Source organism: Dipodomys spectabilis, unplaced genomic scaffold (genome assembly GCF_019054845.1).
Source record: "Dipodomys spectabilis isolate Male_0828 unplaced genomic scaffold, ASM1905484v1 ptg000468l, whole genome shotgun sequence".
Classification (NCBI taxonomy): Eukaryota; Metazoa; Chordata; class Mammalia; order Rodentia; family Heteromyidae; genus Dipodomys; species Dipodomys spectabilis.
The window spans coordinates 818034-962212 of NW_024871145.1; the positions used below are offsets into that span (position 1 = coordinate 818034).

General features: G+C 39.0%; 1 protein-coding gene, 1 non-coding gene and 1 pseudogene across 4 annotated transcripts in view; 2 read left to right on the plus strand and 1 right to left on the minus strand.

Moving 5' to 3' along the window:
* Window positions 1–8759: 8759 nt before the first annotated feature.
* Window positions 8760–113892, minus strand: Zdhhc15 (zinc finger DHHC-type palmitoyltransferase 15). 2 transcript variants are annotated; one of them, XM_042668687.1, is made up of 12 exons: window positions 113703–113892; window positions 88595–88621; window positions 64608–64702; window positions 60524–60644; window positions 53316–53385; window positions 51467–51499; window positions 50630–50750; window positions 47660–47792; window positions 45615–45741; window positions 42649–42752; window positions 21054–21132; window positions 8760–11821 (listed from the first exon to the last, which is right to left on the minus strand). In XM_042668687.1, the coding sequence occupies exons 1-11, from the start codon at window positions 113836–113838 to the stop codon at window positions 21086–21088; spliced, it is 1014 nt and encodes a 337-aa protein (XP_042524621.1). In that variant the 5' UTR covers window positions 113839–113892; the 3' UTR covers window positions 8760–11821; window positions 21054–21085. The 2 variants fall into 2 exon arrangements, with proteins under 2 accessions (XP_042524621.1, XP_042524622.1); XM_042668688.1 differs by lacking the exon at window positions 88595–88621.
* Window positions 32078–32193, plus strand: LOC122098268. The gene has a single exon (XR_006145706.1). It is a non-coding gene; the product is annotated as a U5 spliceosomal RNA (small nuclear RNA).
* A 30160-nt stretch (window positions 113893–144052) lies between the features above and the next one.
* The window catches only part of LOC122098256, a 549-nt pseudogene continuing 422 nt past the window's right edge, over window positions 144053–144179 (plus strand). Inside the window, exon 1 of the transcript XR_006145702.1 lies at window positions 144053–144179. This exon is cut by the window's right edge and continues 422 nt beyond it. The product of XR_006145702.1 is annotated as a high mobility group nucleosome-binding domain-containing protein 3-like (transcript).

Sequence of the window (144179 nt, forward strand, 5' to 3'; positions counted from 1 at the left end):
AAACACCACTTCTAGTTCTCTGGTGATTAGTTGGAGATGTGTCTCATGGATTTTCCTGTCTGGGCTGGCTTCAAACCGTGATCCTCAGATCTCAGTTTCCCAAATAGCTAGGATTATAGGCATGAGTCTCCAGTGCCCAGCTACTTCTGTTCTTTTAAATAAGGGCAAGGGTTAGTGGCTCATCCCTGTAATCCCAGCTACTTAAAAGTGGAAAGAGGCGGATCCTTGATCAGCCCAGGCAAAAGGTCAGAAAAACTTTATCTCAAAGAACAAGTTAGTTGTGGTGTCTCACACTTGTTATCCCAGTTATGTGGTAGACACAAATAGGAGGTTTATAGCCCATGGCTGACCCCAGGCAAAAGAGAGGCCCTATCTGAAAGATAACTAGACCAAAATGACAAAGAACATACCTCAAATGAGAAAGTGCTTTCCTAGCAAGGATGAGTACCTGAGTTAAAACTCAGAGAGGGGGGGGGGGGGAGTAGGGAGGGATGAAGGGGGGGAGAGGGAGAAGAGAAAGGGAGTAAGGGGAGATAAGGGGAGAAAGGAGAGGAAGAGAGGCAAGGGGAGGAGAAGGGAGGAGAAAGAAAGATAAGAAAATAGAAAAGAAACAGGGGAGAAAAGAGGAAAGAGGAGAGAGAAAAGTAAAGAAGGAGCAAGGAGAAGAGAAGAGAAGAAAGGAGGGGAGGGGATGAGAGAAGAGGAGAAAAAGAGAAGTGAAGAGAAAGGGGAAAAGAGAAAGAGAAAAAAGGGGAGGGAATGGAAGGAGAGAGGAGGAGAGGAATTTTTAGGCTTGAATTTTTCCATGCTGGTATTGCAAATGACTTCTCTTGGGAAAAGCATTGAGTAATTTGTCCTTGAGGCCAGCCTCTCCCTTGGGCAAAACATCTTCAGGACTGCTTCAGAATTGTCCTCAGGGAAAGTGAACCACTGCTCTGGAATGAAAACACAGCTTCCTGGTTGGGGAGAGTATTCTTGGGTCTTCTCAACTCACCTTTCCTGCCTTGGAGCCTCTGTTGCATGGACAAACTTGTTTGTGTGGACCTGATTGGGACATTGATATTCACAGTGAGCCTGCCTGAGGTACAGCTTCTTCTCCACAGTTATGGGCTGATAGGTGAAGATACCCCAAATATCAGATACACTCTTGTATAAGAGAGATCTTCTGTCCTAGGGAACTGAAGGGATGGAGTCAGCCATGTTGGTGGCCTCCCTCTCCAGAGCAGATCCTGGAGTCTTCACTCATAACTGGAGGGAGAGGGAGCATTGTGTTCTTGGCTGCACCTGCATGGGGTAGAGCGTGCATCATGCTAAGCTGGTGCAGGTAGTACAAATGGAGAACATAGACTGTGTTCCAAATACTAGGAATACTTTTTTTAATGGTACAATTGGATCCATTTTCCTGAAATTATTGTTTCTTTATTTGCTCTTAGAACAATTTCCAACATAAAAAAATTTCCAATCATCAAATGGCTGTTTTAAAAATATTTTTAATGAGTACTAGTGGGAGGTGGTTGGGCTTAGAAAAGGGGAGGGTGAATGAGGATGAATTCGGTCAAAGTAGATTGTTTGCATATGTGGAAATAGAACAATGAAACCTGTTGAAATTGTCTTAGGAAGGGGTAAGGAACTAAGGCAGAGTGATGGGGGGGGGAACTGAATATTTGTATACATGTGTGGAAATGTCACAGTGAGCCATCCCCCTTGTAATTAATGTATGCTAAAACAAGAAAAAAAGCAGGCCCAAGACCACTGTCCAGCTGGAAGTCATGCTTTACCATCTCCATCCAGAAGCCCCTGCTCCTGGGCTTATTATTATTATTAAATAAAAAGCATTCTCTTTTTGCCAGGAGCCAGTGGCTTACACTTGTAGTCCAAGATACTCAGGAGGCTGAGATCTGAGGATTGCAGTACAAAGCCAGCTTGGGCTGGAAAGTCCATGGGCCTCTTATCTCCAATTAGCCACCAGATAATGCAAGTGGAGCTGTGTCTAAAGTGGTAGAGTGTTAGGCTTAAGCACAAAAACTCAGGGACAGCACTCAGGCCTCGAGTTCGAGCCCCAGGACCGGCAATATTAAATAAATAAACCAAAGAAAAAGAATCCTTCTCCCCTGACTCTCTAAGGACTGCAGCTTTCGGAGATAATATTTCAAGCGATCGTCACTTTGCCTGGCAAGAATGAATAAAAGATCACTTCCTTTTCTCCAAAAAACAAAACCAAAATAATTTTCTACAGTTCTGGGGAAGTGTCTGTGGAGCTCCTCATACCACTATTTTCGCTATTATTTCTTTTTTTTTTTCTCGCTATTATTTCTTCAGTAAATTTATTTACCCTCTCCACTGAAGAACTACAGTGACAATGATAGTAACTTGAAGATGTCACCTAGATCCCTGATTGTTATTTTTGTCTTTGCTTCCTCCCTTTTTCTCTTTAAGGTTAAATGGGTTTTAAACTATTATTCATACTTGTGAATAATTTGATTCTTATACAATTTGGTTTGAAGGTTTGCTGGGCACATCCAGAGCATCCTTTAGTGTGTGCATAATTTTCCCTGGTATTAACTATGCCAGGTCCTTGTGAACCCTGTAGCGTATTATTATGAGTCTTTAGGCTTTTCCACTCTGGCTACATGCAAAATGAACTGACCCTGAGACTCTTTGAGCTCCAAGATCAGTTTCCCTTTTTATTTTGGATGGTTACTTGAGCCTCCCACTTAGAGGATCATTGCCATGTAGCATTAATTCATAAACCATTTTTTGGGTCCAATCATGGGGCTTGAACTCTGGGTCTGGGCACTGTCCCTCAGCTCTTCAGCTCAAGGCTAGCGCTCTACCACTTGAGCCACAGCGCCACTTCCGGCTTTTTTCTTTTTACTTATGTGGTGCTGAGGAATCAAACCCAGGGCCTCATGCATGCAAAGCAAGCGCTCTACCACTGAGCTACCTTCCCAGCCCTTCATAAACCATTTTTTAAAATGTTAGGTATGCACACAAGTTCCAAGAGCCAATAAATGACAAGGGGTTATCGATGTATGTATGTATGTATATATATATATATATATATATATATATACACATATATATATATATATATGTATGTGTATATATAGTGCCTATAATAGAAAATTCTTTTTAAAAACATTCTGACATTTAAAACCAATGTCAATGTCACTTAAAATAACACTGACATGAGCTAAGTATTCCAAGATCTGTCATCTTAAGATTCCTTTAATTTGATGAGAAACATTTGGTCCCCTGTTGTCTGAAGAGAGGACTTTATATAGCACCTGCTGTGTACATAGCCCATCTCTCTTTCCGATATCCTTAGCAACGACCATGCTGCTGCTCATCCAACTGCTCCAAAGCCTCAGGTAATGTGGTAGAGGATTACAGAAATAGCAAATTCTGAAAATATAATAAACTCAGTAATAGTGTTTGCATTAATTGATAACTTTTAGCTTAGTTTGATAATGTACTACAGGGTCACATCCAAGCTGATTTACTTGATTTCATAGTTCTATAAAGATGGAACAAAATCTAAAGCAGTTGCTCTTTTCTTTCTTTGCCTCCCTCCCTCCCTCCCTCCCTTCTTTCCTTCCCTCCTTCCTTCCTTCCTTCCTTTTTTCCTTCATGCCTTCCTTCATGCCTGCCTGCCTTCCTGCCTTCCTTTCAGCCTTTCATCCTTCCTTCCTTCCTTTCCCCCCTCCCTCCCTCCCTTTCTTCTTTCCTTTCTTGTAGTGCTGGGGATGGAACCCAGGACCTCTTACATCTAATCATGTACTTTGCCACTGAGTTTTACTCTAGGCACAAAAGTATAAATTCACAACTAGGGTATAGGAATTTAAGAAGTGGTGCTGTGGCTCAAGTGGTAGAGTACTTGCCTTGAGCTAAGAAGAGCTGAGGAACAGCGCCCAGGCCCAGATCAAGCCCCATAACCAAACCAAAACAAAACAAAACACCAAAACAGCATGAAGGTAGGAATTTATTTTACAGCCTTTTTAAACCTCCTGAACTTGTAAAATTGTGTGTGTTTACATGCACATCTGTGTGGAGGGTGTTTATAGCCTTTTCCAGATTTTGAAAGGGGTACATGACCAAGCTAAGGTTTTTCACAACACCAAATAATTTTGTCCCTCTCTCCCTCCCTCCTGTTCCCCTTTTCTTTCTTCTAATTTTTTTTCTCTCAAAAACGATAATGTTTGGTAGTATTATTATGAAGTAAATTTAAAGGCTACATTAGGCTGGAATAAAAAGGCTCTATATAGTAAATACATTTAAAATGGATCAACTAGGACTCTAGTGTCTGTATTTTTTTTTCTTTTTGCTTATGTGGTGCTAAGGAATCAAACCCAGGGCCTCATGCATGCAAGGCAAGAGCTCTACCACTGAGCCACCTTCCCAGCTCCTGTATTCTTTTAATATAGTCTCATATGAAAGGAAAATTCTGATGACTCTTGGCTGAACTGAGGTTATCCCAAACTCACGGGTGAATAAGCTTTGTAAGTCCATGAAAAATAAAAGCATTTATAATTAATGTTTAGCAAGAGGTGCTTCAGCTGGGCATGGTAGTGTATATCTGTAATCCCAGTACTTGGCAGTTTGGAGTGGAACACTTGAGCTCAAGAGTTGGAGACCAGTCTGGGCAACATAGACCTGAGATTCCATCTTAAAAACCAAAAACAAACATACTCTAAATGGTTGTGTTATAATAATCAGACAGAAACAATAGAGTGATCACAAATCTGAAATTATCTTTGGGTCATTCACAACGAAATTCAAGTTTTTTAAAGCCAAGATGAGCTCTATCTGGTGATCCTCCTGCCTCAGCCTCCCAAGGGCTCGATGGCATGTCCCACCATGCCTGACTAAATCAATTTTCATAGTTTGACAATACTGAGCTAGAAAATAGAGGATCTCAAAAATGAGAGGAAATGATTATCAGGTAGAAAAGCGGTTAAACTATTGATGTTTCCTACCTCATTTTGGCTTGTTTCCCCGGTATTCCCCCTTGATGACTTCATATCTCAAAGAGCTCTCAACTCTCAGAACCAGGTAGACCTGGTACCTCTGTGATTTAGAAGAAACTCCTGGTTTACATTTGTATTGGGTCTCTGTACCACATTAATCTAACAATTGCTTCTTGTCCAGGGTAGTGTGTATGGATGAATAACAGCATTTTTGACTGGCTGCTTACCTACATTCTTTAATGTTCAAATAGCAAAACTTTTGTTTTCCTTATGCAGCAAATTGTTTATTTCCACTAATTTATCTGCTACAGTGTGTGTGTGCGCGTGCGTGAGCGTGCACGCGCTGCAGGCCAGTATTGGGGCTTGAACTCAGGTCCTCATGCTCACTTAGCTTTTTTCACTCAAGGCTGGCACTCTACCACTTGAGCCACTGCTCCACTTCTGGCATTTTAGTGAGTAATTGGAGATAAAGAGTGTTACATATTTTCTTGCCCAGTCTGGCTTCAAACAATGATCCTCAGACCTCAGCTTCCTGAGTAGCCAGAATACAGTAAGGTTTAGAGTTTGCCAACAGTCAGGATCTGGTTCTGATACTGTGCAAATCTGTGAAATTGATTTGAGTTCTGCAATTAAGATTTATGAAGAAAATTTCTTTCAAACCTGTAAACATCTTAAGATATTTTCCTAAAAAAAGTTTGCTTCAAATGCACTTTTTTTCCCATAAAATTTCCACTTCTCTAGAGTTGGTAGTCTAAACACTGAGACATGTTACTGTGTGAGAAGGAATATTTTAATATTCAAAGAGAAACTGACTAGTTTTTCAATGTCATTGCATATGGTGAGAAAATTAAATTTGAAAAGTTCTGTTGCTTATAACATGAAGAAAAATGTATGTCAATATGTTTACATGTTCCAACATAAAGCATTATATATCTTTATTTATATCTATAGTTTTTTTACATGCCCATGCTTTAAATTTACTTGGCAATCTTAACTCAAATAAGATTGGCTTTCATAAACATTTCCATTATCCTTTTTAAAAAAATATCAAGAAAGCAATTAGGTATCCTTTGTTTCTAGTATGATAGGATTGTTTTTACATTTTTTGTTATAAAATGAGAGGTATTTCTGGCTGATGCAATGGGATACATGAAAGGGATTTCCCACAGAGATACTTGCAGATTTTACCTAGCACAAAATGAGTACTTAAAAAAAGCTTATCTGGAATAAGACTTAGGGGTTGGTGTTAAGTAGAGCCTCTCCCAAGTGATTCCAATTCTCTCTCCATTATTATTTAGTCAGTTACCACTGACAGTTTCAAACCTCACCTTTCAATACTCTGCATTTTCAATGACTTTTCCCTTCTTGTTTGGTCAGTGGGAATGGGCTTTTGTTATTCTTTCAGTCAATAACTTTTTTATTTTTATTTTTGCCAGTCATGGGGCCTGAATTCTGAGCCTGGGTGCTGTCCTTGAGCTCTTCAGCTCAAGGCTAGCACTCTACCACTAGAGCCACAATGCCACTTCCAGCCTTTTCTGCTTATGTGGTGCTGAGGAATCGAACTTAGGACCTCATGCATGCGAGGCAAGCAGTCTACCACTGAGCCACCTTCTCAGCCCTCAATAACTTTTTGTGCAAATGATTCATCTACTGACTGAAGGGAAACTTACTTGCAAGTTTCTTTAAATATTTTTCAGAAGGCAATGTATGATTTAGGATTAAGTGAGCTGCTATGTTTACCCCTCTCCTCTCTCTCTTTGTGCCAGCACTAGGGCTTGAACTAAGGGTCTTGTTCTCTCACTTGGCATTTTTGCTCAAAATTAGTGCTCAACACCTCCATGTGTTTCTTTTTGTGGGTTAATTGGAGATAAGAGTTGCAAGACCTTTTCTGCCCAGGCTAGATTTGAACCTTGATCCTTAGATTTCAGCCTTCTGAGTAACGAGGATTACAGGTGTGAGCCACCAGTGCCCACTGGGCTCCTCTTCCTCCTTTTGTCATTTGAAGTACTGGGTTTTGAACTCAGGGCCTTGCACTTGCTAGGCAGGTGCTATACCACTGAGCCACACTTCCAGCCCACCTATGCTCTTTTCTCAGGACCACTGTATTCTTTTTTATTTCAGGTGCCATGCTTCTGGAGAGACTAGTTCATGCAATTTTCAGTACAAGAGAAGGAAACCAGATTTCCTGTCACACATAAAAACAAGTTTCTTCTTTTTCTCTTTTCTTATCACAGTAAAAGACAAAAGACATGTGCAGCCAAGCAGAAGACTGCACATTATTCATTGCTCCTAGACTGGTCTCTATCTGCAAGCCATTGCTGCTAATTTCCCAACTCACATTCTTGGAACATCTGAGAGGAATCCTGCACATGTGGGTGGGAGTGTTCAGAAGATGAGATATTTCAGGGGATACCACATACCAGTCAACGTTGGAGTGAATAAACTCCACTCTACCCCATGAAATGAGATGTATAGAAACTTGCTTCAGAGTGAGCTGAAACTTTAGCCTTTATCAATGTTGTTTCACAAGATCACAACAGAACAAAGAAACCACCATTTTTATGCATATACTTTTAATAAAGGACATAGGAAGATAAAAGCTGGCCAGCATTTGTCAGTATTTCTGCAGCAAGACACAGAGTTTTAAGAATACTACAGACAATCACTTTGAGCAGATTGATGGAAAAAAGGATTTGTTGCAAATTGGCAACTTGAGCTTAACTGCTGAGGTCCCCAGTGTCTTTCTTTTTCTGGCTCTCCAACACATTTCATATATTACTAACACCCAGTCCCAGCTTTCCTGCTGCATTCCTTGCTGATTTAGCCAGCAGGGTGAAAGCAATTATTCGTTGAATGCATCTTATCTCTCTCTCTTTTTTTTTTTTTTACTTTAACACTATTGCCTACCAAGAATCTTTTTCCTGTCTGTTTTAACTCGTTTTGTGGATGGCTGTCTACAAGGCTGCTCCAAAGAATACACATTTAATGATTTTTGAACACCGTGCAGGACACAGCCCTAGCCCTTTTGGGAAAGTAATTCACGGATTGCATGCTATTACGAGCCACCCATTCATTTTAGTATTTTATGTAACACCCACATGCAAAAGGCTGCAATATAATATGGTACCTGACAGCTAAGGCTAAAGAAAGGCAGATGGACCATACATTGTCAACCATTTCCTATTGATTGGATGGAACTCATGAATTTTCTGAGAACATGAGACTTGTGGAAGGGTCTGACAATCTTCTTACATGGCCTCTGTCCCTCTACACAGTATATATCTTTTGCATCAACTGAGTCTCTTTAGCCACTCTGACAGCAGAAATTTTAGAATGTATAAATGGAATGTTCTCTGCTTGCTGTGACTATTGAACTTTTTTTTTTTTAAGAAGAGAGAGAATCATGTCTCTATATTTGGTGTGATGACTTGGCAGCCAGCTTTGGGAAGAGTGTGTGTGTGTGTGTGTGTGTGTGTGTGTGTGTCCTCATGTGCACTTGCACAGGTATATATGATGAGAGGTCAAAGGGCTAGACTTGGTTATATTCCTGTGAATTAAGGCCTTATTCAATTTGAGGTGCACATTACAGCAATGCATAGTCAACATTTGTTTTTTCAGTTGTGGGCCTTGAACTCCAGGCCTGGGCTCTTCAGCTCAAGGCTAGTGTTCTACAACTTGAGCCACAGCGCCACTTCTGGTTTTCTGGCGGTTTATTGCAGATAAGAGTCTCACAGACTTTCTCCTGCCTGGGCTGGCTTTGAACCACAATCCTCAGATCTCAGCCTCCTGAGTAGCTAGGATTATAGATTATATGAACCACCAGTGCCCACTAGTTAATATTCTTAAAACATACTTGCTGGGCTTGTGCTTAAACCTCCTTCCACTTCAATGTCTTTACTTTGTGCAACTTGGCATGAACACGGTGAAATACATACTTTTCATTGGTGAAAAACAGCCCCGAAATTGGGCTCTATGCATGCCATAACAAATTATAGCACTGGCTGATGCCATATAATGTGGAACATTTGTATCACCTGGGGTTAGTGAAGGGGTTAAAGAGGCACCTATTGTATTAGAAAATGAGAGTTGTATAAATTGCATACTTCAAGATTTTGGACTCAGAGGGACTTTGGAGATGTCATCCTGTCCCAATTGCTGTCAGTACTCTAAGTTATGCCATGGTAATTCTAGTACTAGGAAGCCATATCACTCCACAGTTTACTGGATGTAGCAACGGAACTACATCTCTGTGCTTTTGGAGAGCACTTCATCTCTTTTACCTTTGCCATGGGAAAAAATAATCTCTGTCTTTTCCCAAGGATATTGTTGGAACAAACAGAAGAACATTTAACAAAATACTCTAGACTTGGTAAGGAAAAATAAAAAAGATCAGTAGTGAGAATATGGAAGAACGAATGGAGCATATTAGTTTGCTTAGAAATACTGCTATGGTTAAACTTTTCATTCCAGTCCTGCAATTAAAGACATATAAGAGCACTAGGAGTTACATAGCACCTTTCAGCTGTAGGATCTTAACAATAAGTATCTCTATTTTGCACTTAGGAAGAAGAGTACCAAAATTTGGGGGAATGAGATCCCACAGGGGTTGTTAGGCAAGGCTCCAGGGAAAAGGAAGCAAAGGAGCCAGGGCAGGGGGTGCCAGTCTTACTGTCTTCTTGACCCATAATTAGGTACAATAGTCAAAACTCAAATGATCAAGGGGTAGGGATATTATCAGTCTGGAAACTTGTGGGCTCAAAGTACTCATAGAGAAACAGAGTTTTTCTCCAAGCTCCCGGGTGCAAGCCTGATTTATTTGGTCATTTATAGACAGCACAAGTCTATAAGATTCTGAACAATCACCTTTGCAATACAGCTCCCCTGAGTCTCTCTTTCTAGGGGATTCCCTGTAGTTTTCTGACACTGTCATTTGTGACCTGATTTCCATCAGAGCTGAATGCTGGTGCACGGTATGCATCAGAGAAGTTCTCGATGCCTTCCTGATTGTAGCAGCTGTTCTGCCTAAATACTTGGCAGATGATGGGTGGGAAAGGGGAAGACCTGAGCCCCACTGGCTGTGGAGTAAGGAATGTACCCCCATTTAGAAGATGGTACATTTTAATAGGAATAGATGGCAAAGCTTGTCCATTATAAAACCATGTGGATGGCCAAATAAACTTTCAAGGGAAATCTAAACAAGAGACGTGTGTTAAAAGATGAATGGAAGAGGAAAATCATCTTCCCATCTGAATAAGTAAGATTTCATCATGAAATCCAATGTGCATAGTCTTCTGGACTGTTCCTCAGCTTTTGACTTTGAGAAACTGTCCCTGTCCCCTGTCCTTATTAGATTTAGGCATGTCTACTCTTTTCTTATGAGAAACATGCTGACCATAATACATTTACTTTACGTTAAATGCCTCATGTTGGTCAGAATTACCTAGGGGGCCCAAATGAAGGTTTTGCTATTGTTTTAAGTACCTGGATTGCTTACCATCTTAGTTGTACTGGAGCCCCAACACTGATTTATTTGTGGCAAGAAATTCATTTTTGCTCCAAGAGATTTTTTTGGAGAGTAATTAGTAAACCTAACCATCCCTCTAGCAGCTCAATTCTTTGATATCTGTAAAATGTCTCTAACTCCCACTGATCTCTGTCAAGAGTGCCAGCAGCTGGGCACTAGAGTCCTGGTTGAAAAATGAAAAGCATCAATACTGTTAGGTATTATTACTATAAAGAAGCAGCATTAGTGTCCATACTCATTGATTCAGGCACTAGGATTGAAAGAAAGGCTGATTATAAATAAATGGGGAAATGGATATAAACTATCTTAATGGCTGAGCTACCACTGAAGCTTAAAAAAGAACTTGCATTAATGTTCAGTTTTCACTATCTGTACATTAACCCCTGCGGGGAAAACAGAGATCATTCATTAGCTGATCCTCAGTCTAATGTCAGTTGTGAAACTTTACCCTTTTTTAACAGTATTGTAATTAAACCTGAAAATCACCTTTAAATGCCTTTACAAAAGTGATGGCCCAATAACTTAGGTTTATTACTATAAACCTTTAATCCTGAATGTAATTTATAAAGGCAAAAATAAAGCTAGATAGTCCAGAAATAAATCATGATGAGTAAGGAGGAAATCTGGTCTAATCAGGTCTTTTCTATTAGCTATGGTGTGTTCAGGAATGTCGATGGCAGAGAACAGGGTTTACATAACTGCTGTTCACTTCTCAGTTGGAGGACTTTGATCATAGTGATTTGAATGTACTTCTCAACTTTTAGATACTTGGTACAAGATAGTTCAAAGCTCGGCAAATATCTAAATTGCTATTTGGGAAAGCATGATTAAATAAAAGCTGCCATTTGTTTCAACCTTGATTTTCATGACATTACAGCAGAATGTTGGATAGCGATGCTGCACATATACATGTTTATGAATGCACATGCACACAAGCAGCAAATATACACTGATTCTCCTCAATACCTAACAGACCCTGCAGATATGACTAATAGTCTTTTGAGGGGAACTAAAGACCCCCCCCTCCAAGGTAGTCTTTTGAGTTCCCTTTTACCTGACAGGATGAATGTAAAGATAGACATTTTACACTTAGGCTTTTCATGGATTGGTGCGGGCAAGAATGGAAAAAAAAAGCTAACTTGAAGTAATTAATGCCAAACTGGGGTTCATTCAGCAAATTAATTTGTAACGTCCTGAAACATCTGCACTGCAAGTATTAGATGGAATGCTTTCAAATTGTGAAGCAATCACTCCAACGTGGTGACTGATTTTGAGGATTAGAATGGTTCCCAACACTGAACTCTGAAAGCCTCATGGGAGATGGTGGGTCCTGGGAATGAAAAGAAGAAATTCACAGGTGAGGTGAACAGTTTTAACACTCACTTTACAATAATATGCAATTGTTAAAATGATGTCTATGACAATTATGGAACAGTATTGAAAATGTGCAAAGGGAAGAATGCAACCATATATACAATATGATAGTTACTTTTAGTCTCAAAGTCATATCTGGAAAAAAAGGTTGAGGAAATTCACTAACCTGGTTGGAAATGATGGACTTGGGTAATTCGTTATTTTTTCTACTTTCAATGTATATTTCCTGCATTTTCTTTAATAAATATATAATTGGATAATTAAAATATTTACTTTTGAAATCTACATGGAAATAACATGAAGCTATGAAACAATGTTTCTGAATTTGAATTCTAGCTTTGATACTTGTTATCTCAATGATTCTGGGCAAATCATGTCAATATACCTTAGTTTTCTAATCTGTAAAGCAGATGAAATAAAGTCTATATAAAAGGAATAGAATATAAGAAAGTACTCAGGTAGCTATTATTGGCACAAACTTTCTGAAAATCAATTCAGACCTATACATGGAGTCTTTAAAAAGCTCATAAATTGATACCAGTGGCTCATGCCTGTAATCCTAATTATTCGAAAGGCTGAGATCTGAGGATCACAGTTCAAAGCCAGCCTGGGCAGAAAAGCCCTTGAGACTCTTTTCTCCAATTAACCATTGGAAAACTGGAATTGGAGCTGTGGCTCAAGTTGTAGAGCACTAGCCTTGAGGGCAAACTCTCAAAGACAGTGTCCAGGCTCTGAGTTCAAGCCCTAGGACCAACACACATGAACACACACACACACGCACACACACACACACACACATGTTCATAGTAGTAATTGTGCTTCTAGGATTCTATCCTTCCAAAGTGGTTTGAAATGAGGAAGGTACATCTATTCAATTATATTGCTCATAGCCTTTTTCATAATAGTGAAATCTACCTAAAATCTTAATGTTGGACAGCAGAGAAAAGTTAAATAGTTTCTTGACAAAACAGTAAAAATTTTGGTGTTACTGAAAAAAGCAGAATTTAAAACAGAACATAATATGTCAAAGTTTAAAAAATAGAGTCATAAAAATTTTGGAAAGTATCCTCAGGTGGTAGAATTATGAGTTATTTTCATTTTCTTCATAGTTGTTTTCTCTTTCACTGTTTTGAGTATGCTTCATATATTTCTTTTTGAGACAAAATTTTGCCTCACAGTCCAGGCTGGCCTTGAACATAGTCTTCCTTTCTCTCAGCTTCCTCAGTGCTGGGATTACAAGCTTATTAGAAGATTTTAAAATTAATTCTGAAAGATATTATCATAGAATACTTGGAAGATCAAAAGAGATAAAGAAAAATAATGATGGAATATCTCACATACTGTTTTTCCTCTCCCTTCCTCATCCATTCATCCAAGAAATAGTTACAGAATACTTACAAGTGCCAAGCCTGTTGCTAGGGGCTGTTACTAAAATGTGAACAAGAATGATGACCACCCTTAAGGAACTTACAATACAGTGTAGAGAGAGAAGAGAAAATAAACAAGTACAACACAGAATGAAAGTACCTTGTAACAGTTTTAAGATAGTGCCCAGAGGAATTTAGCACTCAGTTGTGAGGATTAGTCAGTGGTACCCAAATACATGATGTATAAATCATATATATATATATATTATCCAGCCAGGTGAAGGGGGCTGGGTCAATGAATGGGAGGTTGTTGAGGAAGCATCCCAGTATGGAAAACAGGAGAGGCATGTTTTAGCCTCCTTTTAGAGGCTAAAAGGAGAGTGTGGTTCAAACTTATGGGGATAGGACTGATAGGAAACTTCAGATTTGACAATAATTAAGATGAGGTTGGAGAGAGGAGTAGGGGCTGGATCATGAAAGGACTTGCAAACCACAAGGAGTTGCACTACCCTAAGAAATGTAACATTATTCATTTTGGTTGCAATATGGAGACTGACTGGAAAAGGAGGACAAAATTGGAGACAGGGAGACCAGTTAAGAGGCTATTGAAGTAATACAACTGACGCATGATCATGGGGTCATGGTAACTAGAATGAAATACATTGTTTGGCAATTAATTAGATGGAATATAGGTAGAAAGCAAAACAGAATATATGTACCAACATATCAATCAATCTATATGCAGACAGACAGTCGACAGGTAGACAGATAGCGCTAGGGACTGAACTCAGGGCCTATGTTCTTTTTGGTTCTTTTTGAGATGAACCTCCTATTTATGTTTTCTACATAGCTGAGATGACAGGCTTATGTTACTACTCCAAGCTTTTTACTAGTCAAGATAGGAAGATGGGGTCTCATGCACTTTTTTCCTAGGCTGGCCTTGAACTGCAATCCTCTCAAGCTCCACGTCCCAAGTATATAGAATTACAACCACGAGCCACCATGCCTGACTACGAAATGGATATTTTATTAGAGAACAGAAGTAAAATGCATTTGATAGTTCATTCAGGTCTGGAGCTTAGGAGACAGTTTGGGGCTGGAGATGCATACACTGTGGTTATCAGCATATACATACACATATGTATACACATGTATATATATTATATATACTATATATTATAGTATATATAATATATTATATATTATATTAATTAGTATATTATATATATATGTATATATATATATATATACAGAGAGATTCTTTGAGGAGTAGATTTATATGATGATCATTTTCATGTAGAACTCTAGCAGAGTTTGGGAAAGCACTGTTTCAAGGAGATTTCTGCTGGTAGACAGAGGCAAGTGGAAGAGTGTTTGCCTAACAATTCAAGACCCTGAGTTCAAACCCCAGTACAGGCACACACAAAATTGATTGACACATGAGAAAAGTCTTCTTTTCCTTTTAATTTTTTTGTATGCCAGTACTGGAGCTTGAATTCAGGTCCTGTGCACTATCCCTCAGATTTTTCAATCAAGGCTGGTAACTCTACCACTTGAGCCACAGTTCCACTTCTGGATTTTTGCTGGTTAATTAGATATAAGACTCACAGACTTTTCTTCCTGAGCTGGTTTGGAACTGTGATCCTCAGGTCTCAGCCTTCTGAGTAGCCAGGATTATAAGTGTGAGCCATCCACACTGGGCTAATTTTTTAATTACAGTCACTGCAGTCAAAATTAAATTTGATTTGGTGCACAGTTGTGTGAGTTTTCACAGTTGCATAGAATCTTGTAACTGTCATCACAGAGAAAATGCAGAGTTTTCCCTCATTCAGTACCCTGGCAACTGCTGAGGCTTCTTCTCTCTCGAGTTTTGACTTTTCCAAAATGTCATACAAACGGAATCATACACTATGCAGCCCATACTTTTTACTTGGCATAATGTGTCTGATATTCATCTATGTTGTTTCAAGTATTGATAGTTCATTCTTTCTTGTTGCCTAGCAGTACAGTTTGTTTATAGTGAGTATAGTGAGACTAAGTCCTCCAAATCCCAGCTAGCGTTAATTCCTTTTTGTAAGAAGTCACCATTTAACTATTGTATGTGCTAGACCAAGCAAAGCAAGCCATTCTTCCCAAAGTCAGATTGTGTTTGCCAGGACCAGCAGAATCACTGAGAAGGGCAAGATAGAGTAAGCATAAACATAGAATTTTCTAAGAGTTGCCTTCTGGTACTTGAGCTTGTAGTTACTTCTGCTGATATATATGTATAATATATATAAAATACGTATATGTGCATTATATATATATGGTGCTGTTTTTTGTTTGGAGGATTTATGTATTTGTGTGCTTATTTATTTAGTTCCAGTTAGTCCTGAGGCTTGAACTCAGGGGCCTGGGCGCTGTCCCTGAGCTTTTGTACTCAAAGCTGGCACTCTACCACTTGAGCCAAAGCTCCATTTCTGGGGGGTTTTTTTGGTGGTTAATTGGAAATAAGAGTCTCATAGAGTTTTCTGTCCTGACTCTCTTCGAACCATGATCCTCAAATCTCAGCCTCCTAGGATTACAGGCATGAGCCACAGGCACCTAGCACTTCTGCTGTTTCGACACTAAGTGGTATTCTAAACTGAGATAAAGACCTAGAGACATACAAAATAGGACCCTAAAGGGTGGGGTTGCGACAACTTGTGTGTCTTTGGCTATATGCATTCCTTTGTATTCCACTGCTCTGTAAGAAACCCCTACTCCTCAGTAGACGAATGGATCAAGAAAATGTGGTATATATACACAATGGAATTCTATGCCTCCATCAGAAAGAATGACATTGCCCCATTTGTTAGGAAATGGAAAGGCTTGGAAAAAATTATATTTAGTGAAGTAAGCCAGGCCCAAAGAAACGTAGGTCCCATGGTTTCCCTTATTTGCAATATCTAGTATAGGTATGAGTCAAGCGGAAAAAGTCAGAGAATGTGATGTTAGGAAAACGAACCCTCAAATATGTATTTTAATGTTTTTGTTTCTTTCATGCATGTGTTTCTAACGCATTTATAAGGTTATTTCTTTGTTGCTTTGTATGTCCCTCCCCCACAGTGTAACCCCCGCTTTCACTATATTTGATGTCAGTATAACATGTGGAGGAGATGGGGACAAACAAGTCGTTTAAGGATTCAGGTGGACCTGTTGCAACAATGAGAAGTACAAAATGTCATGTCAAAACCAGCTTTACAATGTCGGTGTGGGGGTGGGGGGAGGGTGGGTATGATTGGGTGGGGGGGAGGGGGGAGGCTGGGAAGGGAGGTGAAGGGTAAACAAAGGAGGAGGCTGCAATGCTTGGTAGGAAATGTATGCATTATCCTGCCCATGTAATTGTAACCCCTCTGTACAGTATGTTCTCAAATAAAATAAAATTAAATTAAAAAAAAAAAAAGAAACCCCTACTAAACTGGTTTTCCTCCCCAAGCTGACCGTGTATGTGTTATTCTTTGGGCTACTGGTACTATTCCAGTCTAGGGACACACTATTCTTTATGTCTCCCCAAGAAAGCCATGCAGTATCCATGATGTTTAACTTTGTAAGAAATTGCCAAACTGATTTTCTTTCTTTTTCTTTTTTGTCTGATTTTTCCATCTTTACTACTTTGCATTTCCAATTGAAATGTCCCAATTGTTCCACATCCTTGTTACCACTTGGTACTGTCACAGGTTTTAAATTTTTTAACCATACTTGTATGGGTGTAATGGATTCTCTTTATCGTTTTAATTTATATTTTCATAATAGCCAGTGATTCTGTGCATCATTTTTGTGCTTATTTATCATTTGCATAGCTTCTTTGATGATATGTTCTTAAAAACCCTTTAGTTGTTTATATATTCAAGTTTAGTTGTTTATATATATATATATATGTGTGTGTGTCTTTCATCAGATATTTGACTTAGATATTTCTCCCCAAATACCACAGAATGTATGATTCAATTTACATAAAATGTCAAGAGTAGGTAAATGCATAGTGATTGAAAGTAGATTAATGAGTTGGGCATGCTAGCACTTGGGAGGCTGAGGCTAGAGGATTACAAGTTTGAGGCCAGCCTGGGCTACATAGTGAGACTTTGTTTCAAAGAAACAACACCAAAAGAAAAGAAAACAAAAAACACAAAACGCAACCCAAAAAAGTGATTAGTGATTGCCTAAGCATTGGAATGTGAGTAATGAGCAGTGACTGGAGATTTTATGTGTGTGTGTGTGTGTGTGTGTGTGTGTGTGTGTGTGTGTGTATGTATGTATATATGTATGTATATACACAATATCTATATATTGCATATATACTTACATAAATATATATGGAGAAATTCTTTTGTGGAAGATAAAAATGTTCTATAATTGATTTTAGCTATGGCTGTGCAGACCTGTGAATATACTAAAATAAAAACCCACATTGTGACCAAATGATAGAATGTGTGAATTGTATTTCAATAAAAGTACTTTCAAATTTAGGGCTGGGTAGATTGGTTATTGAGCAGAATATAGCTCAGGGGACAGAATGTAAGGGACTCTGGGTTCAATCTCTGGCACCAGAAATAATCAAATCAAATTGCATTCATATGATCTTTTCACATAACCCAATTAATTATTACTACCAATTATTCTTCCATATAATTATCATAGTTATGCAATATTTAATCACAATTCAATCACAAACTCTCACTGCTAGATATTTAGTTGGTTTAGATTTTGTGATATTCTAAAAACTGATAGAATAATTCTATAATAGAAGTTCTATAGCTATAGTTATATAGCTCTGATGTTTCATTAGGATACATTCTTAAAGTGGAATTAGTTATCAGGTAAAATTGTAAGAACATTTTAAGGCTTTTATAATGTCACCACATTGCTCTAAAAATGATGTATAGATTTAAACTTTTATCAGCAATGCATAAGAATATTTATTTCAGCCGGGCGCTGGTGGCTCATGCCTGTAATCCTAGCTACTCAGGAGGCTGAGATCTGAGGATCGTGGTTCAAAGCCAGCCCGGGCAGGAGAGACCGTGAGACTCCTATCTCCAATAAACCACCAGAAAACCGGAAGTGGCGCTGTAGCTCAAGTGGTAGAGCACTCGCCTTGAGCTGAAAAGCTGAGGGACAGCGCCCAGGCCCAGAGTTCAAGCCCCACGACTGACCAAAAAAAAAAAAAAAAAAAGAATATTTATTTCAATATGCCTTTGCCAACACTAAATACTGTAATTTGTAAAAACTGGCTGATTTAATAAACAAAATTGCTATTTTACATTATTTTAATTTGTATTTCTTTTCAGTGAAGTTGAACAATTTCATATTTACTCTTCATTTTAAGTTAATTTTATCCTTTGTGTCTCCACATCTTTTGCCCATTTTCTAGCTGCTGTGTTTTTCTTTGGCTTACTGATTTGCAAGGGCTTCCTAAATTAAGGATGTTAAATTTTGCATGCTGTATATCTTGTAAATGTTTTTTTTTTTTAAATTTTACAGCATTGCTTTTTCATTTTGAAGAAAACATCATCTAGATCCGGCATTTTTGTGTAAAAATTATGGAAATAATTTCTTTTTATATACAAAAATTTGAGTCAAAATGAAAAAAGTTAGCATTTACTAATTCTAAGTTATAAACACTCAAGTATTTCAAAGCTATGGGTCTTAAAGCAACAATAATGTAAGAAAAAAACCCATATGGATATTCATTTTATTCTCCATCTTTTTTTAAATTAAGAACACTTTCAAAGGAAAATATGTATAAAGTATCAAATAGTTTGGACATGCATAATGTATCCAACTCTTTTTCTATTGATATATATTCAAGTTGTTTTCACTTTGGAGATTTTAAGCTTATCACTGTAGTGATAGACATTCAAAAGTCTTTGTCTTGATATGTCTTAAAATATTTTTCCTATTCTAACTTCATTGTTCCCACAAAACCAATCAGCTAATTTATTTGGACAATGTGTTCTGGAAAAAGCATTACATAAAGGCAATTTTGCTTATACAGAGAGCATATAAAATGTATTTCATGCTTCAATCTTCATTTAAGTTGTTTAAAAAAAAGGGGGCTCATGGTCATATAAACTTCTTCTGCTTTGGAGGGTTCATAATATTTCCTAGCATATTAAAAACTATTATAACAAGTACTGTAGTAAAGGGCAAAGCCTTATTATCTGTTTAAAGAATCTAATGTCAGATCAGGTCAAAGGGCTATTACAACCTCCTATTGATGAGTCATAAAACCCAGTAACACATGGAAAGCCCTGACAATTCCTACACAAAGGACAATGCTCTGATTTTGTTTGTAAAGTGTTTCCTTTAAATTTTTTTCACTAGATAACTTTTTTCCTTTAATATTTGTTAGCATGTCAAAATACTAGTAGTTCATGGAATAGCCTTAGCAAAATGCTAAAAAAGAAATGAGAGAGGTGAGCACCACAAATGATTTTATTCTAGATATCACTAGCATACAAACTGTTTTCTTACCTACATATCAAACATTCATCAAGATTTTAGATAAGAAAATAGACATTATCCCTCCTATGACCTTTGATTATATGAAACTATAGAGTAAGTAGTCCAACGTGTGTGTGTGTGTGTGTGTGTGTGTGTATTAGTACTGGGACTTGAACTCGGGGCTTGGGCATTGCTCCATAGCTTTTTCTTCTGAAGGCTACCATCTACCACTTGAGCTACAGCTCCACTCCAAAAATTTTTGGTGGTTAATTGTCTCACAGATTTTTCTGCCTGGGCTGGCTTCAAACCACAATACTATGATCTCAGCCTACTGATTAGCTAGAATTACAGACATGAGCCACTAGCACCTGGCCCAAGACAGGCTTTTTTCAAAGTAGTGCCCCAGTGGAAATCGCATGATTTTGAAGTCAGTCCTGGGTTGAAAGTAACCAGTTGTGAAACCTTGGGTAAGTTGTGAAACCTTGGGCCTAACACTTCTCTGCACTTTAATTTTCTTGTAAGTAAAATGGGAATAGTAAAATTCACACAGTTGCTGTAAGGAGTAATGACATAACATACACAAAGTACAGTAGGGCTGGCATACACAAGGTCTTAGGCATTGGCTATACTTGTATACAGTACAGAATAGTAAGGGAAAGAATTAAAGACCTGAGAACCCATAAACAGATTCATAGGCTGCCTAATCATTGTTATCTTTCTCATGGGAAAAGAATTAGAAGCCTTGTCAGATCAGCATTTTGTACCTCATGCTATTTCTATAATGAAAAATCTTCTTTTAAAACAGAATTTCACTGGATTTGTTTACTTGTATGTGTTGAAAAGAGAAGGCTGTTTGGCTGATCACTAGGTCAGAGAGAATCTATGCATAGAACTACTTGTCACTGATTACCAATTAGTAGCAATTCAGGAAGGTTGGAATATAGGAAGGGTGCTTTTTGCCTGTTAGTAGGTAAGTAGGTTATTACTGATATAATGGAGTCAGGCAAAAAGAATTATTTGTAATCTAGATCATTTCAGAGACCTGGAATGCACCATGACAAAGTTTATAATTCACAATATGAAAGTAAATAACTTGAACAGAATGTTTGGCTGTTGGGGGCTCCCCTGGGGTACTTTAGCACAAATGATGTAAGTGTGAATTTGTAAGGAATAAAGGCATCTTTTTCAGTACCTGCACAGAGAAATTATGTATAGAACTTCTGCTTATGTGTGCAATAAGAGTGAAGATTTTAACACCTCGCTCACCGGAATGAAGATTTAATTCTTTTCCAGTTCTGCTCCCTCAAAGCTTCTTCTTAACAGTCTAGATGGCACTTAACAAACCTTCAGAATACTGACCTGTCTGAGAGACACAGGAAACATGAAAACTGCTACGTTTCTGTTTCCACAGCCAGGGAAGAGGAGACTTCTGGATAATCTGAAAGATTGAAAAGTAAAGATGATTGCTGTGGCTTGGGTATGGTTTAAATGTGCTCCTAGTGGAAGGTAATTAGGTTATTGAAGGTTTTGCCCTCAGAAGGGAATTATGTGGTTCTTTTTTCTTTTTCTTTCTTTCTTTTCTTCTTTTTTTTTTTTGTGCTAGTCCTGGGGCTTGAACTCTGGGCCTGGGCACTGTCCTTGAGCTTTTGTACTCCAGGCTAGCACTCTCCACTTGAGCCACAGGCTCTACTTTCTTGTGAAATGCTGGTTAGCTTGTTCTTCTCTTTCTTCCTTTCTTTCTCTTTCTTCCCCTTCCTTCCTTTCTCCATTTCATTCTTTTTTCTTTTCCTTCCTTCTTTCTCTTTCTTCCTTTCTCCTTTCCTTTCTCTCACTTTCTCCATTTCTTTCCTCTTTTCCTACCTTCCTTCCTCTTTCTTTCTTTTCTTTTTTCTTTCTTCAATCTCCATTTCTTTCCTTTTCTTTCTTTTCCTTCCTTCCTTCCTTCCCTCCTTCTTCCTTTCTTTCTTCCTCTCCATTTCCTTCCTCCCTCCCTCCCCCTCCCTCCCTCCCTCCGTCCCTCCCTTCCTCCCTTCCTTCCTTCCTTTCTTCCTCCCTTCCTTCCTTCCTTCCTTCCTTCCTTCCTTCCTTCCTTCCTTCCTTCCTTCCTTCCTTCCTTCCTTCTCCTTCTTCCTTGCCAGTACTAGGGTTTAAAGTTGGGGCCTGGGCACTGTCTCTAACCTTTTTCAAGCTCATGGATCCCACCACTCTATCACTTGAACCACAGCTCCACTTCTAGCTTTTTGCTGGTTAATTGGAGATAAGAGTCTCACAAAGTTTACTACTGGCTGTGAATCACAATCCTCAGATATCAGCTTCTTAAGTAGTTAGGATTATGGCATGAGCCACCAGTGCCTGGCTAACTCTAGTTCTTACAAGCAGACTATTACAAAGCAAGGAAACTCCATGTACGTGACTCCTTATAATGTGACCATTTCCCTTTCTATTTCTATTCCATGCCAGGGGGCTTTTGTTATAACAATGGATCATGCCATTTTGACCTTATAGCCACTAGAATTGTGAGCCAAATAAACCTCTTCATTTGATAAAGTGCCCACCTTATGTCATTTGTTACAGTAATACATAACTTAAGTAACAAAAATTAACATGGTGATCAAAAGTTCGTGTACCTTAAGTGGATGACTATTTATTCAACAGCATTTCTCTTTCTTGTCCAATGCCTCCAAGTATCAGATATCTATACAACTCTAAAATTGATGTGTATATAGACGCATTTAGAAACAGCTCAGCCATTTACATTCCAAGAGGAATAGGCCTTCTATAGTACAAAGATTATTCTATTTATCAATGTTTTCTGGTCCATAATATTGGCTAGTATTTGACTTAAATAGCTGTGATGACAGTTCAACATCTTCTGACCTTAATGGAATGCTTTGGATCTTGCTACTCACAAAATTACCTTGTCTTGCTATTATTTCACTGGATATAATTGAGAGCTATTACAGTACTTTCAATGTTGGTATGTTTCTAAAAAGGAATGAGGAGATTAGAAAATAAGAGGCTTTGGGATTAAGGAGCAGCAGCATTTCTGGTACAAATGTTTTTGTTTCTAACCTCCAGGTTTTTGGAAGAACAAAGTGCACTCGGAATCAGCTTGCATAATGTACAAATAACCACTTCCTTTATTCTCCCAGCATAATGATGTACTTGGCACTCTGAGATAAGAAAATTGACAGTGGTCATTCCTTCTGTTTTCTGCCAAGTACATTTTCTTTTATGAAGTCATTATGCCTTTCAGAGTACTCTTAGAAGTGTGTTTCTGAAGCCTAAAGCCAACCAGCCACGGTAGGTGACCTTCACTATACCAGCATGCCAAACCCTCATGTCCCTGAGTTAATCAGGCAAGTTTTTTTTAGTTGGTTGTGGGGCTTGAACTCTGGGCCTGAGTGCTGTCCCTCAGCATTTCAGCTCAAGGCTAGTGCTCTACCACTTGAGCTACAGCACCACTTCCAGTTTTTCCAGTGGTTTATTGGAGATAAGAGTTTCAAGGACTTTCCTACCCAGGCTGGCTTTGAACTGTGATCCTCAGATCTCAGCCTCCTGAGTAGCTAGGATTACAGGCATGAGCCACCAGTGCCCAGCTTCAGGCAAGTTTTAAATCCTCAGCTGCTTTCTCCCAGGAACAGTGGAAAAGCAGAAGGGATTTTGATAAAGTCTTTTGGAATCATGACCCTATGATAGAAACCACATTTTTGTTTTCTGTGGAATCCCAGCTGGAGGGTATTCTTGCCATTAAATCTGAAAAGAAATCAGCCATAATTGGGAGGGGAAATAATAGAAAATCAGTTATCAGCAGGAAGGAACAGAGAATAACACTTGGTCAGACAAGGAGAAAAAGGCAGCAGGTGCTTAAGGACAAATCTTGTCTGTCTTGCCTATCTATCATTTCTACAAAGAAGGCATGAGCAGAGGGAAAGATAATTCTGCAAATGCAACAGACTTCTTGACTTGCTGTTCCTGAGAAGTAATCCTAAACCTTTTGGATGCTCACTCCTTGCTGGCAATCAGCTTTGTCAAAATTTAATAGGTATGGTTTGGCAGCAAACCTTTCTAGAAGTTGAGAGTTACGATTCTGCTAAGTGGATTGCTTTTACTTTTTCTCACTGTGATTCATCTGCTTTTTATGGCACAGAATACTTCCACCAACCAAGTAAAATCATGCTTTTGTAGACATGATGCCTTAGATGAAACACTTGATGATCCACTTCCTTCATATTCTCACTTCTAGGGTGAGAGGAAGGTAAAGTAGACAGGTAGCTCACCTTTTGAGGAATATCTTGAAAGTGAAAGCAGTTCCAAAATATCAGGCTCTGCATAGCAGATCAAAGCTGAATGTAGGGAATCAATTCGCCTTCTCATTCTGCCATCTATACCTATACTACATCCCCCAACCCACCTGCTCTTGCTGCCCATGCAGTAGGCACAAGCAATAAATTCATTATTCAGTAGATATCTACCAGTGGTATCATTTTAGTCCTAGTGTATGCTGGCTCAGCTTTGGTTTTCTTGTCTTATCCAAGATCTCTTTTCCTTTAAAATTCTAGGTTCCCACATAAATCCTTGGTACTATAAAAAGTGACTGGAAGTGCATATACACTTCCTTCTAGTTGTTGGTTCTTAGAGACTGGGAAGTGCAGAGACACAATGGAGGAAACCGTGCAGAGCTTGAAAGAACTTAGGTTGAGTCATAAATGCTTCAGGATCTTACATAAGTCACCCAGCCTCAGCTTTTCCCTCTGTATAATAGGGTGATACTCTCTCATCCTCAGGATTTTTGAATATTCTCCTCTGAACTCTTAGGTGTTTTCAAGCTTCTATTCTTGGCCTTCTGACTTCCTCTTTTGCCATTCATTTCTTTGTCTACACAGATGTATTTCAACACTCTATCATTTCAGATTTTATGCTTTATTTCCTTTACATAATTTTATCCCCTCCTTTATTTCTTCCATTTTCATGCATTTAACTGCCATATCTATGCAAATGGATCCCATCTCTGCAGTCTGTAGGACTATTTTCAATTAAATAAAAATGTCTTGTTACCACCACCCATAAAGCCACTGTGACACAAGCCCGGCTTGTTGCTGTTCTTCTCAGTTCTTGTGTCTCCAAACTCCATTTCATTCCTGCATATCAGTACATAAGTAATCTTCCTAAAATTAATTTTTTGGTGTGTAAACATTATCTCAAGAGCATAATTTTAATAGTTATTTCCTACTATATTAAGTCTACAAAGCCCTCTATCATCTGGGCATATTTTTACCTCTCACAAGCTCACAAGCTGTGCTTCAGAATGGATAGCTTGCTTAGTTCTCTTTCAGCATTCATATTGTACCTCTTGTACAATATGCTATTTCTTTCTTTTGTATTCATTTACTTAATTGTTATTATAGAGGTGATGTACGGAGGAACTACAATTTCATGAGTCAGGTAATGAGTACAACGGTGTCTTCCCTTCCCTCACTCTGTTCCAGTTCCTCCCTCCTGTCTCCACCCATCAGTTGTATAGTATACTTTCATCAGTGTCCAGTGAGCTCCACTGGACACTTTCCCCTTGAATTCTGTACCTTTCCTCTCAACCCTCCCAAAGATAAACACTTGAATACACCATACATAGGCAAAGAAGACAGAATTATCAAACACTAAAATGAGAGAGAGGGGAGGGGGAAGGAGAGAGGTCACTCACACACAGTAAGGCCAAAGGAATATATTCTTAGGAGAGAAACACAAAGGTACAATTTCTAAGTGCCTCTTCATATGCATATAAAATAATATACATATTAGATACTATTTATTTTCTTCTAGAACCTATACTGATGCTACTCAATAGCATCTGGCTTAAGTCCTGACTCTTCCTCACAACTCTCCCTAGTATGATATTTAACTCTCCCCTCTTTTATTCAAATACTCAGTGTTAGGGTTAGGATATCCACTTACTATGGGTATCACATAGTGCTCAGCACCAGGTTAATCCTCTATCAGGTATGACAATGTGTTAGAATTCTGTACTCTTCCCATTTCCCCTTGCAATTGTGATTTTCTTAAGGATAGAGGACTTTGATTTATCTTTATATACCTCCACAATGCTGTGTTTGAAGTATTCTTTCAGAAAGTTTTGTCTGAATTGAACTCACTGATTGAAGAATTAAATTACTTCAGGAACTAAGTTGGAGTTCAGGGTCGGACAACATAGGAAAAGCAGGAAATGAACATCCATGATATTACTGTCTATTTTTCCAAGTGCTAAGGCCATGGGAACATGAGCAGAAAGTCACTTGCAGATGTCTAGCTACTCAAAGAAACAGGCCTTCCCCTAACCTAGTGTTTGATGTTTTCAAGGATGATCTTGAGTTTCTACAGTTCAGCAAAGGCAAATGGCAATGGCCAAAATGGTCCAGGTGATACAAATGTTTATACAGAGAATTCATGAATTAATAAATTTGGTCCAGAATGTGGACATACATTTATAATGTTTGTAGTAGATTTTTGTATATTTTGTAACATTACATATATATATATATATATATATATATATATATATATATATATATATATATATATATATATATATACATATGAGGTTGTAGTAAATCCATTTGACTTCTTACTCCTCAGTGCCAGATGGGCTGAGAAAAAGACCACACATGGAGGTGAAGTTGGGGTAGATATCATGGAATTGAACCTGAGGTCTAGAGAAAAGATGTCCAAAAGTCACATGTATAACCTAGTGTCAGAACTGAGAAGTGCTTCCCATGCAGGAGAAGGTTTTTCCTCCCTTCTATTTTTGGTGAACAAAGCATAGACCCTGAGGTAATGCTCTAGGTAACAATGCTCAATAGGAAATGTACTCATTACCTTATTCATATAACTGTAACCCTTTTGCACACTATTTTTACAATAAAAATATTAAAAATAAAGAAGACATATAAACTAGACAGGAAAGAGGAGCAAAGGAGAGATCCTGGGTGTGACGGAGATCAAGGATTTGGACTTTGGAGCCAGGATCAATGACTTACATAGGTATGTGACTGTCAGGTTCTCTGAGTTTGAGTTTTATTTTCTATAAAAATTAGGTTATTTAATATGTACTACTCATTGAGTGAGTATGAATATTTAATGTAACAAAGCCTGTATATCACTTGGCACATAATAGGCATTCAACAAATGCTAGTTGTGTCCTTAGAATCATCTTTTTCCATGTGCAAATGTATTTTTGTTTTCTTGTGCTGGTCCTGCGGCTTGAATTCAGGGCCTGGGTGTTGTCCCTGAGCTTTGTTGCTCAAGGCCAGAATTCTACCACTTGAGCCACAGCTCCACTTCCAGCTTTTTGTTGGTTAATAGGAGATAAGAATGTCGTGGACTTTCCTGCCTGGATTGGCTTCAAACAGTGATCCTCAGATCTCAGTCTCCTGAGTGAGCCACTCTCAACCACCTGTGCAACTATATTTTGCTAAAGGTGCAGAGAATAAGAAAATTAAGATGATAAGGTCTCTGATTTCATTGATTTCCACATCTAGTCCTCTACTTCCTAAACTCTTTACTGGAGCTAGGGAGCATTCTTCCTGTCCTTCTCTCTCAGTTTGGGGTCTCATGAATAACACCTATGACTTTCCTTATACCACATACCTCCTTCCTCTTGCCACCAATCCAAGTCCTATTTAATCTTTGAGGTCCAAATCCTACCTACTCTGTGAAGCCTTTTCTGATTAGTCTAGTTTACAGGATCCTTTCCTTTGAGATCCTATTGCAAACACTTCACAGTTTTAATTATTTGGTCAGTAACATATCCTGCATTGTGTTTTGTTACACAGCTCTTCTTGTGGATGTCTTATCTTCCAAATACACTGAATAAATGAGTTTCTCTTCCCTTTCCTTTTATATTTTTGGTCAACCAGCTAGACATTCTACCCAAGAATAGTACTGTCACCCACATGTAGGAATAAGAGAGAAAATAGCCTATTGGAAAAGATCCACAAATGTCTAATGATAAGGATATGGCTCATGTGAAAACTAGTTTGGAAGGCTCTAGTATAGGTCAATGTATCTTGAATTCCCTTGTGGAAAGTTGGTAAAGAATTGCCTGAGACTAAGGACTTTCCCAAAACTGTCTTCATCCATTAACACTATCTAGGGAGAAAAAATAAGGGCAATCTTGTGCTCCTGAAGAAGTACTTTTCAGGTAGAAATCATGAATTTAATGTAAGACCTGGTCTAAGTCCCGTAGCAGTGTTCAAAGCTCCTCAGGCATTATCATTCAAGTACGGTTAAGCCTGAAGCACAGTGATAAAGTAATGTTTGCTTCAAGCAAGATTCAATGGCTGTTTTTGACTGGGAGATGATTGCACAAAACTTCACCCAGAGATGTATCTTCTAACAATGAAGCTCTTGATGTGAAAGGCCTCTTATCTCAGAACCACAGCTCTTGTATACACAATACACTTGGAGAGTGTGAGTTGTGATGAAGACAAGGGCCCTCACCAATTCTCTTTCAAGGTCTAGGAATCACAGCCACCTCTGCCATATGGCGAAAATGTGCTTTGATAAGTGTATCATTTCATCATCTTCCAAAAATAACATTTTTCTATTCTTTCCTCTACTTAAAAAAAAAAAACCCTCCACAGTTTCTGATCATCCATAAAATGAAGTTTAGTCTTGTATCAAAGGTCACATCCAGTTGATACCAGTTTGCCCACTGAATTAGCCTAACTACACATATCTTGTATTATGTGAAGTTGGACAATTTTCCATGCATGTTTTCCATGTATGTCTCTATTAGTTCATAGACTGTACTATTTTAATGCTCATTATGGGTCCAGTATCCAAACTATAGTATGCTCTCCATAAATAGTAGCTAATTTTTTCTGTTAGTCTTTCTAACAGGAAATTTGTCATGGCAGCAGAAACTACGAGATCAAAAATAAATCAGAGCTGAGTATTGGTGGCTCATAACTGTAATGCTAGCTATTCAGAAGGCTGAGATCTGAGGATTGAGGTTCAAAGCCAGCCCTGGAAGAAAAATTCCACAAGACTATCCAATTAACCATGAAAAAGCCAGAAGTGGAAGTGTGTCTCAAGTGGTAGAGTGCTAACATTGAGCAAAAAAAACAAAACTAAGGGATAGCACCTAGGCACTGAGTTCAGGCCCCAATACCAACAAAAGAAAAGAAAAGAAAAGAAACCTTTTATACCTTGAATAGTAATGAGTATATGTAAAGAACACTTTGTCCAAATAAAAGAATAAGAAACCGGCCTAAGTATAAAAAATTTCATATACGAGGGGACAAAAATCAATATTTTAAAGATAATTATTCAGCATTTGACATGAGGGAGATTAGTACTTCAAGTGCTAGTGATCATTAACACCAGAAGGTTGTATTAGAAAATTCAAGCAATTTTGGTTTTATATTATAGAGATTTTTTTTACACTTGAGTTAAGATATATTTGTGATATGAAGGGGTTTCATTGTGATATTCTCATACATGCACACTGGATTTTTTTTAACTTGTTAAAAATATCCCCTCCCGGGATGTACTCTATTAAAAATTATCAAAAGAAATTCAAGAGTTCATTTCAAGTCTCAGTTGGAGTTAAAAGCAGTTTGAGCTAGTTAAGAGAATTTCAGTTCTTTTATCATCAGATTCTTTTGAAATATTTTCTTGTCATACTTAGTACATGATACAGAACATCTAGAGTAGGCTGTGCATAATTATCAGGTACCCTAGAGTTTGATCTTGACCTGGAGCTCTCAATTGGATCCTCAAATGAGACTGATGGAAGAGCTATGTAAAAAGAGGAAAGGCTCTGGCTTTAACTTTTTTTTTTTACTAGAAAATAAAGAAGCTAAGCCTTGTGGATAGAGGTCTTATCATTTTTTAATAGAAAAAAGTCTAACTTGGTACTAATATCAAAACCAAAGCTGAGTTTAGCTTCACAAACTAAGTATTTTTAATAATCTTTTATGAAGACTCAAATTTGTGGGTCCAGGTAAGGGAATCATTTAAAAGTCAATTATTATGAGTTTAGGTTTATCCTAGAAAATAGGAGGATTGGAGAAGTTCCTGTAAACACTGGGATAACTTTTATCTGGAAAGTTTTGACTGTATTAGGGTTAAGCCAACACACTTTTTTCTCCTTTTTGTGCAGGTACTGGGACTTGATCTTGGGCCTGGATGCTGATTCTTAGGATTTTTTTTGCTCAAGGTTGGTATTCTACCACTTGAGCCACAGCTCCACTTCTGGCTTTTGCTGGTTAATTCGAGATAAGTGCCACATAGAGCTGGGCGCCAGTGGCTCATGCCTGTAATCCTAGGTACTCAGGAGGCTGAGATCTGAGGATCATGGTTCAAAGCCAGCCCGGTCAAGAAAGACCATGAGATTCTTATTTCCAATAAACCACCAGAAAACCAGAAGTGGCGCTGTGGCTCAAGTGGTAGAATGCTAGCCTTAGAGCTGAAGAGCTGAGGGATAGCACCCAGGCCCAGAGTTCAAGCCCAATGACCGACAAAAAAGTCACATAGACTTTCCTGCTGGGCTTGGTTTTGAACCATGATTCTCAGACCTCAGCCTCCTGCATAGCTAGGATGTGAGCTACCAGTACCCAACAAGCCTACACAAAGAGGAGGCAACAATGCTTGATAAGAAATGTACTCGTTATCTTGCCCATGTAATTGTAACTCCTCTGTACGGTATTCTCACATTAAAAAATAAATAATTTTTTTAAAAAAGCCTCATGAGATGACTACTAGGCTCAAGTGACTTGCTTCTTGGAGGCCTCAGCAAAACCATACTTAAAATAGCAACCTCATGGGAGAAGGGTTAAGGAAGATGTTGTCTGTCCAATCATTGTTGCACAGTTCAATTCAAACTTCCCTGACTACAACTTATTTGAAGTAGCTTATTTGAGACAATGTAAAAACAAACCTCTTATGCCTCCTTGGTAAGGTATTCAGAGTAAAGTTTCTTCACAAGTGGGTTGTATTCCTATGTATACTAACTTATTTCTCAGTAAGAACATCTCTAGAGCCAGTTGATATCAATATTCAATTACAGATGTTGATGAAAGAAATACTTCTAGGTGCTATTAATCAGCTGGTAGAATAAGAAACCCTGGCCTCCTCTGCTCCCACAAAGAGCAATAATTTAAAACTTAACCAAGAATGAAAATAACTCAGGAAGAGCTTAGAAGTCCACTTAAAAAGCTGTTAGCATATAGCAGAGGAAACAATCCAAGAATAATCACACAAAAAGATATAGGAGCCGGGTGCCAGTGGCTCATGCTTGTAATCCTAGTTACTCAGAAGGTTGACATATGAGAATTGTGGTTCAAATCTAGTCTAGGCAGGAAAGTCTATGAGATTCATCTTCAGTTAACCACCAAAAAGCTGGAAATGAGCTGTGGCTCAAGTGGTAGGGCACTAGCCTTGAGAAGAAAAGCTCAAGGGTAGCATCCAGGCTCTGAGTTCAAGCCCCAGGACCAGCATAAGAAATGTACTTATTACCTTACTTATGTGCCTATAGCCCTTCTGTTAGTCACCTTTACAATAAAGTACATTAAAAAAAAAAAAAGGTATAGGGAAGGCAGTTTCATTTTGTCTGCATCAATCCATCTCATAAACTAGTATGCTCAGTAAAGAAAAAGAATCAATTTAACCAAGGAGATGAAAGGTATGTATGCTAAAAGCTATAAAGCAATGTTGTAAAAAAAAAATTGAAGAAGGCCAGGTGCTGGAGACTCACACCTGTAATCCTAGTCACTCAGGAGGCTGAGATTGGAAAATCACAGTTTGGAGCCAGCCTGGGCAGAAAAATCCACCAGAATCTTACCTCCAATTAATCACCAAAAAGCAGGAAATAGACATGTAGTTCAAGTGGTAGAGTATACTAGTCTTGACTGGAAAAACTCAGAGACAGCACCTAGTCCCCGAGTTCAAGTCTTAGGATTGGTGTGTGTGTGTGTGTGTGTGTGTGTGTGTGTGTGTGTGTGTGTGTGTGTGTGTGTGTGTGTGTGTGTGTGTGTGTGTGTGTGTGTGTGTGTGCGCGCGCGCGCGCACACGCGTGCACAGAGGACTAAACAGAATTTTTTTCAAAGTAGACAGATATAGTAATCACCAACAAATTAGTAAAAAAGTGCTCTAAACCCAAATCAACAAGGAAACGCACATGAAAACCATAGGAGAGATCATTTTACATCACAGGATGGCTATTACTGGAAAGTCAAAAGATGGGGCTCAGGTTGTAGCTTAGTGGTAGAGTACTTGCTGTGCATGTTTGAGGAGTTGGGTTTAACCCCCATACATGCAGGCAGGTATGCTTGTATGCATGTGTGCGTGCACACACACATATGCAAAAGGTCAAAAGATAACAAGTAATACTCTGGTTTCTCTTCAGATCGTATAAATCTTTCGCCTTTTACTAAAGATTTCCGTGGAGAGGAACAACTCTGAGTCTTAAACCCATTTTTTGAGGCCTTGCGCTTGCAAGGCTAAAAAAGAAAAAAAAGAAAAAAAAAGATAACAAGTATTGGTGAGAATGCAGAGACAAAGGAACCCTCATACCTCGCCGATGGGAATACCAGTTGCTACAATCACTGGAGGAAACAGTACAGAGGTTCTCTAAAATAAGACATGGTAGGTTATACAGGTGCATGTTCATTGCAGCATTATTTGCAAAAGTCAAGATACGGCAACAACCAAAGTGTCTGTGTATGGATATGTGTATAAAGAATTTGTGAGTGGGGGGAAGGTAGTTGGGGGGGGAGTGGAGAAAACAAGGGAGGGGTGAACAATATTAGACAAGAATTGTACTCATTTCCTTACTTATGTAACTATAACTCCTCTGTATATCAGCTTTACAATTAAAAAAGGAATTTGTGAAGTACACATACACACACACAATGGGAGTTGTTCAACTTTAAAAAAGAAAGGAAATTCTGCCATTTTCAACAAAATGGATGAAACTGGAGGACATTATTTCAAGTAAAATAAGCCAAATACCAAACAAAAATTATATGATCTCTAAAACAAGGGTCAAATACACAGAAATAGAATGGAACAGTAGTTACCCTAGGCAGGCAGAGGTTTGGGGAGGAATGGGAAGATCTAAAGGGCAGCACCAGGACTATAGATAACTATATACTATATAATACCATTTTCCTACACTTGATCTTAGCCAAAAGGATGAGAAGCGATATAATACCATTTTCCTAAGTGAGAAGATTTTAGATGTTTTTATTATTAAAAGAAGCCTGTGAGATGATGTCTATGTCAAACAGCTTGCCTGCAATAATCTTTTCATTATGTATGTGTATATAAAAAACCCATGTGTTGAAGGCTTGGCCTCTAGCATGGCATTACTGGCAGTTGGAGAAACTTTAAGAGATGGAGTCTAATAGGAGGTCCTGAGATGGGGGGGAGGGGGCGGGGATACTCTTGAGGGTGCATTGTAGGATCCTAGTCTCACAACTCAAAAGTGGAAAAAGTCCCTGCTGTGCTGCTGGAGTCTTTGCAATGTCTTTGTTAAGTTCACTGTTCAAGGAATTTGACTATGGTTACCATCTCTGGATTGCTACATCTCAAACTTGCAAGATCAAAAGAGTTCAGTAACTAATTTAAAAATTTATTATTGGAAAATGGCTTAGGCTTTGTTACCTACTGAAGAATAAAAGGACATAGAATATTCAGAAAGGCACCAGAGCCATAAAATAAAAATATTGAGAAATCAGTCTTTAAGAAAATATTGAGAGGCTGAGGGTTTCTGTATGGTTTTACATAGAGATAGGTATTGACTCATAGACGTTTGCATTTAAATATTTCCCTGACACTCATGCCCATTTTTATTACTCATGGCACAATAGACAGAGCTATAGAGGTTACTCATCCAGTTTGTAAGAAATAGATGCCAATTTTGAATATATTAGTATAAAGACATTATTTTGTAGAATGGGAACTTCTTTGTACAACTACTTAAAGGTAATAAAAAATGTTTTAAAAATCATGAAAAAATAGAACAAAGGAAAAAAGACATATTGTAACCTCTAATTTTAATATATAAACTACAGGAAAATTTGTAATGGGCAAAGCAGTAATAGAACACACATTTATTTCTGAATCACTTCCTCAAAATAAGCTAAAGTATATACTTAGAACTCAAAAAATTAAATGCCCTAACAACAAATCCTCAAAGAAATAATCGCCCAATTAATAAGTGGGCTAAAGACTTAAAGAGAGAAATCTCTGAAGAGGAAGTAAGAATGGCCAATAGACACATGAAGAAATGCTCAGCTTCTCTGGCCATAAAAGAAATGCAAATCAAAACAATATTGAGATTCCACCTCACCCCAATTAGAATGGCTATAATAACAACATATGCTGGAGGGGATGTGGCCAAAAGGGAACCCTCCTACATTGATGGTGGAATTGTAAACTTGTTCAACCACTTTGGAAAGCAGTATGGAAGTTCCTCAAAAGGCTCCACATAGAGCTCCCCTATGACCCAGCAATCCCACTTCTGGGCATTTACCCAAACGATCACAAACAAGGCCATACTAAAGCCACCAGCACAACTATGTTTGTTGCAGTGTTATTCACCATAGCTATGATATGGAACCAACCCAGATGTCCCTCAGTAGATGAATGGATCAAGAAAATGTGAAATATATATGTGTGTGTTTTTATATATATATATGTATACATATATTTTATATGTATACATATATATATGAATTCCTTGCCTCCATCAGAAAGAATGACACAGCCCCGTTTGTTAGGAAACGGAAAGACTTGGAAAAAATTATATTAAGTGAAGTAAGCCAGAACCAAAGAAACATAAGTCCCATGGTTTTCCTTATTTGCAATAACTAGTATATGTCTAGGATAATCTTACTGTACAAGCAGAAAAGGTCAAAAGCTTAGCTGATGCTAGGCGAAATGAACCCCAAGGCAGGGACACAAGAAGTTTTTTTTGTTGCTGTTGTTTTTAATGTACTATGTGATTTTTTTGTTTCTTTGGTACCTTCTTCCCCTATGGTATAACCCCTGTTGTCACTGTGTTTGATTCTGGTGCCCTGCATCTTGTATATACATTTTTCTAATTTGGGGAGGAGAAGAGAAATAACAAAGTACTGAAACAAGGATACAGATTGACCCATGGTAACAATGAGGCATACAAGACATTTTGTTGAAAATGAACTTTACAACTTGGGGCAGGGGAGGGAGAAGTTGGGGAGGTGGGGAGGGAAGGGATAGTAGGGGAAAAACAAAGGAGGAGGTAACAATGTTCTATAGGAAATGTACTTATTACCTTACTCATGTAACTGTAACCACTCTGTACAGTATCTTTACAATAATAATAAAAAATAAAAAATAAGCTAAAGTATAACAAGTCTGTCAAAAGTCTCTAAAAAGATGCTTGTAGAAAATTATATGCATATGTATACTTTATTTGCATATTTTCTATGCGCTTGTATGATAATTAGTTTCTTTTAAAATTGATACCATAGAAGCCTGTTTAAATCTCTTCATTTAATAAAGATGTTTCTTTACTTAGTTCTTTCCTCTTTAAAATAGAGATTTTATAGGTTAAAGACTATATATATATATACATATATATATATATATAGAGAGAGAGAGAGAGAGAGAGAGAGAGAGCTGGGAAGATGGCTCAGTGGTAGAGTGCTTGCCTTACATGCATGAGGCCCTGGGTTCGATTCCTCAGCACCACATAAACAGAAAAGGCGCTGTGGCTCAAGTAGTAGACTGCTAGCCTTGAGCTGAAGAGCGGAGCGACAGTTTCCAGGCCCAGAGTTCAAGCCCCACAACCAACAAAAACAAAAAACAAAAAATAACACAATTATATATATATATATATATAGTCTAAAAAAGAAAAAAATGCATTGTTTGTATATAATCAGTTCTGCCCAGAAAATGGGAACAGCTGAGAATATGGTTTAGCGGAAAGCACCACCTTCTTTTCTTTCCTTTCTCCTCTTTCTTTCTTACTTTTCCTTCCTTCTTCTTTCCTTCTTTCTTTCTTTCTTTCTTTCTTTCCTTCCTTCCTTTCTTTTTTTATTGTACTATTTTTTTTATTGCGAAAATACCTTACAAAGGGGTTACAATTACATGGGCAAGGTAATGAGTACATTTCTTATCAAGCATTCTTGCCTCCTCCTTTGTTTCCCTTTCCCATCCCTTCCCATCTCCCTTCCCTACCCCTCTCCCGGCCAAAGTTGTAAGAAATCATTTTATATAAAAAGATGAAAAGAACTTAGAACACATACAAAAGTAAATCTCCAGCACAAGTCACTTCTCTAGGTCCCAAACAGGGAAGGAAAAGTCATAAATCCAGTAAGGGAAAATGCATACATTGTTGCTCCCTTTGAATTGCATTTATTTGTGTAAACATCTGATGATGTGTCAAACATGTCCAGCAATGCAGGACAATGTGTTGAGCTGAAGAAAATAGAATTACTGAAATAGCAAGAAGGGCAGTTTACCTGTCTTGGCTTATCAAAGTTGAATGTGATGACAAATTCCCACAGTGCCTCAAGTGAAGAGGAATATTCTGAAGCACTGTTATCTGGGAGTTACTTTCTTCTTTCTATGGAAAGACTGCCTGCACTTACTAACTCACTTGATTGATTGACTGATTGATTGATCTGCAGTACTAGAGCTCAAACCCAGGGCTCTATCTGTGTGTTATGCAAGTCCTCTACTATTGAGTTGCAATCCAGGCTTCCTCTTCTTTCTCCTTCCTCTTCTTCCAGCCCTTTATTTTACTGGTTTGGTTGATAAAGAGTCTTGCTTTTTTGCCTCAGCCCATACCCGGACAGTAGATCTTCGTATGCTACCCTTCTCACTGTAACCAGGATGACAGACATGCATCTTCTTGTCAAACTTTCTTCCATTGAGCTGAGTCTTGCAACCTTTATTGCCTGGGATACCTGGAACTATGATCTTCCTGATCCCAGCCTCCCACCTGGCTGGGATAAACAGTTCACACAACCATGCCTGTCTATTGGTTGAAAACTTGTCTTAAGAGTTTTTGCTTGAGCTGATCTTGAACAGCAACCTTTCTGATTTCAGTCTCCTGAGTAGCTAGCATTACAGGTGTGAACCATCATGTTTGTCTCCTTAGGCCTTCTTGATTTAAAGTTTTCTTTTACCTATAGCAAAATTGATTGAACCAATGAATCCCAGTTTAAATTTTATCTCGAAATCTAAATAACAGCAGCTTTCAAGCCCTAGATTCATCTTAGCCTCTAGCTACATCATGTGAGAAAATCTACCTAAAAACTCAGCTTCTCCACTCTTTAAAATGAGGGCACTGGATTATAATCCTTGCTCTGCTCAACTGCTTGGACTTTCATTGGCTTCTTGCACTTGAAGATGGGCATTTAGGTCTTCTAAGTTTCTGGCAGACCTAGCATTTGTGAAAAACAAGATTCTCTAACTGGTATTTGAAGCCATATGACTAGGCTTTGAAAGTGGAATAAGAAAAGTATCATTTTCAGCTGGAGGTAGTGGCTGAAGTCTGTACTCCTAGCTACTTGAAAGGCAGAGATTGGGGATCATGGTTCCAGACCAGGTCAGGCAAAAGTAAGTACACGAGACTCCATGTCACCAACAACTGGGTGTGGTAGCATGCATCTATTAATCTCAGATACTGGGGAAGCACAATGGCTGGGTACAATGTTACCACCTGTCATCTCCATTGAAACAGGGAAGTACAAGTAGAGGCTAGCCCAGGCTTAAAGCTAGACTCTATCTTAAACATAACCAACCCCAAAAGGTGTTGGAAGTGTGACTCAAGTGGCAGAGTATCTGCCTAGAAAGCATGAGGGCCTGAGTTCAAACCCTAGTAGTACTAAAACTGTAACCCTTTCTAATAAAGTTGTTAGATATTAGAATAGGTTGAATGAATTTAAAAAATATCGATGTAAGATGAGTAGTCTTGATAAAGCTAAAAGAGGATTATAGTTTATAAATATTTGGCTTAATTAACAGATGTATGCTTCAGATATCAAGATGGCACCAAACCTCAGTGCTGTGATTTGTTGAGAGAGATATAACATTATATTGAAAATTTAAGGATTTGGAATTGGGGTACCTTCATTTGAATTCAAGCATTGCCTCTTTCTTGCTATATAATCTTGGATAAATTACTTAACATATCCTAATCTCAATTTCTTCAGTTATAAAATGGGAAATGGTATTAATAATAATTCCTACCTAACATGACAGTCAAAGGGTGGAAAAAAGTAAAAAAAATAGTTCTCTATAATATATAAATTTATTCACAGAAATTGTGGGACGTAGGGTGAACCAACGCAACAGCAATACTCAGTAAACACTATGTTGGAAATGAACTTTACAACTTGGGGAAGAGGGAAATGAGGGGGAAGGAAAGCAGGAGAAAATGAGGGAGGGGGTAACACTGTTTGAAAAGAAACATACTCATTACCTTACTTGTGTAACTGTAACACCTCTGCACATCACCATTACAATTTATATACATTTTTAAAATGAAGACTCCTTTTGAAAATGTAAACTGATCATGATGTGGTACTATATCTATACTTGCTAACATAAAACCTAGCTAGGAATAGTTCGTCTTCCACTATGGAAAATTATTTCAAACTAGGTTAAGCTTCCATATATTTCTAATTTCTATTAACGTTTAGGCTTCTTTTTTTGTACTAGTATTGGAGCTTGAGCTCAAGACCCAGGCACCCTCCCTTAGCTTTTTGGCAAAAGGCTGGTACTCTACTACTTGAACCATAGTTTCATTTCTGACTTTTTGGTAGTTAATCAAAGATAAGTGTCTCTCAAACTTCTCCACTTGAGCTAGTTTGAACTGTGATCATCAGGTCTCAGCCGCCTGAGTAGCTAGGATTTTAGGCATGAGCCACTGGCACCCTGTCATCTAGGTTTCTTAGTGTCAAAATAAGAGTTCTTAGCACTCATGACAGTTGGAAGTAAAAGTCTGTCCAGGAAGACTCAGTTTATAACGAGGGTAGGTCAAACTATATTCAATTTTCAGGTAATCAGCAGGATTATAAGGATTATAAGGTCTTCCTTGTGTTGGAAATTTTTTAGATTGAGTAAGAACCATTTTCTTCATAATTATGAACTTGCAGTGTTTTGTCTTCCTTCTCCAGGTAGAGAACATGGGCCTGGATAATCTAACTGACTGAACATTTAGAAAGATTTGTTTCACATGTCTGCTACCCACCTCAATGCTTCTTCATGTCCTTATTCAGCCACATTTACCCCAGGTACCTTTTTATTTGCTGGCCTGGGGCTTGAACTCAGGATCTGGGCACTGTCCCTGAGCCTCTCTGTTCAAGTGCTCTACCACTTGAGCCACAATGCTATTTCTGGCTTTTTCTGAGTAGCTAATTGAAGATAAGACTCTCACAGACTTTCCTGCCTGCGCTGACTTTGAACTGTGATCCTTAGATATCACCCTCCAGAGTAGCTAGGATTACAGGTGGAAGCTACTGGAGCCAGGCTCCAGGTACCTTTTGTAAATATCACATGACTCTACTCAACATTGCTGCAGATTAGTTATGGCTTGACTTGGAACAGTAACTAAAAACTGCTCTGCTGGCTGGTTTTAGTAACATAAAAATTAGTCAGGGACTGGGAATGTGGCTTAGTGGTAGAGTGCTTGCCTAGCATTCATGAAGCCCTGAGTTCAATTCCTCAGTACCACATAAACAAACAAACAAACAAAAAAAAAGCCAGAAGTAGTGCTGTGGCTCATGTGGTGGAATGCTAGCCTAGAGCAAAAACAAGCTCAGGGACAGTGACCAAGCACTGAGTTAAGCCACAGGACAGGCCAAAAAAAAGTCAGACCCGACATGTAAGCATAGAAACAGGGGTGGGTAAACTTCGATAAGGGAGCTAAAAAAAATAGAATGGAAGAAAGACAGCTTCTTCAATAAATGGTGCTGGCAAAATTGGTTAAACACCTGTAGAAAACTAAAGCTAGATCCTTATATATCACCCTGCACCAGAATCAACTCCAAATGAATCAAAGACCTCAAAGTCAAAGCAGACACCCTGAAAACATGACAGGAAGGAATAGGAGAAACTCTAGGGCTCCTTGGCACAGGACAAAATTTTCTTAATAAAGACCTAGAAATACAACAAATCAAAGAAAAGTGGGACAAATGGGATTTCATGAAACTGCAGAGCTTCTGCATGGCAAAGGACCTAGCTAGCAAGATCAATAGAAAGCCCATGGATTGGGGGAAGATCGTCACTACCCATACAACAGACAGGGTCTCATATCTAAAATATTCTTAGAACTCAAAAAATTAAATGCCCCAACAACAAATCCTCAAAGAAACAACTGCCCAATAAATAAGTGGGCTAAAACCTTAAAGAGAAACTTCTCTGAAGAGGAAATAAGAATGGCCAATAGACACATGAAGAAATGCTCAATTTCTCTGGCCATAAAAGAAATGCAAATCAAAACTACATTGAGATTCCACCTCACCCCAGTTAGAATGGCTATAATCAAGAAATCTAATAACAATAGATGCTGGAGGGGATGTGGCCAAAAGGGAACCCTACTGCATTGTTGGTGGAATTGTAAACTTATTCAACCACTTTGGAAAGAGTATGGAAGTTCCTCAAAAGACTCCACATAGAGCTCCCCTATGACCCAACAATCTCACTTTTGGGCATTTACCCAAATGATCACAAACAAGGCTATCCTAAAGCTACCAGCACAAATATATATATGAAATCTATGCCTCCATCAGAAAGAATGACATCGCTCCATTTGTTGGGAAATAGAAAGACTTGGAAAAAGTTATGCTAAGTGAAGTGAGTCAGGCCCAAAGAAATATAGGTCCCATGGTTTCCCTTATTTGCAAGAACTAGTATATGTCTAAGACAAGCATAAAAGGTCAAAAACTATGTACATATGTCCATATAAGATGATGTTAAGGGGCTGGGAAATTGGCTTAATGGTAGAGTGCTTGCCTTGCATGCACAAGGCCCTGGGTTTGATTCCTCAGTACCATATAAGCAGAAAAAAGCCGGAAGTGGCACTATGGCTCAAGTGGTAGGGTGCTAGCTTTGAGCTGAAGAGCTGAGGAACAGCGCCCAGGCCCAGAATTCAGCCCCCACGACCGACCAAAAAAAATTAAATTAAATTTTTAAAAAAGATGACGATGGGGCTGGGGAGGTGGCTCAGTGGTAAAGCGCTTGCCTTGCATGCCTGAGGCCCTGGGTTCGATTCCTCAGCACCACATAAGCGAAAAAGAAAAAAGCCGGAAGTGGTGCTGTGGCTCAAATGGTAGAGTGCTAGCCTTGAGCTGAAAAGCTGAGGGACAGCGCCCAGGCCCAGAGTTCAGGCCCCACAACCGGACCCCCCCCCCCCAAAAAAAAAGATGATGTTAAGCAAAATGAACCTCAAGATCGGGACACAAGTGGTTTTTTCTTTCTTGCTATTGTTTTTTTTAACGTATTTATAATGTACTATGTGAGGTTTTTTTGTTGTTGTTGTTTCTTTGGTATGTTTTTCTCCCATGTTATAACCCCTGTTTTCACTGTAATTGATTCCAGTGCCTTCAATCTTCTATATACATTTTTCTAATTTGAGGAGGGGAAGGGAAATAACAAAATGTTGAAATAAGGATACAGGTTGACCCATTGTAACAATGAGATATACAAGACAATATGTTGAAAATGAACTTTACAACTTCGTTGGGGGTGGGGGGAAGGGGGGTGGGAACAGGTAGAGTTGGGGAGGTAGGGAGGGAAGGGATGGAAAGGGGAAAATAAAGGGGAAGGTAATAATGCTGGATAGGAAATGTACTCATTACCTTACTCATGTAACTGTAACTCCTCTGTACAGTATTTTTACAATAAAACACATATAAAAATAAGAAACAGTACGGTATTAATGAAAGACTACGGTATTAATGGGGATATATGGCATTACCACCTAACTTTTGACTCTCCACAGGAAGTCTCAAGACAAACCAATGGTCTGGTTGGAGAAACTTGGAAATGCAAATTTCTGCTTCCTGATTTTTCCTTTGCTCCTACTACGTTTATGTGTAGGCTTGCCACTGCATACTTGTTACTTCTCAGCACATTTAAACTATTCTTTTTTATTTTTATTTTGTGGTAGTACTGGGATTTGAATTCAGGGCTTCATATTCTTGCTTGCTTTTTTGTTCAAGGCTACTACATAAGCCAGAGCCTAACTTCTGGCTTCTTGGTGGTTAATTGGAAATAAAGAGCCTCACAGACTTTCCTGCCTGAGATGGCTTTGAAGCACAATCCTCAGATCTCAGCCTCCTGAGTAGGTAGGCTTGTGGACATGAGCCACTGGTGCCCAGTCCTAACGTATTCTGAAAGGTAATACACATAAGGATTTAAAGAAAACTTAACCATGGACTGGGAATGTGGCTTAATGGCAGAATGTTTGCCAAGCATGCATGAAGCCCTTGATTCCAGATAAGCAGAAAAAGCAGGAAGTAGTACTGTGGCTCAAGTGGTAGAGTGGTAGCCTTGAGCAAAAGAAGCTCAGAGACAGTGCCCAGGCCCTAAGTTCAAGCCCCAAGACTGGCAAAAGAAAAGGAAAAAAAAGTTAACCCATAGGAATGAATGATTGAACTACATCTGGTGAGATTGGTTACAGATAAGCCCATGTTTATATTTTCTGATTTATCTGACTAGTAATAAATCATGATATCACAAAACTTGTAAGACACCTCGCAAGCTGTCAATAATGCTACCTTAGCTACTGGCATTTGCTAAACAAATCCAGCCAGACGTTCCCTCCTCCATAAATAAAAGCATTTACAAAGCTAGCATGCTTATAAAATCTGTGCACATGATCTACTCACATTACATTAGTTATATTAACATGGATCTGGTCTGCTGAACAGAGAAAAGACTTTCTTCTGAGCCTACTTACCTCGATTGTCATCTTCATTGTCTTCCCAGGGTTCTTCATTTGCTAGCAGTGGGTTCTGAGATTCATTCATAGACCTCATAGGGAAGGAGTGTCCATCACCAGGGCTGGTGGGAAAGGAGAGCAAGGAGATTTTTTCAGCTGATATTGACTTTGTTTTTAAACAAGGTCTCACTACATAGCCCAGGTTGGCCTCAAACTCACAATCCTCCTGTACAGGTATGTGCTACAATGAGTGTTTGACATAGACCTTTAAAAATGGGATATAGTTATGGATTTGGGGCTTTTTGTTTTGGCTGTTCTTATTAGCTAAACCATGGTAAAATAAGCTCTTACATTAGCATCATCTAGTTGCTGTATTGCTCACAATTTCCACATCTCTATCAGTATTAATTATTCCCACTACTAAGAAAGTCTTTAACTTGCTTTCCACAATGCACAGTGTAGACATATATGCACACACAAAGGCTTCATATATACCATTTAATTATGATGATCTCATTTTACATCCCACTATTGTATTGCTTTGATCTTAAATTTCCAAGGAGGATGAGTAGACACAGAATTATTTAACACAGAGGAGAAAGGCTGTTGTAATTAATGCTTTAGTGTCCTGCTATTTATTTGGCTTGTATAGTAGAAAAGTTATTAAGAATGGTGGGAAAGAGACAGAGCCAGGCGTCTCTAGAGTACATATCTGGGGTACAACTATCCACATGTGGGTCTATTTTGTGGCTACTTATGGTAAGCTAGGGTCACCTCCTTGGTTAATTTCTGGCCATCAAGGGACTGTACACATTAAAAGCATTGTTATGGCCCTGGCTAGGCAGGGTTAGAATTCAAACACTTGAGTGTGTATCTGAATGGATTCCAAATTTAAATCTTACTGACTTTTGGATTATTCATTTGATATTATCTGTGCCTTTTCTCCTGTTCATGAATATGGTTAATTAAAAGTTTATAGATTTTATTTACAGTACACTTCAGAGAATGTAAGTATACTGATTATAAAGTGAATAGGCTTTGATTTTTCCTTTTGTTTTCTATGCCAGCAAACATTCATTTTAAACCTCCCTTTGATGTGGTGATGGTGTTTGAGTATTTGTATATACTTGTGTGGGAATCGGGTGTGGCTAATTACTGACAACAGTTATTAATCAACATTACTCTATGACATATTTTTGTCTTGTGATTTATACCTGGTGACTTGACTATATCACATGTTGAACAAATAAGCCTATAAATTACTAAGCAAAGGAAGTATTAGGGCAATAAGTGAAGGGGAGGAGAGAAATTTCTGTAATTGCCACCTGATCCCAGCATAGTTTCCTCAAAAAAATGAATGCAAATGCCTTGTCTGAGAAGCACGTTTAAGGGGGATACAAAAGCCTTGTGAATGAGCTCTGCTCCAGAACAAGTTCAGTTGCTGGTGGCTAAGCCAGCTTACAAAAACACTCAGAGGACACAAGAACAACTCTACTTGTTTCTCAGTCACTGGTTTCCTTACAGTCTTGTTGCCATCTGAAAAATACTGACAATCTTGAAACCAATCTGCTTATTCTTTCCTTCTGATTGAACATTTTCCTTCATCAAAAATATTAATATGTCAGCCTGAATATGAAAATGGAGAAAAGAACAACATGTTTTCCAAACGATTGCTCTAATGATTCTGTATTTTTAGTACATTTCTCCTCTGAGGTTTTTCTTTTATATTTCATGTTACATGCCATTTGGTATTTTATATCTTTTTTTTTTGTCCCTGTAACTGGGGTTTGAACTCAGGGCCTATGCACTGTCTCTTAGTTGGTTTTGCTCGAAGCTAGTACTCTACCACTTGAGCTACAGCCCCACTTCCAGCTTTTTTGGTAGCTAATTTTGGAGATAAGAGTCTCAGGGGACTTTCCTGCCCCAGATGGCTTCAAACTGTGATCCTCAATCTCAGCCTTCTGAGTAGCTAGGATTACACGTGTAAGCCACTGGTGCCTAGCATGGGGATTTTACATTTTTCACTTAAAATATAGTACACATTTTCTCTTATTCCAACATACTCTTTATAACCATTTCTTGAGACTGTATAATGGTTTATCTAGTGGATATATATATATATATATATATACACACAAATCAATATGTTAATAAGTATATAACAAGTAAATAAATATTCACAAGTTATTAGATATTTAGGTTATTTTAAAATTATTGCTTATAAATAATCATGTGATCAGCATTTAAAAAACTTGCTTCATTAGTATTATTGCTATTGATATTTTTGAAAAAGACTATGTAGGGCTGGGAAGGTGGCTTAGTGGTAGAGCACTTACCTTGCATGCATGAGGCCCTGGGTTCGATTCCTCAGCACCACAGAAGCAAAAAAGAAAAAAGCCGGAAGTGGCGCTGTGGCTCAAGTGGTAGAGTGCTAGCCTTGAGCTGAAGAGCTGAGGGACAGTGCCCAGGCCCAGAGTTCAGGCCCCATGACTGGACCCCCCCCCAAAAAAAAAAGAAAAAAAGAAAAGAAAAAGACTATGTAGCCTAAGCTACTCTGAAACTTGTTAAGTAGCTCAGGCTGGCCTCAAACTCATGACCAACCTGCCTTAGCCTCGAGTGCTGGAACTAAAGGTTGTGTGCCACTATGCATACTCTGTGATGAACATTTTTGTGCAGTTTGACTCTATCTTTAGGGCAAATTGGCAGAAATGTAATCATTGAGACATCAGGCATGTAGATTATGAAGAACATATATAAAACGTTTACCTTGCCTTAAATAAAGTATGGTAATATCTGTCTAATCATACCCATGCCTCATGATCTGTTGTTACAAACCTAGAAATGAAAAACTTAGGGTCTAGAGTATTATACAGTAATATATACTGTATATTGTAATGTAGACTGCATGCAATAATAAAAACTTGAATATGTTGCTTTAAGGCATGGTCTAGAATCAGCCTCTTATAGTGGTAATAATTACCTACCTGGACCCAATAGGTATTAACCATAATTTCTTATTATCTCCAAAAACCTGCTGGATATTCTTGATAAAGCCAAGGTTGAATCCATTTTTCTCTGGGCCACTTGTAAACACTGGAGTGCAGAAGGCCTCTAGAACAGGGTAGTGGAATTGAAGGAAAGAGGAAGAAAAATATTAAAAAATTCTTTATAGTTTTGATTTTATATTTCTCTGTGAATATGACTTGGTTCTATATATTTTTGCTGTGTTTGCAGAGTCCTGTTATTCTTAGTTATTGTGGAAAAAATCACCCTACTCACTTAATAAACACTAAGCTTGTTATCTTGTTATATAATATAAAGAACTGGTACTTGGAATTTTAAACCGGCGGGGGAAACACATGATGGTAGAAATAATTAAGCAGCCATAGGGGTAGAATGTATTCATGCTGCTGGATTTAAGGAATGAAGGAACAGATTTAACAGCACTTTATTTGAATCAAAGTGGTGACAACAGCCAAATGGTCCCCATCTGTAGAGCTGGGACCAAAGTAATGACACATAAAGAGATGGTAATGACATTGATTTGGTTTTGAAGCATTGCAGAAATGAAGATGTTCCCACTGAAGTCCGAAATGTAAGAAACCAAGCTTTTCTCCAGATAAAATGTCAATGGGTGGAATATAATCACCTCAAACACTATAAGGAAGTGGACCATATTAGTGCATATTATTTTTAGACACACATTTATCTCATTAAGCAAACACTTCCACTGTTGAGCTCTGGCTGAATCTGTCCATTCCCATTGGTCCTTTGTTTTCAGACCCTGTTATCATGAAGCTTTTAGTACTTGTCTACTTTGTAGCTGATCTCTTAGCCAAATGTCCTCATTTACCATCCTAACAGCTAAGTGCTACATTTATATTTGATTTTGAAAATGGGTACACATACTTACTTTGCTATTAGTATTATTAACCAGTAAATTTCCCCAATGCAATGGCTTTTGCACTAAACTTTCCCCAAATCTCTCCTACTTACACATTCAAATTTGAACCCTTTTTCCTCCTTCCTGTGCATAGATCATGTAAAGATTTGTTTGACCATAGATGAAAAACATTACTGTACTAGAATCCTTAATAATATAGTTTTCCATAGAATAATAGGCCTATGCTGGGTGCCAGTGGTTCACACCTATAATCCTAGCTACTCAGGAGGCTTAGATCTAAGGATTGTGGTTCCAAGAAAAATCCCCAGGAGACATCTCCAACTAACCAATCAAAAAACCAGAAGTGGAACTGTCCCTGAGCTCTTTTGCTCAAGGCTAGTGTTCTACCACTTTGAGCCACAGCTCCACTTCCAGTTTTCAATATTTTGGTCCTGACATAGCTCCTTCATTACTGTAGATAGTGAACGATTGGATTCTTTTTCAAAGATTTTTCATTCAGGTTATTAGCTTGGATACTTTCTCAGGACAGTTAGAACATGCTTGATTAATTAGATTCTTTCTTTTTCTGATCTTCATCCCTTTCTTCTGATGTTCCCTCCTCTAGTGATTCTTTCATTTCTACTATTTCTGATGCTGGAGTTTGAACTCAGGGCCTCACACCTGCTAGGCAACTGCTCTATAGTGATAGAGTCACACTTCCTAGCAAAAGTGATTATTTAGTGATTGATAGTGAGGTCTGAACTCTGATCCTTGTGCTTGCTGAACAGCTGCTCTCACGACTGAGATATGCACCAGCCTTTCATTTCTTTACAGTAACAGCTTTGGAAATTTCCATAGTTGTGAATGTGAATAGCTATTACCCAATATGCGCTATAAAGAGCTGTGAAAATCTTTGGTTTTGTACAAGAAATTTCATTCAAGAATGCTGTCTTTAGTCAGTAAATCTCATGTATTATGGTTCTCCAGTTTTGTAAGTATATATTCATTTTTCTCAGTTTGGAGGCAAAGGGATGTCACTATAGTGAAAATGCCTCATTGTAAGCTTTTCTCATCCTTTGGAACAGTCTATAGGTCACTCTGATACACATAAATATGTTTTTTCCTAGTCATAATATTCAGTCTTACCTAAGGTAGTTTTGTTTCTGCTGACAAGCCAACAATGGTAACCAAAGAGAATCACAAGGCTGACAAAAAACATGCAGGCCACAAAGAGGAGAAAAAGGACATGGAACTTAGAGCGAAGGCTGGGCAATTCCCCCTAGAAAAGAAAGAACAAAATGAAAAATTAAGTGAGAAAGTTTATCTGGTTTTTTTTTTTTTTTTGTTATTGTTGCTGTTTACAGAGGGTGACAGCCCTTTATTTAAATAAAAAAAACAAAAACAGACAAACCCTCCTCAGGAGATAACCAAGCTAAATCACTCAAAGCAATAATCTGGAGACAGCCTTGAGGAATACTGGTAGACGAATACTATTACTATGTTTCTAAAGTAATTCATAGCCACTGTGAGGAGATCCATGACCCAGTGTGGGAGGTGTGTATTACTATTTTTGTATAAGATAAAGATTAATCTACTGACGTAGCTATTGTTTAAGTTAATATTGAGAGGACCAAAATAATATAATGATCTGAATTCTTTCTTCCAAAAGAACTAGAACTTTGCCAGAGCTGAATCATAATGGGCAATAAGACGTTGGGAGAGTTTGTAAGATCATTGGGTTTAGGGTCAAGCTTATGTTCAAATTCCCAAATTAAAATGTATAAGCTAGGTTGTCAGGGGTAAGTCACTTAGCTACTCTGAGCCTCTCAATAATTTAATCTTTGAAAAGGATTCTTACTAGGCCGGGTGCCGGTGGCTCACGCCTGTAATCCTAGCTACTAAGGAGACTGAGATCTGAGAATCCCGGTTCAAAGCCAGCCCGGGCAGGAAAAGTCTGTGAGACTCTTATCTCCAATAAACCACTAGAATACCAGAAGTGGCGCTGTGGCTCAAGCGGTAGAGCGCTCACCTTGAGCTGAAGAGCTGAGGGACAGCGCCCAAGCCCAGAGTTCAAGCCCTACGACCCACAAAAAAAAGAAAAAGAAAAAATGAAAAGGATTCTTGCTTTGCCCACTTCACAGGGTAGTGGTGAGATTGGATGAAATAATGAATCTGAAAGTACCATACAACACTGTATTATACACTAGGGGTTATGTTCTCAGAAGCACAGCTTACCTCTTCCATACATAGCTTTTTAAATACACGGCAGTGTTTACTTGTTATTTTAAGGAGAAACTCCATTTACATGGAGAAAGCCATCCCTAAATGACACTAAAGTTCTGTCTGGCTGGGAGAGACTGCCCTGAATGCCCTTTTCATTATGAAGACAACTCAAGACGGGTTTCCTCATTGCCCATATTTCATGCATGAGCTCAGCTATTTTGGAAGAAAAAAATGAGGGAATAGGAAAAAAGGACAAGGTTATGTTCCCTTGTAGCATGGTTTGTGAATACAGGTACATTTCTGCTGATTCATTCATATTCAACTATCATCTTTCAAGAGTGACTAAAAGCACACAGCACCTGGCTTGCATTGTAGCATTTGATTAGTGGCTGATTATGAGGGCTAAAGGAAAAATGTGTGGAATGCAATGTTGTTGACTTTGTTATGAGGGTAAAAGGTGATTCTTAAACAGTAGCCTACTATGTTAAGAATGAAGAAAGGCATGTAGGTTGACACTTCCTTTGTGATTGGATGTAGCAGATTTTCTTCACATTTAGAGCAGGAGCTTCACATATGGATAGAATGCCAAACAGGTCATGGAAACAGGAGCAATAGATAATAGATCTTGGGCTGTGGAAGGGGCCAAAGAAGAGATGATATGACGTGTAACAATGTGGAATGTTTCCTATGTGAAGAAAATGAGAAAACTTTGTCATTTGTCTTTATAGTTTCTTTTTGTCTCTGAATTTAAGATTTTGATATCTACTATGTAAGTTCTAATTCTTAAACAGTAAATATCTAAATTAAGAAATAGAAATGTTTACACGATTTGGAATAAAAGGCTTAATTTACAATTTAAATATTCTCAGCTATTTTGTTTCTCACTGCTTTCTCTCTTCTAGTTTTCTCCAGTTTTGTAATTTATATCCAGACCACAGGACTCATATTCTTTTCCTACTGTGCTACCTTTTCAACTAAGTGAGATATTCCCATTATACAGGCTCTTGTTTAATATGTAAAGTACTAGCTAATAGCTCTGCCCACATTTGTCTTTTGATAGATTCAGTTTGGACAGCCCTCATCATGGATATGTTAGGAATTGTATTGGAGTTGTTGGGAAGAGATCTTCTCAAGTCCATTGACACCAAATTTAAAAAGAGCATATTTTATTTCTGCTCGACCCTATACATAGGCATAAATGGAAAATCTGTCTTAATTTTTTGGAAACAGATAAGAGATGACTGATATCACCCAAGGCAGAGAAAGGTGGCAACAAATTGTTTGAGATGTCATTAAAACGATTAGAATCACATTTTAAAAGGTAAAGCACCTCAACATCTGCTCCATTGGATCTTGGCAATGAGGAAAATGAAACAAATAACAGAGCCAGTATTACATACCCTGGTTCTCTCAACTCTCAATCAGTTGTTTGCCATACATAGTTCCATTTCCTTTTGGCCCTATGTGAAAATGAGTCAGTGCATCTTTCTATCCAATAGAAAATCTGTAACTCTCCTCTGAATTTTCTAACTGGGAAGTGCTTTGTTAGCCACTTTTTCTTAGAAAATAGTAATGTAGAGTTCATGTCAACATTTTTTCAAATATGTAACTAGTAATAAATGGACTAACAAAAACCTCAACTACAAAAGTACCTTTTAAAGAGTCAATACATTAGGTTCTTGGCGAGACTGTCATGATAACAGAAACATTTAACTAGAACGTTTAAACAGAAGTTTCTAAAGTCTCAGAGTATTCATGGAAAACTTATTTTCCGTTGGGTGGCTTTTCACTGTTAGCTATTACATTTCAAAATGTGAAGAGGCTATCAGGTCAATAGCATTACATATTGCCATCTAGGGGAGGACCCTTCAGGATTAAAAAACAACAACTTACTCTCCAGTATTTGATGAAATAGCTGAAGACTGTCGTAGCAATGTACAGGCAGTAGAGAACAGAATAAGCTAAGAACTGAAGGAAGAATTTGTAGTTGGAAAATCCAATGCAGTTATTAACCCTAAAAAAAAAGAAGAAAAAGAAAAACAAATTTGAAATCAGAAGGTACTGATTAAGAACAATCGGATACATAGTAGACCATGCAATGGAAGCACAGTACTCCTGCTGTTTCATTATGTGTCACGTAGAAACCCAACAAAGATAGAAGTCCTTTAATAGGAACAGACTGGAAGAACAAGTTTATATCTCACTTGTTTTTCCTTTCCTTTATAAGCACAAACCGGTCCCTGGCACACCCAAGAAACCTTAGCTCTGAGTTGTTAAAAACTTACAACTAAACTTTCTATAGTTGTAGCATGTTCTCTTTGGAATTGGTTGAGTTTTGCACTAGGTCCCAAGGTCTGATACATAAAAATTGTAGAATTGCTGAATTTAGCAATGGAGAATATTTCAGAATCAAGCCAGCCAGAAACAAAATTGAATTGTGTAATGTCGAACAGAAGAAATACTTATGCTGGATATCATTACCATGCTCAATTGCTAAAGCTAATGGACAGGAAACCATTAGTTTTGTGACCTCAGGAATTCACTAGCATACCTTGAGTGGTCTATTTGTTCTGGCTTTAAAATGTTACCCCTCCCCTGTCCCCCACAGAGATACAAAGCCCAGTGAATTATGGTGGCAGAAATAGATGTGTTGCAACTATGCTTAGGAAAGTGGGCCTCTTTAGCAACTTTGACCCTTTTAGAGGAGAGAAATGAATCAAAGGGACATACCAAGGGCAGTGATGGTCCATTTTTAAAACACACCTACAAAGGGGACAAAATATAGGGTGGTAAGTGAGGCTATGGACACAAAGCAACACCTCAAAATTTCACTCAAGGGTTCACCAATATTTTTACATAGTTCCAGTACACCTTTTCACAGATTTCCATGACAGCAACTCTCAAACTACTGTATCCTTTGTTACCCTTAGGATGAGCCACTCATGATACATTTTAGGGTTATGCTAGCAGCAAATTATATGCCTGGATGTCCAACCTTTAAGAAGGATAAGAAATTCTAGGGTATTACTGTAGAGAAAAGGTTCAAGGTATCTCCTCTAGTTTTGTTCAGCACTCAGTTTACTAAAAGTTCAGGGGAAAAAGCCATGGTATAGCCTGAGTTTGCATTAAAGGCAGGCAACATATAGCTGGAACTACTACTCAAGAAGAAAAGCTTCTGTGAATATTAGATATATTAATATAAGAAGTATCATTTAAAAAGCGGGAATAGTCAGGTGTTGGTATCTCATAGCTGTAATTTTAGATACTTACGAGGCTGAGATCTGAGGGCCATGGTTCAAAGCCAGCCAGGGCAGAAAAGCCCATGAGACTCTAGTCTCCACCAAAAAGCCAGGTATAGAGGTGTGGCTCAAGAGGTTGAACACCAGCCTTGAGCAAAAAATGCCAAGCAAAAGCTCAGGGCCCTGAGTTCAAGTTCTAGTACTAGCACAAAAAGAAAAAAAAATAAAGCTATAGCTGGAGTCAGAAAATAAATAAGGTAGTATTGGGTCATAACAAAACAGAAAATGATTATCTATGGCTCTCTATTGCTATAAGTAAATGGATAAATAAATGGGAGAGAAGAGACACACCTCTAGCTCAGAAGAATCTCAAACAATTTATGCAGGTATTTCATCTTCAAGGAGAGGGAATATAACTTCCCATTCCTTCAGTGTGAGCTGTGCATAGTGACTTCATTCCAAGGGGTGTAGCATAGAAAGGAAAGGGTGGAATAATTTTACAGTGGAAAAACCTGAGAAGCAATAGCTCAGCCAGATGATCAAGATTACTATTGCAGTGAAAACTCATGTTTATCAATACCGTTGATTTGATTAAATGAGAATGGAAGCTTTATATCTATGGTCTTCCTTTCATAATCACATTACCCCTGTCTAATGATCATGAGAAATGATCAAACAAATTTCAATTTAGGAAAATTCTATAAAACACCGTAATCCTTTGTCCTGAAAACTGTCAAGGTCATCCAAAACAAGTAAAACTGAAGAATCTGTCACAGCATAGAGTAACTAAGGAGACTAAATATAATGTATTTGGGCTGGAATCCTAGAACAGATAAAGGACATTGAGGGAAACTGAGGACATTTGGGGGGTTTGTTATTGTTGTTTTGGGGATATCGGAGTTTGAACCCAAGGCTTTTTGCTTGCCAGGCAGGTACTCTCCTACTTTGGCTATGCCCCCTTGGTATATATAAATATAATTTCAGTTGAAAATAATATATCAATATTGGTTTAATTGTTAACAAGCATAAAATAATAATGAAATGTGTTAATAATAGGGAAATGTAGGTCTAGGATAGATGAGAACTATCTACACAATAAATCTATATACATAAAACTGTTCTAAAAAAGGTTATTTTTTAAATGTGGTTTTAGTTCTCTTTCTATCTTTAGAATAGCTTGAATCCTCATCATCCCCGTGAAGGTGTTTGGCATGTGCTCATTAGGATGGAAAAGAAATGCTCTTATCTAGGCATGGTTACATGTTAGGATCAGTCATTTTGTTGTCTAGGCAACCATCAGTGGCCAAGCTCAGCCTAGGGAAAATATAGCTGTCACTTACATGGCACAGACAGAACAGTGGTGGCAGCGATCTGGCTTGATCAGATGGCACCGGTCACAGAATCGTACAGCTAAAGGAAAAATAAAATGGTTAGTATTTGTTAGGGATCAATGTAAGATCTGACATTTTACTAACCTATCTGGATATCTTGCAATACAATGACTATACCTAGTTGACCTCATATCAAGCTGACAAACAAAAGGCAATCATATAGAATTGTGGTAGGTATTTTTTTCCCTTGTTGGATAAGTCTTGGTGAGGAGGGAATGAAAGTGAGAGGAAAAGTTTCATATTTGGATAACTAACCATAAGATGTCTTTTTAAAAAATAATCTTAATGGTTATTTTTCCTTTTTATTTTTATTAATTTTTTGTGGTACCAAGGAATCGAACCTAGGGCCTCATGCATGCTAGACAAGCACTTTACCACTGAGCCACATTCCCTGCCCCAGATGTTGTATTTTTAAAACTACAAGCAATTGCTTGAATGATGTCAGAAAAACCATTAAGTTTATTTTTATTCTAAATTTCCTGTCTGAAAACAAGGAATCATCATTTATCTCCTGCCTCCAGAGGTTAGAATGTGCACAGTGAATAAAACTTTTCTGGTAATGACAGTGGTTCTTAGAATAACAATTTGTAGAGAAGACAAGGTGAGAGGGTGGGATTAGAAATGTCTTCCTTTAGACTCCACAAATGAGGACAGTCACAGTAACAAAAGACAGACTATATTCTGAATAGAGCGAAGCATTGGGAATCATAAGAGAGGTGACAAACAGCTACAAAGCTTGGAGAAACAGAAAGACACAGAGAAAGAAGAGTTGCAGCTCCAACCCCAGTTCCCCAAGGGGAAAGGGAAACTGAAGACAGTCAAAAAGTAAACCAGATGTTCCTGGCAAGAGAACTGGCAATTCCACTTTGGAGATAAGCCTGCAGTTCCAGTAAATACTAAACTCAGGGTGAGGATTAGGTGTAACAGTGACTGCTCCTACATGGCAAGCTAGCCTAGGAGAATAAAAAGACTTTCACCACTTCCCTTAGCTTGGGAAAACTATAGTACAGCACCATCTCGAGAGGGGACTTTTCTTGCTTGATATTGAGCTTCTCTGGGACATGAAAGCAAGAAACAATCATGGATCAGAGTGTCTGCCATGGTAGCTGGCCATGAGAGGTTGTCATGGAGAGGGAGAAAGTCTGACATAGTAGCAGAGACTTTTGGCACTGTGGCTAGTGGCCTCATCTTGCCTGGTAAGGTGTGAGTCCCATCCCCTGAGGACACAGCATCAATCCCAGGGCTACAGGAGTGCTCAGAGACCAAGCACTGGGTCTCCTGGCTATGAATGCTTGCTGATTGGAGAGTTCTGAACCTGAGTCCTGTGACTCATAGGATTTCCCCAGCCTCCTCCCTCATACAGGGTGATGAACTGTTGAGTGAAGTCTAAAAGCATGGAAACCAGACTGGGAGCTGCCTCTTGCCTACTTGTTTGCTTCCAGGTTAGAGACTTACAGAGTTCTGAGCCATGGATGATTTTTCCCCAGCCACCTCCCTCCTGCAAACACAGAGATCAGCAGGCAGAAGTGTCTGAGGCCCACCCCCTAAACCCCGGTCCCCAGTTCTCCCCTGCCACTGTAAACCTCAGAGCTCTCTTTTCTCCCCCTCCACACTTTCTTACACATTTGAGGGATATTCCTAGGAACAAAAAACTAGAGTGTTTGTAGAGCAAGTTGCAACCTGCTCAGCCCACAAGGTGTAAAGCTTTTTGCAGCTAGCAAGAGCTCTTAGTGCAAAAAGAAGGGAAGCTTCGAAACTTGAAAGCAGTCTACAAGCAGACAAAATGACCCTTGAGGAAGTGGTGCTGTGGCTCAGAGTGGTAGTGGATTGCTAGCCTTGAGCCGAAAAAACTCAAGGACAGCACCCAGGCCCTGAGTTCAAGCCCCAAGACCGTCAAAATGAAATGACTGACCTTTGACCAACCCCATCCTAAGCTCACAGATAACAGCAACCTAAACACTAGGAACTATAAAAGACTGAAGCAAAATTTTCTTTATATGAGTAGTGGGTGACAGTCCCAAATAGCAAGTCTAGCTACTGGGTTATGCTCTTAGTCCAGTGGTGAGGAATAGCACTTCATTCGTGAAATTATTCTATCCTGCCTAAATATTAAGAACATTTCGAGTAAAAGACTACGGTGATTAACGTTTCCAACAATAACTCGGCCTCAGATGCCCAAATACCAAAGTCAAAACATAAGAAATATGACAAACGGATAATGGGTCACTTTGCTATCCCACTCTAACCAAAAAAAATCCAGACTAAAAGAATCAAGCTAGGAACTTCAGATTTAAATGATACAATAGAGAAAATGGACTTACAGGCACCTACAGAGTATTCCATTCAACATTCACAGGATATACATACTTCTTAGCAGCCCATGGAACTTTCTCCTAAAGAGATCATATTTTATGGCATACCACAAATCTTAACAATTACAAGAAATTGGAATAACTTCCTGTATGGTATCATTCCACTATGGAATAAAAACTAGAAATTAACAGCAAGGGAAACTACAGAAAACACTGAAACACATGGAGACTGAACAATACACTGCTCAATGTTCAGTGAGTTGTCAAAGGAATACAGAGAGCTCTTTTTAAAGTCCTAGAATCAAAAGAAAATGAAAATACTACTTACTAGAGCTTTGGGGCACAACAAAAGCAGTGCTAAGATGAAAGTCTATAGCTATGAGCACATACATTAAAAAATAAGATCTCAAATAAATAATGATGAACTTCAGGATCCCAGAAAAACATGAACAAGCCAAACCTAAAACCAATAAGAGATCAGGACAGAGACTAATCTTACTGAAATGGAGACTAAAAGAATGCTATGAAGAATCAATGAAACAAATCAAAAGAAAGAGGGAGGAGACACAGTTCAATAAAATTAGAGATGAGAAAGGGGATATCACAAGAAATGCTAATAAAATTCAAAGATCACTAAGGAATACTCTCAAAACCTGTATTTTAATACTGGAAAATCAAGAAGAGGAAAGAGGAAGTGGAGGTGTGGCTCAGGTGGTAGAGTGCCAGCCTTGAGTGAAAAAGCCAAGCAAGAGCATATGAAGCCCTGAGTTCAAGCCCCAGTATCAATACCAAAATAAGGAGGGAAAAGAAAAGAAAATCAAGAAGAAATAGGTAAATTGCTAGATACGAACTAAAAGATAGATATGAACTACAAGAATTGAGCCAAGGGCTGGGAAGGTGGCTCAGTGGTAGAGCGCTTGCCTTGCATGCCTGAGGCCCTGGGTTCGATTCCTCAGCACCACATAAGCAAAAAGAAAAAAGCCGGAAGTGGTGCTGTGGCTCAAGTGGTAGAGTGCTAGCCTTGAGCTGAAGAGCTGAGGGACAGCGCCCAGACCCAGAGTTCAGGCCCCACAACCGGACCCAAAAAAAAAAAAAAGAATTGAGCCAAGAAATTTTTTAACAGGCCATGGGATTGAAGCAGGAATAAAGAATATGTATATAGAAGTGGCACTGTGGCTTGAGTGGTAGAGAGCTAACCTTGAGCTGAAGAGCTGAGGGACAGCGCCCAGGCTCAGAGTTCAAGCCCCATGACAGACCACAAAAAAAAAAAAAAGAATATGTATATACAAGGAGCTCAAAAAATTAAACCCCAAAAGAATATACACTTCAATTAATAAATGGATAAGTGAATTGAACAGATATTCCTCAAGAAATACAAATGGCTGTTAAATACATAGAGAAATGTTCATGTTCAACATCTTTGGTCATAAAGGAAACACATCAATACTTAGATTCTATTCTATCTCGCTCCAGTCAGAAGTGATACTCACAAGACAATATGTTGGAAATAAACTTTACAACTTGGGAGGGGGTGAGGGAGGGAAAGTAGGAGAAAAATGAGGGAGGGGGTAACAATGTTCGACAAGAAATGCACTCATTATCTTACGTATGTAACTGTAACCCCTCTGTACAACACCTTGACAATACAATTAAATTTAAAAAAAGAAAAGAAACAAATATGCCAGTGAGGATACAGGGGGAAGTGACTCTTTTACACTACTGATGGGAAAATAAATTAGTGCAGCCACTATGGAAATCAGAATGGATATTCCTCAAGAAACTAAAAGAAAAACTACCACTGGGTGCCGGTGGCTCATGCCTATAAACCTAGCTACTCAGGAGGCTGAGGTCTTAAGATCGTGGTTCGAAGCCAGCTCAGGCAGGAAAGTCCATGAGATTCTCATCTCCAATAAATTACCAAAAAGCTGAAAGTGGAGTTGTGGCTCAAGTGGTAGAGTGCTATCTTTGAGCAAAAGAGGTTCAGGCACAGTGCCCAGGCCCCAAGTTCAAGCCCCAGGACTGGCAAAAATAACAACAACCCATACTTACCATATGATCAATTCTTGGGTATATAACCAAAAGAGTATAAGTCAGCATATAATCAAGGTATCTACACACCTATGTTTATAGCAGTACTATTTATAACCAAGCTATGGAATCAGCCCTAGGTGCGCACGGACTGAAGAACTGATAACAAAAACATGGTATATATGCACCCTAGACTATTGTTGAGCCACAAAAATAATGAAATCCCATCATTTGTGGCAACATGGATGGAAATGGAGATCATTATGGTAATGGGTATATATATATATATATATATATATATATATATATATATATATATATATGATATACACCAAAAGATAAATGCTTCATGTTCTTGCTTAAATGATGAAGAGTTTAGAAAAGGTCAATTTCATAGAAATAAGGAGAACAATGATTGCTAAAAGTCAGGTAGCAAAATACAGTCACATCAGAGGGATAAATTCTGATGTTCTACAATACAGTCAGGTGAGCATCCATCTAACAACTTATTTTTAAAAGAACTATAATTAAGGAGTTTGAAGGTATCTAGCACAAAAATGATAAATGTTTAAGGAGGCAGAAATGTTAATTTCCTTGATTTGATATTACACACTGTACATCTGTCTTGGCATACCCCATACATATGATATAAAATAATGTCAATAACAAAAATACAAACACGTTAGACATTAAATAAACATATCTCTAAGCCAAATTTACTAGCACATAGCCTCTGCTCTATCATATTATTTTGTTTACTAATGCCTGAAATTAAATAACTTATATAGGTATTTCTATCAAATTCTGTATTCTCAATTCTCAGAATGCCTCAATTGCAATAATCACTTAAAAATAATTTTAGGGAAGTTTTTAAACATCCACTAAAAGTAGAGGTAATAGTACATAACCCCGTGCATCATGAACTGGCTTCAACAATTATCAACAATGCCACTTTTTTATTTCATCTGTTTTTTCCTTTGCTTTTTTATTTGAACATTTAAAATGTATCCCAGACAATGTGTCACTTCCAACCACAAACATTACAGTGTTTATTAAGGCTTTTCAAAATTCTCCTTGAGATTTATTCATATTGAATTTTTCATAGTTGCTCTGATATCACTGCTATAACATTAAGTTCTTAGTATGATCTATTACCTATATCACATCAAAAAGCCTCCATTTGTCATTTGGTATCATCATAATATTTTATAATAAGTAATATTATTCATAATTATTTATAAATATTATACTATATTAACAAATAATAGTATGATTATATAACATTATTGTATTACATTATTTATTTATGATGTTTATAAAAATAAATAATAAAATATTTAATAATAAAATCGTAATAAATATTTGTTACAATAATGGAACATAAGTCTCTGACAGTATACTCTCCAAAGCCCCACAATCTTCTGAATTATTTGGAATATTAGGATGACCTAACAGAATAGCCTTGATTTTCAGATTTATAAGGTAGAGAACTGGTTGTAGAAACACCATTCCAGTGCATGACGATAAATTGTAAAGATAAAATTCTATAGTAGGTATTTTCCCAAGAAAAATGAAAGCATATCTTTGTTTAAATACTTGCACAAGGATGTTCATAGCAAATTGTCTTATATCAGTTAAGCACTGGAAACAATCCAAATGTCTATTTCCCTGTGAACTGATTCAGTCTTGATACATTGATATGATGTAATACTGGTCATCAACATAAGCAATTAAACATACAACAACTGGGATAAATCTCAAAAACATTAGACTGAATACAAGAAGCCAGTCACAGAACATACTTTTTAGTTCATAGAATTGTTCTACAGTGGAAAGCTAATCAAAATAGTGGTTGTCTATTGATTGGGAAGGGGTATGGTGGAAATTTATGGGGTAATGATAACATTTATAGGGGTTACAGAAGTGTGTTTGGTTATACAAATTAGTTTATTTAAAAAATAAAAGATTGAGTTGTGCATTCAAAATGTGTGTGTGTTTTGAATACAAATTTTATACCCCCCACAAAAACTGAAACATATTTTGGTGGATGTGTACTGACATCTGCTATTTGCTTCTTTTTTTTTTTGGTTGGTTGTGGGCTTGAACTCTGGGGCTGGACGCTGTCCCTCAGCTCTTCAACTCAAGGCTAGTGCTCCACCATTTGAGTCACAGCACCACTTCCAGCTTTTTCTGTTCATGTGGTGCTGAGAAATCGAACCCAGGGCCTCATGCATGCAAGGCAAGCACTCTACCACTGAGCCACCTTCCCAGCACCCTGCTATTTGCTTTTAAATATATCAGAAAAATAAGGTGGCTTGAGGAAAGACGGGTGGAAGGGTGGAATATGAACAGATAGACAATAAAATAATATGCTGAAATGTAAGCAGTAGAATTATCACAGTTAATTATAGTTCTCTTCAACTTTTATGTGTGTTTGAAAAATTTTAATAAAATGTTGAGGAAAAAAATTCCATGATAGTTTTCAGAAGACAAGACAAAAAGAGGGCCTGCCTGACAAGATAGAAGGCTTAAATATTTCTAAGATCTTTAATGAGTTACTTTCCCTAGATGACTTCCAGTGTCCGATGCTGCTGGCTCACATCTGTGATTCTAGCTACTCAGGAGGCTGAGATATGAGGATTGCAGTTCAAAGCCAGCCCAGGCAGGAAAGTCTGTGAGGCTCTTATCTCTAATTAACTACCAGAAAAACCAGAAGTGGCACTAGCTTTGAGCTGAAGAGCTCAGGGACAGTGCCCAAGCCCAGAGTTCAAGCCCCACAACAGACAAACATATATATGAGACTTCCAAGAAACTGACCTCCACTTCCAGTTCTTGTGTACACTGGGAGCTTCTTGGCCATATCAATAAGCATCTGCTTCTGGACCTCGGGTCTCTCTTCATTTTCATAGCGCTCCTTGTCTGTATAGGACAAGTGGAACTGGAAGCAGAAGTGATAAGGCAACACTTCATTTTTCAGGATTCACAGAAATGATTGAAAACAACTACCTAAATCAGATCTTTGAACAACTAACTTCCAGTTTAACAAAATAAATACCAGGAAGCTAGAATATGTGTGGCCAGTGGAGGGGTGAAGTCAAGGGAAGGAAGGCCAGACACAAAGGGAGGGAAAGGGTGAGAGAATACGATGGTAATACTCAATGTACACATGCGAAAATGGAACCAGGTAGCTTGAGAGGATGGGTGTGGTTGGGAGAGATGGGGAAGAATGATGAAGGGATGACATTGATCGTGATGCATTGTATTTACAAACTGACATGCTGAATTGAAACTCCTTTGTACAACTACTTAAAGATAATTTTTTCAAATGTATTTATTGTTACGGTAAAGGCGATGTACAGAGGGGTAACAGTTACATAAGTCAGGCAATGAGTACATTTCTTTTTGAACAATGTCACCCTTTCCCTCTCTCTCTCCCAGTTTTTCCCTCCTGTCTCCACCCACAAGTTGTATAGCTCATTTATATCAACTGCTGCATTTGTTCACCCTTTGTGGCCCCCCCTTACCTTCCTCAAACAGATAAACTTATGTAGAAGACAAAAAGCACAAAAATCAAAAACAGTGACAAAGGAGAGAAAAAAGCCAGAAAATTACAACAAAAACAAAAGACAAAATAACAAAAAAAACCCTCTTGCCTCCATTTCTTGAAGTTCATTTTGATATATATCGCTTTTTATGTTTTATTGTAAAAAATAGTATTGATAAATATCTTTTTATATGATCATACACTCATAGCTATTGAGCCCTTATGATCTTTGTTTGCTAATCTTGTCAAAGACAGGCCAATGATTTACCAATGTAATACAAATTTGAAAACTTCCTTTAATGTATGTCAAAGATTGACAAAGGTGAAAAAGAGTCTGTGGTCAAAATTCTTTTTTTTTTGGTCCAGTTGTGGGGCCTGAACTCCGGGCCTGGGCGCTGTCCCTCAGCTCTTCAGCTCAAGGCTAGCACTCTACCACTTGAGCCACAGCGCCACTTGCGGCTTTTTCCCTTTTTCTTATGTGGTGCTGAGGAATCGAACCCAGGGCCTCATGCATGCAAGGCAAGCGCTCTACCACTGAGCCATCTTCCCAGCCCTGTGGTCAAAATTCTTATCTTTAAATGTCATCCTTACTACTTAAGAGTTAGAGAAAAAAACACTGAAAAATTAGACACTTTTTATGCTTCATTTGTGAAACAAAGAAAATAATGACTATCTCACAACATTGGTGTCAACGTGCTAGATTATAGCAGGTAATTTAAACTTTTATTTTGTACTCTCATTTTGGAGAGGGAGGTTATTTAAAAATAGTTGATACTGCCAATCTTTCTAATTTCTCTAGTTAACATGCAGTAGGATCTTATGGTGATGCTAGTTAGAATTTTCCTGATTTCTAATAACATTGAACACCTTGTCATGCCATTACTGACCATTTGTAAAATGTCTACAAGCCTTTTGTTAAAAAGGTAAAGAAGCAGGTCCTGGGGGCTCATGCCTGTAATCCTAGCTACTCACTCAGAAGACTGAGTTCTAAGGACTGTGGTTCCAAGTCAGACTTGCTAGAAAAGACTGTGAGACTCATCTCCAACTAACCATCAAAAAGCTGGAGGTGGAGCTGTGGCTCAAGTGGCAGAGTGCTAACCTTGAGCGAAAAAGCTAATGTTGAGGACAATGTTCAGGTACTGAGTTTAAGCCACTGCATTGGCATACACACACACACACACAAAAAAAAAAAACAACGGTAACTAAATGTAAGTTAATATAAAAAAAAAACCTCAATTATTTTCTTCTTAGAAGAACAATTATACTGAATATTTTTAAATTTAATTTTTAATTGCGATAATTAAATGTAGCACCATGTGGTAGCACTTTAACTTTTGAGATGTCTTTGTGAATGTAATTTCCTTATGGCACACTGTACCTATTTTTTGAAGGGTGCAGGCAGAGCTGTTTCTACTTGTATGTGATGAATATCTTATGATGAATGAATATCATTCAACAAGTTGTCTCTGGTGTGAAATACAACCCTATCATAGATGCACTATTTCTGGCAGTAACCAAGCCTTATTGAGCAATAGAACATAGTGAGCCAATAAAATGTATTTTGGCTGAAACTATTGGCAATAGATTAGAATCTTCTTTTTGCTAGAGAAATTCACATTGCGGCTATTTTAAATAGACCTAAAGTACTTGCTCATACATATTACAAAGTAAAAGTGATAAAAAGGCATCGTATCAAGTAGATACTTGCAGTACTTGGCTAAGTCCTGTCATTATTTCCCTCAGTTTAGGCCTGTAAAATTCCCAATCACTCAGCCACTCATTCGACTGGCCAAGAAGCTTCATAAATAATATGAAGGAAATCAGTATTTTTAATAAGCTAAAATTCACGTCGCAAAGCGCATTGCATTTTAAGGGGTACAGTCCATAGTGTACAATACAGTGAGTGACATGTGGTACAAATGTCACCACTATCTAGTTCTAGAACATTTCCTCACCCCAAGAGGAAATGCTACTCATTAAGCAATCTCCATTGCTCCTTATGCTCAGACACTGCCAACCAGTAATCTACATTTTAACTATGGATTTGCCTTTCTAAATATTTCATGACAGTGTAATCAAAATGGTGTGGCATTTGATGTTTGATGTTTTTCAGGTAGCATAATGTTTTCAAGGTTCATCCATCGTGTAACTCTTGTGAATACTGTATTCCTTTTCATGGCCAAATAATATTTCACTGTATGTACAGACTTCCATTTCTTCCTCCATATTTCCCCATTGATGGACATGGGTTGCTTTTATCTTTCAGGTATAATGATTAATGCTGATGTGAACAATTGTGCATAATTACTTGAGTACATGATTTCAATTATTTTGAGGAAATCACCTGACAACTCTACATTTAAGTTTATGAGAAACTACACAGCTTTTTCCTCACCAGCTGTAACATTTAATTAATACACCTAGGATCAACTTAGGAGGATTCTGATTTCATTACATCCTCACCAACACTCGTTAGTATTCATTTGTTCTTTTATTCATTCACTCAATTTTGGCCTTCCTAGTGGTTGTGAACTTGTATATTATCACAGTCTTCATATGCATCTCTTTAAATGACTAATAGGCAACTTTTCGTGTACTATTAGACATTTGTATATATTATTTGGAGGAGAAATGTCTATTCAAGTCTTTGCCCTGTTTTTAAATTGTTTTTTTTTTTTTTGTTGAGTTGTAAGAAGTCTTTCTACATTTGAACACTTGACATATCAAATGTATTTATGGCAAATATTTTCTCCTGTTCTTTCAATGGTCTTTTCATTTTGATAGTGGTTTTTGTTTTGGCAAGTTTTTTGTTTTTGTTTTTTGCCAGTACCCAGGACCTTATACTTGCTCAGCTTGCTTGCTTATTTGGCATTCTACCACCAGAGCTATGCCTCCTGGCTGGCTTTTTGCTAGTTATTCTGAAGGTAGAATCTTGAAGACTTTTCTTCCTGGACTGGCTTCAAACCTTAATCCTCCAAGTCTCAGACTCCTAAGTAGCTAGGATTCCAGGCTTGAGCTGGTAACAGCCAGCAGTTGATAGTGTTTTTGATGTTTAAAAGAAATAAATTTTTGTAATGTCAGATTAATTTAGTGTCTTCTTATCACCTTTACTTATCCTGGGCCAGGCATGATAGTGACTATGGTCACAGCTACTTGGGAAGATTGAGGTAGGAAAATCAGTTGAGTCTCAGTTTAAAGCCAGCCTGGATAAGATAGTAAGACCTCAAGAAAAAAAGATCACCTTCACTTTCTTTTGTAATGGAAGGTTATTTGTTCCTCTTTTTGTCCTCTTCTGGCTTTATTGGTGTCCCTCATTTTCTCTGTTCTTAGACTTTGTGAAGTAAGCAATAGTCTTACCTTTTGGTTGGGCTGCTGTGGGAGCGTAAAGATAGACTTCCAGTAGGTCCAGGCAAAAAATACGAAGATGGCATGGTAGAGAATGAGGTAGATAACTGAAATTTAAAAAAAAAATCAGTGTTTATGCTTTTCATCCATTTTTAAGAAACCAAAAAATTGCCATATTCAGTGATGAATGTGTATGTTATTTCCCTATTGCCAAGGATTTTCCAGTATTATAAAAATGATCATTGCTACTGGCTTCCTATGCAGTGACAGAAATAAACAATGTCAAATTCTTTTTTTTTTGTTTTTTGCCAGTTCTGGGACTTGAACTCTGGGCCTATGTGTTATCCCTGGGCTTCTTTTGCTCAAAGCTAGCCACTCTACCACTTGAGCCACAGCACTACTTTTGGCTTTTTCAGAGTAGTTTATTGGAGATAAGAATCTCTAGGATTTTCCTGCCTGGGTTGGCTTTGAACTGATATCCTCAGATCTCAGCTTCCTGAGTAGCAAGGATTACAGGCGTGAGCCACCAGTGCCCAGTGAATCATGTCAAATTCTGAACCAGAGACTTTCTTGAAGTTGTATCCTCTAAAATAAGTTGCCATGAGAGTCTTTGAGTAAATGGAAGGCATGTCCTTTGTAATAATATAGGAGAAGCTAATTTAACTAATTGTAATTATCTTTGCCACTGCAGGTGCTGAAATGTAATGATAATATAATCTGCACAGCACTTTAGAGATTTCAACATACTTTCATATATGTTATCTCATTTTTATTTTCTAAATAACATTGTGATATAGATAAAAGTATGGGGTCATTAGTTGTCTACCAGTGGTGATTGATTTATCTAAGTCATAGTCAATAATGTCAACAGTTTTTCAATACAGTATTTCTGACTCGAAATCTGAGGTTCTTTTCAATAAGCTACAGAATACACAATCCAAAAGTGTGAGTTAGCCGGGCATCAGTGGCTCATGCTTGTAATTCTAGCTACTCAAGAGACAGAAATTTGAGAATCGCAATTCAAAGCCAGCCAGGGCAGGAAAGTCTGGGGGACTCATCTCCAATAAACTACCAAAAAACCCAGAAGTGGCACTGTGTCTCAAAATGGAAGAGCGCTAGCCTTGCACAAAAGAACTCAGGGACAGTGCCAAGGCCTTGAGTTCAAGCCCCATGACCAACAAGAAAAAAATACAAGTTATACCTGTGAACCAGATATACAAGTCATCCATTGCTTTTCTTTTCATAAACTTAAGTCTCTTGGACAGCTCATCTGATTTTAAGAGTTTTGGTATCCTATGCAGCTAGGGCTTGGGGGAGCTGGTTTGTATGCAGCTCGTGTCTTTACTGCTGCGGGTTGTGGGAACAGAGTTTAAGTGACCAGGGTCTGTGGGTCCCATGTCTACGGGGATGGGTTCTGTGAGGCAAAGTCTACATGGCTGGAGCTCCTGGGATGACATAGACATGTCTGAAATCTCTAGGGCCCTCATCTAGACAATGCCCAGGATCAGTGGGGCTGAGAATACCAAAATAATGAGACTTTCATTGTGAGTCCTTCAATGGCACGTTCTTATACTTCATCAGAAAGACTCAAGCAAATGATGTGACTCAAGAGCAAATTAATAGAGCTGAATCTCTTGTACATTTATGGATCAAGTGCGGGAAAGAAAAATATACATACACTATAAACATGGAATTTCTTTGGAGCTTACTTTAAATTGGAGATTATTTCACTTAATATGACTTGGGGAGCAGTGACCTTTCTCACTCTCTTTTTAAAAGGTTGCAAGGGATTCTATTTCCTGAGTGTACTCTAATTTATTAAAACAGACTGTCTTGGATGAAAGTTTATTTTCCCTTGTTCTTGCTAACATAAATAATGCTTCAATAAATAATTTGTGCATATGTTATTAGCACACATATAAAGAGCATCTATAAGATCAATTTCCTGAAGAAGACTTTCCAGGCCAAAGGGTATGCCTTTTGATAGATATTGACAAATTGCCACTAAGAAAAGTTGTATTTGATTTGCATTCTTTTTAAATTAAATGCTTTTTATTATCTTTATGTAGCTTTACAAAGGAGCTGCCATTCAACAAAACAGCTTATAAACACTGCATCTTGATCAATGTTACCCTTTCAACATTCTCATCTAACCATTCCCAACCCTCTCCTTCCCTGACTTTTCTTAATGTTGTATTAATATGTATTGAAATTGTGTTTGCCATGTAACAAAGCAGTGTATGTACTGGGATTTGAACTCAGGGTCTTGAGTTTGCTGGACAGGCACTCTCTCACTTGAGCCACACCTCCAGCCACTTTGATTTACATTATTATCAATGAGAATGCTCTCCTTCCACAGTACAGATAACTTTATGAATATGATCAGTTTTTTTTTTATTTTAGGCAAGTCCTTTATATTGTTTCTTTATGTGTAATCTTGTTATGGCTTTGTTTCTTTGACTTGATAAGGCTTGAATAGGGAAAATTCCATAATTATCTTTTTTAATATTAATTTTTTATTGTGAAAATACTGTACAGAGGGGTTACAATTACATGAGCAAGGTAATGAGTATGTTTCTTATCATTTCTTATCAAGCATTGTTGCCTCCTCCTTTGTTTCCCCTTACCATCCCTGCCCTCCCATCTCCTCCCCCCCTGCCAAAGTTGTAAAGTTCATTTTTCGACATAATGTCTTGCACATCTCATTCTTGCAATGGGTCCACTTGTATCCCCATTTAAACAATTTGTTTTTTCCCTTCCCCTCCACAAATTATACAACATCAAATACAGTGAAAACAGGGGTTATACCGTTGGGGAGGGACATACAAAGCAACAAAGAAATCATCTTATAAATATGTTAGAAACAATAGCAAGAAAAAAAAAAAACAATTTGAGTCCTTATCTTGGGGTTCATTTCGCCTAACATCCTTGTCTGACCGTTTCTGCTTGTCTCAGACATATACTAGTTATTTCAAATAAGGGAAACCATGGGACCTATGTTTCTTTGGGCCAGACTTACTTCACAATATAATTTTTTCCAAGTCTCCATTATTATCTAAGTAATCTTACGCTCCTTCAGTATGAAATGGGAATTTGGAACCTTTGTTTTCAAAATGATCAGGAAAAACAAATTGTATTTTTTACCTTCTCATTATGCATTTCCAGGGTATTGAGGGTAACCAATTTGGATCCCCTGAATCACTGAGAACTAAGTTTTTACACATTTGTGTAAAGTTCTTACACTTTTTTTGCCAGTCCTAGGACTTGAACTCAGGGCCTGGGCCCCGTCCCTCCATTTTTTTCACTCAAGGCTAATGCTCTACTACTTGCGGCACAACTCCACATCTCACAGATTTTACTGCCCAGGTTCATTTTGAACCCCAATGCTCAGATCTCAGCCTCCAGAGTAACTAGGATTACAGGCATGAGCCACCAGTGCTTGGCTCTACTTGACAGTGTTTTAAGGGCATTAACCACATTTTTTTATTCCAATAATAGATGGAATATGAGTGGCTTTTGCTTGATCCAGTTTAACTATACAACAAGAAACAGCTGTGTCTCATTCTTGTACTCCAAGCATTTGTATAAACTTTGGATTTTTTTTTTTTTTTTTACAGATGAGTGGAAAGTGAGGGATCTTGAGGCTAAATGACAAATCACGGACATTCAGCAGATTGCTATAAGAGGGACTAGACTGCAGATTACATAAAAATCTTAGAGTTGGGAAGGGGTATAGAGATTATACACTTCTTATTTTACAGAGAGGGAACAAAAGCACAGAAAGGTCAAGAGATTTGATGACAGCTACCCAGTAAGTTATAGAAACAGTAGAGCCAGAACTCAGGCTTCTTCATTACCTGTCCAGATCACCCTTCCTTAGAGCAGTAACTGTCCGATTTCAGCTTGCCTCACCATCACCCAGAGAGGTTATTAGAATGCATATTGCCAATCCTTTTACCAAAGATTCTAAATTAGTCATCGGAAATGGAGCCCAAGAATCTAGCTTATACTCCTCCCAGGTCTCTCTGAAGTAGTACCATGAGAAATGGGGCCTTAGAGGCAGGCAATTTGCCCAATCTGTCATCACAAGAAGAAAGCTCTTCTTCAACATTATGAGTAGGCAATTAGTTAATCTCTGCCAATACCCTGAATCGACTATTACTTATAAGCAAGTCTGGTTATTTATAATCCCCCCCCCCCCGCCCCGCTTTTCCTCCTCCTACTTCCCTAAGCTATGGTCTCAAATACAGGCGACTCCATTCTTTCTCTGCTTTAAACTATGAAACTATGCAACATATTTCTTTATAATTATCTTACATAGATAGAATTATTATCTTTATAAATTGCAAGGAGGGAAACATTTTATTTCCACTGCTTTATTGTTGTATTTTTAATATAATTTTGTTATTATTAAGGTGTTGTACAGAGGGCTTACCCATTTCATAAGTTAGGGAATGAGTACATTTCTTTTTGGACAATGCCATGCCTTCCTTTGCTTCCCCCCAGTTTCCCCTCCCATTCCTGCCCACAAGTTACACAGTTCATTTCCCACATAGTATATACTGAATACCATGAGTGCATTTGTTCACCTGGAACCTTTCTTTTTAAGTATGATGCTCTGGTGAGGTTTCAGATCACTAGAAAAGCCTAACAGAATATGAACCCTACCTCTGAACTGTTACTACTCATTGGCATTGGAGAGAAATGGAAAATATCTTTTTTTTAGGTAAACAGGTAGAGTAGAACATTTCACTTACATGGTATAATTACAGTCATGGGGCATCAGAAGCCTCAGAAGCATGTTACCACATGATAAACCATACACCTTTCAAGTGTCTTTTTCCTCTTTCCTCTAGAGGATGCAAAGGCTTGCAAGAGGAACAGAAATCATTCATAAGGAGCAAAACCAAACACCAATGAAAGCCTCCAAACCACACAGGCAGTTGTTCTGTGTTTAGTCACTGTGTTATAATGGGAACAGCCCCTTCTGATAATAGCTTCTACACTAACGACTTGAGCTCGTTTCCTAAGATAATTCATGATCTTGATAAAGAAAATTGCAGAATCTGAAACTGTATGGTGCAAGAAGCATGAAGTTGTCATTAGCAACATCTTTGGACAGCACGCTCCCTTTGCTAGGTGTTGCTCCCAGGGACTAGTGGAAAATAAGTGATTTTCTGTGTGTGTGTGTGTGTGTGTGTGTGTGTGTGTGTGTGTGTGTATGTGTGTGTGTGTGAGAGAGAGAGAGAGAGAGAGAGAGATGCTTGCATACACATTCTTGAGTGAATATGAATAAATCTAGCAGACAGACTACTCCGAATGCAACAAGACAAGCACCTAAGTGGGGGCAAAGGAAAGGAAAGCATCTTTACTACATATTTTCAGACACATAAATACAAAAGGCTGTTGCTGTGGCAATTATCTAACATACTTTTTTCCTTAAAAGCTATTGTTGAAAACTAGTTTAAAAAGAAATTATTTTCTGTAATATCTTTCCTATCAGTTGATGACTAAAAGCATTTGTGTTGGTAGAGGGGGAAAACAGGCGGAGAAAAGCACCTTGCAGTTACACCTGTAATTCAAATAGGAACTGTAGTCATAGCTTTAGCAATTAATAGTCCTCGCTAAAATCTCCCATTTTGGCTCAGGATAGAAATCCCCAGACTATGATAAAGGGAAATCTGGCAGCTAGAAATTCACATCTCCCTGTGAGCAGAACACTTAACACTGAAACAATGAAGTGTTGATCTGTGTGTGCACGTGTGCGTGTGTCAGTCCTGGGGCTTGAACTCAGGGGATGGGCACTATCCCTGAGCTTTTTTTTTTCCCTCAACGCTAGTGCTCTACCACATGAGCCACAGCTCCACTTCTGGCTTTTTCTTTTTTGGGGGCGGAGGGGGTTAATTGGAGATAAGAGTCCCATGTACTTCCTGCCCAAGCTGGCTTTGAACAGCAATCCTCAGATCTCAGCTTCCAGAGTAGTTAGAATTACAAGTGTTGATCTTAATGGTGAATTCACTGCCTTACTTTACTTAACTTGTTCTGCTTTAGAAACGCTAACAAAGAGCTATGCGTAGTGGCTCAGATAATTGAAAAAATGAAGAGGACAAGATAGAGTATGCCCAAGGTTTAGCTACTGCTAGCATTTGAAATTTTCTCATTATTTCCAGAGTTTAGCCAGATAAACCCTAGTAGTCATTCTGATGGTGGGATCAAGTTCTGGCACCAGCATATGGCACTATGCTTTGAAAGGGTATGCGTTGTTGACATTAGCTTCAAAGGTCAGGGTATTAAATACTGAAATACATGTTAGCCTAACCTCCTCGATCTTAGGAGACACTCCACTATCTTAGTCCCTGCTGTAAAGCATGGCCTTTCCCAAAATCTGGTGACACAGGCCCTTCCCCGAAATTAACTGACTGAGGTCTTATCAGGTGACACAGGCAGCTGCAACAATAAACCTGAGCCCACCACAACAAAATCCCCTACTCTTATGCACCTCACAAACTTCATGTCTCACACAAACCAGACTGTAGCCTACTACCTGCCCCTAGTCACATTTTCTACCCCCAGATACCCATCTCTATAAACCCCCTTGCTCAAGGACAAATGGTGTCCCTGCCGGGGAGGATCAGCCCTGTCGGCTTGCTGACAAATAAACTTTGCTGTATGTGACTTGGTGGTCTTCTGTGCTGAGGTTTCCACATAACATCTGTGAATGAAGCTGGCAAAATGAAACTCAAGGAAAGCTGTTGAATGACAGGGTAATGGGGATGGGAAAAAGTGGGAGTAAATGAGGGGATCGATTTGATTAAAGTGTTGTATATGCACATGTGGAGTACTACCATGAAACCTCTTTGAACAATTAGCATACACTCACAAAAAGAATATCAGGAATGTAATGCAGGTCTTGTTTGGGGGTTTGGGGTACCAGTGGTAGAAGGGAGGGTGAACCGAGAGCATAAATGAACTGCATATGGTAAAAGTACTTTATGTACATGTGTGAACAAAACAGAACGAAGCTTGCTGAGATTGGTTTGGGACGAGGGAGTGGAAATGGGGGAGAGTGATGGAGTGGGTAAGTCTGATCCAGATGCATTGCATACATATATGAACATGTCAAAATGAAACCTTGTACAACTGATCCATGTTAATAAAAATGTGTGAGCCGGACACCGGTGGCTCACTCCTGTAATCCTAGCCACTGAGGAGGCTGAGATCTGAGGATTACGGTTCAAAGCCAGCCTGGGCAGAAAAGTCGGTGAGACTCTTATCTCCAATAAACCACTAGAAAACTGGAAGTGGTGCTGTGGCTCAAGCGGTAGAGCACTTGCCTTGAGCTGAAGATCACAGGGACAGTGCCCAAGCCCAGAGTTCAAGCCCCACGACCAACAAAAAAAAAATGTGTGGCTCTTTCCCAGCTCTCTCTTCTCATTCCCAGCTCTCTCTTCTCTTTCCTAGCTCTCTCTCTTTCCCAGGCCTTTCCCAGCCAAAGAGAGGGCCAGTATGGCCTGGTGCCAGCCAGAACAATGGATAAACCTACCCCTTACCTGAATACCACATGCATGGTGCTGTTCTTATTCGGCTACCTCTTTTTAAAAACCTAACATAAATGGTGCCGTGACTCGGCTTAAAGTCAGGATAGGTGGGATTCCTCTCTGGTTTTTTCCCTCCTTTTGCTTTTTTTTTTGTTTGTTCTTCCCTTTTTGCTCTGAGGAATACCCACAGTTCTGACGGCCTTTTGCGAATCCGTCTGTCTGCTGCGGACACAGTGCATCAATACCATAGCTGGCCTTCACATCCACGTCCACACCACTTCTCTACTCTTGTGAGTGAAACTACTCTCTACGGTTCTCTGTTGCTCAGTCTCTGTCCAGACATGGCACCATGCCAGAGAGCTCCTATGGCCTTTAGCTGAAAGGCCGGTCACCTCTGAAGCCGAGGACACCTGGTTTTGGGAGCTTGGCCATTTCTCTCTAGAGGGCTCTGGGGGAAGTCGGGATGCCGCTTCTGCCTGGTCAGCTCTCCTTCACTGACTGACTCTCCTACTCATTTAATGGGGTGCTGCGAGTCACGCCCAAGCAGTGAAACCCCTTTGAAATGCTTCCTGTGCTCCCTGGAAAGCCAGAGCGCCTAATTTTTATGCCATTCTCAGATGAAGACAGTTTTTGCCACTGCAATGGTAAATGGTCAGAAGTCTGCTTACTTTCAGGCTCTCTTTGCTCTCTCTCTGCCATTCATGTCCAACGTTCCCTATTTTTCTCTTTCTCTTCTACAGCGTTTGGTTTGTGTCCTGAAGAGTGCGACGCAGGCTGGATCCCAGGGAACCCCTCTAGGTTCCCTCTCAAAGGCTAGCCAATATAGGCTTATTTGTTTAGGGTTTCTTTTCATTTTTCAGAAATTCACCATCTTGAATTCTCCATCTTGGCCATATTGTGGGTTAAGGGTTTGACCCAATCTGACCCTTAACCTTCCACTAAGTTTACTACTCCATCCATCTATTCTAAGGTGCCTTGCTAACAAGTTGCCCCCCAGCCATCTGATGTGCTTTGTTAGCAAAGATGTCTAAACATTGTTGTCAAAATTTTAGGTTTTGAGTTTTGCCTTTTTTGTTTTGTGTTGTGTATCCTACTACTGACTATGTGGTTCTAAAATACTGGGCATATCTGTGCTAAAATTCTCATCACATTTAATGAGTTTTGTCATTGCAGAATATTTGTTGGTCAATTCTTGACAAGAACCAGGTAAACTCTACTTATTCTACTTGATCTCCTTGTTGCTTTAATTGGAAATAATAAAGGGCTTTTATGGCAAAGATTGCAGTTCAAAGCCAGCCCAGGCCGAAAAATCCTTAAGACTCCATCTCCCAACTAACCTGAAAAGAGCCAGGTTGAAAGCATGGCTCAAGACTCTTATCTCTAACCAGCAAACACTGCAAGTGGTACTATAACTCAAAGTGGTAGAGTGCTAGCCTTGAGCAGAAGTGCTCAGGGATAGTGCCCAGGCCTTGAGTTCAAACCTTGAATACAACTGGGACAAGCCATCCCAGCAATGAGCACCTAGACTCAGCCAGTCTGGGGAACAAGGGAACATGGAGAGGAGTAATAGGAGATGATGTCATATCAGCAACTTTGTGCCTGCCCTTTCAAAATTAACCAGAGCCGAAGGTCAATAGAAGTAAGAAGCCTGCCCATCTAGTGTCCATACCTGTCTACCTAGCAACTGGGCAAGAATTTATATTCTTGCCTTTCTTACCTGACTTCTCCTCTACCTAGTCACCAGATGTCAGAAGTAGCTAGGGACATTTCTACCAACATTTTTAGCCCCAAGTCCTTCTTCTTGCCATTTATTTGCTCTCTAGTATTTTTTTCCAGCCCCTCAATGCCTCATGAGACTTCTCCAGACTTCAACTAAGAACTCACGCCATCAAGGGACAGCTGCTGCTTGCTGCCTTCTCTGGGAGGGAACCAAATTCCAGCCTTTTACCCCTATTGCCGACACCCCTTGTCAGCAGGAAGTAGCCAGAGAGAATCTGTGCCCTATTTCATGATTATTAAAAGGCTGGAATGTAAGGTCCATTCCTGGATGAGCAGCAGACTCCACCTCCCTCGAGCAGATTCCACCCTCCTCGCAGCAAAGTCTCCACCCAGTACCTGCGTTACCTAGGCAACTGGCACACCTAGAAGAGGTCACATCTGCATCTAAGGTCCATCTGAATTTGATGTGGCCACACCTTTCTCTGCCCATACCCTAGATAAGGCCTAGCCCAGGCCCAGACACCCTCTTTCCCAGTTCTCTCTTCTCATTCCCAGCTCACTCCCTTCTCTTTCCCAGCTCTCTCTCTTTCCCAGCTCTTTCCCAGGCCTTTCCCAGCCTCGTGGAGGGCCAACATTGCCTGGTGCCAGCCAGAACGATGAATAAACCTACCCCTTACCTAAAAAAAAAAGTGTGGAAAAATAAATATCTAACAAATAAATAAATAAGTTAGAGTTTTATCCAAAGTATACAAATTTCTCTTAATCATCCATTAGTCATTTACCACTCATCAATTCATATTTTGTATTTTATTTTGTAAAGGTTGGATGCTTGGTCTATACCAATTCTTTTAGGAGAGGGGGGCAGGAATGAGTCTCATACCTCAGTCACTATGCAAAGCAAATTTGATTTAGGTTTTGTAGCACTGGAGATCAAACGCAGACACTAGTATATGCTATGCAAGTGCTCTACCACTGAGTTACACACTCAGATTAAATAAACAACATTTTTAAGTTTCAAAGAGCTTTTGGGTTAGTGTGTATTAGGATTTGGTGACCAATACCAAGTGAACAAGATACAGAGATTTTCTATGTTTATGAATGTTAAGAAATGTTAAAGAGGGCTGGGAAGGTGGCTCAGTGGTAGAGCGCTTGCCTTGCATGCTTGAAGCCCTGGGTTTGATTCCTCAGCACCACATAAGCATAAAAAAAAGCCAGAAGTGGGGCTGGGAAGGTGGCTCAGTGGTAGAGCGCTTGCCTTGAGCTGAAGAGCTGAGGGACAGCGCCCAGGCCCAGAGTTCAGGCCCCATGACCGGACCCAAAAAAAAAAAAAAAAGCCAGAAGTGGTGCTGTGGCTCAAGTGGTAGAATGCTAGCCTTGAGCTGAAGAGCTGAGGGATAGCGCCCAGGTCCAGAGTTCAGGCCCCACCACCGGACTCCCCCCCCCAAAAAATGTTAAAGAAGTCTCTCCTTCTTGGTCTGCTTTGGGCATTGATTGAAAAAAATGCATTGGTATTCAATTGACTGAGTTTTGAACTCTGGATTTGCTACTCAGTATAATTGTGTGTCCTTGGGCTGACAGTATAGGTTAGTGGTAGGGCACTTACCTAGCATGTTAAAAATCCTGGATTGGATCTTTAGTAGCAACCCCTTGACCCCAATATAACAATAGCAACAAAAATCAAGACAAATCTCCCTAGAGAAGCTGGTTAACCTTGCCAAAAATATAGGTGTGCCTGCATGCATGTATGTGTAAATATATATATATATATCTATATATATATATATACATACAATCATCTATTTATGCATGTGTGCATATATAAAATATGCTTAACTATATTTCTAAATAACACATACATGAAGTGTATTTTTAAACTTTTGTGTATATAAAATTAAAATACATGACTGAGAAGGGTTTTTATTTTTAGAACTAATACATTAAAATGTGTGAATGTATCAGTAATACTTTCAGAAATTAAACACCAAGGGTGTTTTTTCCTCTTTCTTCTTAATGCTTACTGATTTATTTTTCTTATTTATTTTATTATGGTAATAAAAAGTTTCACAGATTTACGGGACATACATACTATGGCTTCATAAAAGGAAGGCACTGGTTTGTTTTTAGCCTTTTTTGGGGTGTCTACCCAACATTGCTTTGATTCATTCATGTTGGGTCTAAAGACGTAGGAAGAGCTAATCCTTTGGGGAATAATCTTTGGCTTCTTTCGTAGCTTAGAATGATTATTCTGTATATGTAGTTTAGATTAAGTAGATCTATTGTTTTTATGATGTCAGGAATATTCACAGTGGATTCTAAAGGGGAATAGAGATTCTGTGTTACCTACGTGGGATTTATGGATCAGGATTTATTGGCCAGCAAAGCGGAAGGAATTCTACCAAGGACAGGTTGGTTCTCTCAAAACATATTTCCTTTTGTCGATGTAACTAATAAAAACATCGTTAACAGGATGTTGATTTTATTTATTTTAATATCATAGCATTTCAGAGTTTAAGGGACTTTAGATGTTACTTGGTAGTGGTCTAAAGATGCAAAAATCTGGTTTACATTATTACCTCTAGCAACTAGCCACCCAGCTTTGGTTTGAGTAATGGGGAATTTATCAACTGCTCGGGCTGCCCATTCTATTATAGTTGGAAATCTCGATTAGGTATATTTTTTTTCCTTATATTATTGGCTGCCGCCTGACAACGCCTACCCATTCTACCTGGAGGAAATCAGATTTGCTTAAGGACAGAGATTTGTATCTAGACATTTAAAGATCTCTTATAACTCAGTAAGACTAACAGCTCAATAAAAAAATGGGCAAAAGAAGCTGGACGCCTGTGACTCATGCTTGTAATCCTACCTACTCAGGAGGCTAAGATCTGAAGATTACAGTTCAAAGCCAGCCTGGGCAGAAAAAGTCTGAGAAACTCTTATGACCAATTAACCACCAAAAAGCCAGAAAGGAAGCTGTGGCTCAAGGGGTAGAACACAAAAGCTTAGAGCACAAAAGCTCAGGGACAGTACCCAGGCCTGAGTTCAAACCACAGGACTAGCACTAATAAAAGGGAGGGGGGCAAAGACTTAGCCAGACAGTTCACAAGAGATGATTTAGATGCCAAAGAAGCTTATGGAGATGCTTGACATCATTTGTCATTATAGAAGTGCAAATGAAAACCACACAGAGACACCATCATAGACACAAGAATGGTTTAAAAACACAAAACAACACATTGATTTTAAAAATTAGGTGACAGAAAAGATGTGAGCAACTAGAATAGTCATATATCACTGTTCGGAATATAAATGGTAGAGCTACATTGGAAAATCCTTTGAACGTTAGTTACCAAATTAAATACACCATATGAACCAAAACTCCCACTCACATTTACTCAAGAGACACAAAGACAATGCATATGTATTCTTGTCAGATTCATTCAAAATGGCTCCTAACTGGAAACAACAACCTAAATGTTTCTAGACTGGTAAATGAAAAATCAAATTGTGTTATGTCTGTAATATGAAATACTACTCAGCAATATAAAGAACAAACTACTCATATGTACAGCAATGATGACAAATGTGGGAGGAAGAAGCCAAATACAAGAGTATGTACTATATGATTCAGCTTATGTGACATTTTAAAATGTACAACTATGAGAAACAGAACACCAATTGATATGGAAGCTGGAGATAGAGAATGAGAGAATTTTTTGCAAATGGTGAATAATCTGGAATAATATAAATATTATATATACTTCAATTATAGTGCTATTTATGCCATGGCATACATTTATCAAAACTCACCAACTTGAACACTTAAAAAGCACTATTCTTATGTAAATTATATTTCAAGAAATCATACAGAATCCAAACAAAAGATATTCCAAAGTGAGCCTTTTCCTTTCTTCTTAGAATTTTTTTTTTTTTGGGGGTCCAGTTGTGGGGCCTGAACTCTGGGCCTGGGCACTGTCTCTCAGCTCTTCAGCTCAAGGCTAGCACTCTACCACTTGAGCCACAGCGCCACATCCAGCTTTTTTTCTTTTTGCTTATGTGGTGCTGAGGAATCGAACCCAGGGCCTCATGCATGCAAGGCAAGCGCTCTACCACTGAGCCACCTTCCCAGCCCTCTTCTTAGATTTTTTTGACATTTAGCAAAACAGGTAACTATTTATTTTAACTTCCCAATCTATATTCAAATGTGTTAGGAGGTACAGGCCCATAGGATTGCAAGCAAAGTCAATAGCTATGTACAAAGCTTAAGGAAAGGCAAAATCATGATTGAAGCAGCACATTGGCTTCACTGGGGTGGATGGTTTTTTTTGTATATAGATCTCATTTTTCACTAAATGTATGCTCATCCAGTAATGGATCATGGATATAATGGGAGGAGTGTCTAGGAGAGGATCAGTGAGAGGGGGAGAGAAAAAGGAGGGGACACTGAGGGGTAGAGTATCCAAGGGTGTTTCATATATACAGTGAAACCCACCACATGACTTGTTTGATAAAGATGGTAAAGGAGGGGAGGAATAGGAGTCTGGTGTGGGGTAGGGGAGGGGCATTGTGAGTATGTATGGAAAATTGTATGGAAAATTATTATTAAATTCCCTTATGTTAGATCTGTATACCAATTCAAAAGTAGAATTAGTTATATATATACATATACATATATATGTGTGTGTGTGTGTGTGTATGTACTTTGAGAGAGATCTGTATACTAATTTAAAAATAAAATTAGTAAAATATACATACAGAAAGAGAGAGATTGAGAGAGAGAGATGGTTGAGTGTCGATGGCTCACAGTGACAGGTGATTGAGATCTGAAGAACATGGTTCAAAGACAGCTAGGGCAAGAAAATCCATGAGACGCATCTCCAATTAAGCACCAAAAAAATCCAGAATTGGTGCTGTGGCTCAAGTGGTAGAGCACTAGCCTTGAGCAAAAAGCTCAGGGATAGCATCCAGTCCCTGAGTTCAAAGTCCCAGGATTGATGCATGCATTGACACATGCATGCACATGTGCACGCACGCACGCACACACACACACACACACACACACACACACACACACACAAACATGGATGTGTCCAAATGAAAAGGGACAAAATTAGTTTAAAATAAAACTTGGAAAGTGGTATTCACAATTGAACCTTACTCCATCCTTACGCCTATCATCATCACAAGGGACTTATACTTTCTACTTTACACACTTCTGCATTATTGGTATTTTATGAAGTTTTAGAACTTTTATAATCACGAACAGCAATAAGCTCAGAGTAATGGTTCACACCTGTAATCCTAGCACTTGGGAAGGTGAGGCAGGAAGACAAAGTTACCAACGCTCTAGCTCTAAAGCAAAATATAAGGCAAAAGGGATGGACTGGAGAAACAGTAGCAACTGAAACTAGGTAACAGAGGAGAGATTACTAGAAGACAATTTCCAAAATTATGGGCAGGGTTTAGGTAGAAACAATGATAATGAAGCATCTTTGTTAGAGTAAATTAGACTCCACCAGAAAAAAAAGGGGGGGATGGGCAGGCTGGGTGCTGGTGGCCCATGCCTATAATCCTAGCTACTCCGGAGGCTGAGATCTGAGGATCACGGTTCGAAGCTAGCCTGGGCAGTAAAGACTGTGAGACTCTTATATCCAATAAACTACTCAGAAAAAGCCAGAAGTGGGTGTGGCTCAAGTGGCAAAGTGCTAGTGTTGAGCACAGATAGGTTCAGGGACAGAGCCCTGGCCCTGAGTTCAAGCCCAGGATCGGCAAAACAAACAAACAAACAAAAAGGATGGGAGTGTGTGAGTCAAGCGACACAGTACTTGACTAGCATACATGAGACCCTGGGTTCAATTCCAGGTACCCTAAATAAATAAAATTTAATTTTTAAGTACATTGTGAAGAAACTACAAAATTAATCTTAGAAGACCCATACTACAAAGTACTCAAAGATCATTTTTAAATGAAATATATTTTTGTATACTAAGAAAAAAGCATAACAAAAAAACTCTCAAGCTACAGGATATCAATCACACTATAATCCAATTAAAAAATAAAACACGCAAATATACACATGCATATTTATGTTTGTATGTAAATGCAAGGGAATATATCAGAATTCAAATCAGACAGTGATATGAGTGGAAATGATCAGAGTATTGGAAATTTTTATATTATATATTTGCATGGTAATTTTAGTTCATTAAAGATTTTTTAGAAATGTATTTCCTTGGGAAGGAGGCTTTTGTTTTCAGCCTTCATTATAAAGTAATTTAACAAAAAAAGTAGGTATAAAGTAGTATATTGTTATTTTTATTATTGGTATTTTTACTAAGTAGCCTAGGCAATCCTTGAACCCAGAATCCTCTTGCTTCCACTTCCCAAGTGCTATTACAGGTGTGTGCTACAATACTCAGCATTATATTATTTTCAAAATTATATTTCTTTCAAATGATACATTGAAAACACAAAAATATACATATCAATGGGGACTCTGAGCTATTTCACTACATGGGTACATTGCATAATCAGGTTAAAAATCTATCATCTCGGGGCTGTGGAGGTGGCTCAGAGGTAGAGTGCTTGCCTTGCATGCATGAGGCCCTGGATTCGATTCCTCAGCACCACATAAGCAGAAAAATAAAGCCGGAAGTGGCATTGTGGCTCAAGTGGTAGAGCGCTAGCCTTGAGCTGAAGAGCTGAGGGACAGCGCCCAGGCCCAAAGTTCAGGCCCACGACCAGACCCTCCCCCCCAAAAAAAAAATCTATCTTCTCAAATATATATCATTCCTATTTGTTTCTGCGCTGATACTGGTGAGTGAACTCAGGGCCTTGCTCAGCTTGCTTGCTTACAGCTGGCACTCAACAGTCAGGTTACTTGGAGCTGGAGCTGGATTCAAACAGTAATCCTCCAGGTCTCAACCTCCTAAATAGGTAGGATTAGCTACTCAGCTAATTCCCAGTTCTCCCATCACTCGCCACTGGCTTTTGGCACATTTATTACGTCTTTATGGTGAAAATTTTCAAAATTTTTTCTTAGCTTTTTAAAATTCATAGTATTCTGGATCTTTATTAACAAAGTTTCAACCTGTGCCAAGAATCCCTAGTGTTTCCCCTAAGCCCTCCTGTAATATTTTCATGTTATCTGCTTTTATCTCAAGATCTTTGATTCATTTGGAATTGATTCTGGTACAGGGTGATATGTGTAGCCAATTCGGACAGCAGCACTTGTTGAAGAGGCTGTCTTTCTTCCATCCTGTTTTTTTTTTGGCTCCCTTATCAAAGATTGGGTGGCCATAGGTCTGTGGGTTCATTTCTAGGTCTTCAGTTCTATTCCATTGGTCCTCAGGCCTGTTCTTGTGCCAGTACCAAGCTGTTTGTATTACTACAGCTTTATAATAGAGTTTGAGGTTTGGTATTGATACTCCTCCAGCACTGTTCTTCCTGCTAAGGATTGGTTTTGCTATTTGGAATTTTTGAATTGCTTTGGGAATGTGGCCAAAATGGAACCCTACTGCATTGTTGGTGGGAGTGTAAACTTGTTCAGCCACTCTGGAAAGTAGTATGGAGGTTCCTCAAAAGACTAAACATAGAGCTTCCCTATGACCCAGCAATCCCACTCCCAGGCATTTACCCCAATGATCACAAACAAGGCCACACTAAGGCTACCAGCACAACCATGCTCATTGCAGCATCAATTCCTGACTTATATAACTGTAACCCCTCCATACATCACCTTTACAACAAAAAAATCAAAAAATAAAATTCATAGTACATGATTGTTATCTATTGCCACTCTACAGTGTAATACCACAATGTGACTATTTACTCCTAAAAGTAACTTGGTACTGTTGTAAGGTAAATCTCAGTTGCGAATCCAGTCGCAAGGAAACAGAGAAGCTGCACATTGAGAAGTTGCATCAGGAGTCTTTTTTTTTTTTTTTTTTTTTTTTGGTCGTGGGGCTTGAACTCTGGGCTTGGGCGCTATCCCTGCACTCTTTAGCTCAAGGCGAGCATTCTACCACTTAAGCCACAGCACCACTTGAATCAGGAGTCTTTATTAGACAGCCAGACCCAATTTCCTTACTTCAGTACCCATTGATTGGACCCTCATCTCTATTTCACTTCTTCTTTCCCTAACCTCTGCCATCCACCATTCTACCCTCAATCTCCATAGGATCCATTATTTTATTTTCCACATATGGGTGAAATTTGTGGTATTTGTGTTTCTCTACCTCGCTTATTTCATCTAACATAATGATCTGCAGTTCCATGCATGTTGTTGCAAGTGACTCTAGTTCATTTTTTATGAATGAATAGCATCCCATTGTTAACATACATTTTCCTCACCCATTCATCAGCTGATGAACACTTAGGCTGTTTCCATTTCCTCATTATTGGGAACAGCGCTGCAGTAAATGTGAGGATGTAGGTATAGCTGTCTTAACACAATTCAATTTCCTTTGGTTATATATCTACACAAGTAGGATTGCTGGATCATGCAATAATTCAATTTCTGACTTTTTTGAGAAACTTCTATTTTTTTTGGGGGGGGGTCCGGTCGTGGGGCCTGAACTCTGGGCCTGGACGCTGTCCTTCAGCTCTTCAGCTCAAGGCTAGCGCTCTACTGCTTGAGCCACAGTGCCACTTCCGGCTTTTTTCATTTTGCTTATGTGGTGCTGAGGCATCAAACCCAGGGCCTCATGCATGCAAGGCAAGTGCTCTACCACTGAGCCACCTTCCCAGCCCCAGAGAAACTTCTATTTTTATTGCCATATTGGTTAAACTAATTTACATTCCCATCAACAGCATACAAGGGTTTCCCTTTTTCCACATGCTCAACAACACTTGTTTATCTTTTTACTGCAAACCAACATTCTTATCACAGTAAACTAATATCTCCCTGATGATTAGTAGTGTAGAGCCTTGTTGTGTTTGTTGTTGGTCACTTGTATGTTTTCTCTTGAGATATGTCTACTTAGATCTGTTGACCATATCTTAATTGGGTTATTTGGTTTTTGCAATTGAATTTTTAGAGTTCCTCAATATCTCCCTTTGTCAGCTGTATAGCTTGTACTCTGTAGTGTGTCTTCAAATATAGGGTATTATTAAGAACACTGAAACAGCTCAAAATGGAACTGAAGATTTCCTAAATAATTTGGAGGTAAATATATAATACCATACTGTGGCCTCAAGTTTTTCCTCCAAGTGTTCTCTTATCCTTTTGGTGTTTAATATATCACCAAAAAATTAAGACTAGTAGTGAGAAGCTGACACAAAGCAGATATTACTATGATCTAAATTTTCAAGTGAAAATCTAACTAAGCTCTTCAATTAATTTACTTAGGCCCCAATTAACTACCATAGACTGGTGCCTTAATTACAGAAATGTATTTTCTCACAATTCTGGAGATTAGAAGTTCAAGATCAAGAGTGACAGAGGGCATTGATGAAAGTGAACTATGCAACTTGTGGGTGGAGATGGGAGAGAGGGAATGAGAGAGAATGAGGGAACAGATGACACTATGAGAAAGGAAATGTATTTATTACCTGACATATGCTGTATGTCACCTCTAAAACAACAATAAAGTAATTTTTTTTAAAAAAAGAATGATAGAGGGGGTAATATTGACTGGAATAGAATGTAACCATGTGAAAATGTGACAATGAGTCTCCCCACTCCCACCCTATATAACTAAGGTAAGCTAATTTAAAAAAAGATGTTCAAGATTGAGATGTCTGCAGTGTTCCTTCCTTCTGAGGCCTCTCATTGGCATGCCAATTGACATTTTTTCCTCTGTCTTTGTATTCCTTTTGTATCTGTGTCCAAATTTCCTTCTCTTACAAGGGCACTCATCATATTGGGTTAGGCTCTACCCTCAGTGATCTCATTTTAACCCATATATCTCTTTAAAGGCACTATCTCCAAATAAGGCCATATTCTGAGGTACCAGGGGTTAGGACTTCATGTGTGAATTTTGGGAGGATTTAATAGGCTCATAACAGTTTTTTTTTTGGGGGGGGACTCTGGGCCTGGGCACTGTCCCTCAGCTCTTCAGCTCAAAGCTAGCACTCTACCACTTGAGCCACAGCGCCACTTAGGCTTTTTTTCTTTTTGCTTATGTGGTGCTGAGGAATCGAACCCAGGGCCTCATGCATGCAAGGCAAGCGCTCTACCACTGAGCCACCTTCCCAGCCCATAACAGTTATTTTAAACAGGAAGTTTATCCATTTCTGAGAGGGTAAATAATTACAAGCATGGAGCTTTAGAGGAGAAACCAAAGAATTTAGTATGCAAGCCATACAATGCAAATGAATTTGCAGAGAATGAGCTGAACTTTTGTTTAAAATGATTAATGGCCTCTTTGAAGGTGAGTAATACATTACTGTTAATTATATTTGAAAGATGTGATAGATGATGCCTGATGTCTATATCATTCTTAAGTTCATCTCTCACTTCATGTTGGGGCCATACTAAATTTATAACCTCTATTTCAATTGAGATCCTCATTTCAGGGGTAGAGAAAGGAAGATTTTTTTTTCTGGTTAAGATCTTAAAAGTATGGATAGAATCACGCTAATGAGATCATCTTTGCAATACTCTTATGAACATGATCGTGCTTTAGTATGACCTATGAAAGAAAATAGGGAGTTATATATCTTTAATAATTCCTATATAACCAAGGCTGATAAAATATATAATATTCTAAGCTGTGATTCAGGATGACCTGGGCTTTAGTTCCTTTGTTTGCATAAAAATTGGCCTAACTGGGTCAACCTATTTTACGTCTTCAGATCACAATTGTTCTACCTTCACAATATGAATGCATAGACTCTTTTTAGATTCATGTATTTATTCCAATACATTAAAACATAAAAAATGAAGTCAAACTTGTCCAACAACTCATAAATTCTTTAATCTTTTAAACAAAATGCACAACCCAAGAAACATTGCACTAAATTGGAAATAAGTTGGGAAGGGAGAAATAGAAGAGAAATACATATAGATTTGTGGACCATGGACTGAGTCCAGTCCCAGGAGAGTGAATGCATGGATTTTGACAATGAGGTCACAAAAGCAGTCATAAGGAATTATAGTCCTAAAGTATGTTATGCTTCACAGAAGATAGGTCTTCCAGGTCCCAGCCAATGTTTATATCACTAACAGTAATAATAATCATTATAAAAATAACACAGTGATATTGGGTTCCAGATACTTTGCTATGATACTTACACACATCATCTTACTCATGTTTAAAATAACCATAGAATGTAAGTCTCATTTCTATTCCACAGAGAGGACAGCAAAATTTAGGTTATACATGTTAAGTGGCAAAGTCGACTTGTTCTCATACAGATCTGATACTAAAAGGTATTTGCTAATTTGGTACTGTTATAATTTTCTTCACAGGGCATAGGGATTGAAAGCTATAAGGCATTGTACTCACTTCCTAGACAGTGGTAACAATAACCACCAACTAGATAGGTTAAAATGAGAGAAATTTATTCTCTCACAGTTCTATTGGCTGGAAGACTGATACAAGTTGGAGGCAGAGATATGCTCTTACTGAAGGCTCTTTTCTTGCCTCTTCCTAGTTTCTGGTGGTTGCTGGCAATCCTTAATGTTCCTTTCTTTGTGGGACCATATCTCTGCCTCCATCTTTACATGGCTGTCTTCACCAGGTGCTGGTAGCTCACACCTGTAATCCTAGCTACCCAGGAGGCTGAGATCTGAGGATCATGGTTCAAAGCCAGCCCAGGCAGCAAAGTCAGTGAGATTCTTATCTCCAGTTAACCATCAGAAAACCGAAAGTGGTGCTGTGGCTCAAGTACTAGAGTGCTAGCCTGAGCTGAAAAGCTAAGGGACAGCACCTAGGCCCAGAGTTCAAGCCCCACAACTGACAAAAAAAAAAAGACATGGCTGTCTTCTCTCTGTATCTGTATATTCAAATTTTCTTCTTTTTATAGGAATACCAACTACTGCATTAGGGCTCAGTCTAATCTAGTATGACATTATAGTAACTTGAGTCTATCAGAAAAGATCTATTTCCAAGTAAGGATACATTCAAGTTCCAGATGAACATGCATTTTGGTAGGGAACTATTCATCCCAGCATAGGAGCTACTAGATTGATAAGAAATGGAAACTTTTTGCAGTATGTTTCACTGTAGAGTTCTTAAACTTTCGAGATGAAGGGGATTTGAGGTTTCCATTTCTTTGGTATGTTTTCTTTGCCTATGGCAAACAACATTCCTGCTAACAGTTATGTAATTTTTTTATACTTTAGTAGTTCTATGTAGTTTGAAACAAGTCAGAGATTCAAAGGGTTAGTAGGAAGGTGAGATATTTATTAGTCTGTTGGCCTGTTTTGAGAAAAGGCTCAGTGATTTATCACAGATAGTTGGGGGAGGGCAGGATGGGAAGGGGAAACAAAGGAGGAGGCTACAATGCTTGATAAGAAATGCACTCATTATCTTGCCCATGTAATTGTAACCCATCTGTACAGTATTTTCACAATAAAAAAAAAAGAATACCAACATACAAAAAATGTAACAACTGAGTTAGGTGTGTTAGTTCACACCTATATTCCAGCGCTTAAAAAGCTGAGGCAGAAGGATTACAAGTTCAAAGTCAGCTTGAGATACAAAAAAAAAGAGGGGAAAAACAGTAACAACCGAGATTGTTTCTTCTTAACACTTAAAAAGCAAACTACTGCATATTTAGATTAGTTTACATGAAATCCATATGATTCTATTAAACTAGCCTCATTTGATAGAAATTGAGGTCCAGAGAAGTTGAGATGCTTTCCAAAGTCAAAGAGCTAGCAAACGACAGAGCTATAACTGCAAGCTAAATACTCTGCCTCCCAAATCCTATGTTTTCCCCTTATACATCATTGCAAAATGTATAGGCAAAATCTGCTCTTATTCTACATCATGTTGATGAATTTAAGAACTATTGAGGAAAGAAGTACTTGGAACTCCTAGAATCCTAGAGACAATAACAATCATATTTTTCTGTAATGATTGCTTAGAGAACCCGAATCCCAGATTAATATTACCAGGGAGGTATTGAATTGAGTTGGGCTTACAAATGACCCTACACACTAGGGTAGCCAAGTTCATTGGTAACAGGCAGAAATGAAGTTCATAGTACTTTGGACACTGGGGAAAAAACAACTTAGTTTTAAGTTTCTGAGTAAAGATTCAGCTAAGCAAACCTACAAGTCACATATTGAAGAGGAAAAAACAAATGTAGATTTGGTTGAGATTATGGGCTTTGAGGGTTTAAATACTGATGCTCACTAACACTCACTAGGACAAGTTATTTTACCTCTTTAAATTACAATTTCCTTCTCTATAATGTAGACATGTACATTGCTATGTTGGTGTAAATATTAAAGGGTGGGACACACACACACACACACACACACACACACACACACACACACACGCAACTTAGAAATGTACCCAGCAAAACAAATTTCAGTTTCCAATAATATTAGGATACTATTGTCATTATTCCTTTTGAGTCATGTATCATTTTAACCCCCATCCAATTTGTCTTGAATGTTTATTGTGGAAAATATTTATAATTATTAAAGATTTGCATACAGAAAATAGGTTCTGACCTTAAGAAGCCATTCATAGAACAAGAGGCAATGTAAAAACTGCCATAATAGCCGGGCACTGGTGGCTCACGCCTATAATCCTAGCTACTCAGGAGGCTGAGATCTGAGTACCTCGGTTCAAAGCCAGCCCGGGCAGGAAAGACCGTGAGACTCCTATCTCCAATAAACCACCAGAAAACCGGAAGTGGCGCTGTAGCTCAAGTGGTAGAGCGCTCGGCTTGAGCTGAAGAGCTGAGGGACAGCGCCCAGGCCCAGAGTTCAAGCCCCACGACCGACAAAAAAAAAAAAAACTGCCATAATGCAATAACAATAGAAAATGTTCACTGAGTCGCCATGATGTACTATGCCCACCTAGGTTCCAAGTGCTTGATGTAATTAACTTAGTTTTTCATAACAGTTCTGTGAAATAGGTGGTATTATTATTTTCTATATACAAATAAATTGAGAACAGGAGTAAAACGATTTGTCAGGAAGTAGCAGAGCCTAGATTAGAACACAGACAAACTAGCTCCTATGGTCTATAGTCTCCCCATCATACTGCTGTTACCTCTGTAGCCAAGGCATCTTTAAATGAAAAGTTGTAAACTGAAACTTTAAATCATTACAATACAAATGCTCAATGGTTTTATATTTTAACAATCGATTCCCATGAAATAAGGACTTAAAATGACAATAGAAAGTGACTATATGAATATTCCAGCTATTATTGATTAAAAAAATCATATGACACTAATGGATAAGGCTCATGCTGACACTTTTGAAAACTTTTAGAAAGGCAGTTAAATTGCAAGTCATGTTGAAGAAGAGTATAGTACATACATAGGAACTATGATGGTGAAGGATTTAGGCTATGTGGCCTCCTGTGGGCTCTTACTCTATCCCTTTAATAGGGGATGGATTGGGGGGAAAGGCCAGGTACCTAGGACAACAATGATGAAACAAGACAGCCCAGAGCCACTATGGCAGACATCACAGTTACTATGAATCCTGATCATTTCCCATCCTATCCAATAGTCAAAAGGTCCATTGAAAATATGTTCTCCTGAAAATATGTTTTCCGGAGTATGGTAAGTATGTGTTGACCAAAACAGTTCACAACATACACTTACCTTTCTCTGCTGGGCTCATAACAGTAACTGTGAAAAGACAGACAGGGAGAGAGAGAGAGAGAGAGAAAGAGAGAGAGAGAGATCAAAATTAGTAGTGTTTCTACCAGATAACTTGAGGGGTTTGGTGGGGCTGGGATAGATGGGTGGGGAGAGAATTACAAAAGTAGTGGCATTGATCAAGATGCATTATAAATTAACACAGTGAATTGAAACTCCTTTGTACAACTGCTTAAAGATTAAAAATTAGAAAAATTCAAAATATATTTTCAAATTCATTTTTCTACACCATGTTTTTTGAGCAATTTACACAATATGACTTTAGAAAATTACCAGCTTAAGATGAAGGAAGGCAAAGATGATGAAATTCCATCCAATGCTGCCGTTCTTCATCTTAAAACATCAGTAATTAAGAATTATCAATTATTCACCAAGCTGGTATAATCTAATATTAAAAAAAAAATAAATAGAAGCATAAAAGCTTATAACATGGCATTAAAAATGATAAATTAAAAGATGATTACAGAGCCAGGCACCAGTGGATCACACTTGTATTCCTAGCTACTCAGGAGGCTAAGATCTAAGGATTGTGGTTCAAACCCAGCCTGGGCAGAAAAGTCCCCATTAGACTCTTATCTCCAAATAATCACTCAGAAGCCAGAAGTGGATCTGTGGCTCAAAGTGGTAGAGCACTAACTTTGAGCCAAAGAGCTCAGGGACAGTGCTCAAGCCCTGACTTCAAGCCCTACATCTGACCAAAAAAAAAAAAAAATTAAATGTCCTTGAATGATGATGGTGTGATATCCCAAGAAATGTATTATTTAAGTAAAAAAAAATCATTAAATCAAAAATGCACCTAACTTACTGACCACTTACATTAGCCTGCTATTGGTCAAAAACATCTATAAATAGTCTATTTACAATCAAATGCTGAATATTTCTTTTTTATTTTTTATATCTATTTTTATTGTAAAAATACTGTACAGAGGGGTTATAGTTACATGAGTAAGATAATGAGTACATTTCCTATGGAGCATTGTTCCCCTCTCCTTTGTTTTTCCCTTGCCATCCCTTCCCTCCCCACCTCCACAACTCCTCCCTCCCCATCCCATCCCCAAGTTGTAAAGTTCATTTTCAACATAGTGTCTTGTACATTGTTACAATGGTGTCAACCTGTATCCTTATTTCAGCATTTTGTTATTTCCCTTCCCCTCCCCAAATTAGAAAAATGTATATACGAGATGCAGGGCACCAGAATCAAATACAGTGAAAACAGGGGTTACACCATGGGGGAAGAACATACAAAAGAAAGAAAAAAATCACATAGTACATTATAAATACATTTAAAACAATGGCAAGAAAGATAAAACCACTTGTGTCCCTATCTTGGGGTTCATTTCGCTTAGCATAATTTTATATGGTCACATGTACATTCAAATGCTAAATATTTCGTCTGATTTCTTGAATACTATTCTAAGAGTGGATAACAAAGGATGCATGATTCTATCTTCACAGCATTATAATGTTGAAAAAAATCTTATGTCGATCCATCTGTAATTTAGTTTCCCAAAGTGGTCACTGTATGATAACTTTAAAGGCCAACGTCATTTGTCTATTTGGAAGTAATACAATGTGGATATTGTCAGACTATGTCAGAAATTCCCTTGCCCTGTTAGGTGATCCTAGACACATTCTTTGCTTCTCTAAAATTACCTGCCTCTTAATGTTACTTGAGAACTAATGGTGTTAATCTGTATGAATGCTGCTTCCCATAGTATTTAGCAAAAGGTAAGTGTCAAATGAATATTCATGGTTATTATCTGTGAATTATGAGTTCACAGGATATCAGTAGAGAAACTTTAGTGACTGGTTTATCTCTATCCTTTCACAAAAGGAAGAAAATAACTGCAGTTATCAGATGATTTGCTAACCAGACATAGAGCAATTATAGTTGGGAGCAGATTCTACATTCCTCAGATTTTTCCACATACTGTGTCTACTTGCCTCAATTATTTCTTGCTAGATTTTCATATATCACTTCTATTTAAAATGCTATTTGTTCAAAATGAAGTCTACCCCTCTTTACTCACCACCATGACCATCTGTGTGCACTTGTACTAAATGCTAAGGTAAACAGGTCATATGACACAGACTTCAATGCTAAGAAGCTGACAAATTAAAGACTTTTCTACATAATGATAACAAATAAGGGTTAGGGAAATGGGAGAAATTCAAAACAGAATGAGACAATTGTTCTAGGTGCTACTTCTTCATTGTCATACCATTCCCCTTTATATACAGGTCTAGTAACTTTTAAAAAACAATTCTCATTTCTGGGGACAGAGGTGGAAGGGGATTTTGGAAAATAGTAGAGGGGTGAATTTAATCAGTATATTATATACATCTATGGAAATATCACAATTAAACCCTTTTGTACAATTAATTTATGCTAATAAACATTATCTCTTAAATAATCATTTGAGTGGTCTGTTAAACTATTAAATTTTGCCTGTGCTAAAATATGACTAAATGATTTTTTTTCTAACACAACAGACTGGAGACTAATAACAAGTTCCTTTTTCCCAATTAAAGAATCTTGGTTAAGAATATATGAAAGAGGTGCATACTGTGACAATGGGTATGGAACTGTGAACAAGAAGCCTTGATGGGTCAACCTGAGACTTCATGATTTTGCACACGCCTGGCTGCACTGATTCCACTAGACCTTGAATTGAGCTAATTACATCTCTTTAAAATGGAGTGGGAGAAAATAGAGTTTCTTAGAGACCAATAGACTATCTCTTCTTCTACCTCAGGCTGAACATTTCTAACTGATAACACAAAAACATAAAAGATGTACAGATTAATGGGGGGACTATATAATGTTTGATATGTGTAAGCATATAATATTTAAATCAGGTTGAATGCATTCATATTGTCTCTTCAGACAATACTTCTTATGTATTCATCCTAAACACTTGCTTTGAAATGTCTGACTTTCCATATGCTTGGCCACTTGCTCCAGCACTTTGGGTGAGGAAAGATCACCTTGTACTTGCAGATACTGGAATGAGACAACGTGAATATGGAAGAAAAAGTGAGAACTAATATGTTCTCTATATAGGAGGTGAAGGGACAGTTATCTTTTTTTTTTTTTCATTTTTTTTTGCCAGTCCTGGGGTTTGAACTCAGGGCCTAAGTGCTGTCCCTGAGCCTCTCTGTGTTCAAGATAGTGCCCTACCACTTGAGCCACAGCACCACTTCTGGTTTTTTGAGTAGTTTGTTGGAGATAAATCTCATGGGAACTTTTCTCCTACGGTGGGTTTTGAACCATGATTCTCAGATCTCAGACTCCTCAGTAGCTAGGATTACAGGTGTGAGCTAATGGTGCCCAGCTAGGGACAGCTATCTTTAATTAAATTCAACACCTTCAAGAATGACATTGATTTATATAATCCAAGAGCAGTGGGGAGACTAGAATGAATGTGTATAAGTTGTAGGATAACATATTTTAGCACTGAATAAGAAAAAAATATGCAGTCTAACACCTATAATCATAGCTACCTAGGAGGCTAAGAATAGATGGATTGTAGTTTGAGGTAGGCCTGGACACAGACGTTCATAAGGCCACATGTGAACACATAGCTGGGCACAGTGTTGCACATTTATCATTCTGAGTAAGCTATGTGGGAGGCTGATATCAGGAAGATCACAGTTCCAGGCAAGCCAGAAGAAAAACCATCTTTGAGACTCCATCTCAATAGAAGTAAGATGGTTGTAGTGGCATGTTCCTGTCATCTCAGTTATAATAAGCAAGCTAAAATAGGTGGATTGTGGTCCAGGTGTACTCCTGGGCAGGAAGTTAGAACTTATCTCAAAAATAACTAGAAAAATAGAAAAAAAATGAAGAGAAGGAGATGGAGGAAGAGGAAAATAACAACTACCATCACGAAAGAAGGAGCAACATTGTCCAAAAGAAATGTACTCATTACCTGACTTATGAAACTGTAACCTATCTGTACATCATCTTTATAATAATAAAAAAATTAAAACTCATATACATCAGAAATATAAGGTGGAAATATAATGGTATTCAAGGAATACGTGTAATTATCCTACCTAAATATTTTTTTTAATGACCATTAGCGTTTGGAAGGCAGGAGTTTCCCATTACAAAACACTTGGAAATGTTGTTAGATGCCATTCTGACATTAGTCTGGCAGTGGACTTGACGTTTAAAATCTTTCACCCCTGAAATTCAGCAAGATGTCAATAAGTCAAACATTTTCTTGTAAAATTTCCCACTTGAAGTTACATATTTCTGAGATGGAAAAGAACTCTATTCTAAATAATGGAAGTTATCTCAGTAGTTCTGCTTTTCCTCTCGTATTTCTAATATTGCTTTTTGCACTGTTAAAGGAAGAAGCAAAACTACTCAGTCATATTTAAAATGAAAATGTTAGGAGTCATACTAAATTTTTATGAAGTAAATTGCTTCCCAGAAATCTCTTGGGTAAGAGTACATTTAGTCAATTCTATGGGTAACTTGTCATGCATGATTATAGGATAATGTGGTTATACAGGTAATTATAGCTGTTGTTTCTTCGAAGTTTAGTTCACTGCTGGAGTTAAATGACTAGAGTTATCATCAAATAGCTTTTTGTATGGGCTTTTCTCTGTTTTCCAATTATTGGTTTTCTTTTGCAATGTGATATAGAGAAAAGTTTGGCCAGGTGGAGGACATGCAGTGGCTTTTCATCATAGAACTAACACTAAAACTTGAGCATATCTCATGATTTCCTTTAAGTAGATGCATAATGCAGGATTACAGAAGGGTATGAGAAAGATAAGCCTAACTTGGGGCTTAATGGGTTGGTCAAAAAATAGCATAGGAAGGACATGGGAGGAAGTAGAACTGTGGCTAAAGTGGTAGAAGGCCAACCTTGAGCAAAAGAAGTCAAGCAAGAGTATGAGACCCTAAGTTCCAACCTCAGTAACAGCACAATAAAAACAAAGAACATGAAGAAACTCCATGGAAATTCTGTCAAATAGACTCATAATATGACCCAAAATTTAAATTTTGTAAGAGAAGCAGTCTAAAAAGCTTAAAAAATAGTGAAATTAATTCCAATACTATATTTTATTTAACACAACAGATATAATTTTTTTCATTTCAACTTGGCACATCCAGAAAATAGATGACATGGTTTTGGTTTAGTGTTGTTTTGGTATGAAGTAGAAGGAATGTAATTTCATCCTGCCTGAACATTTCAATTCAAATGCCACAGCTGAAGCACTTCATAGACAGACACCTGAGGCTCATCAGAGCAGTTCAAAAGGACCCATAGCGAGGCACCTCACATCTGTAATCCTAGCTACTCAAGAAGCTGAGATCTCAGGATTGCCCTTCTAAGCTACACCAATCAGGATCATCCCTATGACTCTTTTTATTTTTTTTTAATTTAATTTTATTTTATTTGAGAACATACTGTACAGAGGGGTTACAATTACATGGGCAGGATAATGCATACATTTCTTACCAAGCATTGCAGCCTCCTCCTTTGTTTACCCTTCACCTCCCTTCCCAGCCTCCCCCCTCCCCCCCCACCCAATCATACCCCCCCTCCCCCCCCCAACACCGACATTGTAAAGCTGGTTTTGACATGACATTTTGTACTTCTCATTGTTGCAACAGGTCCACCTGAATCCTTAAACGACTTGTTTGTCCCCATCTCCTCCACATGTTATACTGACATCAAATATAGTGAAAGCGGGGGTTACACTGTGGGGGAGGGACATACAAAGCAACAAAGAAATAATCTTATAAATGCGTTAGAAACACATGCATGAAAGAAACAAAAACATTAAAATACATATTTGAGGGTTCGTTTTCCTAACATCACATTATCTGACTTTTTCCGCTTGACTCATACCTATACTAGATATTGCAAATAAGGGAAACCATGGGACCTATGTTTCTTTGGGCCTGGCTTACTTCACTTAATATAATTTTTTCCAAGCCTTTCCATTTCCTAACAAGGACAAGGGTCTCATATCTAAAATATACTTGGAACTCAAAAAATTAAACCACCCAACAACAAATCCTCAAAGAAACAACTGCCCAATAAGTAAGTGGGCGAAAGACTTAAAGAGAAGCTTCTCTGAAGAAGAAAGAAGGATGGCCAATAGACACATGAAGAAATGTTCAACATCCCTAGCCATAAAAGAAATGCAAATCAAAACAACATTGAGATATCACCTCATTCCAGTTAGAATAGCAAAAATCAAGAACTCTAACAACAACAGATGCTGGAGGGGGTGTGGACAGAAAGGAACCTTACTTCATTGTTGGTGGGAATGTAAACTTGTTCAACCACTTTGGAAAGCAGTATGGAGGCTCCTCAAAAGACTCCACATAGAGCTCCCCAATGACCCAGCAATCCCACTTTTGGGCATTTACCCAAATGATCACAAACAAGGCCACACTAAAGCTACCAGCACAACTATGTTTATTGCAGCATTATTTACCATAGCTAAGATATGGAACCAACCCAGATGCCCCTCAGTAGATGAATGGATCAAGAAGATGTGGTATATATACACAATGGAATTCTATGCCTCCATCAGAAAGAATGACATCCCTATGACTCTTATCTCCAATTAATCAGCATAACAGCCAGAAATGGAGCCCTAGTAGTAGAGCCATAGCCTTGAGCAAAAATGCTCAGGGACAGTGTCCAAGCCGAGTTCACGCCATAGGCCCCACGTGTGCTTGCACTTGCGTGTACACACGCACGCACACACACACACACACACACACACACACACACACACACACACACACACATACAAAATGGACCTATGAAAAGAGAACCTGAAGTTGGAAAGCATTTGGAATTCACTGAGGTAAAGAGTCTCTACTTCCAACATGAAATTTTCTTTGAACTGATGACACACTTAAAGAGGGAGTGTACTAGAGCATAGAATATACTTTGGTATTCATTTATATTCTAGCTCTGTCACTTGCTCTACGACCAGGAAGACTTAAACATTTCGTGCCTCAGTTTCTTCATCTATAATGATAATCAGGTTGTTATAAGGATTAAATGATAAAGTAAGTATAAAGTACTTTGGCGCTTGGCAAACAATCAGTAGTTAATTACTGTTAGCTACTCATTATCATTTTTCTAACAAAAGTGAATTGATAATGTGAGATTTGGTTTACAGTAAGTTCACAATAAATAAGTGTGATTTAAAAAAAATTATAGACACTCAGTTGTACGATAGTTTTAATTTATGCATTGTCAAAATGAATACCTTTCATTTCCACTTTTTCTTTGAGATGTTTCTTAGATACCAGGTCAGGAGAAGAATAGAATTTGAAATAGGAAATTGAGATACATTTCTGTTTTTCTGCTTGTAGAAAGCAAGCTAATCATGTCAGGCTTCAATTATCCCTGTAGAAAAGTTAATCATGCTCATGGACTTTTGAGGCAATTATTCATAAGCCTGTAGGATTTTAATAATTATATAGGACAACTGGTAAAAATGCAATTCCAAGGCCTCCTTCACACAAACGTCTAGGTGGAGGAGTAGAAATGTATATTTAAAAGTTTCAGCACATGATCTTAATTATCAGCTAGTTTTAGGACTACTGAAGTTATTTTACCACTTTGATTTCTCTTGCTAATTAGGTATGATACATGGCAGTGGGTTTTGGTTTCATTTTGTTTTGATGTGGGTTTGGGGACTTGAACTCAGAGCCTGTAGCTAGCCCTAAGCATTTTTGTTCAAGCTAGAGCTCCACCACTTGAGCTACAGCTCCACTTTTAGCTTTTCGGGGGGGGGGGGGGGGGGTACTTAATTGAAGATAAGAATCTCAAGGGCTTTCCTGCTCAAGCTGGCTTTGAACAGCAATCCTCAGATCTCAGCTTCTTGACTAGCTAGGATTATAGGTGTGAACCCCAGGTGCCTAGCTGTGTGTTTTAATAGTATAATTCATATAAACTTAAATGGAAAGCCTGTATTGCTGTAGAAACTTTGTTTCTAGAAAATGGTCTAGCTTTCATCTTAGCACTTTTCATTTCTCTTGACTCTCTTTGAAGAGACTATCTTTTTGGTGGTATTGAGGTTTGGAAATCAGAACTTTATATTGGCTAAGCAAGCCTTTTTCCTTTATTTTTTCAGATTGATTCCAGTGTTTTTCTTCCAAGGGCCAAACTTAGACCATGATCCTACTACCTCCCAGGTGGGTACCACCATGCCCAGCCCAGAATTTCTATTTTGTGAGTTCAATTAGCTCCTAAACAGTTTTTTATTATCTTTAAGTACTTGTACAAGGGAGTTGCCATTTAGCAAAGTAGTTTATGAATACACTAGCTCTCACTTGTCCATCAACTGGTTTATTTATTTTTTGGTTGGTCGTGGGGCTTGAACTCTGGGCTAGCACTCTACCAATTGAGCCACAGCACCACTTCCAGTATTCTAGTGATTTATTGGAGATAAGAGTCTCACAGACTGGGCTGGCTTTGAACCGTGATCCTCAGACCTCAGCCTCCTAAGTAGCTAGGATTACAGGTGTGAGCTACAGGCGCCTGGCCCTGGTTTATTTTTTTATCTCAAAATGAATATTGTCACCAAAAACGAAGACAATGAAGGCAATTCCAGAGTTTTATCTTGTCCCAAAAGCAACTTTTGCATAATTTTGGAATTTAGTAAAATACCTAAAACAGTCAGAGGGAAGAGTTGCTGCTGCTTTGTAGTAAGAGAATGCTATGAACTTTTAAATGGGCTGTGTACCCTTGTCTATAGCCCAGATCACCAGAGGCTCACATTCCTGGTGCAGGTTTCTAATGCTAGAGGGAGTGATTGGGATCTTATTCTCAGAGATCTGTAGTTGTAAATCTCCATTGTCTTGTGATTCCCTTAAAGCCATTATAAAGTCTGCTCTGTGTTTTGTCTACACAGTACATTCGCCATGTTGAGCCAGCTCCTGAGTGGCTTTTCCCAGAAGCAAGTAAAGGCACAGGTAATGAGTGCAGCAGCCTTGGTAAGGGACATCATCTATCAATAGATGTCTGACCACAAAATCTGGCAAAGAAGAGATTGACAAGGGGTATGAGTGTAGAAATAAGGGCATTTAACTGCTACTAAGGCAAGTGACAGAAAGGACTGAGAAGACACTAAGCTTTCATCTCTATGTAGACTAAAGGTAATGTACAACAGGAAATGAACATTCTAAACTAGCCAAAGCAGAAAAGTGACTCTATTGCAAAATAACTAGTAAATAGTCAGGCTCAAGTGGTAGAGCACCAGCCATAAGCCAAGCTAGTGCCAGGCCCTAAGTTCAACCCCTGTTATTAGAATATATGTGTGTATATGTATATATATATATATATATACACACACACATATGTGTATATGTGTATGTATATACATATCTCTCTTTCTCTCTCTCTCTCTCTCTCTCTCTCTCTCTCTCTCTCTCTCTCTATATATATATATATATATATATATATGTATGTATGTTTTTAAAAAGCTAGGGACAGTACCCAGACCCTGAGTTCAAGCACCAGGACCCCCATACACGCAAAAAATACCACTAAAGAAGCAAATAACTCACAACAGGCAACAACTAACCTCAGAGAAAAAGAAGAATCTGGTTTCTTAGAATTACCACTTTAACATACAAAATGTCATTTTCAAAAAAAGTATAAAGCACGTGAAGAGATAAATATGTATGGCTTATTAACAAGAAAAAGGAAATCACTGAAAACTGTCCATAAGAAAGCTCAGGCATGGACTTATTTGGTAAAAATCTTAAGTCAACTTTCTCAAATACAGTTGAAGAGCTAAAGAAAACCATGGAGAAAGAACTAAAGGAAACCAGGATGGTGCCTTAGCAAATTCAAAACATAAATGAAAATATAGAAATAGAAATTCTAGAGCTGAAAAGACCACTGAAATAAAAAATTGATCAGAGAAGTTCAACTGTAGACTTCAAAAACAAGAAGAAAGTCAGTGATCACAAAAATATGTCCATTGAATTGCTCAGTACTAGGAGCAGAATAAGAATGTAATGAAGAAAAATAATCAGAGCTTATGAAACCTGTAGGACGCTATCACATACATGTATGTGTGAAACACACACACACACACACACACACACACACACACACACACACACACACAGGCCTCCAGAGGCAGAAGAATGAAAAAATAGAGTAGAAAGAATATTTAAAGAAATTAGATTATTTAAAGAAATTATGATAGCTGGATATTTCCCAAATTGACAGTAAAGAAAAGGAAAAAAATTCAAGAAGTATAAGAAACTCCACATGGGAGACTGAATATCTAAAATGATAGTCAAATCAGTTTTAAATGAACAACAGGCTAAAGAATAAATCACATGAAAGTATGTAGAGGCAAATGAAAGCACCTAGAGACAAATGAAAACAAAAACACAATATACCAATTCCTATGGGATATAGCAAAAGCATGATATTTATGGCTGTAAATGTCTGCGTTAATAAAAGAGCAAAAATCTCAAATTGAGGCTCTAACTACACCCCAAGAAACTAAAACAGAATAACAAACTATACTCAAACTTAAGAAAGGAAGCATAAAGTTGTAATGGAGAACAATGAAATAGTAAAAACAAAATACAAACAATTAATGAACCTAAAAGTTGGAAGAATTTGAAGAGATCAACAAAATTTACACACTTTTAACTAGACTGTACAAGAAAAAAGAGATGGATGACTTAAAACAAATGAAGGTTGACAACCTACAAAAATAGAATGGATTGTAATAGAATTTTAAACCTAGACATGAGATTATACACCTGTAATCTCAGCACTTGGGAGGTAGGAACAGGAGAACTATGAGTTCCAGTTCAAACTTGACTATATAGCAATATTCTGTCACAAACAAAATATAGAATTCTAGCAACAATTTTTTGGGGGGGTCCGGTCATGGGGCCTGAACTCTGGGCCTGGGCACTGTCCCTCAGCTCTTCAGCTCAAGGCTAGCACTCTACCACTTGAGCCACAGCGCCACTTCCAGCTTTTTTCTTTTTGCTTATGTGGTGCTGTGGAATCGAACCCAGGGCCTTATGCATGCAAGGCAAGCGCTCTACCACTGAGCCACCTTCCCAGCCCAGTCTAGCAACAATTTTATACCAGCAAATTAGAAAACCTAGATGGAATAAACATCCTTAGAAATAAACAAACTATGGGCTAGGAAGGTGGCTCAGTGGTAGAGTGCTTGCCTTGCATGAATGAGGCCCTGGGTTGGATTCCTCAGCACCATGTAAGCAGGAAAAGCTGGAAGTGGTGCTGTGGCTTAAGTGGTAGAGGGCTAGCCTTGAGCTGAAGAGCTGAGGGACAGTGCCCAGGCCCAGAGTTCAGGCCCCAGGACAGACCAAGAAAAAAAAAAAAAAGAAATAAACTATCCAAACTGACTCAAGAATGTTGCCAAGAGATAGAAGGAGGGACTTAGAAAGTTACCAGTTGATGGGCATGAAATTTAAACAAGAATAAACTATGCTGGTCTGCTGTAAACATTGCATCTATGATCAAGGTCAACAATAACGTATTGTATATTTCACACTTGCTAAGAGGGTAAGTCTATGTAAAGCTTTGAGTTTTCTCTTTTTTCCACAAAAATATGAAAGGGTCGTTAATAACAACTGTGAAAAAAATTATATCCTAGCAATTGGATAATCTTGAAGAAATGGTTCTGTTTCAAGGTATACCAACACAGAAATAAGAAGAAACAAAAAAAATCTGAATAAAGAAATAACAAAGAAAATGTGTAATCAAAATTTTTGGGATGCTGAGATCTAAGGATTGTGGTTCAAAGGCAGCCCTGGCAGGAAAGTCTATGAGACTCGTACCTCCAATTAACCACTAGAAAACCAGAAGCGGTGCTATGGCTCAAAGTAGAGCACTAGCCTTGAGTGAAAAAGCTCAAGGACAGTGCCCAGGCTCTGAGTTCAAGGCCCACAACCAAAAAAGAAACAAAATCCCAGTACTACATAGCTTTGAATGAATAAATCTACTATAACATTAAAAAAATGAATATCAATTCTCAGACTGCTGGAACACATTGAAGAGAAGGTAACACTAATTCTAAGAGGCCAGTATCATCTGATAACCCAAGCTAGATAAAAACACACAAAGAGAACTATGTACAAATATCTCTTATAAACATAGATATAAAATCATAGATGTAAAATTCCTTAAGCAAATATTAGGAAACAATTCCATGATATAGGAACAGTGGGATTTTTTTCAAAGCAACAGACTATATAGAATTTATATAATGTATAGAATTTATTTATGTAAGGATGTTCAACATACAAAAAGATGCCAGTGGCTCACACCTGCAATCCTAGCTTCTTAGAGGCTATGCTTTGAGGATCACAGTTCAAAGCCAGTCTGGGTGGAAAGTCTGTGAGATTCTTACTTCCAATTAATCACCAAAAATCTGGAAGTGAAGCTGTGGCTCTAGTGGTAGAATGCCAGCTTAGAGACAAAAAAACAATCTAAGGGACAGTTCCCTGACCCTGAGTTCAAGCACTAATATTCACACACACACACACACACACACACACACACACACACACACACACACACACACACACACACCAATTATGTAATACATTGTATAGAAAGTAGAACAAAACCTTACATGGTCATCTCAAGTAAAGCATGTAACAATATTCTGTATACATTAATGAAAAATGATCAAGATATTACTAATAGAAGGAAACTTTGTCAGCTTAATAAAAGGCATTTATAGAAGATTCACAACTGACAGCATGCTCAATAGTGGAAGATCTTAAAAATTTCTCCCTAAGGTCGATCAAGAGCCAGGCTAGGATCCCTGCTTTCATCATTTCTATTTTTAAAAATTGTACCAGAAGTTGGAGCCAGTGCAATTTTGGCAAGAAAAATAAATAAAAGGCATCCAAATTGGAAAGAAGGAAATTTATATTTACTGGCAGATAGCATAATCCTAAATATCCATAACTGCAATAACCTTTAGAACTAATTAACATATTCAGCAAAATTGTAGTACATAAGATCAGGACTCCAAATCAGTTCCATTGCTATTCTCCAGGAATGAACAATTAGAAGAGAAAATGAAGAAAACACTACCATTTACAATAAATTTAAGAGGGAATAAATTTAAGAAGGCTGAAGACCGAATCCAAGGTATATCCTACAAAATTAAGAGTGAGGGAAGGGATAGGTAGAGGAAGGATGGATGAAATAAACTGCTTTGTTAAACGGCAACTCCTTTTGTACAACTGCTTAAAGATAATAAAAAAAACAGCAATTAGGAAACACTGAAAAGTAACTGATAACCTAAGTAAATGGAAAGAAAAATGCCACTTTCATGTGGAATGGAAGACTTGAGATTAAGACTGCAATTCTCCAACGCAACACACAGGTTGAATGTCATTCTTAAAAAAAAAAAAACACCTCATTTATTATATTTGTATAAATGGACAAACTAAACCTAAAATTCAAATGAAATTAAAAGTGATTCTGAATAGCCAAAAGAATCCTAACTTTTTTAGTGGCACAAGGGTTTGAATTCAGGGCCATGTGTTCTACCCCATGCTCTAGCTCCCAAAACAATTTTTTATAGCTCCAGATAGTCTTCTTCTATGATTTTTGTCCTTGTGGAATTTCATACAAGTATGCAATGTATCCCTATCTATCCCCCTTCCCTTTCTTAAAACAAATCCAACAGGTTTTATTGTTCTAGTTTCACACATGCAAATAAACTACTTAGGCATCTGCATCCTCATTCACCCTCTGACAGCCCAAATGCCTCCTGCTGGTACCTCCTTCCACAATAGAGCCTGCCTTCAAAAATATTAAAAGAAAAAGAAATTTGGGAGATGTAGGGTTTTTTTTTCTTTTAAAAAATGGTTTATTGGGCTGGGAAGGTGGCTCAGTGGCAGAGTGCTTGCCTTGCATGCATGAGACCCTGGGTTCGATTCCTCAGCACTACATAAGCAGAAAAAGCCAGAAGTGGCGCTGTGGCTCAAGTGGTAGAGTGCTAGCCTTGAGCTGAAGAGCTGAGGGACAGTGCCCAGGCCCAGAGTTCAGGCCCCACGACCAGCAAAAAAAAAAAAAAAGGTTTATTGTTATTATAATGGTGATGTATAGAGGGGTTACAGTTACATGATTAAGTAAAGAGTTCATTTCTTTTTGGACATGTCACCCCTTCCCTTGCACTCTCTCAATTTTTACCTCCCATCCCCACCCACAAATTGTAGTTCATATTCAACATAGTGTCCAGTGAGTACCATTGCTGTATTTGTTCATCCTTTGTCCCTCCATTTCTGTGCCTCCGTTATACTCCTAAAGATATATAAATGAACAAATAGAAAAAAAAGAAAAAAAGAAAAAAAAACCTTTTTCCAATTCCTAGAGTTCATTTTTATAAATATTTCATATGAACATATGCACATGGGCTTTGTGCTTGTTCCTCTCCTCAGTGCAGACTTTTTGTGCTGATACTGGGACTTAAATTCGGGGCCTGGATTTTTGGTTCACAGCTGATACTCTGAGACCAGTTAAACCACAAATCCAGTTGATTTTTCGGTTAATTGAAAATAAGAGACTCTGGGCTAGCTTCAAACCAAGATGCTAATATCTCAACCTAAGCAGTTATAACTACAGGTGTGAGCTACCAGTGCCCCGTTTTATACACTTTTAAAAAACTTGATAAAGGCACAGCAGTATAAACACAGAAGGACAAAGTAGATCAGAATTATAAGTCCATAAGTATGTCTGTATACATATATACATATATATATATATATATATTCAGTTGTTTTATGAGGATTGTGTCAAGACCAATAAACAGGAGAAAGAATCGTGTCTACCGTACATGCAGGAATGATCAGTCAGTTGAGCTGCCTGCAAGAAGGAATGAAGCTTCTCTCCTTCCTGCCTTACACTACATAAAATAGTTACCTCAGAATAGACCCAAGACCTGAATGTAAAACCTAAAACTGTAACTCTTACAAAAAAACACAGGGTAGGACAGGGATGTAGCTCAATGGCAAAGCTCTTCCTAGCAAGTGCAACATCCTGAGTTCAATCCCCAGTACCAAAAAAAAAAAAAAGGACAAGACAAGAAAGAAAAAGTTAAAAAAAATAGGGTAAATTTTTCCTCTTTAATTTTGGCAATGGATTCATAGACATACCACCAAAAGCAGAAGCAAAAGAAAAAAATGAAATAAATTGAATTTTATCAATATTAAAAACAGTGCATTAAATGATGCTAGCAAGGAAGTGAAAGGACAAGTCATAAAACATGGCTGAATTATTTTTCTGATAAAGGTTGAGTATTCAAGCTGAATGCTGGTGGCTCCTGCCTATAGTCCTAGCTACTCAGGAGGCTGAGATAGGAAGATTGTGGTTCAAAGTCAGCCCAGGAAGAAAAGTCCCAAAGACTTTTATCTCCAATTAACAAGCAAAAAGCTGGAAGGGGAGGTATGGCTCAAGTGGTAGAGTACTCCTTTGAGCACAAAATGGTCAGGGACAGAGCCTATGCCCTTAGTTCAAGCCCTGGGACCAACCCCTCCTCCAATATATACACAAAGGTTGAGTATTTTAAAAATTACAATTAAACAATAAAGATTGCCAGTCCAGCTAAAAATCTCAAATTTTTAAAAAAATGAACAATAGATTGAATAGATATTTTCCTAAAAAAAAAAAGTGGCCAAGAACTTTCATAAAAGGCAGCTACTCAATAACTGTACTCACTAAAATGGCTTTTAACAAACAGAAAATGGTGGAGTAGGTGGGGCAGTGAAGCTGTGGAGCCCTCCTCCCTGCATTGCAGGTGAGAATATAAAATGCTGCAGCCACTTTGCAAAATAATGTAAGGGTTCCTCAAATAGTTGATCATAAATGACCATATATCCCAATGATTTCCACTCTTCTTTCTTCCTTTCATATACTCAAGAACTAACAGATATTCAAACAAATACTTGTACACAAATATTCAAAGCAGCACTATTGAAAATAAATAGGGCAAACAGCCCAAAAGTCCACCAACAGATAGATAAATGGATGGACAATTTTATATATATATATATATATATATATATATTTATATATAGAGAGAGAGATAATATTATTCAGTCATAAAATATTATTGTCATAAAGCTAAATCCTTATATATCATCCTGCACCAGAATCAACTCCAAATGGATCAAAGAACCTTGAAGCAAAAGCAGACATCCTGAAAACATTGCAGGAAGGAATAGGAGAAACGTTAGGGCTCCTTGGCACAGGACAAAATTTTCTTAATAAAGAACCAGAAACACAACAAATCAAAGAAAGGTTGGACAAATGGGATTGCATGAAACTGCAGAGTTTCTGCATGGCAAATGACATAGCTAACAAGATCAATACAAAGCCCACAGATTGGGAGAAGATCTTCACTACCCATACAAAGGACAAGGGTCTCATATCTAAAATATACTCAGAACTCAAAAAATTAAATCCCCAACAACAGATCCTCAAAGAAACAACCACCCAATTAATAAGTGGGCTAAAGACTTAAAGAGAGGGCTGGGAAGGTGGCTCAATGGTAGAGCGCTTGCCTTGCATGCCTGAGGCCCTGGGTTCAATTCCTCAGCACCACATAAGCAAAAAGAAAAAAGCCGGAAGTGGCACTGTGGCTCAAGTGGTAGAGTGCTAGCCTTGAGCTGAAGAGCTGAGGGACAGTGCCCAGGCCCAGAGTTCAGGCCCCACGACCGGACCCAAAAAAAAAAAAGACTTAAAGAGAGATCTCTCTGAAGAGGAAGTAAGAATGGCCAATACACACATGAAGAAATGCTGAACTTCTCTGGCCATAAAAGAAATGCAAATCAATAAGATTATCTCTTTGTTGCTTTGTATGTCTCTCCCCCACAGTATAACCCCTGCTTTCACTATATTTGATGTCAGTATAACTTGTGGAGGAGATGGGGAAAAACCAGTTGTTTAAGGATACAGGTGGACCTGTTGCAACAATGAGAAGTACAAGTTGTCATGTCCAAAACGAGCTTTACAACGTTGGTGGGGGGGGGGGGGGGGAAGGAGAAGGATTGGGATTAGGGGGGGAGGGGGGAGGCTGGGAAGGGATGTGAAGGGTAAACAAAGGAGGAGGCTGCAATGCTTGGTAAGAAATGTACGCATTATCCTGCCCATGTAACTGTAACTCCTCTGTACAGTAAGTTCACAAATAAAATTAAATTAAAAAAAAAAAAAAGAAATGCAAATCAAAACACCATTGAGATTCCACCTCACCCCAGCTAGAATGGCTATAATCAAGAAATCCAATAACAACAGGTGCTGGAGGGGATGTGGCCAGAAGGGAACCCTACTTGCATTGTTGGTGGGAGTGTAAACTTGTTCAACCACTTTGTAAAGCAGTATGGAGATTCCTCAAAAGACTCCACATAGAGCTCCCCTATGACCCAGCAATTCCACTTTTGGGCAGTTACCCAAACGATCACAAACAAGACCATACTACAGCTACTAGCACAACTATGTTTATCGCAGCATTATTCATCATAGCTAAAATACAGAAGCAACCCAAATGTCCCTCAGTAGATGAATGGATCAAGAAAATGTGATATATATATATATATATGTATATGTGTATATATATATATATATATATATATATATATATGCACAATGGAATTCTATGCCTCCATCAAAAAGAATGACACTGCCCCATTTGCTAGGAAATGGAAAGACCTGGAGAAAATTATATAAATGAAGTAAGCCGGGCCCAAAGAAACATAGGTCCCTTATTTGCAATATCTAGTGTATGTCTAGGACAAGCTGAAAAGCTCAAAAGCTATGTACATGTGACCATATAAGATGATGTTAAGCGAAATGAACTCCAAGATAGGGACACAAGTGGTTTTTTCTTTCTTGCTATTTTTAATGTTTTTATAAAGTACTATGTGATTTTTTGTTTCTTTTGTATGTTCTTCCCCCATGGTATAAACTCTGTTTTCACTGTATGATTCCGGTGCCCTGCATCTTGTATATACATTTTTCTATTTGGGGGAGGGGAAGGGAAATAACAAAATGCTGAAAATAAGGATACAGGTTGACCCATTGTAACAATGAGATGTACAAGACACTACGTTGAAAACAAACTTTACATCTTGGGAGGGGGCAGAGAGGGAGGAGTTGGGGAGGTGGGAGGGAAGGGATGGTAGAGGAAAAACAAAGGAGAGGGGAACAATGCTTGATAGGAAATATACTCATTACCTTACTCATGTAACTGTAACCCCTTTGTACAGTATCTTTACAATAAAAATATGTATTTAAAAAGAATATTATTCAGTCATAATAGTAATGAATTACTGTCAAACGCTACCATAGAGATCTAACCTAACAACATTGTGCGATAGGGACACAAGTGGTTTTTTTCTTCCTTGCTATTGCTTCTAACATATTTATAAGGTACCATGTGATTTTTTTTTGTTGCTTTGTATGTCCTTTCCCCATGGTATAACCCCTGTTGGTATAATTTGGGGAGGGGAAGGGAAAAAACAAAATATTTAAATAGGGATACAGATTGACCCATTGCAACAATGAGATGTACAAGACGCTATGTCGAAAAATGAACTTTACAATTTAGTCTGGGGGTGGGGGTGTAGTTGTGGAGGTGGGAGGGACAGGATGGTAGGGGAAAAACAAAGGAGGAGGTAACAATGCTGGATAAAAAAAATGTACTCATTCATTACCTTGCTCATGTAACTGTAACCCCTCTGTACAGTATTTTCACAATAAAAAAAAACATTAAAAAAAAGAAATATAGAAAACCAGGCATGGTGATAGCACACCTGTAATTTCAGCACTTGTAGGCTGAGGTAGGATCATGGGTTTGAATCCAGCCTGAACTATACAGCAAGCCCTTCTCTTAAAGAAAAATGCAGACCCAAAAAACATATGGCAAATATATAGAGATAGAATTTAGATTAATGATTGACAGAGGTTGGGGGCAGAGGGCACATTGAGGAATTGTTTAATGCCTATGTGGTATCCTTTTATTCTCAGCAGTTTGAGTTTAAACCCATAGTTTTGCACTTGCTGGGCAGGTACTCTACAACACTTGAGAAACATATCTAGCCTTTTCGGTTTTGGTTATTTTGAAAATAGGGTATTGTTTTTTGCCTCCGCAGGTCTAGACTGTGATCCTCCTATTTACACTTCTTTCTATGGCCAGTATGCTAGGGGTATACCATTCATCCAGCTATTTATGCTTAGATTGGGTCTTGTGATTATGTTTTTTGGCCTGGGATAGCCTGCAACCAAGATACTCCCCTTCTCAACTTCCCATATGGCTGAGATGATAAGCATGTCCTACCATGCCCAGTGATTGAGATGGGGTCTTGCTAACATTTTGCCTAGCTGCCCTCAAATTGCAGTCTTCTGTATTTCCAAAATTACTGAAATAGATGGGATTATTACTGGTGTAAACCACTGGTGCCCCATTTGAGGTATGCTTTTGAGATGACAAAACTATATAGATATGAGAGCTGCACAACACTGTGAATTGTACTAAAGAGCACAGAACTGAATACCTTAACACTGCTATTTTAATGTCATGTAAATTTTACCCTAATAAAATGGATACTGTCACTTTCTTCCTTCTCTAAAAGCTTAAGCTTCTTATTTCCTGAGTCAAGCAGAATCCCTTATATTGTTATTAACAAACTACACTTCATGTTTTTGAGGCATGACATTGAACCTCACAATGACAATGTTTGGCATGGGGATAAGTACTAAGGAAGTATTTGCAGTAGGAATAAACAACCATATTATAGGCATTGTGACACAGGCCTTTAATCCTAGCACTTGGGAGGCTAAGGCAGGATTATGAGTTCAAAGCCAGCCTGAGCCACATAAAAGGGTGAGGAGCAACTAAGATTGAGAGAGATTTAGTACTTTGCCTCAGGTCTCTTGGCTAATAAAAGGCAGAATTCAAATTCTGAATATTATTGTCTAGAAATATCACCTTTGATTTCCGTTCTAATCTTATATTAAAGAACAGGAGGTCAAGTTTTATTCCTAGAAACAAATTCCTTTTGTTTTGTTTTGTTTTGTTTGGGGTCAGGGAGCTTGAACTAGGAGCCTGGGCACTGTCCTTGAGCCCTTTTGCTCAAGGCTAGTGCTCTATCACTTTGAGTTACAGTGCCACTTCCAGTTTTATGTTAATTGTAGATAAAAGTCTTAGGGACTTGCCTGGGCTGGCTTTGACCCGCAGTCCTCAGATCTCAGCCTCCTGCGTAGCTAGGATTACAGGTGTGAGCCACTAGCATATGGCTGTTCTTTAATATTACTTTTTAAGTTGTATTGAGTCACTAATCTGTTAGTTTGGTTGCATTGGAGAAAGCATAGCCTTTTAACCAGGCAGCCTTGATTTCAATTCCCTACTCTTTACTAAACATGTGACTTTAAGAAAATTTGCTCTAACTTTTCTGAAATCCATGCTACTGATTTGAGAATTAGCTATAAAAGGAAGGTGACAAGAAAGTATGTTGAAGCCAGAATTGGAAGCCAAGGCTGCCCTATTCTATATTACCTTAGATGAATTCTCACTATGTTGCCCAAGCTGGTCTTAAAACTCCTGGGCTTTAAAGATCCTCCCACCTCAGCCTCCCAAGTGCTTGGACTAAAAGTGTTTGACACCATATGGCATTTACCTTGATTTTTTAAATAATGCTAACTTACACAAATGTTAAGAAAATGCTATAAACCAAAGAAAATAAATAGAATTCCAGGTTGTAGCTAGCCTGTGAGTCACAAGTTGACCTCTGTGAGACAAGATGTTAAGACAGTGTTGAGATTAAAAGCATGGACTTTAAACTGGGTGTAGGGGCACACACTTGTAATCTCAGATACTCTGGAGGCAAAGATTAGGAGGATCACAGTTTGAGGCTAGTCTCTAGGTATAGGGAGTTCACAAGACCCCAGCTCAATCAACAAGCTGAGCATAGTGGCTTCTGTCAGTATTTCCAGATACATTAGAGTCACAGGTTGAAGGGTCACAGTCTGGGGTTGTTTGTAAGCTAAACACAAAACCCTATCCAAAAAATAACTGAAGCTGGGGCTGGGAAGGTGGCTCAGTGGTAGAGTCCTTGCATTGCATGCATGAGGCCCTGGGTTTGATTCCTCAGCACCACATAAGCAAAAAGAAAAAAGCCAGAAGTGGCGCTGTGGCTCAAGTGGTAGAGCACTAGCCTTGAGCTGAAGAGCTGAGGGACAGCGCCCAGGCCTAGAGTTCAGGCCCCACTACCGGACCCAAAAAAAAATAAAAATAAAAATAACTGAAGCTAAAAGAAAGTTTGGGTGTGGCTCAACTGGTAGAGTGCCTGCCTAGCAAGCTCAGGGCCTTAAGTTAAAAAAAAAAACCAGTATGAACAAAAAAATCAAATGGACCATGGATGGTGGAACAAAGCTGCCTACAATTTTAGCCATTTGCTAGTTTCTGACCTTAGGTAAGCTATTTTAGTGTGCCCCTGCCTCAGTTTACTTATCTGTAAACTGAATGTAATGATAGTATGGACTTTATATGGTTAAAAGGATTGCCTCTGCGTGTGTGTGTGTGTGTGTGTGTGTGTGTGTGTGTGTGTGTGTGTGTGTGTGTGGTCACTTAAAACTAGCCAGTGTCATGTAGCAAATGCCATACTGTATGGGAATAAAACACATTGGTTTTATTTTTTAATACTATATGGCTAAGTAAAGACATAAAAAGTTAATTATTTGCACTGATTCTAACTTGGTCTGCACCTTAGTTTGTACATCCACATGATGGGCTGAATAATGGGCTCAATTATAAGGAGTTAGTATATATACAGTACTTCAGACATTTTTCTGGCACAAAGTAAGTTAGAAATTATTATTACTAAATGTTGAAAGATTTCTTGGCAAACCAGTACTGAACAACTCCAAAATATGTTTAACAGTGCTTACTATGTGGCATTGATGCTGGGAGCAACATACATACCATAATAATGGAGCTAAACTTTTGATTTTTTTTCTTTAGCCAATCATTCAATAAAAAAGCCAAAGTGGTAAGGTCTGAGGATAGGAAAACATCCCGTCCCTTCATAGTGTGCTTAATGTACCTCAATACTAGATGGTGCATAAGCACCAGTGGCTTATGCCTATAATCCTAGCTACTCAGAATGCTGACATTTGAAGATTATGGTTTGAAAGCAGCCCATGCAGCAAAGTCTGTGAGACTTTTATCTCCAATTATCCACCAAAACACCAGAAGTGGAGCTGTGGCTCAGATGGTAGAGTGTTAGACTTGAGCAAAAAAGCACAAGGGCAGTGACAAGGCCCTCCGGCTGCATTACTGGCACTGGCCAATGCCTGCACACACACACACACACACACACACACATGTGCAAGCATATGCACCTAATCTTGTATCTATGCAGGCAACTAATGACATTTATTTTTTAATCTATTTCTGCCTTTTCCATAATGTCTCTAAGGAGGTGAGAAAAATTCAAAGGCTGATGTACAGAGTTGTATATCAGAAAAAGAGGGTCATCTCCTGCCTCTCCAGTTCATTCCAATGTACCCAGGGGGAGTGGTGTATTGTTGAAAATGTAAGAGAAAGGGGTAATGAGTGGAGTCAGGTCCTGTGGTTGAGAAGTGCACCCCAACCCTAATGACTCTATAATGTGATAAGTTCTGGTATGAGGAATAAAGGAGTCCATATGGATGGAGGTTTGGAAGGATGTTAAGAATTCTAGTGGAATTGGAGTGGGAACCTCACAATAAGTAGAAAGCATTGAGATGACAAGTTTACTAGTGCTGGCCATGAGATTCTAGTTAAAGAGATGATAGAAAAAATAAAAAGATGGGTGCTGGTGGCTCACATTTATAATCCTAGCTATCCAGGAGGCTGAGATCTGAGGATCGCAGTTCGAAGCCAGCCCCGGGGAGAAAGGACCCCGTGAGATTACCTCCAATTAACCACACAAAAACTGGAAGTAGTGCTATGGCTCAAGTAGTACAACGCTAACCTTGAGCACAAAGAGGTTCAGGGACAAAGCCCAAGCCCTGAGTTCAAGCCTCACAACCGACAAAATAAATAATAAATAAATAAGAAAAAAAAAGAATAATAATGAAGCCTGGCACTGGTGGCTCACACCTGTACTCCTAGCTACTCAGGAGGCTGAGATCTGAGGATTCTGGTTTGAAGCCAAGCCAGGCAGGAAAGTCTGTGAGATTTTCATCTCCAATTAATTACCAAAAAAGCAAGAAATAGAGCAATGGCTGAAGCGGGAAAGTGCTAGTCTTGAGAGAGAAAAACACATGACCAGCAAAATAATAATAAAGAGCAACAGGAAATGAGTTTGGAGAAGAGACAAGGATTCTTCATTGTGAGAAGACAGGAATAACAGGAGAGTTCAGTGAAAAGCAAGTGGGGCTGTGCAGTAGAGGGACAGGATATAATATGAAAACTAGTTTGAGTTTATGAGAACATTAGAAACCATTTGTAATAAGCCTCAACAATTAGAGGAATCCAAGAGGGAAAAACATAAAGGGGCGACTTGTGGAATACTGTGGAAATTGGAGTTGAAAAGCATGAGATATCCTGTAGGAACCATATTACGAATAAGCAGCAGATGGTCATGTGCTGGTGGCTCATGTGTGTAATAGTAGCTACTCTGGAGGCTGAGATCTGAGGATTGCAGTTCGAAGCCAGTCCAGGCAGGAAAGTCCTTGAGACTGTTATTGCCAATTAACAACCAGAAAACTGGAAGTGGAACTTGCCTCAAGTGATAGAGCACCAGCCCTGAGCAAAAATGCTCAGGAACAGTATCCAAGCCTTGATTTCCAGCCCCAGCACTTGTGCGCGTGCGCACATGCGCACACAAAACAGGGAATGGGACAGGGAAGAACCAGGAGGAACAAGAAAGGAGTCATTAGGAGGGGCTGCAAATATTGGAAACTCTAGCAGGAGAGGATAGGGCTTCCCCCACTTTGAAAAGACAAGGATAAATGCAATCCCAGTTATGAAATAACAATGGCAAACACCAGTGGAAGAGGGTGGCCGGACGTGTGCAGGGGATGGGGAAAGGGTTTCCTAGAAAAGTAATCAAGGAGGAATCATGGTAAGAAAAGTAGTAACCCTTTAGGAGAATGTGGTAGAGACTGTGGGACCCCTTTGGGGAGGGGAAAGAAAACATGCCAGTGCGAGAAGATGGGGGTGGGAGGGAACAGGACCTTCCCAGGACAAAAGCAGGCTCACTAGCTACTAGGAGGTATCAGAAAATAACTCGAGGCCACTAGTTGGAAGGAGCCAAATGCTTCCTAAAGTAGGAAGGCAGGAGGCAGTGATAAAAATTAGGGGTCTAGTGTGAGAGGAGAGGGCTTTATATGGAACCCCATCCCATTAGAGAAGCTGAGAGAACGGGAAAGGGAAGAGAAGGCTTATCACTGTGGGAGAGGGGGAGCCCCTCAGGGGGCTAAAACAGGATATGCAAGTGGGTAGCGATGAAGCACTTGAGCTAGTGTGAATCCCAGAATAGAAGAAAGGAAAACTAGTAAAAGAACCAGGAAATATTTTTGGATTCTTAGTAGGGAATTCCTAGTACCGGTATCCTAGCAGGAGGAAAAATGGTGGGGCTGCTGACTGCGTGCATTGGTAGGGTTCGCAGGGTGAGTGGAGAGTTTAAGGGCACAGAGTATGGTGGTTCCTCCATTCGGGAGAGAAGGGGGTCCCCCAAAAGAGAGAATGCAGCACCAAGTGGTTGCTCTGTAGGAGAAAAGGGGCCCTGGTGAGAAGAGCCAAGAAATCTGGAACCCTTAGGTGGGCGGCGATGGCGACGTGGTGGGACCCTCGTGGGAGGGCGCGGGAGACAAGGTGAAAAGCCAGAGGCTGCAGTGAGAGAGGCAGTTTTTATCGGGAGCAAAAGGAAACCCGCAGTGTCGGGAGGGGGGGGGAGGGAGAGACACCCCAGGGGACACCCGTGTACAGGGTAGGGCAAAATGATTTATGCTGGGCAGAATGTCCCCACCTTAAGTGGCCTGTCCCCACTTACCCAGGCAGAGTTCAAAGACGTACGCATAGTAGGACCAGAGCACGACCAGGACAATCACCAGCACTGGCACCCAGGATAGTACCCGGCGGCAGCACCGCAGCCCCCCAGACAGAGCCATCTTCCAGCCCCGCCGCATCTTGGGCTCGAAGATCGACCGAGCAGGCCTGCTGGCGCCGGCTAGGAGCTGCTGGGGCGGTGGCTGGGAGGCGGGAAGGCGCGCTGTGCGGCGCTCCACTGCCTAGCCTGGCGGGAACCCTCTGGCCCAGCCGAGGCCGATGCCACCTGTGGGGCTGTGCGGCCGAGCGCGCCCTGCAGGCCACAATCGGCGTGAGTCACGGCGTGGAGAGACTGGCCCCGGTGGCAGAAGAGGGTGACCGCTCCCGGCACCTCAGATGGAGTCCAGCCCCTCCCCCTTCCGCCTTAGCCCCTTCCCCCACCCCTCACCTCCCCCACCCCTGACTCGGCGCTCGCTGCGGGGATGGACCTCTGCAAAACTGTAAAAACGGAAGACATGTGAGTCTGCCCATCTGCTTGCTCCTACTGCACTGCGTCCACCTTCTACTCTCCAATTTCATTTCTGTCCCTTCCCCCCACATACACACACACACACACACACACACACACCCAGGAGTGTACTCGTAGGCACAGTGCGAAATATGCGCATATTAACATGTCACAACTTAAAGGTCACCTAGCCCCATCCTTCCAACTGCTGCATGTAAAATATGCTTCACACGTAGTGCCGCAGTCACTCTGCCTAGGGCAGGCTGGACAGGGCACCCCCTCCTTCCCTCCTTCCAGAATTAGATTACGTTTTCAGAAACAACTCAGTGGTATGGGGAAAGACACGAGGGAAACAATGATTCTGGGAAAGCTATAAAGGTAGTGATATTTAAGCTGAGCTTTCTTAATGAGTTTTGCAGACAGATGAGTGGGGGAGGACCTTTCCCAATAGAGGAAACAGCACTTGGCAAAAGGCATGAAGTAATGAAAGTCCAGGAACAGCTAGTGTGCCTTGGAAAGAGCAATGCGTGAAAAGGAGAGGCTAGAAAAGACACTGGGGATATTGACTGACGCCAGGCTGAGAAGGTTCTTGTATGCCTTGCCAGGGTGTGGGTCATAATCCTGTAAAGCAGATTATGAACAGCCATTGAATGTTTGGGGGAGCAATAGAGTCCTATCACAGATACACTTCTGTGTAAAGAAAGGGAGATGCTCTGGAAATAAGGAAACCCATTAGAAAGCAATTTGAGTCAACAAATGGCTTTTGAATTGACTGCTTTAGGTCAAATTTGGTATAAAAAACGAATGACAAAACAGAGGCCTGTTCCTGTTCTTATCAGGATGATACATGGACTTTTTTTGTACAAATACAGTTATAGAAGCATAGCAGGCTTTTGGCTCTCATAGATTTAACACTTACTGTTTTAACGATTTTGGGGGGGGGTGAGGGGGGATGGTCTGGTCGTGGGTCCTGAACTCTGGGCCTGGGCACTGTCCCTCAGCTCTTCAGCTCAAGGCTAGCGCTCTACCACTTGAGCCACAGCACCTCTTCGGCTTTTTTCTTTTTCCTTATGTGGAGCTCAGGAATCGAACCCAGGGCCTCGTGCATGCAATGCAAGTGCTCTACCACTGAGCCACCTTCCCAGCCCTGTTTTAACAATTTTTAAAAGTCTATTACATAGGGCTGGGATGTTGGCTCAATGGTAGAGTACTTGCCTCGCAAGCATGAGGCCCGGGTTCGATTCCTCAGCAGCACATAAGCACAAAAAGCCTGAAGTAGCACTATGGCTCAAGTGGTAGAGCACTAGCCTTGTGCTGAAGAGCTGAGGGACAGCGCCCAAGCCCAGTTCAGTCCCCACAACCAAACATAAAAAGTCTATTACATGAAGAGGTGTAATTTTGCTGGGACCTATGTTTGGTTCACATTCCATGTGACTGCTGGGTGGGAGTGTGGGTTTCTATTAAGTTGTTCTCTATTCTTACTTTACGGTTATACATGCATAAGTGCAGACACACACACACACACACACACACACACACACACATACACACACACACACACACAGAGCATAAATGTTATCCACTTTTCCTAAAGTGATAAGTGCTTTATCTGAAAAGAGTTTATTTTCTCATTAAGTTGATTAAGTTACTGAAGTAATCATGCAATTAAATGCATTTTAGTTTACAGTATTTAACAGCTAATTATTTGAGCCCGAAAATTCTGATGCAAATACTTAAATTGCCCATAAGTCATGAATTTGGGACTCTTACAGATTTTGGCCTCATGAAAGGTATTATGAGGTTTGAGGAGGGTCTTTTTCTCTCCACATTTTCATTAGTATTAATTCATTGTACAAGGAGATTTCACTGTGACATGTCCAGATGTGCATATAATGAATATTGACCAGCCTTATCCCACTCTGTCACTCTTTCCCATCTCACTACTTTCCAAACCAATCTCAATAAGCTCCAATGATCCATTTTCACATATGTACCCTTAAACATTATGACCATATTCAGTCTCTTTCAAGGGGATTCTGTTTCAACCAAGTAGTTTTGAGGAGTCAATGACTGACTGTAGACTAGACAGTCAGAGTTGGGTTTTTAAATAATGACTAGGAAATGGTTAATAAAATAGGAAGTGGGAGTAGGAGTTAAGTGGGTACGTAGGAATTCCTGACAAAAGGAAAATTGTATGGCAAAGGTATTTGGAGGACTGCAGGTAATCTGGTCTTGCTACAAGGTGCTATAGTAGTCAGGTCAAGACATAGCAAGAAGACTGGGAAGGAAACTCAGTGGTAGAGTGCTTGCCTTGCATGCATGAGGCCCTGAGTTCCATTCCTCAATACCACATAAGCAGAAAAATCTGGAAGTGGTACTGTGGCTCAAGTGGTAGAGCGCTAGCCTTGAGCTGAAGAGCTGAGGGACAGTGCCCAGGCCCAGAGTTCAGGCCCATGACCGGCAAAAGAAAAATAAACGAGAGGCTGGGAAGGTGGCTCAGTGGTAGAGTGCTTGCCTTGCATGCATGAGGCCCTGGGTTCGATTCCTCAGCACCACATAAGCAGAAAAAAAGCCGGAAGTGGCGCTGTGGCTCAAATGGTAGAGCGCTAGCCTTGAGCTGAAGAGCTGAGGGACAGCGCCCAGGCCCAGAGTTCAGGCCCCACGACCGGACCCCCCCCCTCAAAAAAAAGAAAAGAAAGAAAGACATAGCAAGGGTCAGCCCAAGTCAGGGGATGAAAGGGGAGGAGAGGAGGCAGGTGTAATAGTGTTTGGAGCAGAAAAGCAACAAATGACCACTTGGCAGCTAACAGCTAAGAGTGAGATATAACAAAGCTAACTACTAAATTTCTAACTTCAGTGCTTGGAGGAAAATATTATCACCACTGTGGGGGTATATGGTGAGAATGATATGTTCGATAGAGGAAGGTGATAACTTTCCTTTTTGGACATGGTGAATTTTGCCTAAATTTCTCTCTTCTAGGGTTTATTGGGCTCCAATCAGGTAGTCTGGGGTGAGTGCTTACAGATAGTTCATATGCAGAGTAGCATGGAGGGCAAGAAGTAGAGAGATACACATGAGGATTAGTAAACTATATCCATGAGTTTTCTCTATCTACTGATGATTTTTCTGAATGAAATTGTAGAGGAGAGGAGCAAATTCATGTCCATCTATTTATCTTTCATCCGTGAATGTTTTTCAATATGGTAGCAGAGTTGAATGGTTGTGACATACATAATGCAAAGCTTGAACTTCCCCAAATCTTACTTTATTCTTTTTTGGGGGGGGGGTCCAGTCATGGGGCTTGAACTCTGGGCCTGGGTGCTGTTCCTCAGTTCTTCAGCTCAAGGCTAGCGCTCTACCACTTGAGCCACAGCGCCACTTCTGGCTTTTTTCTTTTTGCTTATGTGGTGCTGAGGAATCGAACCCAGGGCCTCGAGCATGCAAGGCAAGCGCTCTCCCACTGAGCCACCTTCCCAGCCCTCTTACTTTATTCTTTACAGTGGTTTTTTCAAAAAAAAAAGTCAGTTGTGGGGCTTGAACAGCTCAAGGCCTGGGCTCTGTGCCTAAGCCTCTTTGTAATCAAGGCTTGCGCTCTACTACTTGAGCCACAGCACCACTTCTGGCTTCTGAGTGGTTAATTGGAGATAAGAGTCTCACAGGGACTTTAATGCTCAGGCTGACTTCAAAGGGCAATTCTCAGATCCCAGCCTCCTGAGTAACTAGGGTTACAAGCGTGAGCCACCAGGTACTGGGCTTTTTACAGTGATTTTAAATAGACAGCCAAAATGGTCAGATTTCACATGTATCTCCAGCCACAACGAATGTGTAACAGCTTCATTTATCAACCTCTTCTATTAGAGTGCTACATTTGTTACAGTTGAGGAGCCTACTTTGGTATGTCATTATCACACAAAGCTCAGGTTAATATTTTCATCCACTCTTGGTGGTGTGCAGCTTATAGGTTTAAATAAATGTATAATGCAAATATTGCTGTTACAGTATCATAGTTTATTCACTGCCCTTAAGATCCTTGTGTTCCATCAAGTCATATCTCCCCTCCTCCAACACCTAGGAAATCCTGATGCTTCCTTCTTTCTTTCTTTCTTCCTTTCTTTCTTCCTTCCTTCCTTTCTTTCTTCCTTCCTTTCTTTCTTTTTCTTTCTTTCTTTCTCTTCCTTCCTTCCTTCCTTCCTTCCTTCCTTCCTTCCTTCCTTCCTTCCTTCCTTCCTTCCTTCCTTCCTTTCTTTCTTTCTTTCTTTCTTTCTTTCTTTCTTTCTTTCTTTCTTTCTTTCTTTCTTTCTTTCTTTCTTTCTTTCTTTCTTTCTTTTGCCAGCCTGGGACTTGAATTCAGAGCCTAGGCGCTGTCCTTGAGCCTCTTTGTGTTCAAGGTGAGCGCTCTAACACTTAAGCCACAGCCCCACTTCCAGCTTTTTGTGAGTAGTTTATTGGAGATAAGAGTCCTACAGACTTTTCTGCCCCAATTCGCTTCAGACTGTTATCCTCAGCTCTCAGCTTCCTGAGTAGCTAGGATTACAGGTATGAACCACCAGTGCCCAGCAATACTGATGCTTTTACTGTCACTATAGTTTTACCCTTTCCAGAATGTCATACTGTTGTCATAATATAGGAAGTAGCTTTTTCAGATTAGCGTGTGTGTGTGTGTGTGTGTGTGTGTGTGTGTGTGTGTGTGTGTGTGTGTGTGTGTGTGTGTGTGTGTGTGTGTGTGTATGCATGCCAATCTTGGAGCTTGAACTTAAAGCCTGGGCATTGTCCTTGAACTTTTTTGTTCAAGGCTAGTGCTCTACCACTTTGGGCCATAGCTCAGCTTTTGGCTTTTTGGTAGTTTATTGGAGATAAGAGTCTGACAGACTTTCCTGACTGCGCTGGCTTTGAGACGTGATCCTCATATCTAAGCCTCCTGAGTAGCTAGGAATACAGGCATGAGCCACCAGGGTCTGACCTCAGATAGGCGTCTTTTATTGCATAATATGCATTTAAAGTTATTCTTTCAGTACTTTTCTTCTGCTACCTGGATGCACCTCACTTTATCCACTCACGTATTGAACAATATCTTGGTTACATCTAAGTTTAGATAATTATTAAAGATTCCTTAAACATTCATTGTGTGACATACATTTTCAGTTCATCTGGATAAATACCAAAGAATCAGATTGTTGGATCATACGGCAAGAATTTGTTTCATTTGTACAAGACTGCCAAAGTGTCTGCATTGACATTGGACCATTTCACATTACTACCAGTGATGAATGAAGTTTCTGCTAGTCCATATCCTTGCGAGCACTTGGTATGGTCATTCTAATGATTATTGGCTATTTTATAAGATTTGTAGTGGTAAACCATTAAGCCATTATATTTAATTTACTTTTTTTCTAATGGCATATAATAATGGAATGTTTTTCATATGCATGTATGTGATCTTACTCAGGCTTGCTTTTTTTGGTGTGTGTGCTGGTTGTAGGGCTTGAACTCAGGATCTGGGCTCTGTTCCTGAGCTTTTTGGATCTGTACCACTTAGCTCCACTTTTGGTGCTTTTCTGGTTAATTGGAGATAAGAGTCTCTTTGATTTTCCTGTACGAGCTGGCTTCAAACTTCGATCCTCAAATCACAACCTTCTGAGTAGCTAGGATTACAGATGTGAGCACCTGCACCCAGCTAGCATGTGTCTTTGTGCTTTGGAGGTATTTTCCCATAGTCAATGGTTTGTCTTTTTGTTTTCTTTTTTTCTTTTATTTGGGCTGGTCCTGTGGCTTAAATTCAGGGTCTGGACACTGTCCCTGAGCTTTTATGCTCCAGGCTAGAATTCTGCCACTTGAGCCACAGCTCCACATCTGGCTTTTTGGGTGGTTAATTGGAAATAAGAATTTCATGGACTTGGGCTGGGAAGGTGGCTCAGTGGTAGAGCACTTGCCTTACATGCCTGAGGCCCTGGGTTCAATTCCTCAGCACCCCATAAGCAAAAAGAAAAAAGCCGGAAGTGGCGCTGTGGCTCAAGTGGTAGAGCGCTAGCCTTGAGCAGAAGAGCTGAGGGACAGTGCCCAGGCCAAGAGTTCAGGCCCCACAACCAGACCCCCCCCCCAAAAAAAAAGAATTTCATGGGCTGGCTTTGAACCATGATCTCAGATTTCATATCCTGAGTAGTGAGGCTTAGAGGCATGAACCACCAACACTTGGCTTCTCTCTCTTTTTTAAATGAGCATATATTAATTATATGAAATAATTTTATTGTGATGCTTTGTGGCTTCTCTTTATTTTCTTATAGCATCCTTGCCTTGTTTTGAAGCAGAAAAATTTAATTTCAACAGTCCCTGAATTTTTTTTCTCTCTCATGGATTGTGTCTTTGGTGTTCTATCTAAAAAGTCTATCACCAAAGAAAAGGCCATATACATTTTATGTGTTATCTTTTAGGGGTTTTGTAGTTTGGTGTTTTAGATTTGGGTCTGTGATCCATTTAGTTCAAAAGATTTAATTTTTTTCTAGGGATTTCTTCTTTGATATATGAGTTATTTTGTGCCCACATACTTTGAAATGTCTGGGTTTCCATCATTGATTTATTTTTTCATTAAGAGACAGAATCGTGCTTTGTTGTTTCTATTGACCCTGAGCCCTTGAGCTCAAGTGACCCTCCTGCCTAAGCCTCCTGAGTAGTTGGGACTATAGGCATGCACATTCACCATGCACTTTGTTACTGATTTTTAATTTAATTTAATTCTACTGTGATATCAGAGTAGAAGTGATACCATTATTATTTCTATTCTTTTAAATTTTAAGGTGTGTTTCATAGTCCAGAATATGTTCTTTTTTATTGTTATTGTAGAGTTGATATATAGAGGGTTACCGTTACATGAATCAAATAATGAGTACAACTCCTTCCCTTGCTCTCTCCTAGTTTTTCCCTCCCATACCCACCCACAAGATGTAGTTAATTTTCCACATAGTGTCTAGTAAGTGCCACTGTTGTATTTGTTCACCTTTTGTTCCATCTTTTCTGTTTCCCCCTTACCCTCCCAAATACAAACAAATAAGACAAAGGAAAAGAAAACCAAAACAGCAACAGTGACAACTAAAAAATATCTCTTGTTTCTTCTATCTTGGTGAATGTTCCATGTCAGTTTGACATGGTGGAGATAGTGTAGTGATGTCCATTATGTTCAACTGATTGATAATATTTAGTTCAACTATGTCTTTACTGATTTTCTGCCTATTGGATATGTTCATTTATGTCTTTATTGTATAAAATACTGTTTACTTATGACAGGGATTTTGTAGATATTTAAACCTAAAATACTCTTTTCTATCATTTGAAATTTATCTTTGGAAATAATTTTTAATACTAAAATAAAAGATTGGTGTCTTTTCAAAGCTATGCTCAAAAACTACTGCAAGGTAGAGATTTACCCCAAGATTAATAATGTTTAGCTGTAGGAATAAATATTGATGGTTTGGATAATTCTTTTTAAATATTTTTGATAAAACTTCAATGTGTTACTTTTTAAAAAATCCAGCATCACTGTATAGGTGGAAAAAATACTGCACAATAGTTAATGCAGATTCTTAAAGGACAAGTTCTGGAAGAAGAGATTTATTACACTGAATGCACAAGTGTTTTCAATTTTTAGTTTGATGTAATCTCACTGAAGACTAAATGACAAATGAAAATGGTATGTATTTCACTTTTACAGTTTGATGTCTATGTTTTGGAGGTATTAGGGTTTGAACTCAGGGCCTTACACTTTCTAGCAAGGATTTTGGCACCTGAACCTTCCCCCAAAGTCCTCAATTTGATGTCTTCATACAGGCTAAGTATCCATAGTCTGAAATGCTTGGGATCAGAAGTATTTCAGATCTTGGGAGTTTTTCAGATTTTCAAACATCTGTACAACTTTACTAGTTGAACATCCTTAATCTGGGGGAAAATGCATTGGCAATTTTATAGAAATTGCATAAATCTGTAAATCCCTTAGGGTAGTATAGGCATTTTAATAATATCAATTCTAATTCATGAACACAGAATATCTTATTTCTTTGTATCTTCAATTTCTTTCTGCATTTTTCATAGTGTTCATATCCTCCCTCTCCCCTTTGTTAGGTTATTTTTAAGTATTCTATTCTTTTTCTTTCTTTCTTCCTTTCTTTTTTTTTTTTGGCCAGTCCTGGGCCTTGAACTCAGGGCCTGAGCTTTGTCTCTGAGCTTCTTTTGCTCAGGCTAGCACTCTACCATTTGAGCCACAGCGTCACCTCCGGCCTTTTCTGCTTTCGTGGTACTGAGGAATCAAATCCAGGGCTTCATGTATGTTAGGCAAGCACTTTACCACTAAGCCACATTTCCAGTCCTATTCTATTCTTTTTTATGCTAGTGTAAATGAGATTCTTTCGTATTTTTAGATACTTCATTGTTAGTGTATAAACATACAACTGATTCTTTATGTTGATTTCCTATCCTGTGATTTTACTGAATTTCTTTGCTAGCTCCAACAGGTTTTTTTGGTGCATTCTTTAGAGGTTTTTACATGTGAAACCATGCAATCTGTAAACAGAAAATTCTGTTCCTTCCTTTCCACTTTGGATGTCTCTTGTTTCTTTTTCTTATCCATGGGATATAACCTGGCTAAGATGTCCAGTACTATGTGAAAAATTGCGAGAGTTGGCCTGTTATATTCCTAGTTTTAGAGGTAAAGATTTTATTGTTTTTACCATTGAGTTTGATTTCAGCTCTGGGCTGAGTCATGTGCAGCCTTTATTATGCTGAGGTACTTTTCCTCTATACCTAATTTGTTGAGGCTTTTAAATCAGAAATGAATGCAGAGTGCTTTAAATGTTTTTTCTTCATCTGTCAAGATTTCAATGGTTTTGGGCTGGGAAGGTGGCTCAGTGGTAGAGCGCTTGCCTTGCATGCGTGAGGCCCTGAGTTCAATTCCTCAGCACCACATAAGCAAAAAGAAAAAAGCCGGAAGTGGTGCTGTGGCTCAAGTGGTAGAGTGCTAGCCTTGAGCTGAAGAGCTGAGGGACAGCGCCCAGGCCCAGAGTTCAGGCCTCACGACTGGACCCAAAAAAAAAAAAAGATTATAATGGTTTTGTGGTGTGTGTGTGTGTGTGTGTGTGTGCGTGTGTGTGTGTGTGTGTGTGTGTGTGTGTGTGTGTGTGTGTGTGTGTGTGTATGTATGTGTATGTGTGTTGGTACTAAGGCTTGAACTCGGAGTATGGGTCCTGTCCCTTAACTTTTTGGCTAAAGGCTAGTGCTCTGACATTTCAGTCACAGCTCTACTTTTGGCTTTTTGGTGGTTAATTGTAGATAAGAGTCTAATGAATTTTTCTGCCTGAGCTGGCTTTGAACTGCAATCCTCAGATATCAGCCTCCTGAGTAACCGGTGCTCAACGTATCATATGAATTTTAGCCTTAACCCTGTTAATTTGTGTGCCACATTCATTGCTATGTATATGTTGAGCCAGTTGTTCATCTCAGGGATACATCCCACTTGGTTACATTGTACCCAAGGTAGAAAGCAATTTTCTGTCCAACGCACCTTAGGATACCCAAACTAAAGAACAAGCTAGGCTGAAAACAATGTAGGAAAAATAATGGCTAAGAAGAAAGGAAATTTAGTAATGGTTATTCTGAATCAAAGAAGGCTAGGTACAGGAATTTGTACCTGAGACACAAAACTAGACACTCCATACCGGGGAAATTAAAAGATGAAAGTGCAAACATATGTGAGTTGGAATCCGTGTCAGCAGCAATTGGAATAGTTGGTGGGGTAGTGGGAAAACAATGTGAGAATGAGATTGTGCTTGCCAAAGGAGTTGGAGGAGGTCTGAGGTGATACTTGTTGGTGTTTGTACCTTGGTTTTATAAGCAAGCCAATGTATACTTAGAAAGATAAGATTCATCAATGCAACAGTGGCAGAACAGACATTACCATTTTCTGGGGTGGGGCACCCCATTCTTGGATTCATCTGAAGGAAAATTCTGACCTATTCTAGAGTGTTTTGTTGCATCAGGAAAGCTACCATAACTGTTCTTCTAATAATACCCATCTAATCACACCAAGTATTACAACTGATTCGTAATAGTGAAAGTCAAATACTGCTTCACTTTGTATTCTGATTCCTCATATGAAGTTTTCCAGACAAGTTGAGAGCCATGGGGTATCTTTGATGCATGCGATATGACAGCAAGTGTTGGAAGAGATATTAAAACTGTTTGAGTGGGAAGCAATTGGAACTTAAAAGGTTTGTCATGGTCTCCAGTAGACACAGACATTAACTGCAGGGTTGGATAATGGTGATGCATCTGAAAGAGGGAAGACAGCATGTCATACTTTTATATCTCCCCTGAAGCTATTCATCATACTACCTTGTAGATCTTCTTGACTGGCCTGTACCTTTCTGGGTACAGTGAGGCCTGCCAGGATTGTAGTATTGCTCAATAGTATGGGGAAAATATGGAGGTGAAAGCCCTTACCATGAATGAGTATTTGGGTAGTGTTGTGAGTTGTTATAAAGCATTCAGTGTGGTAAAGTAGAACTAGCCATATTACTTCAGAATTTGGATCAAGCATGCTTTTTCCTTTACCTGTTAGTCCACATGTATAAGACCACATAGAATAGATCTCTATACAGGCAAAATAAAGGGCCCTGAGTGGCGCTTTACAGAATCAGGATTTTCAATGATCAATTTCCAGTTATGAACTTCATGGGAACAGAATATATTACGAGGCAATACTAATTGACTGACAGCCTAGAAAAATCAGACATACACATTCTTTTGTGCTGCTGGGCATAGAACTCAGTACTGCTCACAGCTAGGCAAGTGTTCTACTACTGAGCTATATCCCTGGCCCTAAATATTTCACCATCACTTCCAACATAATGGCATATCCTTAAAAAGGACAATGATCCAATAAAAAGGCTTTCTCATGAAGTCCAATGAGATGTTTCTTCATGGAGAATTTAGTAGTTAGGAGAGGATAGAATACTAATTTGAGTGTTTTGTGGCTTGTCCCCAGCCTGAAACCACCATACTTGGCACATAGTTAGACCTCAAGAATTATTTGTTGCATAATGAATTTTTCACTTACTAGCTATGTTCAGAGTTTTGAATGGGCTATGGTGGTTATTCAAGGGATTGTGGCAAAATTCTATACTTTCCAAGTCATAGAACATTCAATGAATATGGGGGTTCACTGTTCATAACTACGTGAATAAGTATCTTATGTGAGAGACTTCCAAGACTGCCCACAGGGTTAGTGATTTGCTAGACTCACAGCACTAAGCATATTGTTTTATTCATGTTGCCAGTTATTGTAATGGTGCAGTCAGAGTACACAGCTGGATCATAAGGAAAAAAGACACGTTGGAGGCTGGAACACTCCATGTATAGGCTTTATATGCTCTTTCCCTTATGAAAGGTTACACAAAGGGCACTCTCCCTCAGCAATGAAAATGCAGCAACACATGTGAACTGTTTTCTGCTATGGAAGCCCATTAGAGACGCAGTGCCCAAAGTTTTTATTGGTGACTAATTGCGTAAGCAGTCTCTGCCTAGCACATACCAAAATGCCAGACTCCCAGAAGGAAGGCAGGTGTTCAGCATAAACTACATTGCTTGCACAAATAGTCTAGGCACAGTGTGCCACTCGAATCATTTGGCTGGGAATACTCCCAAGAGCCAAGTTCCCAGATGCCAGCCAAAGGCCAGCCTTATGAGCAGGCCCTTCTAAAGATGGCAGTCTCAGGCCTTCTGCGCTGACTCCTTTCTGTGCTTAGCTGAGGTAAATGAGCACAGGGTTTCTAGGTCAGATAAGCATTCAAGATAAGATTCTTCTGCCACCTCCTAATAATTACATCCTTTTCTGACCATGGGAAAGGAAATACTTTCCTAGCTTTTCTGTTTTGTTTTGTTTTGTTTTAGGGCTGGGGTTTGAACTCAGGGCCTAAAGCGCTAGCTTGCTTTTTCACTCAAAGCTGGTGCTCTACCACTTGAGCCACAGCTCTATTCTGGATTTTTGCTGGATAATTGGAGATACAAATCTCACAGATTTGTCTGCTTACGCTGGCTATGAACTGAGATCCTTATATTTCAGCCTCCTGTGTAGCTAGCTTTACAGGAGTAAGCCACAAGCCCACAGCATCAATCACGTGTGTGTGTGTGTGTGTGTGTGTGTGTGTGTGTGTGTGTGTGTGTGTGTGTGTGTGTGTGTGTCCTAGAGCTTTTAACTCAGGACCTGGACATCGTCCCTGAGCTTTTTTTGCTCAAGGCTTTCCATTTGACACACAGCTCCACTTCCAACCTTTTGTGTTAATTGGAGATAAGAGTCTTACAGGCTTTCCTGCCTTGGCTGGCTTCCAACCTTGAACCTCACATCTCAGCCTCCTGAGATTAAAGGCATAAGCCACTGGCACCTGGTCACAGCAGCATTCACTTTCAACTCAGCTGTCACTGAGAGCTTCTCTTTTCCTGGGAATTTAATTGAAATTAGTTTGAATCCTCAGTTCCACAATCTGTATAAACCTAGCATCCTTTCCATAGTTTCTCTAATGTTTAATCTATCTTCATATATGCCTCTTTACTATTGAGAGACAGAATGTACATATTAGTATACCTAAGGCTAGGATTGGCGGGGGGGGGGGGGGGGGAGCGGGGCGGGGAGATTGTGAGAGGATTGTGAGAGGAAATATCGAGTGGGAAATAGCTAATGGGAATGGAGATTTGGAGAGGGTGATGAAAATATTCTAATATTGATTGTGAGGCTGATTGCATAATTCTGAATTTACAAAAGAAAACACATTGAATGGGTAAATTGTATGGTATGTGAATTGTATCTCCATAAAGCTGTTACTTAAAAAAAAAAAACCACAAAACTAAAGCGATGTACAGATCTATTAGGCCTTGTGGATTTAATTCCCAAAGAGTTGTAGCAATTTGTCTTCCCATCAAAATAAGAGAATGCCTATTTCCTCACAGCCTAACCAACAAATATATCATCAGTTTTTTACCAGACTAGTGTGTAAGAAATAGTGTCTCGGTACATTTTACTTTGCATGTCTCTAATTCTGAATACCTTTGAACATCTTTTTGTGTTTGAAGAGAGATTTGTGTGTCTTTTGTGAATTATCTATTCCTATCCTTTTCCCCCTTTGAGACAAAGTCTCACTATGTAGTAGAGCTTTCTCTGCTCCAAGTACTGGAATTACAGTCGTGTGCCACCAAGCTCTCTGTTCACATCTTTTTCTCATTTCCCTACTGTCTTTGGTTTTAGTCACGTAATTCTTAAGATGTCTGTTTATGTTCAACATGTCTACTGTTGTCTGTGGGCACCCACACTCAGCCATTTTGCCTCAAACATTATTGTCCCAACCTTTCAATTGAAAATAGCTCAAATGCTTGTCATAGGATGATTTAAATGTAGTGTAAACCCATCACACCCATTGTCTAGGAGCATGTTTCAGGGCCATGGTCCCCTGAGCTCTGCCTGTTCTGAGAGAAAAGAAGTAGGCAAAGTATCCTGCAAGCCCATTCTCATGAATTTGGAAATCTTTGCTTTTAAAACTCTATTACTTTTTTTTTAGTTATGGCCCCAGCATTTCAAAGTGAGGAACTAATATCCATTTGATGCCATGTATCTAACCACCTAAAATGCTAATAAAGCAAGGTGGAATGACACATTTTGTGACAGCAAGATTTCCTGCCTTGCTCGTCATTTCTTAGACAGTGCAGTGAAGGAATCCCACCACTGTTTCCGGAACTATAAATCTGCCTAAGAAAAAGCTCGAAAGCTTTTGTTTTCCTACATTCTCATCGGTGCCAATGTCAGGACCTTGTCTGGCATTCTCATTATTCTCCCTCTGGGAGTGAACTTACCTTATTATTATTATTTTTTGGCTGGCCTTTGACTGCCATCAGCTGCCTTCTTCTTGACAGTTTAGAAGTTTCTTTAAAAACAAAACATGCAATTATCATATGCTGTAGTTTGAATATCCTTCTAAAACTCATGTTGAAATATAATTACCATTCTAACAGTGTTGAAAGGTGATTAGGCCATGATACTCTGCCCTACTGAATAGATTAATGTCATTATCAAAGGAATAGGTTAGCTACTGAGGGAGTGGGTTCTTGGGAAGAAAAGGATGAATTCAGCCTGATTTCTCCCTCTGTGTCTTGCACATGCTTGCTTACTCTTCCAGTGTGTTATGCTACAGCAAAAAGGCCCTCACCAGATGTTGGTGCCATGCTTTTGAAATAGCCTTCAGAACCATGAGCCAAATACATTTTTGTTCATAATAAATGATCAACTCTGTGGTATTCTGTTATAGCAGCAAAAAAGGGACTAAGATACCATATGACCCAGCAGTTGAATTCTTGGGCATTTATCCAAGATGAATGAAAAAAAAAACTATATCCACACAAGAAATTATATATGAATGTTTATCATGTTTTTAATCATACTAGCTTAAAATAAAAAGAATTCAGATGCCCTTCAACAGGTGAGTGGCTAAACAAAATTCACTATATTTGTACCATGAGTACTATTCAGCAGCAAATAGGAATGAACTATTGTTAAAACAAAAAACAGACGATTCTCAAAGGCATTATGCCGAATGCAAAGAAAACAGCCTCAAACATTGGGTACAGTACTAGTCTACTTAGGTTGTTTTTTTTTTTTTTTAAGACAGCATTAACTGGGAGAGAGCAAGGGAAGGGTGACATTGGCCAAAATGAAATGTACTCTTTACTTCACTTGTGTAACTGTAACCCCTCTGTTTATCACCTTTATAATAACAGTAATTTTTATTTGTCAGTCATGGGGCTTTAACACAGGGCCTGGGCACTGTCCCTGAGCTATTTTGCTCAAGGCTAGTGTTCTACCACTTTGAGCCTCAGCCCCACTTCCAATTTTCTGGTGGTTAATTGGAGATAAGAGTATCACAGACTTTCCTGCCGGGGCTGGCTTCCAACTACAATCCTCAGATCTCAGCCTTCTGAGTAGCTAGGATTACAGGCATGAGCCACTGGCATCAGACCTAAATTTTTTTTAAGATAGTATTAAGTTGTCAAAAAACCCACATCAGTGGATCCCAGAGGTTCTGATAATAATAGTGTAATAGCATGTGAATGCTGTAACATTGATGATGGAACTATCCTTTATGATGATTGTGGTGGTAATTATAAGAACCTGTGTAAAAATTCACATTATGCCAAAAATACTACTTTGCTGTACTTTTAATTTTTTTTCAAAAAGAACTTAAATAAATTCAGTGTAAAAATACTAATCATCTGGATGCCAGTGGCTCCTGAGAATGGGAAGATCATGGTTTGTGGCCAACCAAGGCAGAAAAGTTTGTGAGACCCACTTTTCAAACCATAGTTGGGCATAGTAGCACACACCTATCCCATTAAGCTAAGCGGAAGGCTGAGACTGAGAGGGTCACAGTTCCAGGCCTGCCTAGGAAGGAAAAGCTGTATGACTCCATCTCAACAGGGAGAAGCTGGACACAAAGGGTTGTACTTGTCATCCTAGCAATGACAAAAAGCCTAAACATGATAGATTGTGGCCCAGATGCACACTCAGGAAGAAAGGCCCTGCCTCAAAAATAACCAGTGAGAAATGGGGCTGGAGGCATGGCTAAGCAGTAGAGTGTCTGTCTAGCAACTACAAAGCCCTGAGTCCAAACGGCAGTACTGTCTGAAAAGCATACTAGCCAAACAGCATTTGTCTGGCCAACATAAGGCCCTGAGTCCAAACCTCCATAACATCAAAGAAAAAATTACTATGAAGTTAGTAAAACAAGAACCTAATTAGCTTGAAAATAGTAGAAGGAGCCTGGTGCTAAAAGCTCAGGCCTATAATTGTAGTTACTCAGGAGGCTAAGATCTAAGGATCACGGTTCAAAGCCAGCCTGGGCAAGAAAGTCTGTGAGATTTTTATCTCCCATTAACCAACAAAAAGCTGGATGTGAAGCTGTGGCACAAGTGGTAGAGCACTAGCCTTGAGCAAAAAAGCTCATGGACAGTACCCAGGCCCTGAGTTCAAGACCCAGGACTGGTGCACATACATACAGACAAACACATAGACATACACATACACACACACATACACACCACACACACACACACACACACACTAGTAGGAGGGAGCCAGCATCGGTGGCTTACCCCTGTCAATCCTATGTACCCAGGAGACTGAGATCTGGAAGCCAGCTCAGATAGAAAAGTCCATAGGCACTATCTCCAAAAGAACTAGCAAAAAGCGGGGCTGGAGTCATGACTTCAATGATAGAATATTAGTTAAGCGAGCAAGCCAAGCAAGCAAACCCCAGTAAATAATAGCAGAAAATAGCCAGAATGTAATGGATCTTGAATACTCAAAAGAGGAAACATGGAGGATAGAAAAGGGGGTTAAAAGGAAATCAGATTTTCTCAGAAAAAAGATAACAGGCAGCTAAAAGAGCAACAAGGAGAGTAAGAACCAAAAAGTTGATAGGGGCCTACATTTGTTAGACATCATAATGAAATTTGCAGGAAATCACCGCAGATTTAATTGGCAGAAGAAAAAGCTTTCTTCCTCAGTTCTTTATTTGAAAGGAACCTTCCTTCCTATGTTATGGAAGTTGTAACACTGGAGGTCTTTGAGTATATTTGGTAAACTATATCTGTGTCAGAGTGGAAGTTCTGGAATGCAAGCTCTGAAATAAAGCTCATCATGCCAAAGTCTGCAGACTTATAGACACCTGACAGTCTGTTCATGTTGGCTCTGTTCCCAGATTCCCATAGTAATAATAGTTGACCCTCTTGACTGCTTTCCATGTGGTAGGCCTCCTGAGTACATGGCACAATCATAGCAGAAACTCTCTAAGATTTTATTATGATAATTTCCTGTTTTGATTCTGTACTCTTTTTCTTATTAGCAGTTTTGGGGTTTAAATTCAGGGCCTCATTCTTGCTGGGTAGGCACTTACCACTTGAGCTATACTACCCCTAGGCCTCACTTCCTGTTTGGAAATGCAGAAACTTAGGGATATTCATGCAGAAAGTAAGTGATTGGACAAATGTTAAAAACTTAAGCATGGAAGTGAAGGTATTGCTCAAGTGGTAGAGCAGTAGCTGTGAATACAAAGGTTGAGGAGGAGCTCCAGGACCTGAGTTCAAGCCCCAGTGCCAGCACAAAAGAAAAAAATAACTGCAAATAGAAAACTTAGATAAGCTCACTTCATGGCTCACACTTGAGAAGGTCTTTGCTATGCTACCTCATTAAGAGGCCAAAGATCCTTGAAAGCAAGTGATGTAATAGGCCAACTCCTACTAGTTTTTTCTACCTTGATTACTTTGCTTCAATTATTTCTCCTTTCAATGTTACCTGCTGCTGGTGCTGTTGTGACTCCCCCCTTCTTCCCCCTCTACTTTGCTTCTGATGAAGTTCTCCCATTTCATCCATGCTCAGTTTCCTCACAGACAGAAATCTCTCCTCAACCCACTGCAAAGATTCCTTACAATTCCCATTGCAAGATGAATCTTTTGGTGAGTCTTCTTCCTAGTTTAGCCGAATAGGGAACTCTATGGTTATATATTTCACAGTCAGAAAGTGAATAGGGCTGATCCACGGCTGGGATAAACTGAGCAGATTTTCCTTCTGAGTTAGTGCACAGGTGTGTAGTGAAAGTTTGAGCCCTAGGCAGGTAATTAGAAATCCAGAAAGAAGGAGCATGTCCATAATGAATGGAGGACTACAAGCACCTGATCCAATCTATCTTGTTACCAATGTTTGTAAATAAGATTTATGGGAACACCACCATGCCCATCCTTTACTGATTGTCAATGGCAACAATCCAATAGTTGCAATAAAGATCTGTGATAGAGACCATCTGTCCCACAGAACCTGAGATATCTGCTGTCTAGATTTTTTTGTCAGTCATGGGGCTTGAACTCAGGGCTGGGGTGCTAGCCCTGAGCTCTTTTGCTCAAGGTTACCACTCTACCACTTTGAGTCACAGCCCCACATCCAGTTTCCTAGAGGTTAATTGGAGATAAGAATCTCATGGTCTTTCCTGCCTGGGCTGGTTCAAAAACCCTGATCCTCAGATCTCAGCCTCCTGAGTAGCTAGGATTACAGGCATGAGCCATCAGTGCCAAACTGTCTAGCCTTTTATAGAAAACTTGATCAACCTTTGATGGTTAAGATGGATTCTTATGTGCAAGAAAAGGCTAACAGATTGTATAAGGACATTTAAAAGCACTTAAAGGATGAATCTAGAGGAAGTTATAAAAAATAAGGTAGAAAATAGGACTTAGTGTAACTAAATAAATGGGATCATCTTTTAAAATGCCAGTAGAGATAATTATCCAGGATTTGGCTGATGTGTGTCTGTGTGTGTATATGCATGTGTGTGTGTGTGTGTGTGTGTGTGTATGTGTGTGTATACGTGTGTGTTGGGGAGGGAGGGCCTCCATTTTGAACAACTGAAAGGCCAAAGAGATGAAAACCATGTAAAATAAATGTGGAAGGAAAAAATACCCTCCTTGCTTCTTAATGTATGTTCGAAAAGACCATTGAATTCCTTATTATAAAAAGAATTTTTTTTCTCTAGGGCTGGGCTTCCTGGGCCTGTATTTGTTATACAATATTGCCCCTGGCGTCTCCATAGGAGCATTGCACTCTGATAGACCACAACATTTCCCAATGAAGGCTGAAGCAGCATAGACTAATCACAAAGATCACACTGCTGTTTTCCTTTCTTTATGACCTTTAGTTTGCTCCCAGTCTCCAATTCTTTTGGCTTAGAACAATTAAATTATGACTAGTTGTAATCCAGTTACTAGTTCTTGTAGATTAAATATGATCATGTATAAATATGATGCCCAAAAGGCTGCTGACTTTTGTCTCAGCTTGAAAATTTCCTAAAAAGGTCACAATTCTAGGCCATAGGTTACTGGTAGCAAATGAGATTATCCTCCCTTTTTCCTTTTCTTTTTTTAAAAAATTTATTGTAAAAATACTGTACAGAGGGGTTACAGTTACATGAGTAAGGTAATGAGTACATTTCCTATTGAGCATTGTTACCTCCTCCTTTGTTTTTCCCCTACCATTCCTTCCTTCCCACATCTTACCTCCTCCCTCCATTCCCCCCACAAGTTGTAAAGTTGGTTTTCAACATAGTGTCTTGGACACCTCATTGTTACAATGGGTCAACCTGTATCCCTATTTAAGCATTTTGTTTTTTCCCTTCCCCTCCCCAAATTAGAAAAGTGTATATATTCAAGATGCAGTGCACCGGAATCAAATACAGTGAAAACAGGGTTTATACCATGGGGGAAGAACATAGAAAAGAAACAAAAAAAATCACATAGTACATTTTAAGTACATTAAATATTTCCTTTTCTTTATTCCTTTCTTTTTTCTCTGTCTTTCCTGTATCCAAGTACTCTCGGTCCAGAAACACCATCATTACTGGACCATTTTGTTTTACTCTATTTCTTTTATTCCAGTAAAAACATAACATAATGTCTCTCCTTTTGCAAATTTGTAAGTGTACAGTACTGTTGTCTACTATGTTGAAACTGTTACATTCATTAGTGGAATCTAGAACCACATGCAGACTAGGAAAAAAATCTAGAGCAATAGTTTATCAAAGGTTTCTTCTAGACAAGGATTTTTTTAATTAAGTATTTGAATGGCTTGGGAGAACATTGCTTAATATATCTGACCTACAGTTGTCTCATCTTTATTAAGTAAAGGAGTGGAGCTAGATGAGCTCTGGGATACCTGAAATGCACCTGAGATTCTTTTGAACGCATGAGTACATCTTTTGTGATGTCTAGTGTTTCTATGGAGAATACAAAGCTATCCTTATGAGTTCACAGTAAAGGAGGAGGTGGGTGAGAGAGGAAGAGAGAGATTTATACAAACAGAGAGAGAAGGAGAAAAGAGGGAGAAGAAGAGAAAGAAAGAACTGAGAAGTTGAGAATATTCAATGATAGAGGAGGAATCTATGGAGGTCTTTAGGTAAGAGAGAACTAAACATTATTGATTAGGTTATATGTTTGAACCTGAATCTTGAGTCATTAAGGATAAAAGCTTTGGAGTCAGATTTGCTGGGTTTAGTTCAAAACTGCCCCACCTAGGAGCTATTATATCTTGGGAATGTTACTTAACTTCCTGGAGGCTCAGATTCATCCTATGTAAGATGGAGATAAAATAGTTATTGGTTATGATTTAAGTGAGTAACTTTAAAGGTCTCAGAACAGTGTGTGGTACTTAAAGATGTGCCAGTACAGAAAAATGCTAGGGGAACAGATAGATTTTTTTTCCTTATTTAAAATGAATTCCTGAGCTAGGCGCTGGTGGCTCATGCCTGTAATCCTACCTACTCAGAAGAGTGAGATATGAGGATCACCATTAGAAGCCAGCTTGGGCAGGAAAGTCTCTAAGACTCTCATCTCCAAATAAACTACTCAGAAAAGGCCAGAAGTAGTACTGTGGTTCAAATGGTAAAGCACTAGCCTTGATCACAAAGAAGAAGCTCAGGGACAGCTGCACCCCATCTCTGAGTTCAAGCCCAGGACCAGCAAAAAAAAAAAAAAAAAGAATCCCTGTATTATTTTGACTGCTTTGGGGCAAGCAAAAAGGAAGACTAAGAAGTAAAGTGGTAGAAAAGTTTGACAGGTCTACAAACAATGATGAACTGTTTCAAATGTGTAGCTAGCATTTTTCAATTATTTCAGGTATGTAAATTTTTATACTGATTGCATAAACTTTTGTGTTTATATTCGTTACTAATTCAGTACCTATCAGTTATAATACAATTGAATTAATTCGTGTAGCATACTAATGCTCTTTTTGTTGTTGGTGGTGGTGGTTGTGGGGCTTGAATTCAGTGCCTGGGCACTGTCCCTGAGCCTCTTTGTGCTCAAGGCTAGTGCTCTACCATTTCAGCCACAGTACCACTTCTGGTTTTTGAGTGGTTTATTGGAGATAAGAGTCTCATGGGGACTTTTTCTGCTGGGGCTGGCTTCAAATCGTGATCCTCAGATCTCAGTCTTCTGAGTAGCTAATACTTTTTATTAGCATAAATTAATTGCACGAAAGGGTTTTTGTTGTGATATTCCATACACGTGTACAAAGTGCTTGGATCAAATTCACCCCCTATATTATATTTTAACTCCTCTCCATTTTCCTCCCTTTTTGAACACTGTTTAGTGGGCTTATATTATCACTATAAATATACATAATGTACTTTGATCATATGCTCTTCATTCTTCCCCACCCTTCTGCTGGTTCCTACCAGACAGTTCCTCTTTATGTGCATCATCATCATCACCACCACCACCCCACAACCACCACCATCATCATCATAATCACCATCATCATAATCATATTTGGTCGAGATTTCACTGATGAGTGAAAATGTGAGATTTGACTTTTTCAGCTTGGCTTATCTTGCTCAACATGACCTATGGTTGCATCCATTTTCTTGCAAATGACATAATTTTATGTTTCTTTATGGCTGAAAAACATTCTATTGTGTGTATGTATCACATTTCCTTTATCCATTTATCAGTTGTTGGGCACCTAAACCTATCCCATAGCTTGGCTATGGTGAACAGTGCTGCAATAAACATGGATGTGCAGGTGCCTCTATTGTGTGCTGGCTTGTACTCTTGGACATATGCCAGTTGGTAAACAGAGCCATAGGTAGTTCTAGTTTTAGTTTTTGAGGAACCTCCATTCTTATTTTCATAGTGACTATACTAATTTATTTTCCTTCCAACAGTATATTAAAAAGTTCCTTTTCCCTTAACCCTCCACAGTATTTCTTGTTTGTTTTCTTAATGATAGCCATGCTGAAGGGGTGAAATGGAATCTCTGCACTATTTTAATTTACATTTCCTTTATAGCTAAAGATATTGAACATTTCTTCATTAATTTATTGCCTATTTTGTGTTTCTTTTGAGAACTGTCTTTTCAGTTTATTTGCCCAGCTATTAATTGGATTATTTGTTTTTTTCAGTGTTTAATTATTTGAGCTCTTTGTATATCCTTGGTTTGATGAATAGTTGGGAAAGATTTTCTCCCATTCTTTGAGTCATCTCTTCATTCTGGGAACTGTCTCTTTTGTTATAATGACACTTTTTTTTTTTTTTGTCGGTCGTGGGGCTTGAACTCTGTGCCTAGGCGCTGTCCCTCAGCTCTTCAGTTCAAGGCAAGCGCTCTATCACTTGAGCTACAGTGCCACTTCTGGTTTTCTGGTGGTTTATTGGAGCTAGGAGTCTCACCGTCGTTCCTGCCCGGGCTGGCTCTGATCCACAATCCTCAGATCTCAGCCTCCTGAGTAGCTAGGATTACAGGCGTGAGCCACCGGTGCCCGGCCTATAGACACATTTTAATTTGATGTAATCCTATAATTTGATTTGTCAATTATTGTCCTCATTGTCTGAGCAATTTAGAGTCATCTTCAGAAAATCATTTCCTATCACCAAATATTTTCTCCCATGTTTTCCTGTAGTACTTTGACAGTTACAGGTCTTACATTAAGATTTTTGATCCATTTTGAATTGATTTTTATACAGAGTTAGTGATGAGGATCTAGTTTTAGTATTTTTCATGTGAGTATCCTGTTTAACCAACATTAATTTTTTGGGGGGGAGTCCAGTCATGGGGCCTGAACTCTGGGCCTGGATGCTGTCCCTCAGCTCTTCAGCTCAAGGCTAGTGCTCTACCACTTGAGCCACAGCGCCACTTCCAGCTTTTTTTTTTTTTTGCTTATGTGGTGCTGAGGAATCGAACCTAGGGCCTCATGCATGCAAGGCAAGCGCTCTACCACTGAGCCACCTTCTCAGCCCCCAACATTAATTTTTTGTAGTGGATGGCTTTTCTACGTCTAGTTTTGGTTCCCTTGTCAAAATCGGATGGCTTCAACTGTATAGATTTATTTGTAGGTCCTCTACTCCATTAGTCTCTGTGTCTGTTTTCTGCAAGTACTTTGCTATTTTTTAACTATTATGACTCTATCGTATGATTTTGAAGTCCAATATCGTGTTCATTTTGTTCAGGATTGAATTGGTATTTGGGGTCTTTTATGTCTCCATATGAATTTTAGAATTTTTAAAGTTACTATGAAGACTGATACTAGCATTTTGATGGGGATTTCAATGAAGCCATACATTACTTTCAATGTATAGCCATTTTTACAATATTAATTCTCTTAATTCATGAATATGAGAAGTCTATCTCCTAGTTGTCTTTAATTTCTTCCTTCAGTATTTTATAGTTTCCAGTGAAGAAGTCTTTCAGTTCATTAGTTTATTCCTAGGTTGTTTTTTTGTGAATGGGATGTTTTCTTGATTTCTTCTCAACCCATTTATTGTTGGTATATAGAAAAATTTCTAGCATTTGTGTGTTTTGTATCCTGTTTTTCCAAAAGTGCCTATCAAATTCAGAAGTTTTCAGTAGTAATTCAAAAACATTTTTGTTGGTTGTCAGGGTCAGGGCACTGAGCTTTTGTGCTTAAGACTAGTGCTTTACTACTTTGAGCCACAGCTCCACTTCCAGTTTTCTGGTGGTTAATTGGAGATAAGAGTCTCACAGACTTTCCTGCCATGGCTGGCTCTGAAGCATGATCCTCAGATCTTAACCTCCTGAGTCACTAGGATTACAGGTATAAACCACTAGCTCTTGGCCAGATTTTTTAAGTATAGTATCATATTATCTGCAATTAGGAATAATTTGACTTATTCCTTTCCTATTTGAACCTATTTTATTTTTTTCACCTGCCTAATTTCTCTGGCTGGAAATTCAAGTGCCATATTGAATAAGAATACAGAGAAGGGATAACTCATTTTTTCTCCTGACTGTAGAAGAAATGATTTCCAGTTTTCTCCATTTAGTACAATATTGGCTATAAGCTTGCCATATATAGCCTTTATCATGTTGAAGTGTATCCCTAGTTAAGAGAGTAACTCATTTGGAGATTTAGCTCAATGGCAGAGTGGCTGCCCAGCACTTGTTATACTGTGAGCCTGAGCCCCAATATGGAGAGATACACTTAAAATGCTGCAGGTTCCAATGCCAGCTTCTGACCTACAAGATTCCAGTTTCTATCTGTCCCCACTTGACCTGTGGCAGCCTCCATGTAGCTCTCAAGTCCTTGCCAACTCACAGGCTGCTCTTCTCTAGACCTGCACAGTCCCCATGCCAGTGACGTCAGTGACGTCAGTGATGTCAGTGATGAAGTGCTAGGCCCTGTGATCATATAGCTTAGGTGCACCCCAAGATTTCCAAGATCCACTTTTCAATCTTGGAAATCTCTAGTGGTAGAGCTGTGCTGCCCATCAGGGCCTTATCTTTTGACTCATGGAAGTTCCTGCAGCATACTTCATGGTTCTTGAATGCTAGTTGCTTAGAAGGTCCCTGCAGCAGAGATAGCTAGTCTGACCCAGGGATCCAGCTGTAGCATTACATATCTGTTCTTGCTGTGCTGCTCTTGCTATGTCCTTTCTGGCTACAGCTCTGCTGCCAGTTCCACATCCCAGCTCATTCAGTACCAAGCAGAGCTCGCTGATGTGTTTATGGTGATACTGGTGTGAACAAATCTAGTGTCCTACCAATCCTGCTTTACTTTGCTCTCCTGGGTGTAGTTTGGAATGAGAATAACTGTTCAATTTGGCCTGTGTGTCAGGGTAGAGAGGTTACTATAGGATATTTATTTTTTAATATGTTTTTCATTGTAAAAATACCGTACAGAGGGGTTACAGTTACATGAGCAAGGTAATGAGTACATTTCCTATCAAACATTGTTACCTTCTCCAGAGGATATTTCTTAGCCATCATCTTTCTCTGCTCCTTCAACATAAACTTTCCTATAGAGCTTCTGTAGGCACTATTAAACATGGAAACTAAAGCTAGCTGGAATGGATGCTGTTGAGATGGACTAGACAACAAGAAGAATCAGACTTTGGTGGTTATTGTCTGTTTAATCAAGGAAGGTTTAGGTATATATTAAAAGAAAATTTGAACAAATAATATTTTCTCATAAGCCCAGAATATTGCCTGGTTCATGGTACACATTGAATATATTTTCACTAAATACATTTCTTAAATGAATGAGTGAAATTTGGGATTGTGAAATGAAATACAGTTCATATTTGTAACTAGACAGATGAATGCTGATGAATTAGGGGTACAGGAAGACTGCTAATGTGTCAGTCATTTTGCATGCTGTCCCAGGCATCTAAGACATGATCAGGGTTTATATCAGGAATAGGGACTCTATGAATCAAGAGGATATATAGATGAATGAACTTCTAGAGACCAAAAGTATATAATTCTATATGATGAGGTAAGTATGATGGCTATCATCCAACCTCACTGAGTCATGGAAAGAATATATGACAGAACTGCACAGATTGGGCTAAGGGAAAGAGAATTAGGATATGTAGTGATAAAGGCCGATTAAAAAATTCCTTGAAGGGCTGGGAAGGTGGCTCAGTGGTAGAGTGCTTGCCTTGCATGCCTGAGGCCCTGAGTTCAATTCCTCAGCACCACATAAGCAAAAAGAAAAAAGCCGGAAGTGGCGCTGTGGCTCAAGTGGTAGAGTGCTATCCTTGAGCTGAAGAGCTCAGGGACAGCACCCAGGCCCAGAGTTCAGGCCCCACGACCGGACCCAAAAAAAAAAAATATATCATTGAGCCCTTGTGATCCTTTCCTAAGAATAACCTCCTTTGGTTTCACTGTATGTCTAGTATCCTGTATAATTTATCATGTCTCACTGTATTTTTTGGTCTATTAACTGACAGTGTGTTTGCTTGTAGATTTATAGGTACATTCTAATTATCCACATGAGGGAAACCATGCAACCTATGTTTCTTTGAGTCTGGCTTACTTTCTGTTTCCTTATGAATGGTACAATATCATTCTTTCTGAAGGAAGCATAGAATTGCACCTTTGTATATATACCACATTTTCTTGACCCATTCATCCACTGAGGGGCATCCAGGTTGATGCCATATCTTGGCTATGTTAAACAATTTTGAGTGAACATGGCTGTACTGGTGGCTTTAGTGTGGCCTCATTTGTGGTCAATTGGATAAATGCCCAGGAGGGGAATTGCTGGGTCATAGGGAAGCTCTATGTTTAGTCTTTTCAGGAACCTTCATACTGCTTTTCAGAGAGATTGACAAAGTTTACATTCCTACCAACAGTGTAGTTTCATTTATTATTTTATATGATCAGATGCACATAGGCATTGAGTCTTTGAGTTCCTCTCCTAAGAATATCCTCCTTTGGTCTTACTGTGTGTGAATAAAATGTTCTTCTGATTCTTTTTCTGATCCCTGTTTATTATAACTAGGAAAACAATTCTATAAAATGCACAGGTTGTGGGTTTTCTTAATTGCAAACATGCTGAGAGTCAGAAGAGTGTGCTGCAATTTGTGATCCTATGAGATCCCCTTTTCTCCTCCTTTATGCTCCCAGCCTGATTGGTATGTTCTTTAAAGTCTGCCTAGTGCAGTGTTGTGAGAAGGGTCAATATGTTATTCTCTTTTCCATCTTTCCTGGCCCATATACATTAACCGAGGGTTTGTGGTTGTTGATTCTCCAAATGTTTCTAAGAAAATAAAGAGAAGTTGGGAACATTTCTGCCTGGCTGGCTTCGTTTTTAGCAAATTTTCTATATTCTCTAATAAGATTTGTATTATGGCTTTTTGCTTGTATAAACCACACACTGACCCATAGGCAACTGGACATTTTCATATGCAGAAGCAACATAAAGTAAATCAAGACTGCAGGGGCACTGGTAATCTGCCCAGGTGCTGGTGGCATGCTCAGTCAGGAAAGTCTGCAAGACTCATCTCAAATTAACTACCTGAAAACTGGAAGTGGAGCTCTGGCTCAAAGTGGTAGAGAGCTAGCCTTGAGCAAAAAAGCTCAGGGACAACGCCTAGGCCCTAAATTCAAGGGCCACAACCAACAATAAGGAAATAAGGAAATAAAGCCTTCTGATAAAATAAATCAGTACCAAGGTACCCTGGTTCTATTATGATGTGTGTGATCTGGGGAGACTCTGGACATCTCTTTTCAGTTTTTCTCATTTGCCTATTATGGAAAGGTCAGCCAACCTGTCATGCTCATCCTTGTGCATATCTACTCATTCCACAAATAACTGTTTTGGAACTTTCTGCCTTCTTCAGCTCTTAACCTGAAACCACAACATACTCTAATTATTTATGTGTTCCAGAACTGGGGCTTGAACTCAAGGTCTGGGTTTTGTTCCTCAGGGATTTTTTGCTCAAGGCTGGCACTCTACCACTTGAGCCACAGATCCACTTCCAGCTTTTTTGTGGTTAATTGGAGATAATAATCTCATGGACTTTCCTACCCAGGCTGGTTTTTTGGGGGGGGAGGGCGTCCGGTCATGGGGCCTGAACTCTGGGCCTGGGTGCTGTCCCTTGGCTCTTCAGCTCAAGGCTAGAGCTCTACCACTTGAGCCATAGCGCCACTTCTGGCTTTTTTCTTTTTGCTTATGTGGTGCTGAGGAATCGAACCCAGGGCCTCAGGCATGCAAGGCAAGCGCTCTACCACTGAGCCACCTTCCCAGCCCCGCCCAGGCTGGTTTTGAATCTCACCCTCGTATCTCAGCCTGAGTAGCTAGGATTACAGTCATGAGCTACTATTGGCACCCAGCCTCTAACATAAATTCTAACCCAGCCCAAATTGGGATGGATTAGAATTCATAAGATAAGGTCTCAGAAGATAATATACAATCTCAAAGATATACTAAAATTTGCTGCTTTATTAGTATTCAAGCTTCAATAATCTACAGTTGTGCTGGGTGCCAATGGCTCACATCTCTAATCCTAGCTACTGAGAAATCTGAGATCCAGAGAATCAGGATTTGAAGACAGCCTGGGAAGGGAAGTCCATGCAATTCTATCTCCAACATAACCAGCAAAAAGCCAGGCTAGAGAAGTGGCTCAAGTGATAGAGTGCCAGCTGAGCAGGCAAGCAACCAAAGCAAGTTTAAATCCCAGTACCAGCATTAAAAAAAAGAGTCACAATTGTTCCTGGTTCATCATCTGCCCTCCTCTCCTTATGACAGGTTCCCTGGCCCTTTATACTGCAGTTCTATGCTATATGAATGTGGATAGTAAAGAGATGGCATACCTACTGAGAGAAAAGTCCCAGTCAGTGCTTGTGAGAAAGGGTGGGAGAGATAACCTCATGAATTATGGACAGCATGCAGACAAAATGTGAAGTCATTAATCTGGAAAGGGTCTGCTTTGGGTAAATCTACCAATGTTTGGAGTAAAGAGTGTGTGGAGATATACTATGATCTACTGATGTGTTATATATGTATTATTATCAACCTGTTTGTCCACTCATTTATTCTCTATAAGAGTCTATCTACCCATATAGGCACTGTGTTAGACATTGAAAACTGGCTAGAGTTTTTGCTTTCAGAGAATGTATGCCCTTTTAGGGACTACAGTAAATTAGAATGTACAATGCAACATGTTCTGGGTTATAAAATAAAAAGTAGTAAGATTGCCCTGGGTTTACTGGAAACTCAGAAGAGGGACAGCTGATCAGAATTTGTGTTTTACTATAGGCTTCTGGAAGAAAGTAGCATCTAATCTGAAACTTCAAACAGGAACAGGTATTAAATAGGCTAAGAAAGGTAAGAAACAATGTTTTTGGCAGTGTGATTTGGTATATTCAATGGTCAGAGAAATAGAAATTCTGCAAAGTTAAAGAATTTTGAATAATGAATTGTATAACACTTTTCAAGAGTGGGGGAGATGGTGTAGAAGACTTTGAAGCAAATAATAGTAAAGATCACATTGGAAGGGAATTTAGTTGATATACAGGTTATTAGCATTGTGTACTATTTGAATTTTGAAATACTGAATCTTTCTAGTATGATGAAAGGGGTAGCATCAATCAAGATGTATTGTATTCATAAATTGTAACTCCTTTGAACAACCACTGAGAGATAATAAAAATGTAGAAAGATTATTTTAAATCTTTCTAGTGAAGAAATTCATTTAAAATTATTAGCTAGATGCCAGAAATGTTAGAATGTCTGGTGTGTGTGTGTGTGTGTGTGTGTGTGTGTGTGTGTGTGTGTGTGTGTGTGTGTGTGTGTGTGTGCGTATGTGTAGAGGGTACTAATGGAGATATTTTTCAAAAAAATTAGTATTTACTGTATTCATTAGCATATGGGAAGTTTCTCAAAAATAATATTTTGTGATACAGTACTAAGTGATTTAACTTCCTGTTTGGAAAAACACTGAGAAAACAAGAAAGAATCAGATGGGTTGAGGAGAAACTGGTTGCCTGGAAATTCATGTATAATGACTAAAGCAATGGTTGCCAAAAGCAGTAGGAAAGGGTTGTCTTCTCTCCATTTCCCCTTATTTCCATGAGAGACCAAGGTTGCAGGGTAAAATATCAATAGAAAGGTGGTTTTTCCCTTTCTCCATATTGTTGGAATCTCCAATATCTGGTATAATGAAGACCATACATACAGGATAGAGATGGCTATTTTACAAGTCTACTGGATTCCGTGTGTCCATGAACAAATTTCTTCACATCTGTAATTTCTAAGACTTTTTCCTATGAAATAAAAGTAGATGTTTCTTGAGAGCCCAGCTTGTTCGTTTCAACTCATATGTATCTATAGAATGTACATTTGAGAAAATATGATGTAACCCTTGCCCTTTGGTATCTCAAAATCCCTATATATGGGGGAGGCGGGCTGCGCGGTGCCACGTGCGGGAGGGAGCAGCGGACTGCACATCCAGGCGCCACCGGACCCAGCCAGCGGCTTGTACTCCCCCCCTCCCCCCACCACCACACAGTCATTATGCCGAAGAGAAAGTCTCCAGAGAATGCAGAGGGCAAAGATGGACCCAAAGTAACCAAACGGGAGCCCACAAGGCGGTCTGTCAGGCTATCTGCA

Excerpts from the sequence above, each read along its gene's own strand:
- Zdhhc15 (XM_042668687.1), bottom strand. The coding sequence starts at position 113,838 with ATGCGGCGGGGCTGGAAGATGGCTCTGTCTGGGGGGCTGCGGTGCTGC. Across the intron at positions 64,703-88,594 it reads TATGAGCCCAGCAGAGAAAG|TTATCTACCTCATTCTCTAC; the intron begins GTAAGTGTATGT and ends TTTAAATTTCAG. Across the intron at positions 45,742-47,659 it reads CAGAAACAAAACTACCTTAG|AGGCCTTCTGCACTCCAGTG; the intron begins GTAAGACTGAAT and ends ACCCTGTTCTAG.